Genomic DNA, 144,179 nt, shown 5'->3' with positions numbered 1-144,179 from the left:
CTTTTCTTGCTTTCTCAGGCTGCCCCTAAGGAAGACAGAAATTTCGCATTGATGGCTGACAACCCTCCAATGGTTGAGCCTTTGGTCATCCACTCCTTTCCCTCTCTTAAGGAGAAGCAGTTTTTTGGCACCTGTGTAAGATGTTGTAGATGTTTATTTCAAGATTTCTTGGATGAAATAGCCCCCGATGTTTTCTTTCCTTATTCCAACGTGCTTTCAGGATAGCTTTGTGTACACCTGGTGAAGCGACATGTACAGCCAAGCAGTTTGGATAGCTCTGCAGCTGAGAGTGAAGAGCTCTCTTCATCACTACTTCGCATGAGGAAGCCTCCATGATATCTACAAGATATCTGTCACAAAGATTTTTACCTTATTTGTTACTGTCAGGATTCGTGAGTAGTTTGGAGGAAAGCAGCCAAGGCTGCAGAGTCCAATAAAAACTCCCCCATTTAATGACAACTCTTTACCGATCAAGATTTCTGAATCACTCAGTTCGTTCTGTCTTAATCCATCTTCTGGCTCCATACCACCCCAGCTAAAAAAGCCTGTATTGGATATGAACAACGTATATAAGCAACCAACACTATAACGCCACAGTTTGTACGTGTTTGGGGATAAGGAGCTGCAAGAAACACAACATACAATTGATAAGAAAGCAGCACCCTCCCCGCACTGTGCACACGAACACACTCCCTTCAGAAACAGGAATCCCTGAGATGCCATCGTGTGAGGAACCTACAGCTCAGGCTCTGTAGGAAAACAGCGGGAAAATCTGTGTTCTCCGAGCAGCTGATAATGTCACTCCCATATGGAGCTATTGAGTGGCAGCTACCTATCTGGTGAGCAGCACCAACTGCATTTTTACACTATGAAACTGTATGTCTTTTTAATTAAAAAAAGGCTGCCTGCTTGAGGCTATTTACATCCGTACTTCCTATGCAAACGTTAATAGCCAAACAGCAAACCACTAGATGAAGAGATTTATAATAGAAATGCTGACAGACCTCTGATTATAACATCCTGAACTGTGGCATTATTGCAACCTGCGTAGAAGTTTCCACACCCACAGAATTTCAGTCCTAGCCCAGCTCTTGGCACTGCTGTATTCCACTTTTCAAAACAAACGTAACAATTATCTGGATCCTGAAGGAAAATCTTGCACAAGTTACATGAACATTTTAATTAAAGCACATCCTGACAAAAAATCAAGAAGAGAATAGTGAGGTAACATCCATAAAAACAGTGTGGAGACAGCTCTGATATATTTTCCAGTCGTAGAAAAGGTAATTGGATGAAGTGAAGGGGAAACAAATTCAATGTGATAAATGAAATAGATATTTATTGCTACAAAGGATTAGCTGAAATTACCTTCAAGCATGAGCTTGATGCTAGATATGATAATTTGATAAGTAGAAGCTGCCTTTCCCTTTCATATTATATCAACTTCTTTTATTATGATGTACCATAAAGGGAAAAAAAATCACATTATGGATTTGCTAGCCTGTGGGATAACCTTGAAATCGTGCCACTGAATTTCTACATCTTTTTTTAGATCTACAGGATGGGACCAAAATAGCGTTGAAAGTACGTGGAAGATTAAAGTGAGGAAGAGCGCGGGTAAATACAGAGCGTGACCTTTTCTTTGCACGGAGAAAGCCCCTGCGACCTCTGCTCCTTGGGAGTCAAGGCACAAATGGAAGTGCCTAAAGGGAGGAGAAAAAAACGTACCCAGAAAAGCAAAACTTTCTCAGCCGTGAGCATTCCTTATCGAATGAGAAAGTGTTACTTTAAACTATCTCTGCATACATATTATGTGTATGTAAATACGGGTGACATATTCATTTCACATCTACACCAGTTCCTTGCCACAGGTTGTAATGAAGCGCATTGCATTTGCCATTGTAAATAATGACTCATGTGCTATCTATAGTAAACTAAGCAGGGAGGGGTGGCACAATAACTACAGATATGGAACAAATGTGTGCTTCCTCTCATTTCTGTCTTCTTGTAACTATTGTCTTCTGCTGTCCTTCAAGCAAAAAGTCATAAGTAGCAGTTTTGCCTGAACAAGAAGTGTTATAAACAAGTGTTATAAACAAGGAGTGTTATAAACAAGGAGTGTTATAAAGAGTCGAGAACCTCTATTTTATCTGCAAAACAGACTTGCTGACATCTATAGCATTACAAAGTAATTGGATTCTTTCTGGACTGCGAGTTGTGCAGAGGTGGGACCTGTGTCTGTAAGACTGTTCCTAGCACAGTCGGGTTGCTACTACAATATTAATAATGGATTATATACATAGCCCAAAGGGTGGGACCTTTTGCTTAAACTGAAAAAACCCCACTGAAAAGTGTATGACACCATCAGACAGACTCACTCCAATTTTTTCTAACTCAGTATTGGCATTTTTCTCCATTATCCATCACATCCGTGAGATTTTAATATAATTATTTCAGAACATTGCTAAGGTCTTGTCTGCTCTTGGAAATATACCAAAATAGCTACAGTTATTCCGAGATGGTTTATTTCAATATAAATCCCAAAGCGGGCACTCTTATTCCAAAATAAGAGTTCCTATTTCCAATTTAATTAAATCTAGTTCTAAAATATCCTCCTGGGAGCTTATTCTGGAATAGCTATTTTGGGACATTTCCAAATATAGGCAAGCCCAAAGTCAGGGATTGGAGACTGGAGTTTGTTGAAGAAAAAACTCTGTTTCCACGTAAAAAAAATCCAAACCAAATAAGCTTGAGAAATCCATCCATTTCAGAAATACAAGCCTTTATACAAAAAGGATAGAGATCCTATTTCAATAATAGCAGTTGCTTAACTCTGCACATGTTGATATCAATTAATGTTTCACATCACAAATCCTCATCAAAGGAGCTACTCACAAACTTCCACCACCCCTTTTTTTTCATCTAAACATCTACTGTCAAAGCAAAAGCAGAAGAGCAAAAAATAAGAGTCAGAAACTAAACCAAGAAAATAATCTAGCTCAGGCAGCCTTCTGATCCTGAGAAAAGAGAAATGCCAAAATCTCCACTGGCTCAGCCAGAGGCTTCACATCAACTGTTAATTTTACACAAAAGGGATTCAAATGCCAAACTGCTAGGCAGTATACAATATCTGCAATAAACAAACTTTAAGAGAAGTAGAATGAAGCTAGTACACCCACCTGGAAAAAAAAGGATATCTGTTGCTTTTGAAAACCAATTTACTACACCGAAGCCTAAACTTCCTAAAAGTTCTAGAACACAAGAAGGAACTTGGAGAAGATCTCAGTTTTCTGTATTAGCAGAAAACTTTTGTGCTAACTTAATTTTTCATACAACTCTCCTAAAGTCTGTGGAAAGTCATAAGGTATTAAGTTAAATATTAGGTACTATTCCTCTAGGATTTCCACTATATTGCATACTACAGGCATTTAAACAAGCAAGCAAACCAAAAAAAAATCAACAGACCTTCCTAATTCACTAAATGTAGACATTTGATCCAACTGAGTTATTTCTATTACATCTGTCCCGCAGATGTTACTAAAAGCCCTGGTCTATCCTTTATGGATTTTGAAGACTGGCAACACCACACCTGTTTTACTCTTTTTCTACTCATCAGCCTGACAGAGAATTCAAGGCTTTCTTAATTTCTTTAGAGCCCTTTTTGCAACCTGACCATGCACAAAACATGCACAGCAGCATTAACCAACACTGCCACCAGCATCCCACAGAGCCAGAACATGTCAGCTCTATCTTGCATCCCACGGTCACCTTTGAAATCTGTCCCGGGTACCACTGATATGCGGATCCCCTGTGCTTGTGCCTGTGCTCTTCTCCAGGGTTTCCCAAAGCCTACCCTAGTCCAGCGGCTCCACAAGGGCCTGCAAAGGCAGCAGTGCTGTCCTTGCGAGCCAGCCTTCTCGGCAGCCCGGCTTCACCCTGGGTCATGCGTCATGGGTAGCCAAGACCTCAGAGTCAGGAAGGAGTACCCTGCTTTGAATGACGTCCCCTTGGCAAGGCAAACATGTGGAAAGGAAAGGAATACAAAGAGTAACTTTAGGTCCCTTCCCTACCCCAAAAAATACATCGATGACACCTGCAGCAGCAATGCTTCAGGTCCACAAAGGTAACATGCCATGGTCTTGGTTCTCCCTCTTCCACAGGCAAGATTTGTCCATTTTTCCTCCAGCTGCAGAGGAAGAGCGATGGTCATCCCCTCCCCCACGATGCTGAGCTGTGTTTCACAGCCGGAAGAGAGACCTCAGCATGTCCTGAGCTGGACAGGACAGCTCTGTTTGAGATGGAGACCGAAGAATGAGAAATGGCAACAAAAGGTGTAGGTTGCCCCACAAGTCCCACGCGACCCCCTCTGATCAATCACTTCCTTGGAATGTCGCCGTCCCTCCCTGGGATAACTTCAACCTGGAGTCACCACCACCTCACGGTGTGCTCCTCGCCTAAATGTTTCAGTAACATCACCACCACGCCGAAACTGAGGGGGGTACAAAGAGTTGCAAAGTGAGCAAATATCCCCATCTAGCGTCCCTGAGTACTGAAGAGCATATTCTGCTCTTTTCCATCTCTCATATCTCTTTCCAGCCATCCTGATTCTTAGTGAGAAGGAAGTTGGTGGCTTTTTCCTCTCACCAAATGAGACACTAAAAATTACCACTGCCCACCAGATGGGCATTGTGCAAGCTCTGGCCATGCAAACAGCTCGGCCAGTGCACTGCTAATTACATTTCTGCAAGTCTGGTCTGAGTTTTCTCCTGAGCACCAGCTGCTTATTATTCCATCTCTCATGGTCGATCTCTGTGAGGTTTCTTTCTTGGCTCCATTCTGCTAATCTGACCACAAGGAATTGGCAAATTAGTTCTAGAGGATAAATCAAAGGGGGTTGCGTGTGGCCCTTGCCCCCTCTTTTGCATACAATGCTTCCAGCTCACGACTGTCTCCTCAGTTCTTCTAGAAAAGCTCTCTGGCTACAGTAGCGTGTTATTTGAGGGTGAAATGCATTAGCCTCTGTTTGCTCCAAATTTAATTCATCTATTTAAATAATTTAATACAGCATCCATCAGTATGAAAGCTGGGCAAATTGAATCCAAAGGATTTGAAGACACATAGATTAAATAAACTACCTTGAAATCCTGGCTCTCAAATTATCACTGTCCCTGGATTAATTCTGCCTTAATTAGACCAAATAATCTTCTCAGACTGATTATATTAGTGAAATAAAGATGAAATAAACATAAAGCAAAAGCAAATGGAATATAAACAGCCAGAAAGCATAAGCCATAACAGAGCCTTAAATCATACACTGAAACTCACTCAGTTTAGGTCCTCATTAGAGTTCTATAAAATCATGAGTGGCATGAAGGAGATGATGAAAAAGGAGTTTTGTTTCTCAAAATACAAGAACTAGGGGGGCATCACATGAAATCTTCAGTCAGGGCTTTAAAATGAACAAAAGCGAGGACTTTCTGACAGAGCAAATCATTAAATTGCCAAACTCATTGCCAAAAATGCTGCAGATGCTGAAAGCAATAGTAGGATTTGACAAATTAACAGAAGAAAAGTCCACAAAAAGTTATTAAACACAAAGATCAGAAAATCTTTAAGCCATAAACTGCTGAGGGGTGGGAGAGCATATTGGGGAAATATCACTCAATACTTTCCCTGCCGTTACACCCTTTCCTTAATTATCAGCTACTGTCAGAAACAGGATACTGAGCTCAATGGGCCTTTGGTCTAGCATAATGGGGCTATTCTTGTAATCTGACAAGTCACGAACTGGATATACTTTAAAATGTTGACACTGGCTTCAGAGTCTTATACCAGAGGGTGACTAAAGAGCATCCAAGCTAAACTCAGCTAATGGAGTTTAGGATAACAATTAGTCTCTCAGGCTTATCTAACTTGCAAGAGTTGTTCATGTTGCAACTCCAGTTAATTGCCAAATCCATTAAGCATCGCTATTGTAAATGCTAAGGCAGACATTTTTCTACGGCCGTGGCTCATGATGACAGCTAGTCAGCATGTTACAACATAAAAGACAACACTACTCTAGAAAAGGTCCCAGGCAAGCAGCTTCATCAGCAACAAGGAGTTTTAGGACCAAAAAAAAGTAGTATCTTCAAAAAAGACTCCATAATTTGGGGACAGGATCCAAGTGTTTTACAGTATCTGTCCCACCCAGGCAGCTAGAAACCAAACTTCCCTGAAGTTTCTGTATAGTCCTTTGGAAGAAAGCATAGAAGAGCACATTGTCCTTGTCCCATCTGGACTGCAATGAACAGCAACACTTAAAAATCGGGGTCAGAAAGATGTTTGCCCAGGCCAGCCTTCAGAAATGAGAGGCGGAGCAGGTCACCACTCCAGAAGACAGTGTAGCCCCAGTACTAAATTCAAAGAGAGGTAAGGAAACAGTCCATTTTTATACCCCCACAGTAAGTGGTGCAGACCCATACCCCATCACTTAACAGGCACCACCACCTGGCAGACTGATCTTCCGCTCTTTGACCCCAATGCCAAAATTTCAGAGTAGTAAAACATCAAGGCAGCTTAGTTTTAAGCCAGCTAGCCTAGATAACGCTAGCAGGAGAGTTGTCAGGACTCTGAGAGCTTGCATAAATACCTGCCTTGCTTTTGCGGTCTGTGCCGAGTTCCTTCTTACCACGTACCTTGCCAGCTGTACTTGAGCTTGCTGAAGCACGGACTTACAACCGGCTCCAGTGTGGACACATCCCATGACTGACTTGCAACTGGTTAACCTATTTCAGTCAAGGAGAAAAAGATGTTCAATCCAGAGACGCCTCTGAGAGGAAGCAATCCACGCAGTGCTCCCTCAAACCACAAAACAGCCTGAGAACAAATGCAGCGGTTGATAATCAATATTGCCATACCCCAGGTCTCCTGCCAGAGATGGATCATCACATCAGCTGTATTTTTCAGAAAAGCCAACACGTCAATTTAAGCTGCTAGAAAAATTTGCATGTAATAGGAAAAAACCCTAGATCGATGCAGCCTGCAGGCCTGATTCAGCTCTCATTGTCTTCAACAGAAAGACCCCCGATGCCCTCCCAGGACTGGAGTGCAGCCTTCAGAGTCGCCTGGAAACGCAAAACCCAACGGAACCATTTGGATATTAAAGCCACTCTCAGAGGCCAGGTGAGGACAGCCCCAGGCCTCCACGAAGCACGTGGAGAAAGAGCAATTACCAGGAGCACCAGAGTGAGCTCACTGCTGTTTTTACCCACATCAAGAGCCCTCAAAAGCCAGGCAGGCGGGTGCTCCTGAAAGTGGCATCGGGGCATGCAGGCTGATGACTAGTACGGGGTAAGCGCCTCACCACTCTGATGCGTTTCACAGTGGCAGCAAAACAAGCCCTTTTTCCTAGCTTTCCCCTGTTCTTCCTCCCTCGGTTCCCTATGCAAGGTCTGTGCCCATCTTCAACCATCATCTTGCCATAGCAGGAACCGCCAAAGACCTTAGCCCGGAGTCAGGAAAATACAATGCCTCCCCTCCTGGCTGTCCTGAACCAGCTCTCTCTTTGGACCTTACTTTGGGTAACAATTCTCAGCCACACACACACATTTCCTCCACCAGACCAAGCACCACTCTTACTGGTACTGACCTCTGCTAGAAACAGCCTTCAAAACCCTTATCAAGGCTTCCCTCCACCAGTCAGCGTCCTGACCCATATTCATACAGCCTTAAAATGACAAAGTCTGGACCCCTGCCAGCTCCAATAACGCAGATCCAAATGACTTTAAATCTCTCTTTTTTCCTCCCCGCGTTTTCCATCCAGGGTGTTAAGACGCACAGAAGAAAACCCTGCCTCTCTGCATTTTTCTGTAATTTGCAATGCCACCCACCAAATGGTACAGTAGAAATAGTTAATCATATAGGCTTGGGATATGCATAAGCTGTGCTGTAAAGGTGCTAATAGATATATTTGAATTCAAAAGAGATCTGAGAGGCGGAAAATAATACCTTATTAGTATGCTACATGTGTGTGCAAAGCAGGAGCCTGTTCTCTAAAATATGTGAACAAATAGTAGAATCAAAGCCTTCAGCCTTTCCTGTAAGAACTCATTAAAATCAGTAATCTTTATCACTTTTCTCATTAGAATTATTAAATCCATTGATTTTCATATCACATCATTTTGGACCATTGCAAAAATATTACACATAGTAAATCTGCCTTTCTGTATGTTCACCACCACTCATCTATTTCTGGGTGCAGCCTTGGGTATCAGCATCCCACTGTTTCCATACAACTTGCAGTTTGCCCAACATTTAGAGAAATGTGTTGAACCTGCATCAGCATAGGAATCGGGCCCTCAAAATGAGCTGTTAGTTCATCTTTTGAATACGGGCTGAAATAACACAGCACAGGTTTGTCTTCCACTTGGTTACCTTTATTTCCGAGAACAGACATTTTCCTCAAATAAGCTTAATTTATGTGAACTCCTGTTTTTGTCTTCCACACGCTTGTGGTTTGCAGGTTGTTTTCTCCCATTTTCTTTGCTCATTGTATGAGCAACAGCCTTTACAGGACATATCCAATTGCATGTATGACTGAGCACCCATTTTAAGGAAGCGACAGAAGTTCTCCATAGAGGTATGGGAGAATAAGAACAGTGGAGCACACAGATTATGGTAAGGCAGGATCACATAAGTAAAAAAATTAGACACAACAAGTACACCCAAGCACCTAATCCAAGTTTCATTATGGCTACTTAATGTGCTCTTGTTGGTCAGCTCAGTACATCATCAAATCCATCACATTTATATCTCAGCTACAGAATATGGAAATGATTCTGCAAGATACAACTGAAAAAAAGTGATCATTTCTTTTTAAATTTTGGTGCCTGAGGGGGAGAATAAATATTAGGCTATTTGAACTTACTGAGAGTGCTTTCATTGACATAGGGAGGCATAGGATTTCAACGTGTTCTCTGTTTAAACTGAATTTCACCATTAAAAATGGATAAATGGGTTGTGCCACCCACTGTCACAGCATGCTGTGAGGACCAGGACCATGACTGAATTAAAAAAAAACATTAGGCAGGCGCTGCCTCTAGATATTCTCCACCCCCATTCACTTCTCTAATGCGCAAGCTGGCAGAGTGAAGCATGCCAATAGAGATCGTGTTTCCAGAAGCAAGGGGTTACTCTTGCAGTAACTCTTCATGGTTAATCAGGTCTCACACAGCAAACCCAGAGGAGATGAAGGTTGCTCCCATGGGCTTCTACGACATTTGTTGCACTTCCATTTGTATCTAAATAAGTAAAACAAAACAAAGAAAATCCCCTCAGGCATAGTCCACTCTCCTGGCCAAATCCAGCTCCATTTGGGCTGTTCATCATCCGATTTCCCAGGATCTTTAAAAACGTGAGTCAGGCTGAGCAATGTCTGCCGACCAGGGCGGCTGGAAGATGCCTTCCTGAGCGCAGCACGCACGCCACGAGGCCACCTTGCTGCTCCAGGCCCTGCAGGAGGGCACGGCTGACCGACTGCCACTTCAGCCGCATTGAGGACAGGGGGCAAACACATCACTAACACCGCAGCCCGACACCGGCTTTGCAAGCCTGATCTTTAAACCTAACATTGTCTTGAACAGCGAGGAGTTTGTATCCATGTTGTATCCAGCACATTAGCTGCCTGAGGGATACCAAAGCAAAAAGATAACAGAAACAGAAAGGAAAAATATCTGTAACAAACCCTTTCACTTCTGCAATCACAAAAGCTGTAGAGAATTTGGAGCTCTAGAAAGTGAAGCTTCCAGTTCACCCTCATTTCCTGGGAACGAGGTGGTGCTCCAGCAAAGCACACAGCACCAGCTTTACATGAAAGGCAGAGGCACACACTAGATGGATAACATAAGCACATGCATCTACTCAGTTCTCCAGGGATCAAAACATCCATTCTCTTCTCCATATCTCCTTCTTGTAAGGACGAATTATGCCTACAGCAATTGTGTTTTCATTAGTTAACACTGAATCTGTCTTTCCTGATAGAAAAAACCACAAATTCATTTTAAATATTATGATGAAAAAAACCACTGCTTTTCTGCAGGACATTTAAACCTTGCCTAATCGTGCGCAAGTTTCTAAGATTAACATTTATATAATGCCTGGCTCATCACTTTTTGAGTTATTCACACGATAAAAAATGTTATTCGTTCTATACTGGGTCCTCTGCATCACCTCTGGAGAGTATTCCACAAAGTATGAGTGTATGTATATTCAAAACATACTTGCATAAAGTAGTGTAAAACATAAAACTCTCAAAAATTGTTCATGTACATATGGGTTTTCAAAGTTGAACTGCATAAAACCCCAGTAGAAATGCAAAACACTGAAGACTTGCTTACCATTTTTGCATTGGTATAGCTTCCAGGAAGATGCAATATTTTCTGTTAGTATTTTTCAGTTGAATCTTTATTGACAACATTATTATTTTGCTGACATTGTGTATTGGTTATCACCTGTCCACAAAAGTTTCAATTTTGTGTTTGTGATTTTTAATGTTAAAGCTAGAAATTTTAGGGTTCCACCTGCCACAGATATCATGGAAATTACTTGACTCTTTGGGGTTGTTCTTCTGTCCCGGTCTTTACAGCACGGGCAGCTTCACCGTAGAGTTTAAAAAAAAAATCTCTCAAGTGAGTGAAAACTATTGCTGCTGGGGGAGCTCAGAGGGTAACACACTAGGTGCTGCTAAACACTCAGTTCAGAGCGTGCATTGGGCATAACTGGAATTGGAAATAATTAGATGACTATTTCAGTTCTGAACTGTGCCTGTTCCTCTAATCCTCTCTCTTGCAACTGTATTTGTTGCTTAGTGATATCAGTTTTAATACCCAGTTCCTAATTAGTGTTATCAAGCACCTCTCTCTCAATTCCATTATGCAGAACTGGATGAAACATTAGGTCAAGTGTAACCCCCAGGTGAGCTTATATTACAGTTTGCCTCCTGGTGTCTATACGTGCTCTTGATGTTCCACCTCGAGCAATGGCAGATTCCTTGTAAGCGCTGAAATTGTTCAGCTGGGTCCCCAGGGCACCCCGAAACACAGCAGACATCACACAACGAGTGTCACCACCCTGACTTGAGGAGGTATTCAGCTGTGACAGTGTAGCTGATAAAAGTGAGTAGTCAGCCTATTAGCCGATAAATGCCACCTGGGTTAGCTGGGAAGGAAAGTTAGGTTTAAAAAAAAAAAAAAAGGAAAAGCAAAAGTACAAATCATCCTTTACTTAGTGTTCTTCCCATTCTTTCCATCCTCTTTCCTGAAAAACATTTTGAAATTAAAACAAAAAAAAGGAAGTTCTCATTTCTGCTTCAACTTACATAAGCAGAAACTGGTAGTTCATGTCCACGGCAAATTATGAGCATGAAATATGTGACAACTTTACATATTTACGAGGCTTGGAGGAGGCATTCGGATCATCAGGAGCCTTAACCGCATGGTTTTTGATATGCATTTCTAACTCTCACAGATATGATGAAAAGTGTTTTACTGCTGGCTGAGCACTAATGGATTTGGAGCTGTTAGCTGCAGTCCACAGGCAGCCTGAAATGCCGAGCTAACGTGCATTTAATTTTGCTCGTTCGGTTTTAGCAAAACTAGGTTTAGTTATAGCACTGTAGTGTCAGCACCAGCGATCTGGGAGTTGAACGCTGTGGGAGAAAGGAATGCGAGTGGTCAGTGAAACCCTCTGAGAAGGGGAAATTTTAAAAGAAGCTGGTGGAAAACAGAAGAGAAACAAGCAGGGAAAAGAAATAGGAAAAAAGTTAGAGAAACAAGAGCAATCAAAGGCAGCGGCAGAATAAGCCCCAAAAGGAAGTGTCTTGAATATACATCCACACGTCTTGTTGCTGGAAAAAGACTGGGTGCTGCCGGGGAGCTCTCTGAAAACATCTCATTAATGTCAGTGAATTGAGAGACGCCAGCATTCCTAATTTAGACCTCAGCCCTCAAATAAGGATTTGGGTACTGGATCCTCTCCTGGAACAAGAGCAATCCTGAAACCACTCAGTCCTGAAAACACTTAGGAGCTGCATGGCCATTATATTTCAAAACAAAAGAGGAGGAAACGCTTTTCAGGGAGGAAACTTAACATTAGCTACTTTGATATTTTACTGTGGACTTTCACCTCTAAGTTTTGCAAATAATAACGGGCTGGCAGGATGTTGGCACAGGAGCTAACGGATGACAACCCTGAGTGTGTACGGAAAAACAGGACCATCTAAGGCTGGCAGGAGAGTTGCTACCAGCAGGAAGAGGGTTCAAGGAAGCAAAAGGCTAAAAGGGTAAAAGGAGTGAAGACTAGAAGATCTGAGTAGTAACAACTCTTCTGCAAGCCAGGAACACCACCCTCTTCCTCAGCTCCAGCTGTGCACCTCAGGTACATCCCAGCTTATAAGGTCCTGAAACCCAGACCCACATTCCCAGGGAGAGGAAGGACCCAGCAGAACACAAGCAGAAAAAGGTGCCTCCCCATCTACCACAGGGTGAAGGACAAGCAGGAGCGTATACTGTGTCCTAAGCTGAATGCACAAACCAGCAGCTGGGCTAACACCAGTTTGGCTAACTGGCACCAGCACACGGCAGCATTCTGGCAGGTAGACCGTGAACCAGCCACAGCCTGAACAGTCCTTGGCATTAACAAATGGACCAACCGCAGAAAATCACAATAGTTCATTTTCATCCTTATAAATTTTGTTAGTAATGATTTCACATCAGTTCGAAAGGGTCTTCCATAGCTCTTAGCCTGGCAGAGCCTGAAGCAGGGCCAGCTCTGAGCAGACGGTAGATATACTCCCCTAATTTTTAAGACTAACTATGTAATATCATTTTCTCATCACCAGCAACAAGGACTCTCCCAACAGGCAACCTTGGAGACCCTGGGGGGGACTTTTAGAATCACGTAAAAATATCCCCTGTCTTTATCACTGGCCAAAACTTCACCGTTTTTCCTGTGGGAAAGTAAACTGAAGAAAGAGAAAAATCTACCATCTCTGAGTGACTTGCAACAAGCACCAGTTTAAACTGTAATGTCAAACGTACAAGTTTTTACCTGGAGTGTAAATTCAGAACCTGCTGGTAAATTAATATTTAACAGGAATCTCAGGACATTAGCAGTATGCTGCACACTACAGGCTTTTTTACAGTAAATAAAAGAGTCTAAATACCAGCTAAGGTTTAATTATGTGTTCATACACCTACTTGTAATGGGACGTTTTTGTAATGCACCTGCATACCAAAGTACCGTAGCCGGTACACACGACATAGGTGTGCTGCCCTCCGTCACGCTAGAGTCGCTCCTCAGCGGGGTGAACACCCCTACCTAAAGCTGCTCGCTGCTAGGGCAAAGCTGTCTCCTGTGCCGAGTCGGCTCGTTTGGCTTGGGTACCCTGACGGCATTTTGCAGTCAAAATTGCAGACAAATCCAGAAGGATTAGCGGCTGGAGAGCAGGAGTTGAACAGAGAAACTTGCTCCTCCTGCCAAATAAATGTAGCAAATGAGTCCTGGGGAACGGAAGTCGAGGGTGCTGTGCAAAAGAAATGCGTATCGCTGTCTCCTAAAACGAGGGCCCCAAAGGACTGGCTGTACCAATTAAATTAAACCAACTTCATAGCCAATATCGCACTATTGCATAATCATCTGTAGACAGTGTTATTTAAATGAAGAGTATTTTCTCTCAGTTTAGATTAAGCCAGTGCATAGTAAATTTTTTAAAAATTAATATAAACCATTGCTGAATGAAATCAGAGCCTTGACAGCATACCATTAGCTGATTTCATGCAAGCCTTGAAAAAGCATCTTCTCAGCAAGATATATAAAGTCATGAGCAAGGTTTTTGTTTCTTCTGAGAAGATTTATTATTACCACTATTATTTCCAAAATTCATTTCTGAAGCATTGTAAGACTTTACTTTAGCATGGCTGGCTTTTTGCTTGAGTGCTGCAAAGCAGTTTTTCTGAATACTGAAAAGTTCTTTGCTGATAAAAGATCCCGAGAACTTACACCCTCTTAAGCTTGGACCATTAAATGGTCATTGAAGTTCTACCAGCTTCCAAGCACAGTTTTTTTAAATTAACTTATGAATTCATATGACCGATCATTAGATAGCATTTTAAAAACTTCTAGGAGCATTTTTTGTTATTATAGGAGAAAGAAACTCTTGAATGATGAAGCCAGAGAATGGTGTTTGTAGGTGAGACCGTCCATCAGAACCAGGAACATTCAGAATTAGTGTTAAAGCGTTCAGTCTGACTGACACAGATTTACTACAAAAAGTGAAAGCATGCAGACATTTGAGTTAAATTGCTTAGTGGGAATACCTATTGGAGTTTTCTTTCCCTGTAGTGGGGTTTTATTGTCACCTCATCTAAGGCAATAATATAGTAATATTCCAAGTATAATCATCTCTCTATATATATGGGGAAGGAGGGAGGGAAGAGGGGGGAGAGGGAGGAAACAAGGGAGAGAAGAAATGAGATCATACAACATTTTTAGACTTGACAGCATAGATGTATTTCTGTTGGAAAATCACTTTAGCTAACATCATTTGTTTTATTCATATACCTGGTATAAATAACAATGCCAAATGTAACTTTTTGCTGTTAGAAGCTTATAAAGACTCCAGCTATATTACACGACTGTAAGCAGTGAAATTACTACTGCCCAACTAGAGGTCATCTGAGATGTAGTCAACGGGTTTGCACATATTCTCAGTCCAGTTTAGTACAAAGTGCAGTGGCTTGGATTATTCCAACTCAGTTAGTTTGAGATAGCACTGACGTTGAGGTAGAAATCACCACCCCCACACCCTGAACAGCTTCAGCAAACAACTTTCTGTCTGAGAGCAAGTTAAGCAGTCACTGAAAACCTTTTGAACCACTTCAACTCAGGATTTTGCATTTGTCTGATGATGTCTGATGATAAGAGGGCTGGGCAGTAAAGCTATTCCACTACACTACGTGTCTTCTAGAGTAGCCTATGGCCATGACCCGAGAAGATACATCCTAGGGCTTTTGAGGATTTATGATCACTTCTCCATCCCTGTTACAAACAGGCAGAAATCTCAGCCCCTAAACCACAGATCAGCAAAGATTTGGTCCTGCCCCTCTGACCCTACCAGACCTCAGCTCCATAGCCCGCAGGACTTCTTCGAAGCCACACTGGTATGACTTCTGTTAGCAGCTCCAGCCTCTTAAACTATCCCCTGTGGAGTTTTCCTCACCTAGGAAAGTTGATAACGTCCTTATTTCAGTTGAGCATTCATTAGCTTTCTATAAGCAAGCCACTGAGTGGGCAGGGAAGAGCAGAAGAAAGGATGTGTACTGAGAAGACACAATGTTCTTCTCTGGCAATGCGGAAGGACTGTCACATCATAACATTCAGGAATAATAAATGCACCTCTAGCACTTTCACTAGCTTTCAATAGGTTTAACATACTGATATATTTATAAAGTAACCACCAATCCAGATGCACAACTTGTGTAGGTCAGGACAAGGGCAATGGAGGAGAATTCTTTAAAATTACTTGGTAAGAAATTTGATTGAAAACAGAAAGAGTTGAAAAGCAGGTTACTATTCCTGACTTCTGCTACAGAAAAGCAAAATCTCAAATAAAAAGGAATCTACCTTCATCAAAAACACTGGCAAAGCAGAACTAGTAACTGTCATTGCTGACTTGCGTTGCCCCTGCTGTAGGCCAAGCTCTGTGGTCCAACTGCATGTCCCGTCATGCCTGAAGACATCATTCCTCCTCATTCGTGAAAATCATTGCTTTTGGGAAACCTGGCTTACAGGGCAGAATGGGGGCATGAGGAAAATAAATGACAGCTTTCCTAAGGATTTGGCACAGCACTTCCAAAACCAAAGGCACAGGTTTTGGCTGGACTACCTCTGTTTTCAATGAAAAGAAGTATCTGTTTCTGCCAAAATGCCACTGAAGTCTGAGTGATTATTTTATTACATCTTAATGATTGAAAATGTTACCTCCTCAAATTTTGTGAATTACCCTCCTTGAACCAGAGGAAACAATGATGAACTAATCTTTCTTCTTACATTAAAAAGGAGAAAATGTGGTGCTATACAACTTGACTAATTTTGCTAGACTTTAAAATCTACTAATAGCATTCTTCATAATTGATTTAGTCTTTCTCAATTCCACTTAAATTAGCTTTCTGCTTTAATTAAATCGCAACATATTTTATGCCAGGAGAAAATTGGTCATTTTGAACTGCTGGTATAATTACGACATATCACCACAATGCACAAGAGAATCCTGAGGTCTATAGTTATAAATAAGCTTAAGAGTTAATTTTATGCTTGTGTTTTCCCTATAATATTTACAGCATATTTGCATTGCTGATATGTTTTACGCTGCTATGTTTTATAGTGTTTTGCAGACAGTGCTGCAATTCTCAGCATGCAATAATAGGAATTAAATATTTATGGTTGTGTATAACTTCAATTCTCTCTGCAGTCTTCAGAGTTCCTCTTAGAAGTCAGCATTTGTCAGCTCGGAGCCTGCGCTGGCACCAGTGATGATTGTACTGGCACCGCCTCATGCAAGCCCCAGCTCATCCATAATTTCAGTGTGTTTCATCCCATGTTCTTCACAGAAAAAAGTTATCAAAGTCAAAAATGTTGCCCTACTTTTCAAGCCTGAAGAAGACACAGTCTGAGAGCTAAAATTTTGCTTTGATTTCCATGCATCTCATGCACGCCTTGGAGTCGGAGGTTTGACTCCGAGTGGGACATTTGTAACTCATGCCCCTGATCAGGTCAAGACTTCAGACTTCTCTTCACCTGACAGTAGGTCACATAAAACTTGCAAGGAAGATGTACAAGCACTCTCCATGGCATTTGAGTCCCGCTAGAGGCTGCAGTGAGGGACTGAAGGAGCAGGTTTTCAGGGACAGACACTCTTCTTCCATCCAGAGCCACAACAGGACAGGACCAGAAGAGTATCGAACCTCTTAGCAGAGCCAAAGCTGCAGTTGACACACACACAACAGTTGAGACAAGCCTTTGCTTACTGCTGTCTTGCTCCCTCCTGGGTCTGGGTCTCATCTTTAAAACCAGCCCTGATGATGTTCCTGAACTTTAAGACCTTAAGACACTTTTCTAGCTAGTAGACAGAAAAGCCACTGAGTAATTTAGATGACATAGGACAGGAAAATGGAGATGGTAACTTCAAGGAGAGACATACTCTAGCTATGGATCACTTCAAGTCCAGTCCCCAGCAATCACAGTTACCGTGGAGGACCACTGCTCCCTTCCAGTCACTACAGGCCACGAAGCACTCCAGCAAGCTACAGTGAACTCCAGGTGCATAGTAAAGAAAACCAAAACCCATAAAGGATCACATGCCTCACCTCAAGAAGCAGTCATAAAGATCAGGATCATCACCAGTGTGAATGGCACTGGCATTTGGGCTCACTGGCCTTGCCCTGTTAGTGGCACACATTGATTCTAGAAATTTAAAAATTAAATAAGAATCAAAAATCAAGTAAGTGTTGTTAACATCTGTTTAAAAAGTCTAGACTTTTTATTTCTTTCTCTGTTCCTTTACCTGACCATCTGTGCTGCTTTAAAAACAGGAACTCAAGTTGCCAGTATCTCCACCGTACACAACTGAATGGACCTCGGTAAATCTGCAGGCCCCTCCCCACAACTTTTGCCCTCTGCTATGTAAGTGATGTTATTTTATGAAGTTATTTTAATGATGATATGATACTTTTATATTAGGCTTAATTTCCTTTCAACAGGGCCTCAAAAGAGAGAGCTCATTTACAGTGTTCAAAAGCACTTGTGTTGCCATATTGCTTGAACTTTTCTGATATGAATTCTTGCAACAGCGCAACATGAATTATCTGTATCTGTATTCACACATGAGCCTATAAACATTTGCATCTATTCCCTTCCTGCTTTTTCTCCTTGTTGGATTTGTTGTTTTCTTCTCAACATAATCTGTTAGGGAACTGATAAATCATTTACATCAGTACATGTTGCCATTTTCAACCTTGAATGTAACCATCTAAAGAAAAAAAAGAGGTCAAGAAAGTCAAATATTCCTGTACTGTATGTACTCTTGTATATTGTTCCTAAATATAATTTCCATTTTTATCTGGCAGAAGCTATGAAGGGACAGCAATGATTTCTCTTAAAAATGACAAAAGCTTAACAAATTATGGAAGAAGATTTATGCCTCCAAAGGCCTATTCCCTCAAAATGCCCTGTGTGTCTCAGCATGAGTAAAGTTACATGCCTTCTCATTTGGACATCAGGCTGTTCCCTGAGTGCCCTTTCTGAAAGAACATCCAGTTTGTACCTCGGACACTCATTAAATAGAAGTGAGGAAATACTGTTTATAACTGTGTGCACAGACATAGAAAATTATCCCTTGTGCATAATTGCATATGACAATTTCAATTTTTTATACATGTGTGTTTGTATATATGTGTGTGTGTGTGTTTATATTTATATATAAATATAATAATATAAAAATATTATTAATGACTTACAGCTAAAATACTGCTGCCTATTCTGGTGGTAAATGATTTAAGAAATCTCCCAAGAGATGGTGTCATTGCAGTGGAATTGGACAAGTGGAGTGGACGATTGCTATGGACAACTTGCTCTTCGTATGGAGATTTATTGACAATATAGCCCTTGGTAGGTTTCCATGGCAGATTTCTACCTATAGCTGCACCAGCTTTTTACATGAAAACATAGGTAAAGCCTTCAAATAATGAGAAGACTCACAGCACTAAAGCATCTGAAAAAATTTTATGAAAATATTAAATATTTTAATGAAGTATAACTGTGTGGTAATTGAACTGGTTCAGAAGGTGCTTGGTGTAGTCATGTATGCATGGCAGCGTTCTATTACGTCTATCTGGAGATCTCTGTCAGTCCAAAATTAACTTGAGTTTTCATAAACATTGCAAATGGAAACAACTAATTAAAGGCAAAGGGAAAAAGTAGTAACTTCTTAGCTTTTAGGTTCTACCACTATGACCACAAATAAGTAGCAGAATTCAGTCACTGAACTTACATTTGAAATCACTTAGATGTCACCCAGGACATGCTGACGTAATAGCTGAAGACAAAAGAAGTAAGGTGAAGAAAATAATTAAGCAAGTCATAATACATTACTGCTATAGATATATACAACATACAAGAAAAAGAAATCACATTAGCAAGAAGAACACATGGAGGAGACCTAGTGCTTTTCCTGAAAAATTGTCTAAACTTCTCCCTGTAAATCTTATTTGGGAGCACAGTGGGTTTTAAGGCCAATGTTTCTCACATATTGATAATGTGGGGACATTGATTTTCTTCATTAAGTCAGAGCTATAATCCATAAGACTGACAACAAAATAATTTGTGGTACTTCGTCCATTTTTCAACTGATTATCATCCACTCCAAGCAAAGCTGCAGTAAGCAAAAAATTAACTGACTCATTCAAAAACAGACCAAACTGCTTTTCTATCAAAAACTAAAATGTCCTTCTTTGGGAACACGCTGGGAAATTTAACTAAGAAACTTATTTGTCCATGATCTACTCAGCATATGGCTTATTTCACCTATTAATATTTACTTGAAGTAAATCAATTTAAGCATTGCCAATAATCAAGTCTTTACTTACTGAGCTCTATTGGGCTTGTAGCCAAAAAATCCTAATTTAGTTTGAGAGTCACAAGTGTTTTTAAAAACTTGTGCAAGTCTGTCCTGTACTTCTTATAGAAAGGACAACTTTGCTATAATCATTTAGCATTATTAACGTGAAGGAACTATTCAGGTTTAAAAATTGGCACTGATTTATTTATACAGGCAATTCTACAACAATTGTTATAGTTTCAGTAATAAACAACTGTGCATGAAACGAGGAGAGAAGGCCCATGCACGCTGGAGCAGACGCGGTAAGGGCTGCCACCTGCGGTGACACTGTTGAGCTGGGTCAGGTCCGTGCCAGCCCAGACGACGCGCTTCACTGCGGGGGTGGCGAGCAGACCATTCGCCCAGCTGCGGTGTGCCTTATCACCTTTAACGTCTGGCCTTCTCTGCCTTGCAGCTCCCATTGCTCCTCCAACCCGGCCGAGATCAGCATTTCTCACATAGCTGGAGGCGACCTTCCCTCCCGTGGGCAGGAGAGGTCTCCGGGACGGCCTGCGATACGCAAGAGGCTCAAGTGCTCCTCTCGGCTTCTTCAAGTGCTCCTTCTGCAGCAGGTCTGGAGAGACTTGTGGCTTGAGGGTACCAAACCTGCCCACAGACTTCGGCAGGCTTGCAGTGAGGAAGACCCTAAGCCACAACTCCCCAGCATTTGGGGGAGCATTCAGGGAAGTATCACTGGGTACTTTCTCTGATCTTCCTCTCTCGCTTGAGTATCTGCTCCTGGGCAAAAGGCAGGGTACCTCTTTAGGTGGTCCCTGGTCTGACACGGTATGTCTTTGCTTACGTTAGGTAGGAGTACTGGCTACAATTTGATATCCAGAATTCAGAAGAAGAATGAGGCGACATCAGTTTCCCTAGATCCCTTATTTCCTTCTTTTTTTTGATATTCCAAGGAGTGCAAACAACTCACTATTTTTAAGAAGTCAATAAAGACTGTCATGTCCCTGCAACTAAATGAATGACATTTAGACTTTCCACTATACAATTTGAATATCTGATTGATTTTATGCTGGAGAACTTAGTTTAGACAAGCAGTGCCACTAAAGCCCCATGCATCAAAACAAGACAGCGTGTGAGCGCAGGGTCCCATCAAACAGAGATCAAGGAAAGGATCTTGTATACAACCAATGCTAGTCCCTTTCGGAGCTATATAAATTTATAACTACTCTGATTTGGGAAAAAAAAGAAAGCAGAGCAGGATGAATGTGCTAGCTCAAATCCACGGTAAGGTGTGCTGCTGCATTTTGAATGAATTGCAAGCGGCAGGTCAGTTTTACCAAACAAGAATGGAGTCACAAGCGTTACATCTCAGGAAAGCACAGGTTATTATTGCCAGATCAATACATGATAAATAACAGTGTGTCCCACACAGACCGTGTATCTCAAATCAGCCCTGCCAAACTATGCCTGTTGAAGCAGGGCTAAAAATGACATTGAAATTTTTCATGCGGCTTGTACTTCAGAGTGAATCCATTCAACCCGAGGAAACATAAAGCAGGAGCGGATCCTCTCAGAGAAACTGCTCTTATCTAGCAGCAGCATTCCTGCTTCGCCAGGGCTGGGGGCATTTTTAATGCATCTAACCAGCAGTGTCACTCAGGCGTCCCTTCCCACAGAACTGAGTCCTAATCTGACGAGTGCTCGGAGCATAACATACAGAAGCGAATCACAACAGCTTTATACCCTGTGCCCTGCTCACCTCCCCAGACAACTCCACGTCTGCTTTCAGTGACTAGTTTCCAAACTTTTCTGACAAATGAGTCGCTACCCATCCACCCATGTTTCTTTCAGCAGAAAAAAAGCCTTGTGCAAATTCCATCACGCCGAGGGATAGCAACGCAGCTGTGAAAATGGCTACTGCCAGCGGGTCGCTGCTCACCAAGAGCATGGGACCAGCGTACAGATCCAGGCACCAGGCTCCCCAAATCACAGCGGCTGCAGAGCACCACCCAGAAACCCCCTCCTCAAATAGAGGGAGAGGGCTGGCTCCCCAGGACCCACCGTGTCAGGTTTTTCGGTGCTGAGAAAGGCTCACCCGTTGCAACTGGGTGGCCACGTGGAGCCAGAGCTGCAGGAGAGCTGCCCTCCGCGCCGCAGCCCCCATTGCTGTGCACAAAATGCTCTCAGAAGACGGCTGGGGGTTCCAGTTAACACCATACCACTACTAACAATTATCTTGTACATCGGAAAAGGCAACTTTTAAGTATTTTTCCTGAACATTCGAAGGAACCATCTCCTAAATACCACCTTTCCTTTGAACCTCTGAGTTTACCCAGGCAGCATCTCACCCCATGCCCACCTCACCCTGCCTGACTCCAGTTTTCCCACCTGCATTCCCTCCCCCATTTGTTTTCTCTATTATCAATGTGCTTCTGTTGAGTCGCATTTTAAAATTAAGTTTTCATCTCAGTTCATTAAGGTATCTTGATCTAAACTTGTTCTGTTGAAAAAGAAGTAAAGGGCATTGAGCATATTTGCAATTTCTGAAATACACCTCTAAGGATTTCAAAGCTGCTGCAGCTCCTTGTTATATTACACTGATAGTAGCCCTATCAGATAATTAATTTTACCCTCTCTGAAAATGGGAGCCCTTTTTTTTTGCTCTGTTTTCTCAGACACAAAGTTCTGATTTTTTTAGTAGTTCTGATTTTTTCTGGAAAACATCTCTTCCATATAGACATTCTGAAAAGCACAGCAATAATTTCTGACCTATTATGGGCAAATCAGCAGTATTAAATGATCTTCAAAGCACTTCTGTGAATGGTGCAAAATGTATATAAGCTGCTACATCCAGTTATTGACAAAATTATCTACCTTATGGTGCCATTACACAGAACAGCCTAATATGCATAATTACAGTAATTATGCAGAGTACAGCACAAACAAAAACAAAATTACACGCTGCTTCACACTGGCACTCTTTCAGCCAAATTCATTTTCACATTTACAGTATTGCAAATATGGACAACATTATTAAAGCAGAATTTAAACAAAATTATGAGTAATGACTCCACATTAAATTGGTGTTTTCCAACTTCAGTAACTTGAAGTTGGAAGCTGCTGTGATGTCATTTTGATGGTACACTAAATCAACTAAAGTCTAACAGACTTTCTGCTTCTCTGCTATCTAAGACTATCTCTGCTTTTCTTTCAACGGTATCGCTGAAAGTTAAATATTACAGCATCTGTAATCATCTGCTGCGTTCAAGCTAACAGTCCCTGCTTTACGTAGCACAATGAGCTGGTTGGAATTAGCAGGCAAGAAAACTTGACTTTGGGACTAAACGGGTCCAAAATCACATCTTCAGGTAATTCTGAAAAGAAACATTCTTTCTGTTTTAGTATTTAAAATATATTTTTTAATTTCCCCCACAAAAAGGAAAAAGTCTAGAGCAAATATTTTAAGCACTATTATTTAATTTCATTTCAATTATTTTTAAGAAAATGAAACCTTGGAGCCCAAGCTCTGAGACTTCCCACACCACAGCAGCAACCTCTATATCTCCCGATAAAATTTTAAGCTACTGCTATTTTAAGCGTGCGGTTACATATGAGGAGAACCCCTGTTGGGACACAAGACTGCTCCGACTTTGGGGCTGCCACTTCGGTTTGCTGGGAGCCATACTGGACTTCTTCTTCCTGCCAGCCCCAGTAGCTGGGCAAGGCTCTGGGGCAGGGACAAGAGGGAGCCGAGGTTTGCTGGCAAGTATTTTAGGGGACAGTGTTGAAGGTACCTGCAAAAGACTGATCAGGCACCAGCGATAAGACAGTGCTGTGGCTGAAAGAGTGTCCAGAACTCGTCTAGACAAGCGGCAAGTGATTCTAGCTCTGGCGTGTGATTGTAAGCGGTGAGTTATTCCCAGCACAGAACACCTGCACTTGGAAACTGAGTAGCTGGAAGAGGAAGAATAAAGGATGGCCCAGTTTAAAGCCTCCAAGGGAAGAAGTTTGATACCAGCAGCAATTATGGAAGTCTTTTTCACCTAACTATTTGGATACCAGGTCTTTCACAAGTGGTTTCATCTATTCAGCTTTTGACACTGGGGAGCAGGAAGGGAGAGAAAGAAGGATGGTTGCAAGCAAGCTGCTGAGGAAAGCAAAACTCTGAATATTCTGTTAAAGGACTAAATTAGAAGAACATTTTTCCACATTGACACACATTAATGATGTCCTCCTTCAGCTCAGAGTGGATAGCCTGGCAGACATTAAACGGAAGACCACCAGGAGATCTAGAGCAAGGGAGAGTCAGCAAAGATTGCAAATGTGAGAGGAAACCTGTGAAGCCCTGCCATGGGTCAGCAGGGACAGGCTGATGTTCAGAGTTGCCTGGGCTGATCAAGCATGGGAGAGGAGACCTTGACACCAGCAGCCAGACTTCTTCAGCCACTGACCTGTCCTGAAGGTCCCCAAGTCTGAAGAACCACATGAGCAGAAAAGCACTTTCTTTTTTAGACGTTCCTTCAGTCAGCTTTGGTTCTCATTTTAAGAGTGAAAGCTAAAATGCTAACATTTCTTAAGGAAACAAGGATCTTGGTGTCTGCATCCGTGCCTGTTTGTCTTTTGTTTGGGTGTCTCTTCCCTAACCTTTTGTGAGCCCGTTGGCCAATTTTGCCCTAATAAGACAAGCACAAAGAAGTCTTAAAGTCATTAAGTTCCCACATGTTTCCAGAAAACAGGGTGTGGGTGGAGGAGAAAGACCTCATTAATACTGCCTGTGAGGGAAAGGCTGTCGAACAAACTCCCACCTCTTTAGAAACCAGATTGCACGCCAGAGAGAGAAAGCAGGCGGTTATGAATATCTCAAGTGTGGGAAAAGCTACACTGAGCACTCACACCTTAGCAGGCTGCAGAGGACCCAGACACAAAGCCCAGAGCCACAGGAATCCGGACTTTCCTTTTTTATACGTTTTGACATTCGGTCTTGCCATTTGGGATAATACAATCTTTTTTAGTTTCAGGACCTGAAATGAGAAGGGGACCAGATATGTTTGTGTTTGGGGTCTAAGTGTGCACATCTGTGAGCTCACACAAGCCTCATGCGGGAAGGAAACACACCTCAAATAATACACGAAATTACTCATGTATTTTTGACTGTCCTGAGACGGGGGAATTGCCACCGGTAATTGCTGATAGTTGATGCCCATTGACAAAATTGATGGAGCTGTGGTTGTTGAGTGGACTTTATTATACAGACAGGGCAACAGCTTACAGGAAAGGAAAGGAAGCATTTGGTTACCACAAAACAAATTAAACCTAAGATGAAAGCTTTATAATCAGAGTTGTGGTTGTGGTTCACATATTAGATGATAAATATTCTGCTTCTGTGTGGAGATGTTACCCAGCTGAATAGATCAGCTTTGACTCTGATAAAATTATCTATTTAATCAAATTTAGAATCAAATAGCAGCCAATTTCTTACGAAATTCTTCACCGTTAATATGGTTTTGGTTTTTTTATTTTGTATGTTAGCATGTTGCATTCTGTGTGGTCTCTGACTGGATCTCCACCAGGTGCAGGGACTTGGGCCTTCACTTTTTCTTGGCAGAAAATCTCCTACAGTTCCCCTAAGTTCAAGCCTCAATTCTCACACTCCTACAGCACTCTGAGTATAAAAAGGTCTTCAAGTTGTCACTTAGGAGCTATGGCAACTGCTTGAAGACAATGACCCAAAGCAGCTTTTCAAGCATCTACTTTTTTAATCTTACATTTCTTTTAATCTTAATTTCTACAGAAACAAAATATAAAAAGATAAAAAGATCTGAAGTGGGGCAGATGATATTTTAATTTAATTTCTTTAACCACAAGATTTTCAAAAATGTGTCCCTTTCAAAAGAAAAATTTCCACTGCAAATGCTTGGAAAATAGAATGTCTGACATAGAATGTTTTCAGCTTCTGTCTTAGAGTCATGAGATTTAATTTCCGTATCTGATTTATTTTATGGGAGTGTTCTGTCCATTTTAGTTTATCCCATGATGTTGTTAGAATGCATTAATTTTATGCTTAGATCAAACCACCCCCTAATAGGTTCATTTACCCTTTTGGCCATGCTGTTGGTGCTCCAGAGCACGGTACCAAAACTGCTGAGTCAGCACATCCAAGCCAGTGCAACACCTATCAGCTCCCAAAAAACGATGCAGCCACAGCAGTACAGCACTGCACCTGAGCCAGGTGAGGTGAAACATGGTGCTCACGCTACTGTAACAGCTCCCTGTCTGCGGCAAATGTGACAACCACTGGCTCGGGCATTTCTGCGCTTGCAGAACAGAACAGGCAGGTATTTCCCTTAAGAAAAAAAAAAAACAACACAAAACTACCCGTGGTGGGATTAGACGGAAATAAGCTATCTACTGACCCGTGTTGGCACTTCAGTCCAATACTGAGAGCCACAAAAACTAAAGAGTGAGGGTCTCACTCACACACTCACTGTCCAGTGCTACATGCCTGTCTATAGGCACCTGCATGGTCAGCCTTAAAGCTCCTCTGGTGCTTAAAGTTCAGTCCTTGAGCATGCCCGCACAGTGCTGAGCAGACAGGGACTACCTCAAACCTGGGCTCCCACCAGGATTTACAAACCTCGGCATTTGTCCGTTCGCATGCCTCACTGCTTCTGCCATTTGCAGGCGGCGCTGCCACTTGAGGATGAATCAGCCCACGGGGCTTAGGGACACAACAGAGCTGAGTACGCCCAGGGCAAAGGGTGATCGCACAGGCACTCCGGTGGGAAGCCACCATCCTGCTTTAAGTCCAGGACAGGACAGATTAGCCCGAGCTTCTTCCCCCTGCACCAAGTGGTCAGTGACATTCGGGTGGTGCACCACCGAGAGAGAGTCACTGGATTTCACGTTGGCCAAGAAGGAATTTTCCTAATGAGCACTGATTAAGAGAGGCTGGAGAGGTTTTGCTGCCTCCCTTGTGACATTTAGAGCACAAGTCTTATGAGGAGCGGCTGAGGGAACTGGTACTGTTTAGCCTGGAGAAGAGGAGGCTGAGGGGAGACCTCATCACTCTCTACAACTACCTGGAAGGAGGTTGTAGCGAGGTGGGTGTCTGTCTCTTCTCCCAAGTAACCAGCGATAGGACAAAAGGAAATGGCCTCAAGCTGCACCAGGGGAGGTTTAGATGGGATATGAGGAAAAATTTCTTCACCAAAAGGGTTGTCAAGCATTGGAACAGGCTGCCCAGGGAAGTGGTTGAGTCACCATCCCTGAAGGCATTTAAAAGACCTGTAGATATGGCACTTAGGAACATGGTTTAGTGGTGGACTTGGCAGTGTTAGGTTTACAGTTGGACTGGATGATCTTAAAGGTCTTTTCCAACCTAAATGATTCTATGATTCTATGATCTTAAAAGATATGGAAAGCTGGCATTAGTATTTACAAAACTCTGTCACAAATGAAGATTGCCGAGTGCAAGTCACTTATGGCCAAGGCTAATTTTTCACAGTTTGCGTGGGTGGCCGGTTGATAAATCTGGAATCACGGCCAGTCCCCAGAAGGAAAGTTGTCTGAAAGCTGCATGGGACTTTTTCAGGAAAAGGGCAAAAAGCTAAGGATCTTGAGGAGCCCAGTTTGGTTAAATAGAGAGAAACCCTTTTTGGAGTCTTCTTCGACTATCCCTACAGGACACCTGGGCTCTGTTCTCTGCTTCTGTTCCCATGAGAAGGTCCTAACCACTGAGTAAAAATGTATTCTGGGTTCACAAAATCATAGATTGGTTGAGGTTGGAAGGCAGATTATCCAGTCCAACCCTGTGCTCAGAGCAGTGTCAGCAAGAGACAGTTGCTCAGGGCTATGTCCAGTCAGGTTTTGCATATCTCCAAGGATAGAGATTCCACAACCTCTCTGGGACACCTGTGCCAGTGTTGGATCACCCTCACAGTAAAAAAAAAAAAAAAAAAAATTATTCTCATGTTTAAATGGAATTTCCGGTATTTCATTTTGTGCTTCTCATCCTGTCACTGGGCACCAATGAGAAGAGTCTGGCTCCATCTTTTTTACATCCCCCATCAGGTGATGAGGTCCACCCTGAGCCTTCTCTTCTCTAGGCTGAGTATACCCAGCTCTCTCAGCCTCTCTTCATGTATGTCAGATGCTCCAGCCCCTTAATCATCTTCATGGCCTTTCGCTGGACTCTCTCCAGCATGTCCATGTCTCTCTTGTACTGGGGAGCCCAGAGCTGGACCCAGCACTCCAGGTGTGTCTCACCAGCGCTGAGCAGAGGAAAAGGATCACCTCCCTCAACTTACTGGCAATACTTGGTCTAATGCAATCCAGGACACCATTGGCCTTTTGTGCCGCAAGGGCACATTGCTGGCTCATATTCAACTTGGTGTCCACCAACACTCCTAGGTCCTTTACTGCAAACCTTCTTTCCAGCCAGTGTGTACTGGTGCCTGAGATTATTCCTCCCCAGGGGCAGGACTTGGCCTTTCCCTTTACTGAATTTCATGAGGTTCCTGTCAGCTCATTTCTCCAACCTGTTGAGGTCCCTCTAAATGGCAGCACAACCATCTGGTCTATCAACCGCTGCTCCCAATTTTGTAGTGTCTGCAAACTGGCTACACTTGGATATAGATGCCCCCTTCTTGAAGCAGTTCCAATTTTATTAGTCAATCACCTGAAAGCACTGAAAAAATCTCTCTCTGGGTAGAATATCAGTATTTACCTGTCTTTTGGCAGAAGGGCATGAGTTTTGCCTAGGGGCACTTTTTCTTATAAAGTTCAACATTAAAAGAAGCAATGCTAGTATAAAACCTGCATCAACTGATTTAATAAAAGATGCCATCTCTCCCTAAAATGTCACATCTTTTATTAGACCAAAACGGTTGCTGCGAGTACTACTGCTATTGCAAAATTACTACAAAATTTCAATCTTCTTATTTGGGCTTTAAGAGTAGATTTTACGGATTCTTTACCAGTAGTTAAAAGCCCCTGCCTCTTACCTCTGTGTACTTGAATAGATTGCCTCATATACTCTGTTAAATTATTATTAATCACATTTATTACCTGAAGATTTAAGCCTTCATTTGAGAGAACCATATAGAGAGTAAGGAGGTACACACTGTTGGAGGGGCTGAGCTGTCTACCTCTTCCGTTAATCAAGGCACCAAAGGAAAGATCTCCACAAACACAGCCACACCAGTTCTCACCAGGCAACGATCTCCCTTTAACATCTGAAAAGCATTTCTTATTTAACAATGCCAGATAATTAAATAATCAGAGAAGCATATGTCTACGGAGAATCAGAGAAGTATATGCCTATGGAGATTGTTCAGTCCCAGGCACAAGTGTGAGAATGGGTTTCTTTTCCTCTAATTAGTATTGAAGCTAATTTGCTCCTTAACTCTTTATCTTACTGCTCATTTGAATTTCTCAGAAGCATTTGTTTTGACTCTAAGAAAAGCTGCATTTCAAATACTTGCACCTTTGCTGATGTTCGGATTAGATCTCCTCACGGAGCAAAGCGTTCCCCGGGTCGGCTTTGCTTAGCAGGGCGCGGGGCTCGGTATTTGTGTGAATCAATCCAGACCATTTCAGGGTCACTTTTAGCAAAGGAAAGCCTGCCTGTTAAGACCAGATAAGAGTGAGGTCATTGATTTATTTTTTCCTCATTATCTGGCAAGGTTTCAGTTGAAGCCTAAACTCATTATCTCTGTGGAAATACAAACATAACTTGGTCCCTTGAAGCAAGTTAATTTAGTTTGAAAACAGTTAGGGAGTTACCTTCTGAATTCAATTAGCTAATAACTCCTGATGAGTAAAGGTCACAGAAGATCAAGGCACCATGCTGGTTTAAGTTAAATGCAATTCCAGGTTATATCAGAGAAGCACTTTTCCCCTCCCTACTGAATCATGGCTGCAGCTTCTGGCACCATCTCCAAATTCTCCATCAATAAGAAAGACAAGTTTATGCCAGAAGGGAACACCCTCGGGGGTGAGAACGGCAGCAGTACCTCTGAGTCACAGCTCCTTCAAAGTCTTCCCTTTGTACAGGAAAGAAATCGGCAGGGGAAGACCTTGCCCCTTCCAACCACACTGAATAAAGACCCTCTACTCACCTATGGTAATCAGAATAACGTGTACATTAAAACCCAAATCCCTCTCTGCAGCAAGGTTGCAGCCAAATGCAGGATCCATTTTCTGTTCCCAGATGTAGAGATGTTTCTTACAAGGACTCATGCCATAGGAGAGCCTGTGTTTCTGCAGAAGATACGACACTTCAGGATCACTCATGGGCCACCGGCCGCAGAGGCTGTTTCAGGCTGGGCTGGGAAAACATTTGCAGCTTAACGGCCAAGTTAGAAAATAACGCTATGATAGAAGCACTGACAGGCTTGATCACAGTGTAATAACTGTTGGTATCGCTATAATGGAGGGGAAGTAAGCGGTGCAAGGGCGGCACATTGTAATTGTTCTCTCAAGGAAACACCGGGCTCTGAACTACCCTGGGCAATCACGAGCTACAAGCAGCTCCCTCTTAGAGAAACGATTTTTCATGTTACAATGTGAAACCAAATTTCTTGCCGGTATTACCTCAGGTCATTAGCTGGATTGTAATTCTTGTGTTTTTCCAAACTGATTTTCAGCTTAATTTGATTTTGAGCACCTGATTAAATTTACCCTCCCTGAAGAAACAGACATTCAATTTAATTCCAGCTCAACATCATCCTCGTACCAAAATACAGTTCTCATGGTTGCACTTTTAGCTATAGAGTAATTTTGTCACTGTTTTAAAGTGGCATTTTCTAACCAATGACAATATATTGGCTTGCTCCCGCACACCTGTGTTATACACAAGCTCAGAAAGCAGAACAATAAACTGGACAATGCAAAAGGTAGAGCAGTAACTCTTCAGAGAACTACAAAACATTGAATTATAGGATGAGAAAGCCATGTATCATGCATTGCTCAACGCATTTTACCTTTCCCAAGTGACTCCTTTCATCCCACCAAGATGCACCACGGGATAATGTGCAAGGTGCAGCACCAGTATTCACTTTACTTCCTCATCCCACAAGGAATGGAATTCAATACCCAAAAGCATGGGTGTCTCTCTGGTTCATCACAGTAGTCCTCAGGGCTCTCCCCTCCCCAGGCGGGTGGATCAACGCGACCTTCTGGATACTTTCTCTTCCGAGACTCCGAGCGGACATCCAGGCTAGGTCTAAATTCTTTAAGTAGAGATCAAGCCTCGGGACCCTGTGGCTCTCTGGGGTATTTTATGGGCCTTTCTCCCAGACTAATTCCTCATAAAAACATTATGCAGAAGAATTATACCGGATCAGATCAAAGTTCCATTTAGTCCAGTGTCCCACCCCCGACAGGAGCCAGCAACCGATACCAAGGGAAACAATTTTAAAAAGGGGTAACCATGCAGGCATTTTCTCCACTCTCTCCTCCCCGCATCCAGCAGCCTGCCACGCAGGCAGTTCCTCAGGCAGGAATGTCATCTTGCTGCCTAATAGCCCCTGATGGATTTTTTTTCCCATTAATTCGTCTGATCGGTTTTGAGCCCGTCTAACCTCTTGACACCTGGCAGATACTGCGAGACTGGTTCCAGTTTAATCACACACCACAAGGACCAAGTTGTTTGCTGTTGTTTGCTTAAGCCATTACCCCGTAATTCCACCTGATGTCCCTTGTTCTTGTTCTGGGAGAAACGCAAATAATCATTTGCTACTTATTTTCTCCATGCCACTCATGATTTTAAACACCGCTATCACATGCCTTTCTACCTTCTCTTTTCCCGTCTAAAGAGTCTATTTAATCAATCTCAATTCAGAAGCCGTTCTCTATTTCTGAAAACACTTGTCAGGTTTCTCTGTCCCTTTCGGGCTCTGCTATACCTTTTCTTAGACGGGGAGACCAGAACGGCGCGCAGTAATCAAGAGGTGAATGCACAGCAAAATGATTATTTTGTTTTCTGTGTCTTCCCTAGCAATTTCTGGCAATCTATTTGCTTTTTTGAGCATTGCTCTGCCCTCAGCCAACATTTCTTAGAATTACTGACAGCCACTCTGAACTCTCTTCCCTCAGCAGTAAGAGGTAGTTTAAAGCCCATCTTCAGCATCATACAGTCGGGCTTATTTTTTCCCATGTGCATTATTTTGTGCTTATTGGCACCGAATGCAGGCTGCCATTTTACTGCAATGTCACTCAGTATCGTGAGATTCTTCCATGTTTTTAAAAGTAGATTTTTATTTTTCCTACCCTGAATAGCTCGGTTAAAGAAACATCCAGCACTATTTAGCACATTTTCCAGACCACTCATGAATATGCGAGACATCACAGATCTTAGTGCAGATCCCTGCGGGATTCCACTTGTTATCTCTCGCCGAAATACCTGACTGTCTATTCCTACCCCTCACATCGGTTCCAGAGGGGATCTTTCCTTTCATCCTGCTGCAGTTTTGCTTCTTTAGGGTCTTCCGACTGAGGAGCTTATCAAAAGCTTTTGGAAAATCTGAGCACACCGACCAACCAAATCACCCCAATCCACACGCATGTCAGTGCTTCAGACGAACAGCAGCGGTTTTCTCTCAGACACGGTTTCTCTCGACAAAAGCCACATTGACATCTTTCCAAAGTCCTTTTTAAAGAAGATTGGTGTCAAATTGCCATTTTCCCTTTCTGCGGTCCTTTAGCACAGTGGATTTGGGGGGAGGGGGTCTGGGGGTGTGGGTGCTCCCGCTCCGCTACTGAAAGTTGGCTGAATCAGAGCATGCCGCGGTTGCAATGACCAAAAGTCCCTTCAGCCCCAACCGCGCAAACCAGGCCCCGCTTGCTCTTCTGAATGACGCCAAGCACCTTTTCTTCTCCCTAGGATTCCCTGTTTAGTGGCTTCAACAAGCAGTCACTCGTGCCGCTTACAACGTCCCCATCACGACGCTTTCCCCACTAACGCTCCTACTTTTTTTCTTCAGCTGCTCGGTTCTGTGGTTTGCTTCCACTCCTTTAATGCCCTAAACTGCCCCTGCAGAGTAACCTTCCCCTCGGCAGCCAGACCTCTCCTGCAGCCGGGCTGCACGCCCCTCGCCAACCCAGGCCCTTCTGGAGCTCACCTGGAGGGACAGGGACCTGCTTTCGTAGGGGTGAGGCCCCTGCCTTTCTCCCCCACGGTCAGCCACCCCTGATGAACATTACACGATAGAGCTGTCTTTTAAGAAGGGCTAACAAAAGTCCAATTTACAATTCATATGGGTTGCCCAGTGATGAAAATTTTGAACCCACACAAGCATACTGGCCCTTCCCTTTATGATTCTAGGTTAACCATCTTAGTATTACGGCTACTCATCTAAAGCCTGAGACATTCATTAAATTAATGCCCGTGACAGAGTTCCTCCAATAACATCCAGCTATTTGTCAATAGATCTGGTAGTTATTCCAAATTGTTGTGATTATTCCAAATAAAATTTAACTATGTCAACATACTTGGTTCTTTCTAATTTTACTTATTCTTATGTTAACAGACTTATCTTACTCTTATCCTTTTCAGATTTTTCATTCAATGTCATGTAAAATATAAATGTGCAAGTTTCAGTGGCCACTTAGCTTTTCAGAATACGTCACAAGTTCTTAGAGCTTTATACATACGATCAGTAAAAAATCCACCAGGATCTCAGGCACTGCTTTGCATGTATGAGGTGCTATCTGTAAAATAATTCAATCAGAAAACTCATTACAAAATGTGAGAAATGGCCCAGAACCTCGAGTCTAGTGTATGCAGAAGTTTATGAAGTGGTGTAAAGGGAAAATTCTTTCCAGAAGGCATCAGACAGATAAGATAGCAAAGATAAAGACTTCCAGATAAGAAATCGGCAAACAGACCACACAGTGATGCCCAAAAATATGCCATTATATTTCAAGATACCAATGCTCTAGTTAACAGGTAGATCTGTATCCACTCATGTGAAGCAAGACTGGGGATTAAAAATGTTCCTGTCTCTGAAAACAGATATAATGAAGTATGTTAATATTAATGGAATATTCTCCACCTACGAGGTAAAACCTTCCAGTGGAAGAAAAATAATAAATTTGAGTTTTGTCACTGATACATGTATGTGTCTGTGTGTGCACATGTACATAAAGACAGCCACATGAGCTCATGGAGCACTGTGGAAACACATGCTTTGAGCTTCGCGGTATTTTTAAAATTGAAAAGAGAAACAGGTAAGGTGGCACTACTTTCCTGTTGCAAAACACCCTCAAATGTTTCATTTCAGGTGAAATGTCTTTTGGACAGGACCGTTTATGTCACTGGGGCTACAGTAAGTACCACTAGGCAGTAACTGGTATCATTTACTGCAAAATTTAGCATGCAAAAAAATCTCCCTCTGCAGCACTCCAGAAGCCAGGAGGACACATGTATAATGAATATTTCAGTACTTAGCACTCGTAAAGAAAGGAAAATCCAGCAGCTTTAGCTTGAATGAACAGTTTCCAACTAATTAAAACCTAACAACCATAGCAATGTTTCCAGTTCTGCATGCTTCACTAATGTTTCATTTTTTCCATTGACGTTAATTTCATATAATATTTTAGCAATATTTGTGTCTCTTGATACATTGCTGATGCCCAGACTCAGTTCAGCTTCCTCAAGTCTTTATTCCACGCTAATTCCCTTGGGCGCCTGAGTCAACCTTTCAGAGATGACGTTCCTCCAAACCCAGGCCTGGCCCAGCTGTTCTGAAGTATTTAACCAGGGCAGCAGGGTCCACTGGGCAGAGTGGAAGCAGAGTGACGCCAGACTCCTCCCGGTGATGCCTGTAATCCCCTTTTCTCCGACCGGCCTCTGAAAATGGCCCTGACCCTGCTCCACCTCCCAGCAGCAGTTGCCTGCTGGGGAAGGGAGGGTGGAAGGAGCTGGTGGCCGCTCCCTCAGGCGACCCTCGGCAGGAGAAGCCTGCAGGCACAGCAGAGGCTAAGCGGCTGCACGGACCCCCACGCACTCTGCCCCTACAGCCGCCTCGCCTAAGAGCCAAGACCAAGTCTGACCCAGGGCGAAAGGAGGCGGCTCCTCCAGGCTCTTCTGCCTTCAGCTGCCCAAAGGCTGGGCACAATTCTTCAGAAGCATCACAACATTTGCTTATTTTCCCAAAGTTCCTCCTTCGAAAGTCTCACAATTACTTGAAATCTCATCTTTCATTTAAAACAAACAACAGTTTTGGGCCTCCAAGGAAGCCCAGACGTGTGAAGCCTACATACACACAAGGAACCAGACAGGTCCAAAGGTCTCCAAGACTATTACTGTTACTGCTTCCCATCTCCCAACCTTTTAGCATCTGGATTTGGCAACACTGCACAAAAGCTCAAGGCATGGGGTTCATCATTTCCTTTCTTCCAGGCTTGGGCCTGTTATGTGCCACTGGGAGTGAGGAAAGGGGGCAGTTTCGGTCCAGTGACTTCCCCCGTTGGTCTGCCGAGAAGCAGATCACTGCTGCCCCGTGAAGCTCGCGTTCTTCAGTCGTGGGAGTCCCACCATCACCGACAGCAGGCTTTGCACCAGAGACGCTCAGGCTAAAAACAAAATCTTTACAGCTCCCAAAAAACAGCCAGCTCCTGTAGCTACAGACAGGGCAGACTCATGTTTTCTTTGAGTGGGATTTAGCACATTTACTGACCAGGCTATACGTTCTGTCATCTGGACCCTTCTGCTTGCTCTTTATTTCTAATTTAAAAAAAACCAAACCTTGGTGAGGAAGGACATACCCTGGGTTGCTGGTGACAGTCTTTTCCCTCCCTCCCGCAATAACAACCCCGCAGCGGCTCTCCTGCCGTTATCAGAAGCGCCCAGGAGCACCGAGATGGGAGCGTGGAGGCACTGAAGCATGAAGCAGCGTGGGATTATAACGAGCTACCGACCCTTAACAAATAATTTGGTAAATATAAACAGCGGTTGCCTACAGTGAACTATTCAAACGTGCCCAGGCGCCAGGCGCAGCGAGTGGGTGATTTGCAAGGCGTACTGCCTGGGGAGGAACAGAGCACAAAGCCCATGGCACAGCCAAGCGCGTTCAGTATCGATGCCAACCTACCACAGCTGGTTTTGGGTGTATCCATGGTTTTCCAGTAAGTAAACTGACCTTACGGGTAATAAAAATGAAATCACCGAAGACATGATGTCAGGCATTTTTAATGAGGCATTTTTAAAATGAATTATTCCTTGCTAAACAGTAAGAGGCTCCAGTCTGTTGGTAACGTGGCTGCAGACTCACCAGGACGAAAAGCATCGTGTCAGCCCTCTGCAAAATGGCAGCAAATGTTGCAAATGACCTTGAAGACTGTTTTCCTACAGGATGATCAGGAGATACGGAACCTGACTTTTCCTTTTTTTTTAAAGTGCTGCTTGTTTCATTTCCATTAAAAATACCATCTGGCAGAAATCTCATCTCAGAAATCAACACCCAGGTCTAAGAAAGGAACTCTGCCCCACAAACTATTTTGTGTTATCAGCTTTCTTAACTGGGAACTTCAGCTCACTCAGCCAACTTTTCATGACAACTATTTCAAAGCATAGGCCTGAGGAATAATTCCATGTAACAGCTAGCTGTGCAGCAGGTCAACACATTATTTTATTTATCTCAGCAATACTTACCATCTTCAAAATCCTGGAAAGTTTTAAAATCTTTTTAAAAATTGGGGGAATTATTTAGCAGTGCCTCCCACCCAGTAAACGGCAGAGATGACACAAATTTTGACAAGATGGCTGCAGCTCTGGCGCAGCTCAGACCTCCCCGTCCCTGTGTCCGGGACAGGCCTGGCTGCCTCGAGCTGCAGAGGGAGCCGCCCTCAGCAAGAACAGATGCAGAACGGCTATTTTATTTTGAAATTACACGATAGCATGAACCAACCCATCGTCTTTTTTACCCCTTCAGACTCCACACTGAAGAAAAATGTCCTAGTACTTTGGGTTTTACTCCTTTCTTGTAATTTAAGGGCATAAGTTGCATACCATGCTTTATTTTAGGCCTCAAGAGCAACAGATACAAGAAAATCAGCTGCACGCAACTGTAGCAAGTATCAGTATCTTCTAAACATTTTCCTCCATTTTTTTGATTCTGTAATGATGAATGAGATTGTAGGGTATAAACATATACATGCTTTGCACATAGGTAATATACTTTAAGTGTAGTATCTTGAATACATCTTGTATCTTGAAATCCCTATGCTTTCACTTAGGAGTTTGTAAACTTACAAACTTTTCCAAACTTGTAAGAATAATGCCTTTCTGAAGAAAAAGTAAGCAAGCAATAATAAATAACACTCCTAGCTGGAAACTATAGGCTTTTTTTCCTTTAATTATGGGAAAATAACAGCACTCGATTTCAAGTTTAGATGTGGTAGATCAAATACTGGCTCTTGCACAGAGGCATGGCTTCCCAAGGCCCCTTGGGAAGTTGACGATCCAAAGCAGATAAGGAGTTTTGACACAAGCAGGTGTTACGTTAGTATTGACCTAAATCAATGTACAGTTCACTACCAACACAACTTAAATGCTAAATTGGATTGTGGAGAAAATATGAGCTAACTGAAGGAGATTCAGGACACATACCTATGGTCTGGGGAACACAAATATTAGATCTATTTCACTTCCAATGACTACGAAATTTTGCTTTGCAAGGAAACCTCTAAGTCCTTGCATTAGACCAAGCGGACAAGCTGAAATAGTTGAATCTCTGAAATATATGCAAAACTGAATTGGAACAGATGAGGATGTTACCATAAAAAATGGTAAAGCCTTCATTTATTTACAGCAATTCTAAATGGAGCACAGAGATTTCTGAGCAGCAAAGAAGAACGAGGGGCTGTGCACTCCACTCAGCTTAGTTCAAGTAGAGATGATAGCTTTCTGGACTGCTATTTAAACTCCCAGAAAAATCTGTGTAGCTAGCAAAAAAGGAGGCAGAAACAAAAATCCAATATTGATTTCAGTACTCCAGAGTGACCAGGTCAAAACTTATCTTCTGTTACAAATTTCCACCTCTTTCACCATGAGTTTTATGGTTGTTTTTTTCTTATTTTGTCCCCCTTTTTAAGAAACTACTTTAGTATCCCCAGCATCTTCCCTCTCAGAGGCATAATCGAGAAAACTTCTTACTGAAAAATTATACAAGGTCGATTACCTTTATTGTTGTAACAAGTTCACAGGAACTGGGGTTGTTTATGAGTATTGAATATAGATTTCATCTTGCATTTCCTACACCTGTGGACTTCGTATTTCAGGGAAAAAAAATTCTTTTAAAAAATTTTAAAAAAAAAGCTCTTCTGATACCAGATCCTCAGATTTTAGGAAATTTCAGGCACTTGGAGAATACATAACTTAAATTTTTTTAATCGGTATAACAGCATCTTGCTGCCATCTAGTGAGCGATGTAAAAGCGTCTAACACATTCAGGCACATGAATATTTCTGGTCAAAAGCCATTTTTCTCTTTCACAGGTCCAAATAGAAGAGAAAGGCAAATTTAGAAATGGAACAGTGCTAGCAAATAGATAATATGAAAAGCTTTTCAAGAGAAGACAGGAAAGGAGCAGGCAGGCAGGCATAACGAGAGGAGCTGGGAATTTTTTAAGACCACATTATCCCGGTATCATGGGAATGCAGCCTCCTCTCCTCCACAGATCGTGATGTGATCACCCATGCTTCTAGGGGCAGTAGCATCTACTTTTTTGACGACAGCTACACATTTCATTTTCCTCCACTTAACACAAATGCAAGGCAGCTAGCACACCCATAAGCTTAAGCAAGGCTTTAGTGACTACCCACAGAAGAGGCATACCCAGCCATCATCAACAACCATCAGCAACATCTGCCTCTATTCTGGTCTGAGAGGATATGAATTTGGGTTGCTGCAGGGTCTCTTTCCACCCATGAGGCTGCGGTGGCAGGCACCCGCGAAAGCAGGATGCAGCTTTGCTTTTTTGTCTGAGCTGAGGTGACAAACTTTCCACCTTTTCCCAAAGGCTGACTGAGCTAGAGACTTAGACCAGAGTGCGCTAGCCTCAGTTCAGACCCGAGAAGGCAGAACCAAGGGTGGGACCCCCAGGGCAGGAGCCTGCGAACCCCTCTGAACGACACTGACGGAGACCACTACACTTGACACGGTGGGGTTACTGCTCTGTGGGCAAGGGCCTCTCTCGGTCAGCAACTCCAGACAAAGCTAGCTGGGTTACTTTGGCTAGCAAGCTCCTAGCTGTGACGGTCTCAGGGCACGTCAGCAGCACACTGCCAAGGGCAGGTCCAGACATCCAGCGTTGGTTTTCAGGTGCGGTACCTCAACTATCCTTCATAGTCCACTGACTTCTAGAGGACAGCATATGTCTAACAGGCGTTGTTCAGCGCTGGCTTCCTCTGCCTTCACCTGTCAGTTCGACTGTCCAAAAATTGTGCTAATGTTGAGAGACAATTTGGGCACTTTGAAAGTTGTCTTGTCAATAGAAGACAAAATGGGATAGAGCATAAACACACTTGTAACCTACCCCCTGGGTGACAGCAAAAAGAAAACTGACAGGGCCCTGCAAGGACTACATTATTTATTAGGTCAAGAAGGTGGTTTCACAATATTTGTTTATATTCACAACCTTGTAGATTCTGTCAGCACTTACAGGCAAAAGAACGCTTGGAACGGGTGGTGCTTTAGGAATCGTACTCCCCCATCGTCCAGTGACTAGTAGTACTGATCGCCCTGTTTTGCCATGCTCAGTCAAACACACTAATAACATGCTTGGTCCTGTTCCTGTCACACAGGCCCCACAGGGTTTCTGACACTGATGCCGCAAGAAGCGGAGCCGGCTGGAGGAGAAAGGGAAAGAAATGAAGCAGAACTTTTCTATGGCGGGTGTGTTTGCAGAGGAAAAACACAGAAATTCATCTCCAAACACTAGCGTATTCCCCAAAGGTAGGTTACAGGAATAAATATACCTACTATACCTCTACACGACTGAGTGGCAGATTTTAAGAAGTTTCTGTTTTAACCAACCATACTGCTTCAGCTATATTAGCAGCAGTTAGAAGTCAGGATGAAGTTCCCGTCAAAGCAAATGGCACCACCCAGCACTTATCAGCCTGATACACTTTTTCTTCACGGACCCTTTGCAGTCAGCGCACACACACCAGTCTAGCCTTACCAAGAGCCAAAAAGGAGAAGACTTCTCTAATTGGTAATTTTAATTATGGTCATTCCGATCCAATACCGCTTACAAAACAGATGTTTTATACCCTCCTTTCTTCAGCAAAGTTTTCTACACTATAGATTTTCTGTCATGCGTGACAAGCAATGCAATATATTTGTTAAAATGTCCCTGTAAGCCATGAGGAGGATAAACCCAACCACTAGTTTCAGCAGCGCAATATTGAACATCTGCTCCATCTGTTCCAGGAAATGGCGACAGGCATCTTGCTACAATATACTACGCTAATTTTTCCGAGATGTTTTTATATTAGGTCATTTAAATGATAGTGAGGTATTTTATTACTACAAGCAAGCACAGACAGAACCTCCATAACCATTTCTAAACTGCTTTAGCAGCCTAAATCACTCCCTGCTTCCGTCACTTTAGTGCCACCGTGGCAATAACACCCTGCCACAATCAAGCCCTTTGCCACAACTGAACCATCCTTGCGGGCCTGGATATGGCATGACATGCAGGAACACATTACTGCCGGTAATGCAGTGGAGGAAAGGAAGGATTTAAGAGCTTTCCCTTTGCACGTGGTAAACCCTACCAACTTCAAAAGAGCTGTACAACTAAATGAACGTAGCACAGTGTTTCTCTTATTACATATTAACAGCATAACTTAATTTCATTAATTCAAACACAAAAATCAGTATTATGTTCAAGTATTTCACCACTGGACGAAGAAAGAAAGCTGCCCATGTTATCCGTTTGGACGCTGAAGAGTGATATATATTTGGATCTCATTTTGGATTTCATTTACAAAATTTCTCATTTTTTAATCATTTGTGAAGTCTTGATAGTACAGCAGCAGCCAGAAAGCGTTTCTTGTTGCTTTTTTGAACTCTATTCCATGTCTATATATACTTAATCACATATGAACCTCAAATTAGTGCTATTTAACTAGCATTGTATTCTGCAGATAAAACCTGGTTTTGTCCTTCAGCATCTTCTCCATTCACAAGAGGTCTGATTCCTTTCTATTTTTACTGCATTGATTTTACTGATTGTCTCTCTCATTTATAGGCATTTGGGAAAACTTTTCAATTGGGAGATGTTAACATTATGCAAAGTGCATACCTCTCAACTTTTCATTTTTTTCAACTTTACTCTATGACTACTTTTCAAATCACTACCATTTCCTATTGTTCAAAACACCAGTAAAAAGAGAAGAGCAGGGACAACCAAAATAACTTTCTCTGTGCACTCACGGATGCCATGACTGTCACCTTCCTTACAAGCAGTGCAATTTAGGAAAGCCTGATATTAAGTCACTATTAATACTAGAGCTGGATCATGTAAGACAGTAATCCATACATACATTTTAGCAAGCTTAAATGTAAGGCGTGCCTGAATCTGAAAACAGTGGGAGTAGAAAGATTGTTGAAGTGCTTTTTTCCACCAGGGCCCGAGTGCTTAACATGAGCAAACGGGTTTTGTTCATCCTCCCTTTAATGACATGCCCTTGGTAGAGGAGGAAAGTCAAACTTAAACAGCAGCGATGAAAAGATCAGATTTTATCCTGCTTCCGACATTTTAGGAGGTATAAGAAAAGACTGGCCACCATCACCTCACTGTGAAAAAACAGGACAAGGGGATCTCATGTGCCATCAAGTCCATTTCCCCTGGGGGCAGACATTTAATACAATTTTTTATAATTTCACACACGCTGATCAAGCCCAACAGCTATGCAGGTATTTTGCTTCCATACCCATCAGAGGGCTGTTCCAGAGCCTTACCCTTCTGATCCTTAGCAATCTTCAATCCCTTCAGGTGGGCAAAAGTGCCTAAGTAAGATTATTACTGTGACAGTAACAGTATGAATGGCATTTTACAAGCGTGATCCCTAACTTGTAGAACTTAGACTGGAACTTAAAGGCAAACATGACAAGAGATGGGAAAGGAAAAGAGCTCCTTCTGGAGAGGTGTCAGAGCTTCGGGAGAAAGGAAACTAAAATCACAGGTTAAGAAGTGCAAGCATGCCTGCGAGGTTGTGTTTCGCCCACTTCCATGAATTTAGTTTTACGAAATATCCTTTTAAAGGGTGGATTCTGTTGTAGGAAGGCCAGAAAAATAGTAAGATTTGTTCAAGACACAGTATATAATGATAGGTGCCTTGCTAATCCCTTCCTTCTTTTACAGAGCCTGTATTCTTTGAAAACAGCTCTCTGGATTTTCGTTTTGCTCTGCTCTTTACATGCCTGTTCTGTATCACTTTTAAAAGAGAGAAACTGTACTGTCCATTCTGGGGTGGGTTCTGTACCATCCTGAAGGTACATTTATCACAAATAATCTGCAGAGACAGGATGCGATGCAGACGTTCCTCCGTAAGAGCCTGACTTTGTCAGTCTGGGCTACTCTTTTTACTGAACTACCAGTTTTCCCAGAGGATGGCATCCACAGTGCTCCAAGCACAAAAGGTCAACGATGTCCCCACTTTTGACAAGGGGTAGCTCCAGCTCTCTCACATCTTAATTTTTAAGGATCCTGGTTACAATTTAACTGCTACGCTTGACAAGACGACCTGAACTGTCCCAGTCAAACAGATATAGCATAACCTAGTTTGACCAGACATTGTGCTGCAAAGCCTTACCTACTGCTTGTCACAGCTTACTTACTGCCTTCAAAATCTTGCTTGCTACTGAATGCACCGCTGAGTTACCTCCTAGCTGTGCTTACATGTGACAAGTACGTAAGTATTTTGAGATACGAACCACAATCCGCTCAACACTGAGCACAATGACCTCTCACGAGGCAAACTTGGGACCAAGACACCTGGAATCAAAAGGCATTCAGTAGCCTCATTTCTGTTTAACCACACTTAACACAGGCACCACGTGCGCTACGTGGAGCTCATTCACGAATCGCTGCCCAGCTGGCAGCAATTCAGGATTTCAGGCCTAAGGCAGCATGCTTTTTTACATTTCATGTATTCATTAGGCCAGAATATACAAGCTCCAGTTGGCCCAGGCTGGTACAACCGTGAGTGATGAAATGCCCACAGAGCCCAGGCTGCCACAGGTAAGAGATACACCAGACGGGACATCTCACCTATTGGCAGAGAGTTTCCTTCTGCAATCACACACACCAGACTACAGGCACGCTCTCTCTCCACATGCGTGTACATTCTTCTTTTCTCTTTTTCTCTAGATATGTACAGAATTTACCATTTCCTCCGGGGCTTAAGAAGGGGACAGGCCGGAGGCGGCTGGCACATGAGGCCACAGCCCCGCCGGCACGGCCCGGGCCCCGGGGCCCAGGCGGCAGGCCGCGCCCGGCCCCACCGAAAGGCGGGCTCTGGGGGTGGCCGTCCCGGCCGGGGGGCAGCGCGGCGGGCCTCGGGCCTCCGCCTCTCCTCACGCCGCCGCCGCGGGGCGGGGAGCGGCGACGGGGGGGCCTGGCTGTGCGGCTGGGACCGTGTGCGGGAGGACCGGCCAAGCTCCGCCCCGCCACCGCCCCTCCGCCGCCGCGCCGCGGGGACGTGCACTCGGTCGACGGGCCATGGAGGCGGCGCGGCGGCGGCTGCGGGCGGGCGGCGGGGAGCGGGCCCGGCGGTCCGCGCTGCTGCTGCTGCTGTCGCTGGCGGCGGCGCTGGGAGGCGAGGCGGCGGAGGCGGATGAACCGCGCCCGGCGCGGCAGCGGGGGGACGAGCAGTGCCATTACTACGCGGGGGGGCAGGTCTACCCCGGGGAGGCGGCTCGTGTGCCCGTCTCCGACCACTCGCTGCACCTCAGCCAGGCCAAGAGTAGGTGCCGGGCGGGGCTGGAGCGGCCGAGGGAGCGGGGAGCGCACGGGCGGCGGGCGGGGAGGAGAGGAGAGGCCCCCGGGCGGCGGATGCCGCACGGCCGCCCCTTCCCGCGCTGCCGCTGAGGGGCGGCCCGGCGCCGGGGCCAGGCCCAGGGGAGGTGCCCGCCGCGCGCCTCCACTCGCGCCGCGGGGTGAGGGAGGGTGCGGCGGCGCGCGGGGCCGGCCGTTACCGGCCGCGGGGTGGGTGGGGGGCGGCGGCCTCCCCGGGCGCAGCGGGCGGCGGGTGGCGCCACGTCAGGCGGAGCGCCTTGGCCCTCCGCGCCGGGCGGGGGCGGCGGTCGCGGGGCGCCCAGTGCCCGCCGCAGCAGGGGCCGCACGGCGGGGCGGGACGGCGGCGCGCCCTCCCTCCTGGGATTCCCCGGGGTGCCGCCGCGGCGCGGCTCTTCCCCGGCGGGGCGCCGAGGCTGCCGAATGACTTCCCTTGCCCGCACGGGCTTGTGGCCGTAGCGGCGTGCACACGCCTGCGGGGAGGCCTCGGGGAGGGCGGAGGCAGGGCCCACCGTCCCTTCCAGACCTACGTTTTTATCGTGGTAAAGCGAGTTTCGACGTTTCACAGACATTGAGCCATGTCTGTGGTTCTAGAAGCAGCAAACGAGTAAAGGGAAAGGCTTTGAAGAACGTACAGAAGTGTTTCGTGCTCACGCTGTGATTAGAAATGCTGAACAGTCGCCTCCTGTGATGTTTACCAGTTATGACTGGGCTTGGTTTGTCGCTTGCCTGTGTGCCGACCCTCACTTGTGATTTAAATGCTTTATGGCAGAGCTAGTTGCAAACATCTTTAATTGAGTCGCAGTGAGATGTTCAGGTGGTCAGATGCTCTCCAAAAGTCCCGATCTGCAGAACAGAGAATGGAGAGAAGTCACGTAGAAACGATCTTTGCTGTGAGAATTTACAGCTTTAAATCCTTTTCCTCTACCAAGCCAGGGCATAACTTCCATTACAAACGTTTGCAAACAGGTGCTGTGAGAAAAATGGAAAACCAGTCAAGATACGTGTAACCGATTTTGTTTGGTTTTTCCTCCCTTTGTAATGTAAGTTACTACAGCATTTAGACAAGTATTTTTAAACAAAAAATATCACTTTCATTTAAAAATGGGTCAAGATACAACATATTTAATTTCTTTTCCTTCTCCCTAGTAATCTGAAGGTCAGTTGAAGAGAATGTTTTGCTGCAAAGAGATTAGATTAGAGGTGTCACTGTTTTGTAAAGAGCAACATTTGAAACATTGTAGACAGCTCAAAATGACTTGAAGATTAATCCTTGCTCTCACTTGAAAACAGTCCCATACCTACAAAGACTCAATAAAAAAGAAGTCTGGAGCTTGAAATCTGGTCAGAAAGAATTCTGCAGACAACTTGAGAGGAAGAAGAGCATTTCTTCAAAAAATGTAAACCGAAATTATCAGTCACACCTGCTGACTCTCTGTACTTGTATTGCTGTGTCCCTCGTGGGTTATACCAAAGCAGACTGCCTTCCCACTCAGGGGCACGATGTGTCTGGTGATTTGGGGCGGTTTTTGCAATCCTTGTTGTAGATCCTCACCAACTATATTCTACAGCTGGGGATTGTCCTAAGAAAAGGAGAGACCACTAACGCAGTCATCATCCAGATAATAACTAAGATTCTGTATATTTATCTCAGCAGCATTTCCCCAATTTCCTGGGGCTGTATGTCAATGTCCTTGACATCACAAGTGTATTCAGATCACCTTGTACCTTCAGCATACCCTACCCTTTGTCTCAGAATTCACATTACTATGAAAATAGTACCTGGCAGAATCATTTTTAGTATTTTAAATTCAAGGTTAATCCCTTTTGATAGGAATAGTAAACACATTTCATGCATTTTAATTGGATATTTTTTTAAAAACACAACTATCTTCAAATAACAATTTGGTTAGGAGTTGTAATTTAATACATATACACACATTTTTAGGCATTTGTCTCTAAACATGTTGTAGCGTGTATTTTTTTGTGGACTTGAATGCCAAGTAGTTTTTTATGGCTAAAAAGTAACGATACGAATTTGAACCATCTTACGCTTCTGATTCACAACAGCTACTCATAACAAAATAGTGAGAGTTCCTGAAATCTTAAGCAGCTTCTCCTTCAGTCTAACAGATGTTCTGCTGTGAGCTGTTAGTGCACACGTGGTTTGTTCAATATGCGCAGATAAGGTTTGTGTGGCCTTGATTATCAGTGATTCAGAGGGGTCATGTGTAAGCACAAGTTGGTCAAATTATTTACTTTCCTCATTTACTTTACTGAAACCTACATTTCTTCATCATCCTGTAACCTCTGCCAGCTGTGAACTTTTTAAAGTGGTAAGAAAGTTTCATTTTGTAACTATGCAGTAGGTTGTTTTTCAAGCAAAAGGAAGAACAGTTGACCTTGCACACAAGCTAGCTAATGAACAGCTTTGTTTGAACACGTGCTTCATGTTCTGACTTCTAATTGAACGTTCTTTGTATTTCAGTCTCCAAGCCAGCACCTTACTGGGAAGGAACAGCAGTCATTAATGGAGAGTTTAAAGAGCTGAAATTAACAGATTATGAAGGAAAATATCTTGTCTTCTTCTTCTATCCTCTTGACTTGTAAGTAAGACCACTGTTTACATACCAAGACTGAGTGCAGCTACACTAGACTCGTAATTCATTACTTTTTCTCTTTTTTTGAGGTCTTGGTTTTTTGTTTGGTAAGGGTTTGGGGGAGGAGAAAGGAGCGACAGAAGAAAATATATTCTTTGTGTTTGTGTTTTCATCATGCATTAGTAAAATTGTAACACAATCTTTGTCCTAATAAGCATGTCCACTGATTTGTGTCTCCACACAAAAAAATAACTTTCAGAATGTAGTACCCGGTCAGGCAACCTTTATGTTCTGTATGATGCTGTAAAGCACTGCTGCAAACAGAAGACAGCATCCCATCTCTATTTTCCCAAAGGCATGTAGGGCAGTAAGAGATGGCGTTTTCCCTTTAAGTTCTTCCCATAACATCCTAAGAACATCTAACATTATCCTCCTTTATTTGGAATGCTGTAACTTCACTGGTTGAGTGAAAATACCTCAGCTTTCTACCCATTCTTTTCCACAAAATGAAGAAAAGAGGACAGAGATGCATAACTACCTTAACGTTATAAAAGAAAGAACATGGCTCTTGGCCCTTAGCTTCAAGGCCCCAGAAATTGTGATCTTTATCACTTTATTTCTTCTGTAGTGGAAAAAGTTTAAGTCAAAATAGTTAAAATTTGCAGACATGCACGGTAACAAGAAATTATAGTATGTTCCTCTGAAAAAACTTGGCATGTTGTGCATAAATTCAGCCACTCAATATTCATAAAGTCAAAAAGAAAGTAGCTGTAAAAATACTTGTATCCAGATTGTAAACTAAATGTAGGTTTATAATCTTCTTCAGTAGTAAACCGTTTATAACTGAAGTAGAGTCTGAGGCTGGAAGATTTGTCAGGCAGTGTTTTGGTTAAATACTTGAAGAAGCTATAAAAATAAGTAAAAGCTGAAGTCATTTATGATAAATCCACCATTTTAAGTTAAATGGAGAATTTACTGGATGTCTCATGAAATTTTGACTTTATCTTGTTTTAAATCATCTAGTACATTTGTATGTCCAACTGAGATAATCGCCTTCAGTGACAGAATTGAAGAATTCAGAGCAATAAATACCGAAGTAGTAGCATGTTCTGTGGACTCAAAGTTCACTCACTTAGCATGGTATGTATCGTATCCTTGTCTTTTACTAAAAATTATTCATGGGTGCATCTTAGCTGAAGAACTGTATCCCCAGATTTGTAGCCTATATAGGTATATCATAATGTGTAAAAGCATGATACTATTGATACAAATGTTTAAAATATTTTTCAGTGGTAACAATTTTTAACCCTGGTGTGTAAAGCTTGTTTAGTATGTACTGCTTGGAATATATTATGTCTCAGTCAAAAAAACCTATTTCAAATACAAAAGAAAAAAAGAGATAAGGATGCAGGTATCTGTAAACGCGTTACACTATCCCAATTCATGAGCACACTGGTATAAAGCTAACATGACTGGTAAGAAAGAGGTCACTATTAATAGATTTGGCCAAAAACTGCAAAAGATCTACTGAACATTTTGCTTGAACCATAAATAGTATTCATCTCCTTTGTGTGCAGAACAAGAAAAATGTCACTTGCACTAAATCTTTCTGTCTGTACTGTTCTGGTTTGTGACTTTTAACTTTGTGTAAGGAATAAAAATCTTTATGAGAAATACATCTGTATCTCATTTCTTTCATAGGATTAATACTCCTCGAAAACAAGGGGGACTTGGACCTATGAAGATTCCACTTCTTTCAGATTTGACACACCAAATTTCAAAGGATTATGGTGTATATCTGGAAGATCAAGGGCATACACTGAGGTATTTCACTTGGTTACAGTTCATTTTGTTCTGCTGGAGCAGTACTTACTACTTTGTATCTAAAGAAGCATTTGAAATTTTTCTTGAGGATTCATGCTGAGAGACAAAATATATATTGAAGAACACAAAAAAAAAGCCATAATGAGTCAGAACGGGTGGAGGTTAATACCCTGCTTAACAGCAGTCATCAGCAGATACCTAGGGCAGGGCAAACATGCAGAATACCCCAGAATTGCAGTTACTCATGGACCTCCCAAGGCCAAGTGGAGTCAAGATTAAGGGAAACTAATGGCCTCAAGAGATAAATCTTTCATAAACTTGATTAATTGCTTTTGAGATCCCTATAATGTCATAACATCTGCAACATCCCCTGGCAGGGCCTGCCAAAGTTTAGTTTTATGTTCTGCAAAGAACTACCCTTTTTTGGTTTTAACTTGCCATCAGCTCATGTCATCTGATACCCCAGGTAAAGAATAGTAGGCTAGTAGTATTCTAAGGTGGTGGGTATTGTATGGTGTTTGCAGAGGTCAAATTCTTCCCATCCAACAGACATAAAATAGTGTGTAAACACAACACTGCAATTAGTTCTGTTTCCTAACACACACACAAAAATGTTTTCACAGAGGCCTTTTCATTATTGATGATAAGAGAATACTTCGACAGATCACGATGAATGACCTTCCTGTTGGGAGATCAGTGGATGAAACGCTTCGCTTAGTACAAGCATTCCAATACACAGACAAACATGGAGAAGGTGCTCTTTTAAATACTTTCATGTTGAAGACTGTTTTACTTAGACTGGAAGCTGTATTTGTAGCTTTTGGAAGAAAGGTACTCGGTAGCATTAGAGACTAGCCTCATGCAGTGAATGAAGTGGTTTGATTGCCCTGCTACAAGATTCTGTGGTCCTGGTACCTCCATAGGTTGTTTCTAGTGTAGTAATTCACATTTTGCTTCACATCCATGAGAATGCAGAGCATAAAGCATTCCTTAGTCTGAATTAAGGCATTATGTACCATCTGTCACAAGCATAAACCTGTACAAAATATGAGGCCATGAAGAGTCAGGCCCAATATTTCCGTACCTTTTGGCATACTAAAATAATTGAGACGCAGGCCATCCCTGTCCTGTGTCATTCATTGGGGATCTGTGACAAGTAATTGAGAGTGCTTCATGTCAAGACACATGGTGATACTGTGAAAGTTAGAGCGCCATTACTTGTGTTTTCTTTACAAGCGCTATGTGATCATCTTCCCCTGAGAAAGAAGCTTTCACTGGCTTCAGATCATTACTTTGTCTCAAGAATTCATATCCCCCCAGTTCAAGCATAGGATGAACTTTTTACATTTCTTTAACTAATGTGTTTCAATAAACACATTCATTTTTTTAAAGATTTGCTTAAATATTAATACACATGTTCAGCAGCTTAACTTCTATTTCAACTCAATTTCACCTGGCATTTGAAAGTACCTTTATCTGAAGGTACAAATCATTATTATGCTTTGCTGTACAGATTTTAAAACATAAACGCTGATACTTAGGCTACGCACATTTGACTAAGGAAATTTAACCTCTCTCATTTAGTTACAAAGCTGTCTTGCAAAATACTGATCTGCAGTGTGTTTCCAGAGTACCACATTTTTTCCCAGCTGTACATGGAATCTCACCAGCTTTTGCATGAATGCTGAGGAAAGCCTCCCTAGGGGCCTTATTGGATTCTTTGCACAGAAGAGGAAAAGAAGTTCTCCACAATTCCTGATTGCATTTGTGGTATTTTGTCTGACAGCATGCCTTAAAGCAGTGTAATATGGCATAAGTCATTGGGCTAAAGCCTCAGAGGGAGAGCTCTGAACAGATAAGATAAGAGCTTCACTCTAGAATGTCCAACTGTACAGGTAGTCACAGGGCTCTCGGCCACACTGCATGCTAACCGCATGCTGTAATCCCTTTACTCCTGAGCAAGGCTTCAAATAAAATCACTCAGTCTCTTGTGGAATCTTTTCACTGATTTCTTTGCTAAAAAATTTCCCCTAGCATTGGTTTAAAGAAAGGAAGGTAGGTCTCTCTGTAGTCACCTGAATTTTATCATGGAACTTTTGTTTCTATGAGAATTGGTGTTCACTCTCAGATACTGCTTTGCCAGTACTTTGTCTAGAAAGGCACAAGAATTAAACCAAGGCATAGACATCCATCCAGAAATACGCAGTTTCCAGTTAACAGAAGTGGTAGGTGGTATCAGGTATAAACTGTTATGACACCATCCCATGTGTAAAGAAAACTGCGTATTTAATAGTTGCAGATATTTACATGTGACACTTGTGTGCTGTTTTACTTCAAGTTCAGAAAGAGAATATTAAGTCCACAAAAGCAAGTGTGTGTAAAAATGCTTTTACTAACTTTGTCCTTTTTTTTTTTTCCAGTTTGCCCTGCTGGTTGGAAACCTGGCAGTGAAACAGTAAGTTACTGTTTATATTTAAATGCATGTACTACTAGAAAACACTCAGGTATTTGCACTAAAGCCAAATCCAAAGTCTTTGCAACTTTCAATGAGATGATATCAGTAAATTCACATTATTATAGTTACAGCTTGTGGATTACTACTGATTTCATTAGGAGCTCGTTTCCCTCACACTAGAAATATTCCAATTCAATTCCAATTTCAAATTCCCTGTGTACGAACAAAACTCTCTTGAGCAGAAATGAGTTCATGATCAAGAACTTTTTTCCCTGTTAACACCTGCTGAGAGGAAGTTGGAAACTCTTGAATCTGTCCTATCTTCTCAGTTATTTGTCCATGTGAATTCTTGGCTCTGTCAAGTCTTACTGTGGAGCCTAGGCACTAGCCCAAAAAAGACAGACAAGTTCCCAGGCTGCTGTAGTATCTGACAGAGCCAGTGTGCCACTATCAGAACTCCAGCAGAGAGCACTGCCTTGCTGCGCAATAGCTCTTCCTCCTTTGCTACTACTCGCCTACACGTGACTACAAGCAGAAGAGCTAGGGTTCAGACAAACACCCATTGAACTTGTTCGTGTTCTCTGGGCTTGGATCAAGCCTCAGCAGAATAATGAAACTTTCACCAGAGGTCTGAGCCACCTAATTCAGATGAGATCACTGTCATTCGAGCATGTGGCTTTCTTCTGAACCATCTGGTGATGACAGAGCGTTGTTGTTTAAGAGCCGACTCAACAAAAAGCAGGTCCCAGCAGAGTAGCAGAGTACCAGCCCCTAAGCAGAATAGTGAGCATTGTAATTGATAATAAAAACAGTGGAACGTGAAACCCTGTTTCTTTACTGGATGTAAAAACTTACCAGGATGACTTGAGACTAGGCGTCACCTCCTTCAAGCTAGCAGAAGAGTGTCTTGGTGGGGGAGGCTGGATATTAAGACTGTAAAATGAAAGAGGGCTGGCTGGCCTAACAGACGTATTTTGGCACTGAAAAGTTCTGCCCTCCATAACCATGGACTACCTAAATAATACGACATTAACATATTTTCTATAAAACAGTCTGACAATGCTGAGATTAACAGCTCCAATACTATCAATGTAAAGATCTAAAACAATACATAAGCATTCTCTTTCTCCTCTGTGCAAAAGATGCAGATAATTTAAATAGCAGAGCAGTTCAAAAAGACTTCTTCGAAGATGTAGCCATGCCTTCTAAATGTGTTTGATTTAATTAGATCAAACCAGAGGAAGCCATGAGAGTGTGGTGGCCAAGGGAAGAACTGTAAGTAAATTCTAAGACTCTGGATTTCAGACGTTAATTTATTAAAATATCTTGCTTTTGGGGCAAACAACATAGGTGTACGTGCTCCCAGCTGTCAAAATTCTTCCTTTGGTAGGCTGCACTCTCTCTTCCCCCAATTAGTTAAATCTTTCTGCTTACTGCGGTTAGGTACCTTTAGAGATAAACAGTAATCTAGTACCAAATCAACTGATAAATTACTCTTCAGTGTTGCTTGTGGGTTGGCCTTAACGTCATATTATGAAATACTATGCTGTTCTGGTTTTATAGTTTGTTGTGTTTGCGTGGTTTTGGTTTTAGACTAACATTTTTATTTTCTTTCTTGCACAGATAATTCCAGATCCAGCTGGAAAACTGAAGTATTTTGATAAACTAAACTGACGCTCGCTTCTGTTGAATTACATAGGTCACACATTCGACTTGATTTTTGCCAATAAAATTTCATTAGTTTTGTTACTTTCATGAGTTTGACTAATATATGTAACTGCAATAGACCATTAAAGGTCTTGTTGCTTAAACAGGAGTCTAACCTGTGTGAAGCACAGATACCTCATTAGTTACCGGAGAATATTCTTGTGAAATACCTGTTTTCCCTGGAAGTCTTGTTTAGATGCTTGGTTTTCCCAAAATTTACTTCTCTTAGCATCTCAGGCTTAGATTCATGACTTTTGCTGTTGATAGATTACTTAAATTTCTGCAAAAATGTTGTCTGCTTGATCACATTGTAGGAGCTATGGCTAGAAAAGAGCCACTTGGTTACAGTACATTAGTCTGTAGTCCAGAGGCAACAGCAGCTAACCCAAAAGCCAGAAATAAGTTACAGTTGCTGAATTGAATTTCCAGTCTGTTTAAAGCTGGAAAACATTTTTAAACTACTAAGAACATATCCTACGCCACATAAATCAGTACAACTGCACTGAAAGAAATACAGTTGTGCCAGTTCATGAGGTTCAAAAGCTGAACCAGTGATTTTTTCCATGCTTGTATTTGTAGTGTATACGCTGATAAGATCAATTCCATTTCACACGGTCTGAATTTTTTCCCTGGCCCTACAATGTTCACAGATGTACATAGTGGTTAGTGTCCTGTGCTGATCCACTCTTTAACCGTGGCTCCTAGTCTTAAGGGAGTAATTTTAGTCTTTCCCAAGATTAGTATTGACACGTCCAGTAACCATCAGAAACTCTTGTGGCTCACGTACATGAATTTCTTCTTTCAAAGGAAAAAAGAACATCTCCATGGAAGACATGCTTCACACTTGTGTGCACTGGAGATCTCTTTCATAAGAAATGTATTCTCTTGCTTCTTCCCACCTCTCCCTCTTTTTAACATGGCGTTCTAGTACCTGTGCAACTGGAAAAACAGCACCTGAAGTCAGTGTCAGCCCTTCACCAGGGTCATCCTTGAAAAGGCCACAGAGAAGGCTTCCTCCCTGCGCCAATCCAGCACCGCTACATTATTACTTTTGGTTGGATCCCACATTGGTGAGAACTTGCTTCCCCTTCCCCCACCAGACCATACAATTCCCTCCCCTATACACAGACACTTCAGTACAGTTCTGCCGAACTAGACCAGCAACCAGCAGTGGCATTCTCACTGTAAAGGCACCTGATTTTGTAGACTTTGGTGCGTATTCAGCAGCCCTCTGGATTAGTCACTGCAGACGGAGAGCAGAAGCGGCTGCTTGACTTTTCCTTCGGCGATGATACAAGTAACACCTAAGCGCATGCCTAGGGCAAAGGGAACCACGGCCAGAGCAAGCCGAACTCCACCAAGCCCCAGCCCCCCACCCCTGCAAGGTCTGGGGAAAGGAGGGGCTCCTGATCCCATCCCATACCACACCCCATACCCATAGGGTAACAGAGGCACAGCGGGACCAACACCAAAGGCTGTAATGCGCTGCTCCAGCCCATGGGATCTCAAAGACCAGAGGGCAGCACGTGAGAGAGGTGGTTTCGCACATTACTGGGCTGTAAATCAGCCTCTTGAATTTTACTCAGGATTTTGTTTACAGCCTTTTTATCAACGCTGCAACACCAAAATCGTCATCAACACAGAGAATGTTCAAGTTAACTCCAAGCAACCGTAGCATGACAAATGCAGGCCCAGCTATTACATGGATATTCATAAGCAGCCCAAGGCACAAAACAAACCTAACACTTGTGTCTGCCTTAGAAATAGCGCTTGTGCCCTCTTCCGCGGCTTTGCCTGCCTCTCCAGCCAGGTCGCTCTCATTCACACCTAACGCTCTCCCAGCAGCAAAAACCTCTGTGGCACTAAGCCAGCAAAGGAGACATTGTCGTGGTTTAACCTGGCAGGCAGCCAAACACCACCCAGCTGCTCGCTCACTCCCCAGCCCAACGGGACAGGGAGAGAATCGGAAGGGTAAGAGTCAGAAAACTCGTGGGTTGAGATAAAGACAGTTTAACAAAACAGAAAAGGAAGGGGGAAAAAAAAATGATGATAGAATATGCAAAATGAGTGATGCACAATGCAATTGCTCACCACCTGCCGAGCAATGCCCAAAAAAACTGCAATTGCTACTTCCTGGACATGCCTACCATTCATATACTGAGCATGACGTCACATGGTATGGAATACCACGTTGGCCAGCTGGGCCAGCTGTCCCAGCTATGCTCCCTCCCGGCCTCTTGTGCACTTGGCAGAGCATGGGAACCCGAAAAGTCCTTGACTACAGGGTACTTAGCAACAACTGAAAACATCAGTGTGTTATCAACATTCTTCTCACACTAAATCCAAAACACAGCACTAGGAAGAAATTTAACTCTATCCCAGCCGACACCAGGAGAGACATTATAAAGACAGAGATGCGTTACCACCCACCCGTTGAACACGCTCCATCCAGCCCACGGCTCCATGCGGCGCCAGGCGAGTAGCAAGTTACAGCAACAGAACCACAGGTTGTATCGCTGTAGCACATACAGCAGCAAGAGCATCAAACAAAAGCAGGTGTTGAAAGCTGCACCCTGAGCCGAGAAAAGAAAACAGGACTGAGAACACTGACTGAAGAAAACAGAGGCCATCCGCACACATTGAACATCGCAGATTTAGGTCAACAGCAGCGTAGCTGGGCCAAATTTGAAGGCCCCAGCCCTCTAAACGCATGTGGTAAGGAATGGGCTAAGGAATATTTTTTTTAAAAAGCAGTTCAATAGGAATAAAAAGTCCTAGGGAAATAGTCCTTAAGCAAAGACCTGAGTCACTATGTCACGTTACATATTTGAAATGAAAGATTATTTCTATGGAAAGAGAGAATGGGGTTTTACAGAGATTTGGATATGCTGGTAGGGAGGTTTAGGAAGGAGAAGACTGGGCAAAAAAATGCAAAAGTGCTGGCGTTTGAGGATGAGAAGTGCGAGGTTGGGGCGGAGGGGGCAGCAAAGGCACATCCTCAGTTACACACTGCCTCCAAGAAAAAGGGAAACCAAAGGACCGAAGATGAGATCCCTGAACGGAAGAATAATACTGGAAACTCGGCGGGGAGGGAGAAACTCTGAAGTTTGTGGGTTTGGGTTCATAAGCATTTGCAGATGGGCAAGACAAATGGCAAGCTGAGGATCTGGCTTATCACTACCTACTAAAGCTACTGCCTTCCTCTTGCTCTATTATTGAGAACTTCGTTTCAGTGTACCTTGGGATAACATGTACCATTTAAAGGCACCAGCTGATTTTTGTACTACCCTCCATCGTGTAACAGCCTGATGAGCAGCTCTGAGCAGTACAGAGCTTCCTTGGATGGTTGTTCCCCCAGCTGCAGGGAGAAGTCAAGGAAGGAGTGACAGAAAGCAGGACTAGAAATGAACAATACACGAACAGAGCAAATAAAGCTCTTGAAAGTATGAGGCCCTGTTCTGAACTGACATTTGCTGGAAGAATCATGCTCTTTGACTTTCACACACATACTATATATACACCTGATAAACGTAGTGAAATAGTAATGAATTGATAATGCAACTTTAAGGATGATGCTGTGATGGCTATTTCAGAGGCTCATGTGGCTGTTTAATTCTTTGTATTATATAATCAGCATGTGCAGGGTTTGAGATCTTCCAGAAAAAACATCAAGAAAAAATTAATTTCAAAATCAGAGTCTAGTAGTACCAGTATCTTGGATAGGATTATCATCCAGCAGGCAAAGAGTTTAAAGGTTTGCTTTGCCCTTCCGTGTTTCGATTAACAGACTGCTGCAATCATCCTTCTAGTTCTGGTCTCAAAGTCTGCCTCTTGTATTAAGCCCTTATAAAATATGTCTGAGCTGAAGGACAGTTACTGGGAGACTAAGCAACGCTTGAGTACTTTAGTATCACACACGGTCTGCAGTTGACAAAGATAAAATATAGGTAGTTTCAATTAAACAGCTGAAGTTGATTCTGTCTCCTTACTGATAATGAAATGCTGAGGCAGTACAGAAACCCACTCCTCTTCCACACGCACATCGCCAATTCTTGCCTAGTGCTTGGATTAGGGATTGCCATGGCCTTGCTGGCATACCTGGAAATGTCTTATGCACAGATATAGGAGCAAAATCTTCAGATAAGCACAAGCGGGACAAAAATTAAAATCCTAATTATTTTTTAGGCAACAAATAAAAGTGACATCATCTTCTGAAAGAAAGAAGATCCACCAGCCAACTTCACTGAAGTCCACATTGCGATGGACATCCTTAGCACTGCTTGAGATATGACCCTTCCAAATGTTGGTGCAGAGAGTTGAGTCTAAGAACCTGATTTCCAGCCACCGGTTTGAAAATGGTGATCCACATCACGGCAACCTCAAATGAATTCCGATAGACTGGGCAGTGCCACCTGCGATGGTCTCTCACAAAACAGTAACTGAACAAATGACACAGTGGTCTGTTCTTCCAGTACTCATCACCTGAGGTTTGAAATAGTGGAAGAATTAAATCTCACACAACTCTGCTTCCCAAACCCTGGGATGTATTCATGGGCCTCTCTTGGAAGTGCATGAAACACAGATGCATGGAGCTGCCATTGTGAACTCATCTTTTCAACAGAAAAAGCAAAGAGCTCCTGCAAAGCAAGTAATAACTAGTAATGAGACACTCTGCCTTCAACTTCCACTGCTGTTTCGGGCAAGCCTCTCACATGCCTCAAATGCTATCTCAGCAGTTAAAGAGAAACTTTATCCAGCGGTGAGGTCTGCAGGTGAAAGCCACCTCTCCAAGCTTAACGAATCTAGCTGGGGTAGGAACTTTTGTGACAACCCCACCACCACCGCCTTTGGGACGGGTACTCCAGCAAGCCTACCTCACTGAACAACGCTCGCAGATGCTGCCCCACCGCCGCCGGGTGCTCTGAGAAAGTTCTGCCTCCCCAGGCAGCCAGCCCTGCCTCTCCTGCGGTGCAGAGCCCTGGTGCTAGCCTACTTGCAACGCCCGTAAGAAGAAACTCACTTTTAGCAGCGTTTAATTCTGGAGATGACCCCCTCATAGGCTTCCCACCAGCCTGGCGGACACAGAGGGCCCAGGGGACTGGTCCCTGCTGCAGGACTGCACCTGAATTTTCTGCTGAACAGTTACCAGATAAAGTAAAGAAGCGACGTTGTGAGCGGGGACCAGAACCCCTACCACTGTCCTTTCTGAGTGCCCCAAGCACCAGTCCCCAGAGCCATGCTCCCCTCCTCCAGAAATCTCCCATTTCTGCTACGTAACGGAAGATAAAAGAGTAAGGAGCAGCCAATGCCCAGAAGTGCCTCCAGCCTCGTGGATAGGAGGCCTGCAGGGACGAGAATCCCCTGCTGTCGGGGAAAGTGCTCCAGTATATTTTCTATGCAGGTATTGTCACCCAACTGCACCTTCCACAACAGGAGCCCCCAGTTTCTCTTTCATGAAAGCTGAATATTTACCCTTTTATTTTCCTGTTAGCTGGTGCCTAACCCATGAAGAAATAATCTCTCCCACACCTAGTTAAAAATGCTTTCAGAGGAGGACCAGCAATCAAACAAATCTGCCACCAGATAAAGGCTGGACTGAACGTGCAGTAAAACCAACTAAGCATGCAGAAAGTTTAGAGCAAGTTTCTGAACTATACCCTCACTCAGTGGCCCATGCTGTACCAGCTCCAGCAAGCTTCTTCCCAGAATGCTGTACACCATGACGTGGCTGCAAAGGAATTGTATTTGAAGCAGGGCTACCAGAAGCTGTTACAGTAAGTTTGAGTAAGTAATTTTACATTTTTTTTTTTTTTAAACACAGAAAAATAAACACATTTAAAACAAAGCGCTTTTTGGGGCACTGAGCTCAGCCAGTCCCACAGAAATCTCCTTTTATACCACCATTAACTACTAAGAGGGTTAAGGGAGGCAATCCAGCTACCACAGACTTCCTCCTCCTCACTGTATTCCAAGATGTGATGGGCACAGAAACTTCCTTCCCACTACAGAGCCACAGCCAATTACACAGATATAATATTCACTATAAATAAAAAGATATTCTACCAATACCTTTAGGCTTGTGTGGTAATGGTTAGTCACTTCCAGCAGTGACGGGCTGGTCGTTAAGTTGCAATATAAACTCAACATTAATTACTATGTTAGAATATTTTAATTCTGAATGTGAGATCTGAGAACAATTTTATCTCACACACAAAGGTATACAGCGACGTGTGTAAATAATGCCCTTGAACAAAGATACATTTGGCCTATTATCAGAGAGGGTGACAACTTGGAGCTACCTTCTCCGAGTAAAAAATACGTGAGCACATATTCTATGTCTTTCTGTTTATTACTATATATATTTTATATCTTTTACATACGTATATATATATACACACACACATTCTGTATGACTGTACATACATTTCTATAACTACTGTGATTGTGGTACGTGATTAAGTTATCATGAATTTTGAAAACACACTAATTGTTCTAAGCATCTTCATTTGTGGGATTCATTTTCTTCATTGTGTCCAGAGGTTTTGATGTCACACCTTGCTCCCTACTCTATTACCTCTTTTTCTCCTCTCCAATCCCTTCCCAAAGGCTGAATTTAGAAATTATGATAAATTCGTATTTAAATACAGCTGAAAAAGCAGTAGAGAAAGAACTTGGTACCCCCTTAACTTACAAATGTTATACAAAAGTGATCCAGGTAGGACCACTGGGTGAATGATAAAAACATGCAGATAGTCAGGAGTAATACATAGTTCTGAAGTAGATCCCTCCACTTGCTACCTTCCTACTTATTTTTAATAGCCAACAGCGATCTATGCAGCAAGGGGGGAAGAAGCTAGGATAGAATTTCAGTTCTTTATTTGTAGGTCAGTCGGTATATTCAGCTTCCAAAGAGTTTTAAAAAGGAGAAAAACAGAAAATACAATACATATCCACAGTGTCATAACCATTAAAGAAAAAGATTATAATATCATACAGCTGAATCAGCGCTGGAGTGTGGCTGAAGAGAGAAACTCTATGTAGGGAACCAAGAGCTTACTATCACTGCAATTCATGAATCTGATCCGGATCAGGCAGCACCCCTGTGCCTCCACTGGAAAGCTATCTAACTTAGACATTCAGGCAGCGAAATCCTAGAAAGGAAAGGCTGATGTATAACATGGTGGTTATTAGAATGCTCACTCTCCTCACATGAACAGCAATCAGCTGTTCAGAGCCATGAACTTCATGCTATCCTAGCACCAAACGAAGCTGGGCCTAACTGTGAATTTCTCAAACTTTCTTACTCAGAAGTAAAATTTCAACACGTTGCTTTTTTTTATCAACCTGTTTCATGCATCTGTGCCGATTCACATCATTTCTACTTGCTGCTTCCTGATTTCAAAAGATTTTAAACCTAGCAGGGAAGCCAGAGTCTATTCTCGTGTTTTATGTAAGACATCATATTTCATCCATTTCACCTACCATTGAGCCCAACTACTCCTCTTTGGGTGTCTTGATCAGACAGGATATCAGTCGTGATTTGAGGTATCAGAGGTCCAGTTTTGTGCTTGTGACTAATCATCCTTACTGCTAAAAGTTGATGCTTCCCATCCACTCATCCTCATTTCAGGATGCTGAGCTTTATCTGCCCGATACTGGAGATTATTAAAACTTTCTCTACTACATCAGAAGCACTTCAGTATCAAGTACTTTCTTAACTGTTACTTATATGCCATAGTTATGTCCATCGTGGTGTCCCCTCTGTGGTGGGACTCTGTCCTTCACAAGTAAACTTGACAACCTTTAAAGCTGTGCAATACTCGTATTTCATTACTGTCTACCAAGGAACCAGACAAATAATCCAGCTGAGGAGGCTGTCCTCTAGCTGTACCCCCCCTCAGCAGGATAAAAATCCTCCCACCATTCAGCAGCTGACTTGGGAGCTGCTCAACACAGATTCTCTGGACCCCTAACTCCAGCACCAAACACAACCATTACCATTTTGGCAGCATTTAACCTTTCCTGCTCCCAATCCCTAACAAACCAAAACGTTCTGCTCTACAATGCCATTTCCCAGTCCCACCAAACCTCCCCAGTCAGATCTCTACTCTACAGGCCATGAGAAACAATTCATTAAGGAACTCACTTACAGTTATATCCATAAAAGAAAAAAAAAAAGAAGAGGTTGGCAAGGAGTGGTTGTACGCAAACACAATGCCAGAAGAGACCATCTGGCCACCTCATTTCATTGCAAAAATCAGTTTCCTCCCAAGGGAACATGAAACCATCCAAAACAGAAGCTGCGACAACCTTGTAAAATCCCCGCTGATGGGAAACACCTGCTTTACACTGTGCACACACTAGTAACTTCTGAGCTTACGCTGCTGCCCAGATGCATGTGTCCTTGTTAAAAAAAAAATAAGACCCTAAACCTAATTTACACAAGAACAAGAATATAGGTCAAACGGCTTCATCTGTGTGTATCTACTTATTGCACACATTTTTCTGATAGAACTTCTATCCCTTATCAGGGAAACACAAAGGAAAGCTACTAAGGGAAAGAAGGCAGATGGTGACAAGACAGCAAAAGTCATAATGAGATCTCTCAAAGAAGACAAACAGAAGCTATCTAAAGCTTAAGATTGTATTTTTTCAGCTTTCTTTCCTGGCATTGGCATGTAAAAGTAGATTCCAATAAATCCTAGCAGCAGAGAATAAAAAATCCAAATATATGCAAATACATAAATAGCACTAAGAAGGTATTTTTTGTTGTAGGGTTTGGGGTTTTGTTTAGTTTTGGGCTGGGGTTTTTTTAGTATTGCAAGCACCTGTCTGTTAGCCATCTCTGGTGACAACTTTCCAAGACAGCATGCTGCTACACTGCTGATGCAGCATTCAGTATGTGTCAGGTTTCTTTCATGATTGCAGCAAAGTGTCGCTTCCCATCTAAATACAACATGGACTCTGAAATAAAGTGGAGAAAAGAGAGAACCATATTAGTAACTTAGTATCAATACTGGGCAACTACACAGAATGGTAAGATTAAGAAGCAATCCACACTGTCATCAAAGCATAAAATAAATGTGGTTTGCCATGAAATCCTGTTAAATTCTTCAAATGCCAATAGTTCACCTGCTAAAATGACCAACATTCCAACAGAAAGCAAGCTGTCTTGTCTACAGAGTTAGGATGACAATGCATTAATTGGATACTTGCCTCCGTAAGTTTTGGGGACAACCCGTGGGACCTCATTTTCTGATATGAATGTAAAATGGAAGATATTGGTTGTCTGGTGCTCCCTGGTATCTGCATCATAAACCTCACTGTGCACTCGAACCTGGATGTAGTTTTTTTCCGTGTAACAGACCTACACAGTTAAGATAAGAGTTATAGTTTGTAATTTATCACTGGTGCTGAAAAACTGTAACAGACTTCATTGCACTGTTTAACAAGAAAAGCCACACACTCTCATAATGCACTGTTCATTATCAGTGATTAACAGTGACTACCGCAAAGATAAGTTTTTCTCCTTTTCAAAAAGAAATCAACTCCCACCTGTCCAGAAAGCAGTAATAAGGATCCAACCTCGACTGGCCTCTGAAACATGATATCGTCAACGGATACGATAAAAGGTCTGGAACCCCTGAGCAAGAAAAAGAGAAATTTCTTCTCAAGAACAACAAGGGTGTTTGGAGAAATTTAGAATATTTCATTGAGAGCATTTTAATGAAGGGTTACCAGAAAATAGATCTCTCTTAAACACAGCCCACAGGAAGTGCTAGAGAATTATGTCATCACCCAAGACAAAAATAACTGGAGAAAACCTCTCACACGCATAAAAATACACACTCTCTAAGGATACATTATTGCATCATTATTGTATCTCATGACTTACACTTGCTAGGCAATCTTCATGCCATCATTGCTTAGGCCTCAGTTTTCCAAGCACTGACACAAAAACATTTCACTTTCTATCAGGCTGTGCAGGCTCCATTAAACTTATGCATAGATCTTTGCTGGGTGATGACCTCAGTCACATTTTCTAAGCACAAGCAGTTACTAGAAGAAGTTCCTCTTGTGTACAGAATGAAAAGATGTAGCATTTATTTGATAGAATGCCTATTTTACATGGTTAGAAAGAAAACTTATCTTCAAAAGTCAATCTCAATAGCTTGGTAAGATAAAAGAAAACAGAAAAAGGATGTATGTTCTATCCTGACATGTAATGCTTAAAAACCACGCTCCACGGAACAAGATTCAAATCTATTTATGCAAATATAACAGATGGTCTAAGTAAAATAGTGCTTTGCACTAATAGTGCAAGATTCTACTAGACACCTAGGCGTTTTCTACTCAGATTGTCATTAGGTTGGTTAGCTTGGCTTCCCGACTTATATATATACGCACAGTGCTCTGGATTATGCAAATATCGCAGGTCTACAACTCACCCATAGCTGCAAGCAGTTGCCCATCCCAGTTCAAATGCCTTTCTCATGAGAAAACCCCCAAAGATCCTATTGAAGATGTTCCGTTCCTGTATGTAGAAACAAAAATCAAACTGCTATATTACATATATTCTTTTCAAAGCATTGTGTTGAAGTCTGCACTTCAGTTCACATTATTTAACAGAACTTCCAGCATCTGAATGTATAAAAAGCACTACTGAAATATATATGCAAAAGTCCAAATGGCTGAGGCAACTTTACTAAATAGGAGCTCATCTGACTCATTTGACAACGTAAGAGAAAAACTCAAAATTTTGTCAGCAACCAGAAACCCAACTTAAAACACTTTGCAAAGGAATTTCTTTACACAAAATGAATAGTCTGGTAAGAAAACATAGTAATTAAAAATCTTCTATTTTGAAGTGGCAATCCATACAGATAACAGAAAAATGGCAAAAGAAACTAAGATCTAAATACATTGCAAGGACTGCAGAACTGAAACAAAATAATGGATTGACTAGTCTTACAAAACTGTTTCTGTAATTCACCAATATTTTTCAAAATACCTGAGGATGGCAAATCTGTAGGCCTTTTAGCTTTGCATCTTCCATCCACACTGAATTGGGTGGTAATTTACGACTCCGGAAACTTACTGTCCTTTGGAAGAGACAATAAACTTTACAGCCCACATTAGCAAAATTCAGCAAGTCAAAAATGCACAAATAGCAAATGCAGACAAACACTTAAAAAAACCAAACAAAAAAAAACCCCCCCAAGCAACCACAGAAAAACCAACAACAAAAACAAACAAACAAAAAAAACCCCAGAAATACTATCACTAAAAGCTGTTCCAACTGACCTTGAAGCCATATCTAAAGTGATACTTTGATTTGTTACTGCAATAAGCCCACACTCCTGATCTTTCAAAAACTTCTGCTAACGTTCAAGCTTATGTGAATGAACAAGCTTGAGAAAGGTACATGAAAGAAAAGATGAATCACAACCACAAAGAACACACTTTGTCAGAAAAGCCTTACGCCTTACTTTGTTTTTTAAGTCATAACATGAATTAAAAGCACACAATGAGCTAACAGAGTCATTCAACATCAAACATGCAGACGGTTTGAGGTTTTCAAATCCAGACAGAATGTGTACAAAATACATCTGCTAATTTTAAGGGAAACCATTTCTCACTTTGGTAAACAGCTTTGATAACAATTGTATAATTTTAGTAAGTTAAAGAAATTACGAATTATCCACAAATACAACATTGCACTAATGTCATGAGGCTTCTATCACCACTGGCACTGGACGATTTCACACAAATCTCAAGTATAAGAGAAGTACGTCAACAACAGTCTCCCTCAAATAATGTTGTCAGGTATTATATTTCAAACACATTGCAAGGTTACCTGGTCAAAATATGGCCAATTCCTGCCCTCACAGTTTTTTTTCTAGATATCACAGCAGAAAACTCTTAGATTGTGCAAGTCACGTGGCTGCAAAACCATTCCATTCCCTTATTTGGTTAAACATCATTAACCTTCTTCCTCAAGATTATACCTAACAGCTTGCTCAGAGGCTCTTTGTGTTTACACTGTCACTTTCACCGTCTTGGCACAGCTAACACTCTTTAATGACAGAAGACTCTTTTAAGAAATGCAGGTATCACATTAAAGTTTGTAGCTGTGTTTCAAATAAAATGCCACAGAATTTAAATGGTGAAATGGGAAAACAAAATGCATGCATTTGTTCCAGACTACCCTCTTACGAGCACCCACTCAAAAGGCACATCACTTTTCTCTTTCATAAGACTTCAGTTCTCCTCCACCCCTCCCCTTCTTGCCTTGTGTCCAACGTATTAAGGAATATGTCATGAACAATGTTTCTTTCTTCTGCAGTGGGAGCCATTTTCAGTAACGAAGCAGTGCTGAAATCAATCCTCTTCAGCTTGTTCACTAAACAGAAAAAAAAAAATTGTATTAGAGTTCAAAGGAAAAAAAATTTGGCTTTGCTCTGAAGATTTTAACTTGGAATCAGCTGTCTCTTTCCTTTTTTCTTTTTCCCCCTGTAAGTTAAAAGCTGTAACTTCACAGTCCCATAGATTCAAACAGAAATTTGGCTTTTAGAATTGACTGCATCAAAGAAAAGATAAGGCAGAAGTTCACTGTTACCTCATCAATGTGATGAAGACCTTTTATACACATACTATGATACTCACCCACCGCTCCTACAGAAAACTTCAGTACTCCCATCAAAGTACAGAAAAACATATCAAACAAGAACGCCTGCAGAACAAACAATCTTCTTCAGGTTTTACCAATGATACAAGAATGCAAATTGATGATAGAACTCATTACCATTCAATCAACCACAATGATTAGAAATTTTAGCTTAAAAGTTCTTCTGTTCAGTTTATTCAGTCTTTAATGCTTCTCTAACTCTGCTTAAAATTCCAGCTTGAAACAAAAGAAGATGGAGCTACACACTCCTTCCCCTGCTCTCCCCCTTTCTTTTTCTGAGTTTCTTTCCAAAAGGAACATGGGCACCCAGGCAGGTAAGGAGCTGTGATGCAGCCAGCAGACCCACCACGGGGGCAATCAATCAGCCAGAGCATTAGGAAAGCCTGTGATGCACTCAGGTCTCAAGTGGAGCGAGCGTTCTGGAAACAGAGAAGTCTAGGGGGGCGAGCAGAGCACATCAGGAGTGCCCTTGTCTGTCAGTTTAGCCAAAGCGTTTCCAAGAATGTGACAGCAGGCTTTTAAAGTCTCTTACACTACTGACACACGAGACAGAACGAAAATCTGATTTTAAACAAATTAGGAGCATTTCTAAGTAGCAGAATTTCTGAAGTCTACTTCCTTCCAGCTACTAAGTTGAACCTGAGGCAGATGTGCATACTACCAGGAAGTATGACATACATTCCCCTTGCTTGAAGATTTCTTCTTCCTCAGGGGTCTCAGGAACGAGTGGATTAACAAATGCTGGCCTACGGACAGGAATTTTTTTTAAGTTACAAACATTGTAAGAATTTGTCTTGTGAATACATTATAACAGTCTTTCATGTTTGCTTACACACACACACAAGATGAAAAGACATACACTTCAGGTAATGTGGCAGCTGCCAAGAGAATATCATATTAGTTTTAACTCCAAAGAAGCAGTTAAGTGATCCAACCACTATCTAGTATAATTGAGAAAGAATAAGCGATGCATCTATGCTTCTTAAAGAGCTAAAACTGTTCCCACAGATTATAATGAAGATTATTCAAGCAGCAAGCTGCTTAGAAACTCAGCAAATGAAGATGTGATGATCTAGGATAGTCTAAAAGACTTACACAAAACTTGAATGGTATCATTATTGCTGGAATAGAAAGAGCATAGTGCCGTAGCTAGCAACTGTTCTTATAATCTACACATTCCCATGACAGCCTTATCAACAGCCAAAAGTTGTTTACCACATGTACTACTTATCAAAGAAGATGATATGAGGCTGCCTTGAGTACAACTTTGTATGTTTATTTTACTGCACAAAGAAGTTTACTCTAACGTAATTATATAACGTTAAATATTTCTTTTCACAAGGCAAGGCAAATGCTTATTTTCAAGAGCCATTCTTCCCCATAATTTCCAATTACTGTTTTTCCAATTATTATTTTTGCCAAACAGTTCACCTCTACCCCAAGCCTTTACTCGGGCTGGTGACAAGAGGCATGCAGAGAGGACCTTTTTGCTTGGAATAAACTGCTCTTTCCTGGTTTGCTAAAGCTCTGGGTTTTGGAGACATACCAGCTCCTTCTCCATCGCAGAGCTCATTCTCCCTCTCCTCAGCTCAGGACACATCTACATCAGCTCTCCTGTCCAAGCCCCAAGCTGCTGAGATGCAAGTTTGCTATGGTCCAAAAGCCACACAACCATGTTTCTGTAGCACCACAACCAACCTAACATACCCTGTACCTCTCTTAAAGGTTTCCACCTCACATAGAATAAATACCTTCCTTATACAGACAGAATGCTTCCAAAACACAGCTGGCTTGTGACAGCTGGCTTGAAGAACAGACACTGAAGTTTGTATCTATCTGCACAAGTCCCCATAGGCTTGTCCTCAGTCAATCTGCTAGTGCATAATTACATCAGATTTGATGTAATTCTTTTGCAAAATAAGTTCTTAAAATGGGAACCATAAATATAAGTATTTTTTTAAAATGTATAGTATGTTAATGGGTTCTAAAAAAAATCTCATAAATCTGAAGGAAACCAACCTAATAACTACGTCTAACATTATCAGGACTAAATAATTATGTCAAGCAAAACCCCTTCATTAAATACAGGCAATTATTTAAACTAGTTAGAAACAGAAAATTGTTTATTACTTTTGCAGGCTATACCAGAAAGAGGTAAGAAATACAACTGATTTTTCTGGTGCTGGAGTCATAAACCAAAACAGAAACTGAGCAGCCTGTTAGTTTAATGACTAAGGATTAGAGAGAGCGTAAAACTAGGAAAATAAGAAAGTTTGGGGTTTTTTTTAAGTTCTGTGGAATACTTATCAGTTCCATGTTACTTACATAGGCAAGTTTTAGGCTGAGTTATTCTGATGACACCTATCATGTGTCTATTAGGGAATTAATGGCATTATTCATTCAAGGACTATTTAACCATCGAAACTCAATCTTTTCCATTTTTATAGCAAGAAAGCAAATAATTGCAACAACTACTACAATGCAGATGGGTTTCTAGCAGACTCATTCACGTCTGTGTTCATCAGGCCAGTCATTCAAACACAGGGAAAATCTGTTAAAGAAAAGGGTCAGATCCCAAGACTAACAGCAATTCCTGGTATCATCTGACTGCTGAAATCGATGCTCTGAAGCTTGCCGCAGGAAAATAAAACATCAGCAGAAAACATCAACTATGTGATTTATTTATCACCTACACTATACGGCTTCTACACATACATAGCAAGCTGCCATGTTTGCTATTTTCACCACAGCAGGAGTCTGAAAACTGTTTTCCTGTTCTAGAAATTACCGTTTATTCTCTGGATCCCGGGCCACCATGACAAAGGTTGCATCTAACACAGGGCTGTAATCACCATCATGTAGCTAAGAGAGACAGGAAACAATTATATTTTTAAACTCTAAAATTGTAAACGTGCTTAGCAAGCTATTCAGTTGACATCAACTATGCCATCACACTGTTAATGTTGTTTACTTTTACATTCTGTCATCCCTTCCAAGATCTCTCACAATAGGTCGAAGAGAAAGAAGTAACACAAATTAAAACTCTAGTTTTTGGAATTCTGCAATGTAAACATTGAGCAGGGAATTCTTATTAACTACTACTTTCAGCTGGGAGGGGAGGAAATCAACACAGGCATTCTAAAAGGACCCACTTACCCTTTATTCTGAGAAATGCCAAAACAACATTTTTTGTCAATACCAAATTGCCACTAATGCATTGCCCTGTGAGGAGTTCAGACAAAAAAGGTGTAACATTATCTTCTACATCAGAGACGTTACTTAAGGAGACCAACTGAATAAAAAAATATTTACCTGTTTATCTGAATTATAGCCACTAATATCACTTAAGTGTTTATAGCATATCTTTGTATACTCTAAATAATTAAATAACTGAATTAATGTTTCAGTTAACTAATGAATTGACAATAAATATTTAATAGAAATGTTAAGGATTTTTAATTGAATTATTAACTTTCCTTTTGCTTACTGCACAGTGTATCCTAGTTACACCCTTTATTTTCTGTTATTTAGTATTTAATAACTTATTACAAAAATTATACTACACAGTAGATAAGATGAACACAAGAGATACAATTTAATACTGAATCTGAATACTGATATTAAAATTTATAAATCCATAAAATGCAAAGGTATAAGGAAAATAAAGTTTTTCAAAAGCAGGCAGAAACTTATTTAAGAATATGCAGAACACAGCCACCTATTTTTTTCTGTAGGAGTACTGTGCTGCAGTTTAATTACAAAATGCTGGTTAAGAAAAATGCATGTCTTGAAAGAAAGGTTAGCAACAGAGTATCTTAGTGCACCTAGACTATTGGAAGTTGTCTTGATCTTGAAAGAGTAGGGCTGTCTCAAGCCCTTCAAAAACAGTTATTTGAGAAAATGTAATTTAGATTGCTAATGTCATCATCCAGAATTCTCCCTGAAGCACCTCACGCCTGTCATAAGATGGAGAGAAGTCACAGGAACTAACCTGCAGCATGTGCATCTTCACTTCCATTGAGGTCTTCCCAACCCAAGAAACATTGCCTGTGAATTTGATGTCACAGTCTGGATATATGATCTTCTTGCACAAATCTACAGACAAACAGTAGACGTTACTGGAGACAGATCACTCGTATCTAATATTAGAAAGACTGGATTCTCTAAGACCTTTTTGTGTTCTGCAAGTGGCAACACACGCTAAGACAACCCAGAAAAGACAGTTGTTGCAAGGGACCACACTGCTAGCCTGCAGCTTCTGCCTTATCAGACTTGTAAAGCCAGAACAGAAGGAGGAAGTAGGCATACAGGTGGCAGAGGGATGGCAGGCCCATGGAGGTGGTCAGCAAAACATGTGACACAAGCAAGGTCCAACTCCAACATAACAAACACTGTTCAATAATGAAGCTAAGAAACTTACGTGCCAAAATAAAACCAAACACAAAAGCACAGGAAGCATAAAGGTTGTATTTTGAAGGGAAGAGAAATATGGAACGCTGAAAAGCATCTACAAAACCCTCTTCTCTCCTCCCTTCAACAAAAGCCACAGTACTCAGAGTTCAAAGCCAAAACAAGATGAAGTGAACTAAACAGGAGAGGGAAGAAGGTATCCTCAGTAACAACCATGGGAAGGCAGTAGCTGCTGAAAGAGTAAGACAAACAGACGAAACCATTTCTAGTGACCAAATTGCCACTTACTGATTTTATCCACCAGAGCTGTAACTATTGATAAGGGAGACCTTGGCTGCATTTCCTGCTTTGTGTGAGTGTAGCAAATAAGAACTGTGGAGAGACCAAAACCAGAGTCAGCTCTTTAACAAAAACTTCAGTGGAGCAGATCAAAGACATCTTTGTGAAGCACGAGAAGTACCTGCAAAACACAAACTAAAGTATCATACACACATTGCACATCAGTAGGAGTGCACATGACTTCCACATTTTCATGTATGTAACTCACAGGTTTGCTACAAAGAAAACAGTGATTCAGCAGCTGTCTCAGTTATATGCATATTTACTCACTATAAAGAGAAATTTAGCTGAGCACTTTAAATCAACCCATCGCTCCACGTCCAATCCAACGTAATCTCTTCCCTCTACCCCTGCAGCCCACTGTCTCAGATCCTTCCTACTTTCTGTTTTGATTTCATGCAGGTTGTCCAAGGATACATGCTATCTGAAGACTTATTTTCAAATACTGATTCCTTTAAAGAGGTGCAAATCAGATAAACTGTGCCTTACAGGCATGAAAGCATAGTCAGAGGTATTTATCACACTGTAACTACTACTAGCCAAACCACTATTTAAATCAATTAGCTCTACTCGTAAGAGCACATCCAAGTAAACAGACTCCTTAGAGTAATACAAGGCTGCATTTTTTTCTACTACTCATGTGATTTTTCACTCAACACGAATTTCCATAATCAAAAGTACCTGTTTGTACTTAATGAGATAAGAGAGAAGGAAGATCTCTGTCCTTCCAGGTAATCTAAGATTTTTTTTTCCCTAAAATTACTGAAGTCACAATACTAAAAACTGTTATGCCTATCAACTCATGCCATCAGTATGATTAGTAAGAGTCTGAATGGGATTTATCTGAATCCTATTGCCAAAGACAAAATCTAGAAGTCGATCAGACCTTTATGCAGTACATCTGCCGAGATCACAGAATATACTGGTGGGGAGGGGGGGGATGAAATGGTGCATTTTCCTGTGAAAACTGCTGACCACCATCCTGAATATTGTGTAATTGGGACAGAATTTTGATTAACCCAAAACAATACATCCCCAGTGGAACTGACTGAAGCCCAGAATGACTACAAACAAGGCAAAGGCACTCTGTGCTGCAACAGGAAAAACCTAAGATCTTCACAGATTTCCAGGGAAAATAAACAAGGCACAGAATGAAAACCAGCCTCATCTCATCTACCAATGGATGGTAGCCAATAGTTTCAAGTCTCCTTTTCTAATTCAGGACAGGTACTGAAGCCACTATCTTCCACATCCCAGAAAGAAATATAAATCATCTAGCTATTTTGTCTATCCTTGACAGATAGGTGACATGCATTCACTTGTTTCCCTGCCTTCTTCAATTTTGCCCATCTGGACCCATAGAAGGTCTGTGTCTTTCCTGCCAAAAAAACTGTTCTGTTCAGAACTTTCCCTTAATAAGCACTTCTTCTTTGTCAAAAACCTCCATCAAAATGCTCCCAACCAGCTACAGAACTTTGATGAAGGAGGAAGTCACCTGGTGACATTCTAAGAGAAAAGTATCTCCAAGTTATATTAACAACCTAGCACTTATTTTAGCTGCAAAACAAAAGTCAAAAATATTGAACTTTTAAAGACCATGAATAAATGAAAAGGAGAAAAAAATTAAGAAAGCTAACTCATGAAACAACTGAGTTATTTTTACCCTTAACATCGATTTGGAGACAGAATCCAAGAATCTACAACAAGTGTTTTTCATTTGTTCTCTATGGATACATTCTGTTCTTTCCAGATTATACTCCCTTCTCCCCAAAGGAAGATTAAAATATTTGCACCTCACTATCTGTTGGGTTTTGTGGTGGTTTTTTTTTTTAAGAGAAAAATCATATGTTTTAATTAGAAATAGCACACACTGCAAATTTTTTCTGATTTAACACTGAATACAGAGTCATAATACAGGATCATTTCCCAGTAAATTATTCTTGTAGCTGGTCCCTTACAAAATTGGCAGAGGCAAGAAGCTGAAGCTGAGCAAATTTGCTTCTGTCTGTTCTTTATCATCCTTCCTTCTCTTTCTTTTTTTCCTTCCCCTTTGAGATAGCACATTGATGTGATTCCTTCCCTGAGATCATACTATATCATACCAAACAGTGCTCAACAGTACTCAATCATTTTGTCTGCATTACTTGTGCATTCTTTACAAGGGCATAGATACATACCTCCTAAACTGTCAAGATCTTCAAGTATCCTTCCAAATCTGTAAGATACATTTTTTTGACAATTAAATACCTACATCCATAGTAAATGAAAGTTAACACTTTCTGTATGTGTAACGTCGTTGCTTTGTTACCTTACACTGTTGTGTACGTTCAGGTACTTTTCTCTTATTTCAGGTTGACTTCCTAGAGGCAGAATAACTTCCAAGTAGCTATCCTTCATTCTCCTAGGAGGGAGATCTTCCTGCTGTTTTGCCAGTAAAGTATGAAGAGCTTTTCTTTCTTGCATTGCTTGCACATGATCCCTGGTAAGAAAAAAACACTCCATCTGAAGTATAACAGAACTGCAACCCTAGATAAAAGATGTCACATTGAAGATTATCAAAATGAAAACAAAAAAGTAGTAAAAATAGCAAGACACAGTAAGTGTGCCTTGAAAAGAAAGTGAAATGCACATAACGAGATATGCTAAGTAAGACTACTGCAGAAAACTTTTAAATAGTTTTGTGTAGAACTGGCAAGCCCATGCTTTGCACTAAAGAGATGAACAAAATTTATCTAATTCTGAATGGTACCAAAATGGTTCCCCTTGAAAAGAACAAATCAGACATAATTTAACCTATGAGGTTTTGTGCATATTCATGTCTTCCATAGCTACTGTTTCACAACTCTTCCTACAGTGCCAATTTTAAAGGACTGATTATCAACTTACAACCTCTCCCAAGAGGTAAAGCAGATGTATAATGTTGTTTAGTGCTAACAACAAAGAGAACTAATCTGCTAAGACTTGCTATCATCCACAGGTCACTTCTCCCTTTACAGCATGAGTTCATACAGCATACACTTGATCAGCAACCTAAAGAAAAGAGAAAATTAATCTATTTCTCTCTTCCTACCCAGTCATCTTACGACTATACGGGAAAGTTATAGAAAGAAACAATACAGAAAAGAGAGCACTACCCTTCAGAGCTGCTTTTCCAGCACCACCAAGTCAGAGGGCTTGCAACTCTCACAAGGGAGTAAGAGCCAACTTATTATCACTTCTTTCCAATCTACCACGTTGGTTCCTTGCACAGGTATCTACGAGATATAACAACCTTACCCAACATTCTCTCTTACCTGTTCCTCCAAAGTTCCCTCCCCTTAAAAGTGCAACCTGACTGAACAAAGCAAGTATTTCATAACATCCCTAAAATCAACAACAAAGCATTAAAAACCTGAGGGTTAAACATGCAATAGTTCTGGTATAAAGCCCAGGAATATGCAAAACTATGAATCCATTTCATAGAGCAAGAGAAGGCATAAAACACTAAGTAACTAAGGTTAATTTTAAACTTGTGGGTATGTGCCATTCATTCAGTTGTGCATGCTGCATTGCTGAGATCTGAGTGCCAATGTGTTTAACAAAACCAATTTTAAAAAAAACTGAACGAAAACAACAGAAAGAACCTTTTCACCAAAAAGAAAATTTGTCTTAAGTTTTGACTTTGGATGAATTCTGGGTATTAGCCATTTACGATGAAGACTTTTTTGGCTTGAGTTTTATTTTTGGAAGAGGAGAGGCTAAAAGCAGTCAAGCTTCAACATATTTATATTCCCTCTTTTCTGTTTAATAATTTTTTCGGAAATATGAATAATCCATGATCAAAGAGAGTACAAGTCTAGCAGAAAATTTCAGTTACTTTTGTTTCTTTGTTTGTTTGTTTTAAATACGAAATATGGTTTACCTCATCTGGGCAACATGACTACTGGAGAGTTCGGAGAAAACAGAAAGATAACAACCTCCTCCAGAAGGTTAATGTTTGAAGTTTTGCCACTGCATAGAAATAGAATATACTAGATGACTAAGGAAAGATGCAACGTTCAAGATGATGCACCTTTATGCTTTTTGAAAGATTTGTTTCCAAGGTCTTTCAGTGAAAGGTTTAGGAGAAATTAATCAGAGAGTAAATCAGAAACTTGTCTACAAACACAGAGAAACCAAACAATAAAAATTTAACTATATTCTGTTTTCACCAGTCCCATCCTGGCTCCTCTGAGGTCAGCAGCAGAACTCTTCTTGACTTCAGCTTCAGAATGTACTCTTCAATATACGGAAGTATTAGGCTCAAGGCAGTAACATTTTGCAACAGATAAATACCGTTACACACCGCAGTACCAGTCATACAGTAATAATACTTCATCTAAGTATTAACTAATACCTGCCCTAAACATTCTGAGAAATTACATTATTTATTTCTGAAATGGCCACGACTCTATCTAGACGATAATTAGCAATGAACAGATTAATAGTTTTAATTACAATTTAAGTACAAAACCAGAATAAATATATAAGCAAGATATTTATTTCTAATACAAAATACACCGGCATTTACAAGAGAAATCACGAACCGAAGTTTCCTTTTAGCAAAATTAACGGCTGAAGGCATTCCTCCAACATGCATCTCTCCCCTCTCCCAGCAATCCAGATATATGTGCATCAGTCCTTCCCTAGTGCCCATTTCGGGACCCCTATCAAGGTATTCTCTTAGGTTTGTCCTCTTTAGTGATTCTGTGGTCTAACTCGATTAAAGCACTGGCTGTTCAGTCTCCACGTACATCAACTCCTTGTCACTCCATTTTAAAAGTGGGATCTCAAAGGCTACGTGATCCATGTCCTCCAAACCTCCCTAGATTAAACCCGTCATTCTCAAGCACTGTCAGCTATGGGCTCCCCAGCTTTACTTCTTCAAGGTAGTAGAAGTATACAGCACTCTGCAAACCATTTCTGCTGTATTTTATACAGCACAAAAGACGTACCTATCTAAGAAAAACACTGCTGTGGTGATTCTGGCTTCAGTCTGCTCTCCTTCCAGGGTGGGGGCAGTGAGGGAAAAGAAATGGATGGAAGATCAGATTTGACCAGAGCCCTCTCAGATCTCGATCCTCGGATGGTATTTCCATACGGCGTAGTTTCTCCCCAGCCATTCTGGGCTGCAGGAAAGGCTGTTTTAAAAATCAACTTCTAGAGCCCTTTGCAGCTGACCTACCAAAAATTTCAAGCCCCCTCATGCTTAGATACTAGTATTAATAGGTAAAAATTAGTTTCCCAGATTCAGGCATTTTCTTTAGTGTGCCTATAATCCTGTTTAGACAAACCTAGTCAGAAGGCCTGGACATCAGACACTCCATCCAGACAGGCCTCTCCATTTCCCCATCAGTGCACAAAGTGTGAAACAAGAGCTCAGCAAACACAGCCATAAGAAAATCAACAATCAATGCAATAAGTATGGGACCAACCAAACCGCAATACGTCATTTCCCCAGACTGCTATACTGACTTATTCAGAATTGTTAACAGTAGAAGATTACAGTCAACTCCGGCTTATTCAACATAATGGAGGGGGAGGAAGGTAACCTGCATAAAGCCAAAACATCAATGATTTAAATTGTATGTAAATTAACCTAAAATTAAGTTACAGCAGAGAAAAGAAATGCCCAAGACGCTCCTGACTAAGGAGACACAGACCTCAAGCTGACAATTTTCTAAAGTGACATGGGTGCTGCCAGACCATTCATAATGCAGCCTGCTTCACGCTGAACCAGCTCAGTTGCCTCTGAATCCAGTGCAGGACAAATCCACCATGTGGGTAATGCACCAACAGATAAGTCAAGAGTTAACAACAACATAACATTTCCAGTCAGATTCCACAGCTCTTAAACTTCCATCCCATTCAAAGCTAATGGGAGAATCTTGTAAGCATCAAGATCAAGTATTTTGCTTCTTTGGTGCTACAGATCTTCTGCAAGAGAAATCTCAGAAGTCTGTGATCCACAAAGTAACAATTCAGAAACCTTGTTTACATCACTTTTTGGCTTGGATCTTTTTTCTTCCTCAGTCAGCAAGCTAACATCGTTAACTTCCACTACCACAACCCTGAGCTCTTCCTGGGTTTCAAAAATGAAGTAAAATACATTTAATGTACACTGTACCTCCAGTTGGTAGATGCTCCCACTATATCCCTCAATCTGCTCCGCACTGAAAAAAAAAAAAAAAAAAACAAAGCAAATCAAGCTTAGTTCTGCAGGTGATGAACGTGAGGTTGCCTGGTGCTAAAAGGCACAATCCTCATCCCAGAACAGAAAAATTAAGCAAATTCATGCAAATAGCAGCCCAGAAACAAAAGTTTGGCCAAATTCACTGATGCTGTTAGTAGGCATATCACAATAATGGGTTGAGTAACATGATTCCGAGGCTTACTGTGTACAGCCAACGAGTGTTTGTTAATGCAATCAAACACCTGCAATGCTAATTAAAAATTGAAAGAGACAGCGGATCAAGATCAGATTGAGAAATTTTGATGTGAAAATATTTCAGCCTCAACACAAACAAACTGTGGAAATAATAAAAATCAGAAAGTCATAAAAGAACATAGAAAGGAACGGTGCAGCTGGGAGACAGGGAATGAGGAGAGTACCTTTTAAATAATCCCACCCACGAAGAGCAGGTAATGTCAGATGATTGCCTGTTGCCAGCAGGGTCTCATAGCCTAATTTTTTAGCAGCCTCAAAGAACAGAGTGTCTTTTCAGACACTGAAAACAGGCCTATAAAATTGCTTCTGGCACTGTTTGCACTATCAGAGTTAATGCTAGCTCTGCACAAGTTTTTCCTAAATTTCAAGAATAATCTGCACACGCAGTTTTTCTACTCCTTCCTCGGATGAGGCTATTAAGTGTGCTAAGGTCCCATCAAATCTATCAAACTACTCCATCACTATCAGGCAAGTGAATGTATGCTATTTGGAAACACCTGAAAACAAGCAGCAACAATTCCCAGGCTCAGAACAGAAGAAAGTTGAGAACTGGATAGTAGGGATTCCTTACTTATTTATGAAGTTTTCTATACAAGGAAGTTCAAATATTAGGACTAAATAGCTAGGGACAGACCAAGGAAGGGCTACCAAAAAAAAACAAATTTTACAGTGAAACAGAAGAAGGGCTGCTGGTGACTCACAAGCTGATCCTTTATACTTCTAGGTTATTAGACATGATCAGACTTGGCACATTCCAAACTAAATGCCCAGTCAGAGTATTCACAGTGATCAGCAAGCTGTCCTGTGAACCCCGGAGCAAGCAGAGCCCGATTTCCTAGGTATTTAAATCACATACCCCTCCCTCAGCCCGATCCACCCAGCTCTGTCCACCTCCTCCCCATACAGCCACTTCAGTTTCTGCTGCTTTCCTGCTCAAGTCCCCACACCTCCACCACTGCAATACCCCCAACCTACCCCTTCTTGTTCCTTCCCCTGCAAGACCTTCAGCTCCCGTCCCTACACCCCCAGCCCGCTTCTGTTTTGCCTGCCCTCTAGATAAGCACCGGCATGAGCTAGCCTGGAGCTACTCAAGGCTGGCTGCCAGCCAGCACATAGATCCCAGTCACTTGCCAACTGCCAGCAAACACCATGGTCCGTGGCTGACCCCAACGCTAGCTCTGGCACCCTAACGGACCTCTGATTCGCAAGCCAATTCTCACAAAGCACGTGGAAACGTGTTTCTCCTCGAGATTTGTGCTCATCTATTTTGGCTAACATCAAGCAATAAAAGGTTCTGGAAGAAGAGGGAGATGAGAAGATAGGCAGACAAAGACAAAATAGATTGCTTAGGCCTCATTTCTTTAGGAAATTAGGCTAAAAACATGTTTTGAAATTAGAAGAGTTCCACTACCAATTCTAAGAACAGAAAAATTTTCAAGGAAAGAAACTGATTGAAAATCTTAGAGTTGATTTTTTTTTGGAAGGGCGGAGGGTCTGATTCTTTTTTTCTTAAGAAGCAGCAGGCTTGTTTACAGAATAGGTACTACTTTCCTGTTACTCACACTCCACCTGTGAAGCTGCCATAGCATGCATTCGAGCAACACAGTGTTAGCAGAAACACTGTTATAGCTTCTAGAACACAAAACCTCGATTTTCCAACAGTATGCAGACTGTGCTGGGATGGAGGGGGAATAAACAGTACTTTCTCTTTGTTTAAACCAGGTTCATCTTCCCTTTCAACTCTAAAGAGGTAAAAAGCTCTGAAAAAAATCTTGGGTCCAAACCTGCAAACATGTATGTACACCGTTAGTCCCATTTAATACTTCCGATTTCCATTTTAGACATACAAGTAAACATTTGTCAGGCTGAGACCACATAATTTTTATTTTAACAATAAAAGGACAAAGTATAAAAGTGTTCCTAAAATTTTGCCAAACTAAATCTAGTCCATTTTACAGGCTCCCAAGTACATAATTCTTCTCTTTTTTCACTGGGAAAACTATATTGCTCTTCTAGATATTAATTATTTTACCACAGAAATTTAAGTAAGTAATTAAGCATGAAAATCCATAAACTCTTTCTCTTTTCTCATTTGGCAAATGTCTTAGATGTGCAAAACAATTACAGCAAATGGGTTTTATCCATCATTACCACGTTGCATATTTCACGGTATCTCCTAAACTGTGGTCAGTGGATCATTAATGCCAGAGCAGCAGGGCCCGCGTTTATTTGCACTGTGCTGTGACGAAGGACACAAGGGCAGCTGGACAAGGTCACTGCATTCATCTCTGCCAATGAGGTCCATCTCCCCTTGTGCTGGTGCTCCCCAGGCTGTATCCAGGTTCAGGTAGACCGCTAGGATGTATTCTACCACCAGTTCGGGTATAGAGCTTGGTCTGGACTTCAGTGAAAGATGCAGATACAAATGTCTAAAATGAAGCTAGGTACTGCAGGAGTTGCTATGTAAGAGATTTTGTATCCCACAAGCCTCTTAGAAATGTGTTATCCAGCACGCCACCAGAAATACAGGGTGCTGACAGAGATCTAGTATAACAATATTGCCACAAATAAGATCAGAGCCATTCACTGAAGGCAAAGAGGCTTTAAGCAAGTCGACAGAGAAGAAGAATAGCATTTTATTTTTCATGAATGCTGAAGTAAGGAAAAACAGTAGCTGAGTAAATTTAGCATTATAGCAAATATTAAAATATGTACAGATTACCACAACACACCATTATTCACATCAATGGGTAAGTGTCCTGTGGAGCGGAAAACACAGGTTAGATTAACAATTAAAAACAAAATGCAAATTACACCTATTAAGGGGTTACCTGATTATTCTACCTGCTTGAGTACCATTTATGCACGTGTTCCTTAATTTTAGTAAGCAACTGTAGGCAACCTGTCCTTCCCTGATTTACAGTCAGTATCTTTGTGTTTTCAAGTGAGTTCGTCCTTTCCTTCAAAGCCACCTTTTCGGTTCCTTTGACTACTGGCTCTGTGCAGCATCTGCTTGCAGTGCAATTCCAATCAGCTTTTCAAACTTGGTGCTACCGTGTACTGGTGACAAACACTATTAACTTTGGAAAGAATATCTGGGGCACTTTTCAGGAAGCAGGATGAGAGTTTCTCAGAGGAAACTTCCAAAGTCCTGCTTGGTGTAGCCTTTGGGAGAGCCATGGAAGAAATGAGGGCATTCACAACTGGGACCCAAAGTTGGGAGGAAGCCTGTGAAAAGCTAGTAAGAATAAGTATTTGGTGTTTTGTGAAAGCATGGATACCAAATTAAAGGAAACTAGTTTACATATCAGCAAAAGTTTGTATAACATTATTTAAATGTTACAATTTTGGAACAGAATCTCAAATATTTACAGTTATTGTAGTCCAAAAGTATTAGTATTCCTTGGAAACAAATCAGAGGCAAGGCCAGGATGGCCTCACTGCTTCACTATTTTTACTGGCCTTCTGGGTGGTATCATTAGTAAATATCCAAATAAAAGAGCAAGGTAATATTTGCAAGCATGCAATATTCTGTATCCTTGCTTCTCTCCTTTAACCTCCCAAATGACTACTTATTAACAATAATGAAAAAAGGGTCTGTAACAATGAATAACCCTCATTTTCTCTTTTACTGGATAACCTGTGGTTTCTATTTAGACAACAAAGGGGAAAAGAAGATCTCAGAAACAAGCAGAACTCCATGAAGGAATTATTTGTACCTGGCTCCAGCCCTTTTCCTCCTCCCCTTTTCTCAGTACACGGGATTAGAACGCAAGAAAACTTTTTTAAAAGCTTCTAAAACAGGAACATTATGGTTTATTACTATTAGAGTGCTAAAAAAATCTTTCAACACAAAGCTCTATTGACAAGAGCATTTTCATGAGGCAATGCTGCTGATCTGATTAAAAGATTTCTCTAAGTTTACAAAATGAATGGTATTGACACATTAAAAGTTCTCTAAGACATTATTTCCACTCAGTCCCTCAATTTCTTGGCCATTCTCTCCAGTCACCATAGTACCTGTCTGTACTACGTTGACTTTCTATCTAGAGCCAACTTGAGAAGCAGTTGTCCCTCCAGAAAAGAATCACACGCTCTTCCAAGACTAAAGAACCAGACGAGCCCCTAAAACTGCAACTTCAATCATTATGCGTATTTGTTGCCATTAATCTCCAAACATTTCTAAATCTTCCTAAGTACAGCCAATTTTTTTACCTTCAGACATGTCAGGAAGCACTGAGGAGCCACTGGTCCCAGAAGTGAGTGTCCTAGCCAGAATAGAAGGAAGTTTCCTCATGGTGCACAACCTATAGGTAGAGAGGAAGAATTTAGTGTCATTAAAACTAACGCCATGAAAATAATTTGGAGTTATTTTTGGAATGGCGCTCATTACTTCAGAAACCCCACTCCTTATTTCTAGCCTGATTTTTAGAACCAGATACAACCAGCACAACAGTGCAAGCCAGCTGAAATTCCAACTGATACCTGTCCTTACCTGAAAACAGGAAGGAAGAATGATTCACTGGTGGTAACTGTTCTCCTCACTGACTATTCAGATGCCTTGGGACAACCCACTTAGACTGAACACCAGCTTCTACCCTGTAGACATCCTAACAGAGACGGGGTCCGTGTGCATCTAGGAAATCATCCATGACCCTAATCATACACTTCTCCTGCACTTGGCTGGTGTGCACACCAGTGGAAGGTGGAATATCCCAAGGGTATCACAAGGCCTCCCACACAGTCCCATTCAGCTAAGCCTGGTCTTCTCCTCCATGTACTGCTGCAACTCAGAACAAGCCTAAAGTGCAGGATATAATCCTCTTAGCTGTTCAGCAAGAAGGGACAACCATGAAACCCTTCAGAGAATGTAATCCGCCAGCAATTCAGCAAGTGTTCAAACAGGTAGCAGCCAGTGTGACTCCTCCAGGCAAGCAACTGTGTGGTAACACAAAAATATACAGAGGGTCAGCAGCAGTAAAACCCCTCATGACAGTTCACAGCCTTATCCTGACAAGCAACATGGGTTACCTGTCCCTTAATTTTCTTCAGCTGAGGCGGGGGTTTCACCTCAAAAAAGACAAAGAGGCTCCAGCCGAAAAGCAGGGCCATGTACACATCTCTATGTACATACCCCTCATGTACCTATCTACACATACATATCATGTACACACAAGCTTCCTTTGCCTGCAGGTATACCAGAATTAGTTAAGAGAGTAAAAGGGGACACACCAAAACCCGCTCAGAAGCCAGCAGAGTCTCGTTTGCACGAGATGCCATTAATGGCGATGGTGAAAGCTCTCGGTAACTGACATAGCTCGTGCCTCACCGCAAATGACTTCCCGCTCAACCCAGCCCGCACCCCCGCAGGATCTGATCAAGCTTGGTGCCATCCGGACGCTCCCAGCGAGGCGACAGCCGCTCCCCACGCAGAGGGGCCAGCACTGACGAGGCCAGGCGCCATCACCCGAAGCCGCGCAGCCGGCAACGCTGCTGCAAGTTTTAGGCTGCCGCGCCCTGACATCGCCCCGCCAACCCACGCACCGAGCCCCCCGCACGGGAGAAGGCACGGCAGCCGCGGGGCGGGGGTCGGGGCACGGCCTCCCCCCCGGCCAGGGCGGCGGCCCAGGGCCCTGCTGGGGGGAACCGCCGCCTCCTCCCCTCAGGGAGCGGCCTCTCCGCCGGCCGCCCCCCGCCCCGGCCCCGCCGCCGCGGGCAGGGGCTAAGCGGCACGGGGGCAGCCTTACCGGGTGGCCAGCATGGTGCTCGCCGCGCTGGGGCCGGGGCCGTCAGCGGTGCCGCCGCTCGCCCCGCGCCTGCGGGGCCACGCCTGCCCCAGGCACGCGGTCCTCCAGCACCATAGACTCGCGGCTCGCCTGGCACAGAACGTGCTCCGGGCACCGCCCTTCCACCGCGACGCTCTACGCGCTCCCCTCGCCGTTCCCGCCCCCGGGCGGCTCCGGGCCCGCTGGGCGGTACCGCTCGGCCCCAGCCGCCTGCCAGCGACCGCTTCTTCCACACAGGGGCGGGCCGCCGCTCCCTCCGTCTTTCTCTCCCCCGTGCGGCGCGGCCGCTCTCGGGGGCGGAGGTTGGGCCCGCCGGCGACCGTGAGGCGTTGGGCGGGCTCCGCCCGTCGGGCTCTGCGTGGGAGCTGCTTTTAATAAATACCGTGGTACCATTATTTTTTTGTTAATACTCCGTGTTAGTTCCACCGTGCCCTGAAGAGGAGCAGCTGGTGGGCGCGCAACTGGGCGCTGCCCTGGCACCAGGCCCAAGTCCCGCCGACCTACCCCCGAGGCGGGCCTTCAGCAGCCCCCGGAGGCGCCCCCCAAGCCGACGGGGCCGCCGCGACCGGCCCAGTCGCCAGGCGGGTGTGTGCAGCCGGGGCACGGGGGGACGGGGCCTCCTCCCCTGGCCGGTCACTTGGTGGCACTGTTAGGGAAGGTAGTTGAGAGCGTTGGTGTTTTCTAGGAAGAAAAGGTTTAGGAAGAGGCTGCCGGCTTAAATAAGGTGTGCGTTTTCCACCCGCGAATAAGCCACAAATGTAATTCATTAGAATTATTACTGGGAACTAAAGAACCGTAGAGCAGAGAGGACAATCGGCCTGCGGCGGGGTCTGAGGGCAGAGAGGCAGCTCCTGCTCTGCACAGAGACGCCACCGAGCCGGTAAGGATGCGATTTTCAGAGAACTGGCCTCTAACTGTGTCGGCACCTCCGAGTGACCTGTACGTAGGTGGCCAGGTGCGGCCCGTGGCTTTCACACCGACCAGAATTTATGTGGTTCTCACTGGTCATTTCAGCTTGCAAGCAAAATGGTGCTTGCAGGAGGTACGAGTTAGCAATGAGGTTTTAAACATACCTTGCTAAAGACTTGCCAAAGATGGCACCCAGATTGTACAAGGGTATGAGAAAACAGATGTTCTAGCAAACAGTGAAAGCACATTAACCAGATTATTCATTATTTGCAAAAGTAACACCTGATCAGTCTTTTTTCTCTATGACCACCTTTTTGATAAATTGCTTCCAAACAAACCAAACTAAGGCTATGTGAATTGAAAAATGGGATTTGTGTCTCTTTGAGACTTGTGATGCAGTTTTTTCCCTTTTGAAAGACAGAGACTGAAGTTGCATGCCTTGCACACCGAGCAAAACCCTCCCGAAACCGCTGCTAGCACGGTTTTTCTGCCATGGATGTGGTGCGAGCACTTCCCTCCTGTTTCATGACTGCATAACCAGGCAGAAGCGAGGGGCCCGGCAGGCACGCCTCGTTCGTGCAGGAGGCAGAGGGCGGGCAGAGCAGCAGGCAGGGCACGATAGGGGAAAGGCTCCTCTCAGCTGGCCCGCACCCCCAAACGTCTTACTCACAAGTACCGTCCCCAGCTACAGCCTTTGTCTGCGCCAGCCCATACAGTCACACGCCTCTTGCTACGTGACCACGCGTAGACCAGCTCTGCGTGTCTACAGAGGGGAGAGTCGAGCGCGCTATTGCAAAGCTGCTCGCTATCTGGCCGTGGGAAAAAATGTGGAAACCGGGTAGGGGTGCGTGCTGAAGGTTCAAAAACCAAGACGCCATGGAAAGAGTCGCCTCTGGACCATGCAAAAGACTGTGCCAAAAGACAGATTTGTGATTGTGAAAAATAAGAAAAACACCCAACATCGTACGAACCCCCATAAGTTTTAAGGGAAAATGTAGATACCCTGTGTTTCTCTTTACAGCCTGAGATACTGCACCCAAGGGCACTGATTTAAGTGTATCGCAGGATCAGAGCCAAAGGCACTTCTACTGTATCCAAAACATAAAGTTATAAAATTGAGGCCTGGTTTGACCTTTTTCCCAACTCTGTAACTTTTATACCCCAAATTATTTGCATGCATGATGTAGATGATTTGTGGATGCAGGCAGATAATTAGTTATGTCTGAATCCCAAATTCATCAAATTGCATAATTACAAATGACAAGATGAGATATATCAGCTTACAGGAATAGGGTTCTAATGACCTAAAATATGTCTTCAAAGATGATAATGGAAAATCATGGTCCTTTTCTTTCCAGTAAATGGAAATTCATGTAGTTTTACTATGTGGAACTGTTGATTTTGCATTTGCCCCAAATTTTGAGCAGTGCTACTGCCGTATTTATTTACCATTCTGTGCTATTCTGATAGAGATGAATTTTTTTTTTCTACATACAGCCTAGTGTTGATAAACTGTAATTGTAAGTTGTTTGAAAAAAATGTCTGGAAGCAACTGTGAACTCATAAATAGCAATGCAAGTTCCGAGTATTAAAAACAAATCATTCAGTTGAAAATGCTGAGAATCCTGAATGTTGCCCAAAGACTAGTCTGGAAAAATAACAGGTCAACACTGAATATTAACTGCATTTTCTGTATTTTGCTCCAGAGATTTGACAAGAGAGATAATTTGGAGATATAATTCAGATTGAAATACTTGAGAACATTTAATACTGTAATCAAAAATTATTACCTCACTGCATTTTAATGTGGAATAAGCAGTTCTTCTCCTTCCCGCCTTTATTTATTATAAACAGAGAACCTTTGAGGCATGAGAGAGGCATTCATATAGGAATTCAAGGAATCTTCCTAGCGAAGGAGGAAATAAAAAATTAAAATATCAGAAGTAAAGGAGAGTTTAATTAATTGAACAGTAAAGAAAGCAAGCTGGTGCCCACTTTCAGCCTTTCCCTCCAGCCTCCAAAATAAGAGGATATTCAGAAATTTAGATGCAAATAAAAATAAAATAACAGTACAAGTGTCCAGCTGAGGTCCCATAACTCTCTGAATAAATTGTTCATTTGCATTGCCATGAAAGGATCTTAGGAACTAGTATGGCTATTTCCTGTACTTGAGACTAGACAAGACCTCCATCTCTTTCCCCACATCCAGTGGAGAGGATGTGGGGAAAACTTGCCTCGTTCAGATACGTGGCACTCTGTGTTGCATGCTAAAAAAGAAAGTGCTGCTAGCTATTTTGCACGAAATTTTTTATCTCCCCACTTACAAGTAAGATTTAGGGAGGAGATAAAATGAGAGTAAGAGGAACAATGCACATGATCTTTTTAGATAATTCTAACCATTCTACCCCTCAAACACCAAAGTACCAGCCCTCCTGGTGGAAATGCAGATGGATTCACAGTCAGCAGACTCTGCATGGAAGAAGCTGCTAGCTGGGAACAGAAAAGCGAGCTAATCCAGACTTCAGTGCATATTTCATTGTAACAGTTTATTTCAACATCAGTTTTCCTTAAACACGTTTGCTAACCACTTCCAGCATGCATATTTGCATAATTTGAGAAAAACTTGATACTTTTCAGAGGACTTACCACTACTCATTCCCTTGGGGAGAACTGCAAATTAACAGGCTGACCGTCAAGGATAAAATCCGAGCCCTGTGCAAGTCATTAGAGATTTCATCACTGACCTCAGCTACATCAGGATGACATGAAGACGAACAGACCTGAGACAAAAGAAAGAAGCTGTAAAGTACAAGGCCCATCTGTCTGATTTACTCACAAAACTGAGTTCTTTTAGAACTTCTTTGTAAAATATTCTTACCATTCTTATTAATCTTATTCTGAAAAAATATCTCTAGTAATATATAACTAAACAATTGCAGCAGAGCCTCTGAGATCTAGGTATCTTAATTATATCTTTTTCATTTTCCTTTTGCCTTTTTTTTTATTCTCTGCATTTCCTATTGTTTCATGAAACTATTTTTGATACTTTGGGAAATTTTTTAATAGCTTTTTCTTCTGCCTTGTGAATTTGAAAGCTAACTCCAATGAACTGTATTCACTGGCATAACACAATATCAGTGTATTTCTGAGCAAGTTAAAGCAGGACCTTCAAAAACAGACAAGGTGGAAAATGCTTTTTTCTTTGCTGAAACTTCAACTTCTAAAATCATATGACTCTTCTGACTTGAGAATGAAAGAAACCAGGCACTTTCTGCTCTTACACAACAGTAGGTTTCCTGACAGCATGACTTGCATTGTGAAATGCAAAACAAAAAGAGTTGACGCAACACAGACACTGTTAAGTCTTTCACGGATACTATTCCCCATTTCTGATCCCAGGCAGATCATTTCTAGGGGTTGAAAAAATGTATACATTCATTAAATGTATATAGTTAGGCTGAGTCTATTCTTTGCTAGTTTATTCAGATTCAGCCTCCCAACCAAAAGCCCTGTCCTGAGGCATTTCCAGATCCATAACTCATGAAACAAATCTTAACTTTTCTACTACTAGCCATTGGCTGTTGCTTTGTATTTTGGAAATGCTTCTGCTCTTTGGGCATCTCCATTTTTGCTCCAATAGAGGGTAAACTGAGCCAGTTAGGGTATTTGCATAAATCCTAAATTACTCTTCCAGGACTCTAGGCACTTTCCACTGCATGCCAAAGGACTTTTTTGGCTAACACCAGCCACCAGAATACACACTTCTTTATACAATTCTCTTGTAGTATCATGTTCCATGCTGGCGCCTCTGTCTAAATGAAGGTGAACCTTGTAGGTTGTTGGATACACTGAAAAATAGGGTGCATGTGTTGTGAGAGTGTTTGGGAATCCAGGTTTTCAGGATTGTTACTCTGCAGCAGTAGCATGACTTAATGCCTTCCCATATCCCAAATCACTCTTAAAACAAGTCAGATTAAGCTAAATGTAAAAGAAAGAGCTCCTTTACAGTATCTAAGAATGGACATGATAGTTGTAAAGTTTATAGAAGAGGGTGAAAAGAAAACCATGCGTATGCCAAAGAACTATACTTCTCTGGGTGGCCTAGCTGGTAGGTCTATAGGCACGCATGGTCATCTAGATCAGGGTCCTGCTCTCATTCTGCGCCATAGATCTACATCTGTAGGTAATGTTCAGAGGAGGAGCTGGGCTGGCCATAATTCCTCCATCCTTTCATACTCCAAAGCCATTTTTGGGAGTTTATCCAGATTGAATTTCATCGCACCCACCTCTCGCCTCGGGGACATCCATACCTCCATCGGGATGGAGTCTCGCCCTCCCTTACAGCAGACTACTGGCAGATCCCTCCCGTTTTGAAAACACGCCTGTCCTTTGTGCTTCTCCCAGCACTACCCCTTCCTCTCCAGTCAGGCTGGTAAACCAGCTTGGTTACGGTGCCAGCCTGGAAAACGTCCCAAGTCTTGAGTGAAACGTCAATGTTTTGAACCTGTTCCATCAGGACGCTCCTGCCCAGGGGTGTACCCTGGTACCAGGCATCCCCCCGCAGGGTTTGGTACGGATCACTACTTAGTATTTTAAGCAAGTACAGAGGCTTTTCCCCCCCACACACACACACCGGTGAAAAACACCGTGCTGAAAGCCGCCGGGACCCCTGAGCGCAGCGCGGGCGGCCAAGGCGGCGCCACGGCCCCTAAGATGGTGCCGCGGCGCCCAGCACCCCCGCAGGGAGAGCCCCGAGTCAGGCGGAGTCGCACCCGCTGGGGCACCGACGGGCTCACTTTGGGGAACAACCCTCGGCACCGCTGGAAGGGAAGCCGCTGCCAGGAGAAGGCCGCAGCCCCGAGGGGCGCCAGGGCGGGTTCCCCCGGCGGTGCTGGGGGCCCCTCAGCCCCGGGCCCGCCACCCTCCCCCCGCGCCGCTGAGGGAGAAGGGGCGGGGTCTAGCCCGGGCGCCCTGCAGCGCCGCCCGGCTCTGCTAGGGGGCGCCACCGCGCGGGGAGGGGGGGGAGGGAAGGGGGAGGTCACGAGACACCCCCCCGCACCAGCTGTTGCTGGCAGGCTGAGGCAAGATTCCGGGGAGGAGCGCTATCATTGGCTGAAGGCGAACAACACAGGCGCTCCCATTGGCTTGCGTGCGGGGAGAGGCGGAGCGTGGGCGTCTATAAGTAAGGAAGCCGGGGCGCTCATCCGGCAGAGTTCGCGTCGGGGACGCAGCGGTAGACGGAGGAGGGTCACTTGTCTGCTCAGCGCCGTCGGGACATGCTCGCAGCCTGACTGACCGCAGGTGGCCGCCGCGCCCGGGACACGAATGAAGAAGCAGTTGCTCCTCCTGTTCACACATCGGGGACTCGTCAGCCGAGGGGGCCGCAGGGGGAAGCGCCGTCGAAAATGGCCTCGTTCAGCATCCGCGCCGCGCGTCCTGAGGACTGCCCCGACCTGCTGCGACTGATCAAGGTGCGGGGCGGAGGGCGGCAGAGTCGCTCCGGCGGCAGGCGAGACCGGCCGCTGCCTGCCGCCCTCGCTGTGGCCTGCCGGGGGAGGGGCGCGGCGGGGGCCGGGGGTTTAGTCAGGCGCCGGTCTCCCCGCCGCGGGCGGCCGGACTGGGGGCAGATCCGCAGCCCGGGGCGGGGGCGAGGGGGCCGTTGTCCTTCCGTCTGAGCAAAAACAAGCTCTTGCGCAAGGCTGCGGGGGGGGAGCGGCCAATAGGGAGGCGGCTGCGGGGAGAGTCCGCTTACGCGTCCTTCTCTTCCAGGAACTAGCCAAGTACGAGGACATGGAGGATCAAGTGGTGCTGACTGAGAAAGGTATAAAAGCGGCATCCGCTCTCCGGGTTGGTAGCCCAGTGGCAGTATCTGTAGCTCAGGAGCCGATTTATTCTGCTTTTCTAGAACTGCTTGAGGATGGTTTTGGCGAGCACCCTTTCTACCACTGTCTGGTTGCAGAAGTGCCAAAAGAACAGTGGTCGTCTGAAGGTGAGACTTCCTGATACTTATTTTTAGACGCTAAATACACAAGAAGCATCTTATACTTAATGTTACCGATTATACATAAGGTTCCACCAATGAATTGGGGTAGGAGGAATAGGTTAACTGTTAAATGCAGTAACATATAGTGATACTCTGCTGAAGTTGTTGCTAATCCTGGAGGCGTGGGAAGATCAGGTATAACATAATGTACTTGACTCCGATTAATTAAATGGCTTTTCTTGTTTGACCCTGACTTACCTTTATGTAATCCTGTTGAATCACATTTTTTTCTTTAATTTGTCCCCAATCTTCAGGTTACAGTCTCTAGCTTCGCCATGTACATGGCCCTTCCGTGTACATGGATGGGCGGGGAGGTAACTAAAAGATCCGTTACACAATAAAGTAGATGATCATAATATGAGGTAAGGTCTACAGGGACAAGTGCTATTCCCAAACCTTTACCAAAGACACAGTAGATCAGAAATCTGTTTGCACGCTTCTCTTACAATATGTGCAGAGTGTTATGGCAGATGCAGTTAAAATACTCAAGGTTTAGGTTTGGGCTGCTGCTGGCAGAGTTGGTGTCTCTTCCCTGTTGAGCCACAGAATTACAATTGAAGCTGCAGTTTTATTACTTACCTTGACTTCATGGTGCTGAAGGTAAAGAAAACAGCATGGTGCTCTCAGTGGAAGTGTAAGTTGAGGTGCTGGAAATGCTGCTGTAAAGGTGGCCTGTGAGCATGCCTTCTTGCAGTGTAGTTACTGAGGAATATACATTGGAAGATAAGTGTTCTTTAGAGTTTGATAGACTGTTTTGGTTGCCAAGAAAGCAGAGTTGGGGCAATCATCTAGGTTGTGAACTGCTGTGTAAAGTTTTTACTTGTATTCCAGAATGGAAACACTGAAAAATCAGTAGGGTGTGCATTTGTTTGTAGAAAAAACCCTTGTGTTCAGCACTTACTATGGTAGTACTTTTGAGGATTTCAGGGTATGACAAGGGCAATCTTCATTCTGTTAGGTTGATACAAGTTTGTCAGAACTCGTATTTTCAGCTGTGTGCTTACTTGCAACTTCATTCTTAATTCTAACCTAATAGCAAATGTCTGCATGTCACAGATTGAGAATCTGTATGTTTAAACATGCATGTAAGACTTAGTATTTTTGCCTTTTAAATTCAGACTAGCTGAAGTTACACTCTTTGTTTCAGAACACTGCATTGTGGGCTTTGCCATGTATTACTTCACTTATGATCCATGGATTGGAAAACTGCTGTATCTTGAAGATTTTTATGTGATGGCTGAGTATAGAGGTATGTATTACAGAATTAGATGAGTTGCTTTCTATAGGGCTTCTATAAAATTAAAACTTAGTTTCTTGTTGTTTGTTTTGGTTTTTTTTTTTAGGACTTGGCATTGGGTCAGAAATTCTGAAGAACTTGAGTCAGGTATGTCTAAGTGATCAGTCTATAGCAGAACTGAGGACACAGGGCAAGGCAGTATTCTTGCTCTTCTGCTAACTGCATGAGAGCTTCTCCTTCAGCACTACTCAGAATTAAATTAAAGGAGGTGACAGGACACTAGATGCCTTAAAACATTGTCTGGAGTCTGTTAAACAGTGACAAGTGCTGAAGTGACTGGCCGAATGAACTCGGTGACTTCTGGTGATACACAGTTAGTTGCTGAGTAGTCTCTCCAGTTCTTACTAGGCTTATCATCTGGGGTTGTTGTCTGAAATATGTCTTGTTGCACACTTCCGCAGGTTGCTGTGAAGTGCCGCTGCAGCAGTATGCACTTCCTCGTTGCAGAGTGGAACGAACCGTCCATCAGGTTCTATAAGAGAAGGGGTGCCTCTGATCTGTCCACTGAGGAGGGGTGGAGGCTCTTCAAAATTGACAAAGAGTATCTCTTGAAGATGGCAACAGAAGAGTGAGAGATTATTCCAGCAAATAAATTCTTTCTGCGAGTATCTGTGCTCTCTGAATAAACGCCTTCTTGCTTTCTGTGTACTGTTTGTAGTGGAATAAAGTAGTGTGGATGCTAATAATGAAAATGCTATGCAGGTGTGGCCATAGAGTAATTGGTACTGTGATCTGGAATTGAGGCATCTGTGAAGTTGAGTATGTGCTTATGTGCATCCTTTACCAGTGTGGGCTTGTAATCTCTGTATATGGAAACTTCATTCTTGTAAGTGTCATTCAAATGTGTACAATGTACACACTGGTAGGGTTTGTTTTAATTAATGCCTTTTATAAAAATAAATGGTGTTTTCACTTCATGGCAGTAGTTTTGACTTTAATTCTCACATACAGTTTTCCGTTAGATAACATGCGATTAATAAGACTAATCCACCCAAACACTTTCACGAGTGAAGCACAATTTACCACAGTCCCAGAGAGACAAAAGGTGCACTTGTCTGCCTGCAGGGCCCGGTGGTGAGGAACTGCGCTGAAGCTGAGCACTTGGAGGGGTTTGAGATCGGTCTCTGCTTCCTGAGTCCTGTCCAGTGAGCACTCTGTGCAAGTGAATTAAGTTTGAGTTACTGTTGGTTCATTCGGAGTCCTTCAATTAGGCTGCTGGTCTTGGCCCTCTAGAAAAAACCTACAGAAAAATTGGAGCTTGTGGCTCCAATGGGAAAGTCCCTCCTTGGGACTTTCAGTTAACTGCAAAGCACCTCAGTCAGGAGGGTATAGCCTTGCACGGGAAGATGCATCTAGCTGTAGTTTCAAAGCCTAAATCACAAAAATAGGTTTGATGGGTCAGGAGTAGTAGGAGAAAGTATTTTTACAAACCACAAAACTCTCTTGTGTGAGTCTTAATGCATTGAACTTGAATGCTTCTGGGAATCTGGGTTTATGTATGTGATTTCAGATACTGTACAGAGTTTTCACGTTCTTCAGTGCTGTGTAGTCAGTGGCAGTGGTGAGCTGCCTGAAATAAGTGCTGTGTTAAGCAGTGAAAAACTGATCCTGTGTGTTTAAACCTTTGTACAGCAGTAAATGAAAATAATGCTGCTCATCAACTTTTTAATCAGCTTGGAAACAAACTTATCATCTCTGCAATACTGTGTCTGCCTTTCTCCTAAGTTCATGGTGAAAGTGGATGCATGCAAGTTTTATGTGGCTCTCCTCTTGCTCTGTAGTAACCCCACAATAAAAGGCTTCTTTTGGCCAGCACTGCTTTCACTTCAAAGGAGGGGAAGAGACTTACCTGCATTATAACACACACTGGTTTAAATAAAACAAGGTTTTAAACTGATTTTGATTACTGCATAAGTAATGTGTCATCTGGAAGATGTCTCCTCATCCTAGAGAGGAGTGGGCAGTGACTGCTTCAACCATGGGTAACCCTAACCTAAGTTTAAGAACAAGATGTCCCTCTGCCTAGCACCAGCAGCAGGTTGTGCAGGGCATTTAGCATGAAACTATTCTTGTTTTCTGTTTTGTTTTTGTTTTTAACTAAGGTGTAGGCAGCAGTGTGCCAGCTCTGCCCAGGTGTGAGATATGGCTGTCAGCTGTTGCCTCAGGAATGAGAAAACCAGTAAGAAATACAGGAGCTCTTGGAAGAGAGCAGGAGGTAACATATGTCCAAATGGTTGTCCGGACAAACACAGGCTGGACTGAGCCCAGAATCTGTCACGTAAATTACCCTGGTTTAGCAGATCAGGTTCTGCATGAGAAACAGTCATTTCCAGACACTCCCCGTGTCTGCGCAGCACCTCAGCTGTGAGAGCGTTCATACCACGGGCAGGAGCCTGGGGCTCAAATCCCACTCCTGCCCGAGTGGAACAGAAATCTGGGTTTCTTGCTTGACAGCAGATTAACTGCTAGGCTACGAACCGCCCTGCACTTGCAGAGGTGTTTGATACTTGCTCTTGTTGAGCCTGTTCTGTTCTGCAATTCAGTAGGCCAAAGAACATGAGAGTAAGCCTGCCCAATGAACCGGCCCAGGAACCAGCGCTGGAGGCAGTATGGGAAGGACGAGGTGGTCTCCAGCAGCTCTCGCTGAGCCTCAGGGTGTTGTATCTTCTCATCGGTGAAGCTGCAGTAACTTCACTGGTAACCCAGTGAGCTACAGTACCCTACTCATGCAACTCGGTCCTAGTGGAATTGAGTTTGAAGTTGTTTTAAGCTGGTCCTTTTGGCTCCGCATATGAGTCCAGAAGGTAATTACTAGTAGAGCAGTTTAAGAATGTTTTTATTTTCACATTAACAGTTCATTAGATATCTAGGACAGACCTACTTAAACCTCAGGCCCCAGACTTCTGGAGCACGATAAGGCTATCAAAGCTGCATGACTGAATGGAACAAGCTAACTAATTAGGCATTATAATTAGGAAAGTAAGCAGCTTAGTCAAATTTTCAATTAATTTAAAAGTGTTTATCATATCTTGTTCATCTTCTTCTGCCCATGCAATTTACCATTGCATTTTCTAAACAAATTTTGCTGAAATAGATTCTCAGGGAGTCACAGAAAACAAGCGAGGCAGTGCTAAATGAGAAGACCTTTTCTAGCCAACTGTGATAATTTTAAACATTCACGTGTGAAAGTAAAGACCAGGACTAACCTTTCAGATGTTACTTTCACTGAGATTCTACTCGGAGGCAGGGTTTTTAAAACCAGCAGAAATATTATCACAGTTACTTTACAAAGTCTCCAACAGAGTGATGTGCTAATGCCATGGCTCAAGAAAAGACCAATTTTAAATTCCCTCAATAACTTTTTCTCAAGCTACCAGGGGACCAAAGTGACTCTGTAACTACAATCGACACATACAGCTAAGCATTTTCTACGGGTTTATACACAGGAGAAACCTCACCCGGCTTGACTTTCTTCATTTCCAGGATCATGATCACACCACCCACCAAGCTGCAGTGCGAGTGTATGATCGGGGCTAAGCAATACCAGCAGGCTTTGCGCTGGTCACTGGTATCACACCAGTGGGAATCCATCACAGCACAGCCACAGGGATTGCGTGGGGCCTGCAGGTATGTCAGCCTTCTGTGTTACCCTATTTCCTCGCTGCAGGGTGCCTGCCTCTGGGGAACAGTTAGAGGGCGGGTGTTATGACAGAGCTGATGATAACATCTCGGGGGAGGTGAGGTGCAAAGATCCTCCTTGCTCCCGCTCTCAAGCTCATGACCCGGGAAGTCCTCCTCACGCCGAGCCAACCAGCAGAAGACTTTGCAATTGCAGCGTTTCCACGTTCCCGTTGGGTGGGGACAGAAAAGTGGCATCGGACAAACTTGCAGCCAGAGGACCCAGCTGCAAGAAGAAGGAGCGCCCGGCTCGCCGCCCCCTCTCTGCTTGGAGTTTTCCTGCTCGCAGGCTCCCGCACAATGATCTGAGCCGTAGCCATAGCGACGGCATGGAAGGAGGCTTTTTTAGTCTACATAATTTGAGTTAAAACATAATATATGTGAAAAAAACAACCCTTTCCCCTCCCCTCTTCTTTTAAAGAGCCTTTGCTCTCAACGTAATTCACAAAGCCAATGGAAACTTTTTCCCCAAAGAACATGTAGGTTTTTTAATGCGTTCCTGCACACGGCGTTTTGTCTTGGGAGACTTGCCATCCTGGAGCCTGGCCAGCTGAATGCGGAGGTCTTGCTGACGCAGCTGCAGGGAAAACACCAGCTACGTATGGAGCAGGGACTCGGGAAACCATCACGTAATTCACCGCTGCACAGCATTACCTCGGGCTGGAGGCTGGCCCAGAGATGTGCTTCATGCCTCCCTTTCTTTGAGTTGACCAGGTTTATTTCCTTCAGCTTGCACAAGTTTCCTCCTCGCAGCGCTCGCTCCCCTGGGCTCTCCCCCCACGTGCCTTGGGGGAGCAAAAGCTGAGCTGAAGGAGCCCGCACACAGCCATGCACGCGCACGCAGGCACGCGCCGACTGAGGCAGCGCCGATGAAACCTGCAGCGCGCAGCTGTTTGCCTTGGTTTAAATAATTCACCTCACATAACAGACTCAGCTTTGCCCAGTTGTTTTGCTTGCCTGGGCAGGATTGCCTAAATGCTTTTTTTTTTTGAAACTTAGGTTTCAGAGAAGTGGCCGCAATTAGCTGCTATCGGAAACAAAACCACACATGACTAGCGTGCCTGCCGCTAATGTTTTATCTCAGTACAAACTCAAAGCAGGCTGTAACTTCACCATCCGGGAGCGACTCCTTCCCAGGACTCTTTCTTCCCCCAAGACCTGGGTAACTTTTTTTGCTGCCGAGCAGGTTTTTGGTAAGTGCAAGCTTGATGGAGGGCTTTAGAGCCCATCAGGAGCTCAGACTAGTCCCCGTAGGGAGCTCGTGGAGGAGAGGGTGTAAGGCTGAAGATGGTGGACGTGAGTAGGGGTAGGGGTAGGAGCACAGTCCGACACCAGCACAGCACTGCCAGGTGCACGTCTCCTGTTCCCCGGGCCGCACCCTACTGCACTCTAGCTTTTTTGCCATCAGAAACGCTCACTGTGGTTGATAACAGAATAAAGCACAGGTACACACCTCTACCGAAAATAAGGAGGGGGAAAAAAGAAATCCAGCTTCAAACCAGTTTCGGTTTCATTTCACAGATTTAGTGGAGGCCAAAGCAAGAGATAAAAAGCCCCAGGGGATAATTAGCTCACGAGGATGAAAAACAAACACTGGTTGCAGAAACTCCTCTAAGTTAAATAGTTTTGTTTATTTGCATTTGGACCTTTGCGTATTGTTCACACAGCAGGTGTGAGCTGGTCACGTTCACTCAAAGGGAAAAGGCATCTCCATTTTCTTGAGCTCTGTTTCCCTTCTCCACCAAAACAGGTTAAAAAGAAAGTGCTTTGGTAAGATGAAACCAGGTGCCCGTCCTCTCCTGAAAGTTTGCTGTACAGCATGATGAGGCGGCTTCACGTCTTCCAAATCACCTCCCAGGAGCCCACCGTGCAGGGAAGGGACATGAACCCCTGAAATTCCTACTAGAAACCTTCCTCTACCTGGGAAAAAAGCATGAGAGAGATGGTAGCTTTCCACAAGAAAGCCCATCAGTGTTTCCAAGCAACCTGGATATTGCAGTGTTTTCAAAATACACTGGTAAAAGTGCAGGATGAGATTTTTCAAAGCTGGTTACTATAATTAGGCACCCAGATACCACTGCAAAGATACCTTTGAACAGTCTTCCTCTAATTGCTCTCATCATGAGCAAACTCCAGTCTGGGCTCTTGATCTCACTGAACTTTCACATTTGGCCTGTTTCAGTCACCGACATAGAAACACCACCGCACAGCTTGTACAGGAGGAAACCAAAGGACTCATAGTTTTGGTCTATAGTCTTGTGCCTTTTGCAATGAGTTCATACGGTAGAACTCTGGGTTTTTCCCCAGCCAACCTCCTACCATGGGCTAACACGAATGTACAAGAACATTTCCCACCACACAGCCTGAATACGCTTTAGCTGCAGTTGCAGGCAAGTGGGTCTTTTTTTTTCCCCATTTTTTCAGAGCCAATGTGGAGGGAAGGATCAAAATCTGCCTTCACCACTCCTAGAGGTAATAACCTCTGGACAGAGCTGTCGCTTTGCCATTGGGGCAGAAAATGTAAAGAAAAAAAGAGGCGGGAGGAAAGGTCTGCAGCAGTGAAGGGATGCCAGGTGCAGGGGCTGACCACGTAGGCTGCCACGGGGAGCCACGCGCCCCACAGAGGCAGTGGCATCAAGGGAAATGGTTTAGGCTTTATTCTTTCCAAGTAAATGTAATCAGAAGAAACTAGAAGACTCTTATTTCGCAAAACCAGAAGTCTCAGAGGTAAATTCCTGGGATACATTAATACTTTCTGGATTATTTTTACCTCCCATAGATCTCATTAGGCATGGATTAGCAAGCATTGGATTTAGTGCTGCAGGAGCAGGAATTATTTGCTGCTGAAAAGCAACAGGCAGAACTGGCAGATAGAGGCAGCAAAAAGCACTAGCGTCAAAGAAATAACACTATATTAATCCAGTTTTAAACAAAACTAGCTGAAAATTCAAGGGATAATGGCAGTCAGTGTATGCTGTTCCTTAGCCAGGCAAGGAAGCACACCCATTTTATGTAACTACATATCTCTGAAAGCTGGCAGACTGTAAATAAGACTGATAAAACAAAGTCCACTGCATTACAAAGTACAGCTGGTCCAAATGACGGTGAAGTGAGGGCAAGGCTAAAGAATCCCAGAGGAAAAAGAAACTTTTCATAAGCAAATACTCAGGATTTATAGGCATCGGTTGACTACCTTCTCCGCACAGGGAAGTAATAAAATGATCCTGCATTTCCATGCTGAGTTTGCCGTCACTGAGATTTGGCTGAAATTGGATTACAGAAGTCCTGCAGGGAGTCATGCCCAGGGGAAACCTTGCATGTGTGAGGAAGCTGTGCAATGGCCAGAACCCCAGAGCTCCTTTTCTTGCTGTTTGGGCTTGGCATCAGCAAGCTATTATTTTCTGCTGTTAAAAGCACTTTTTCACCCCTGCAGTTCAATGTACTCAGATATCCCTGCTTCACTCCCAGGCAGGATCAGGTTTGCCTCTACGCACCCATTGCCACGTGCCTCTCCAGCACAGTTCAGGCAGCTATGGCTTCCCTTACACATGCTTACATCTGGTTTCTCAACTAGGGTATTTTCTGGAATAAGCACAAGACTGCAAAAGCCAAAGGTCCTCTTAACACAGGTCTAAAAGCAAGAAGGGCTCATGAGGTGTAGAGGAGGACGTGACACTATCTCCTGTTCTTTCTTAGAGAAACTGTTGAGCCTTTGGGATCCAAGAAATGATGGTCCTTTCATTAAAAATGTAAAGCATCAGGTGCTCCTGTTTGCAGGCGTAAAGAACGTAAAGAACGTATCCACCTAAAGCCACATGCAGCTTGCAACAAAAGGGTTAGAAACACAAGTATGCCATGGGCTGTGCCAGGCCAGCTCTCACTGCTTGCTGGGGTGCAGCCCCAGCTCCTCAGCTGGCTGGGCTGCCCCGCGCGCTTCATAGCCCCAGCGTTATGGGGATGGTGGCACTTGCAGCTGGTCCTTCTGTTTCATGATCTTTTCTAAGTTCAGCCATGGTGGTCTTACTTTACACAGCTCCAAATAGCACCTGCATCCCCCCCAAACCCATCACAGGCGCTGCGGTACGTGTTTCAGAGGAGCTTCTGTGGGAGCTGGCGCAGGATGGAGGGGCACGGAGGTGGCCATGAGCAGCTGGAAGCCCTCAACCCCTTGGTGCGCAAGCACTTGCCTTGCGCTGAAGGTCCCACCAAGTACTCCACGGGACGGCTGGCTGCCTGGGGAAATGATCACATACAACTCCAAGTGTCAAAGTCTCATAGCGTCGTCCCTGGTGCTACTGCAGCCAGCAAAACCTGCCCGGCTGCAGTGTGGGGAATATCTTCTGCAGGCTCAGCGCCTGCTGACACACCACACGAGCGCTGCTCAAAGCCAAAACAACGTCCCTTTCCAGTGAGGCTGAGCCCGAGCAATGTCATGACATGGCAAACAATATTTGGGAAGAGCCCAGATACATCCCAGCCAGCTTCTCTGCAGTGGGGCTGAGCTGCGGCAGCTGAGATTTAGCGCCTGCTGGGATGTGAAAGCTGGAGCCATGGCCGTGGGCTCACCGTGGTCTGTGGAGGAGAAACCTGCTGAGATAAAAGCGGGAAGACGCGGGGAGCAGAGGTGGGTTCATTCCTCCCCGGGCGTTTGGGCACTTGACCAGCCGGCGGGGAGGCCCGGGTGCGCCAGCTGGGGAGGGCCAGCAGCGGGTCCACTCCACTGCCGGGCCCCCTGGGCAGCCATTTTACATCGTGGAGGAGAGGAAGCTCACACTTCTCCTCTTTCAGGCAAGGAAGTGTCTTTTCTGAAGAGATTTTTGGACTTGAATGTGTTACACAAAGGGCGTGTTACAGGGCCATGGACGCACACTTGGGTACGTGCCTCACAGGCTGCTGCCCGGCACACTTGGTAAAACATACACTGAGTTTTATAAGCGAAGAACCACAGCCCCCTGCAGGGAAACAGCAGGTGTTCCCAAAAACAGGTTTCTGCAACACAGCTGGCATGAAACATAAATATTTTTTCCAGAGGGCCTCTTTTACCAAATCCCTGCAAACTCAGCCACCGCCTCGGCCAGGCAGCTGCCGGCGGTTGGGGCCTGCACACCCGCGTTTCGGGAGAGCATCGGGGTGTCCCCGGGGCCAGGCGAGTACGGCCAGGAGGATGTCCAGGGCTGCCCTTGAATCAGACCTCACTGTGACACCTGCCAACGACCTCCAGGGACATCCAGCAGGCCTGCCGCCATTACCTAAATACCCTTTTCTTCAGTGTCGTTTATTAAATCACAGAGCCACATAGTTATGCGTGACTTGTATCATGTATGAGTGAGCGCATGTACGTGAGTTCCTCTTCTTTTGCGCTGTTAAAGCTATAGTTAGAAGACTTTTCCCACAGAAATATAGTAGAATTTTACTTAATTCCCAGCAAATACAGTACCTGAGTGATAATATGCATAAATAATGCATAAGTTGCACCTGATCATGATGCATTTTTGTGTTATTTCCATTAAAGGAGTAATGGTGAACTTCTAATGACCATATCGCAAGGAAGCCTACAGAAAGTGTGCTGAAGACACTAAATGCTGCATTTATGTATAAAGTAATTTATTCTAAGTGGTTTATTCTTGAGATGAGCAACTGTACTATTAGATCACCAAATAAGAGACTTTTACAACCACCAGTAACAAGTGCGTATTCTGCTCTCTGTTTTGGGAATTGCTGCCCATTGCAACCAAGTGCTGTATTTTGTGTATCCTTCGCCCAGCTGAGAAAGGCACACTCCACCAGCAGCCCCAGTGTGTCCCCGGCCACGTCCCAGTGGGGCGAGGTGCTGGCCCCCGCAGCGAGGACCAGCAGCCCCAGAGCGCCCCAGCCCTACTGGTACCTGCCGGCTTCCTCCCTGGAGGTGTTACGGGCCTTTTTGGCATGGGAGGAGAGCCCACATCCCGCTGAGCCCCGCGGCAGGGATGACTAATGGCTGAGCCACGTCTTCTGTTTGCTTACAGCAAGCCCATCTCCCCTCTTTTCCTGGAAGGCAGGGGGTGGCTGGGTGTCATTTGGGCTTTTTTCCTTGCCTTTCATTTTGGAAAAAGGGCAGGGGGCCCTGCGGCGAGCCCCTGGGCCGCCCATGTTGCCCTGATGTGCAGAGCACAGGATCACCTTCCTTGGGCCATCACCTCACGAGAGGCCTCGGCGCAGCCTGATGCTGCAGGTTCGTGCCAGAGCTGCCTGCAATACCAGCTTCCTACAAGTGAGTCCTAAAAATACCAGTCGGGCATCCGAAACCTGCCAGTTTCTTTTTAGTCAGAGGCTTAGAGACACTCGGTTTTATCTGTCCTTTCCTGCCCTTCGACAACCCCTCATGTCACTGACTCATCTGAACATGAACAATGTTCAGGCAACTCGGCGCTCAGCAGGAAATCCTCGCCTCTGCTGGGGCTGCTAAAAGGTTACGAGACGCAGCTGTAACCTTCAGGCATGCACCAGGAAAAACATCTGGCCCACTTTTCAGCAAAGCATTTAATAACATTTATTAATCCAAAACCACCACCGGACTGGGATTGTCATATGATATATTACTTCAGGGTGTCTGCTCTTTTTTTCAGTAAGATAATCAATGGCTCAAGCTTGTTAATCTATAGGGTACTGTAATTGCACAGGCATGCTTGGAGAGGCCCAGATAGTTTCTTCTTTGTTGTAAGCACAATTTTGCTTATTTCTTCCTTTTTTTTTTCCTTTAGAATAAATTAAATAGATCAGATGAATAAATCAATGGCTAAACCTCCATCCCAGGAGAAGCAAGCAGCTCTTCTGTGTACCCTAATACAAGTAAGTTGTTCTCTATGAATTTTTTAAAGATCTCATATTAATTTCCTTCTCCTGAAGTCAAAATGTTTAAATGCCAAAATGTTTACAGACTATATTACCTAGAACAATCAAAAGAAAAGTCAGCATGAAATATGTCTTTGAGCATTCCCTTTCAACAGTTAAAACTTGACCTAATTCTCATTCTTGTTACCAACATACTGCTGAAGAATTGCTATTTCTAGTAAAAAATAAATCCCACCTAAGAAGGGGAGAAAAACTCTCCTAGATTTATTAGCAGGCGGGGTTTCTCCTCTGCACACAAAGTAGCACTCAGCCTTCACTATGCCCTACCACAAAACAAATAATATAAAGACCCGTTGCAACTACAAGGGTCCTTTAGCAAAAGTGATTATAGCAAGACTTAAGGGACTACTGTAGCACCTGGAGTGAAATCAGGGCTGGGAGGGCTGTGTCGCTGGGCGCCTGCCCGTCGCCAGCCCTGCGCAACCTGGGGAAATAAAGTTTTCTTCTTACACGGCTGGAAATCGCCCACAAAAATACCCCTTAAGCTTTAACCTGGGGAAGAGGAGTGTGGACCCCCTCCAACTGTACTGCTGAGCTGGGAAGACGAAATGGGAGAAAGGAGAGGTAGGAAAGCAGTCTTTACTAGCGGGGGTAGAAAATCAATGATGGAGAGCACACATACAAAAAATCTACCATAGTTTCTTTGCATGCTTTCACTGCGTCCTTTCTGATCACATCACACACTTTTGCTCTCCCTTACTCTGTTGTTTCTTTTTTCTCTGGTTTGTCATCACCCGCACTCAGCACGGAGGGAAGGTCAGGTCTGAGGAGCTCACCTGCCCACAGGTACCACCATGTCCCCCCCGTCAGGCTGGCTGTCCCCCCTAACTGCCTTCACACGAGCAGGAAACTGAGCATTAGAGAAACAAATGCAACCCCAATGTCTTCATAAATAAATACTCATATCCTTCAAACACATCCCTTTTATGCAAGGCATGCTGTAACGCCCTTTCAGATGGTTTTGGCTGCAGGGTGCCAAAAGCGCTGCAAAGCTGCCGTTGCCAGGCTTTTAGGGACAGCCGCCTGGATCTGCAGCGTGTCCTATATCGGAGGAGAGGCTGCGGCTGTGCCAGCATGGGGAGACAACCTGCACGCACCCACATCGGCACTGGACGACACGCCATGGCCCTGTGCACCACGTGTTTAGGAAATAACGGCTCGGGGAGGGGACCAGGAGTCCTCCAGACATGCCGGCGCGGAGCCGAGGCCCCCCGTACTGGGTCAGATGAGGCCATGGGGCCAGCACAGCTGTCACCACTAAAAATTAACCTGGCTCAAAACCTTGATGTTTAAAATAAATTGTATTAAAAAAAAGAGTGAACTTATTGTTCTCCAGCTCTCAAAATAATAATTGACCAGGTTTTAAGGAAACACTGTCTCAAAATCAGTAATAAAAGCTGCTAGCAGTAACCATACATGAGAAGGAGCTAGAGGAATCCATAAATGACAAACCTTGAAAGCAGGGGCGATGAGGTGTCAGAATTCCTCAAGAAAATTACCAAGGCAAGAGAAAAATGGTGGGAAGACCTCAGCAGGGACCCCAGGCCAGGGAGGCACCTCAGGCAAAGCCGGGAAAGTCCACCAGAGAGAGAGGTCACAAACGCAACAAGAGGAGAAAGGCAAGAGAAAACAAGTTGACACAGAGAATTAAGTCAACGATCAAGTATGGAAACGTTACAGGATCTTCTGCCTAGGGAGCCCAGGGTTGAGTTCCCACAGACATGGGCAGAAAGGGTCCCTCCTTTCCAGTTGGGAGGGATGGTGTTGAGCTCTCCTGTGCCCCAGAAGCACCCCTCCGGGGCTGGCAGGCGAGATGGGTGGTTCACACGGTGCTCCTCAGCCTTCCCACAGGCAGAGCAGTTTTTCAGCTGCGGGGGAAGAGAGGAGAACTCGTGTGCAAATAAAACTGTTCCCCTCATGCCTTTCACTCCGCAAGGAAAATACAAACATACAGAAAATTCCGCAGGATTACCAATTAAAATTACCACTTCAGACCTCCTTAATGGTTATGAGTTTATTTCTGGTAGTTTACTTATGATTGATGGCTATGAGTTTATTCATGGTAGTTAACCCTGTAGCCTTCCAGGACAAAAATCAGGCTCTGCGCACAGCACAGCATGTTCTTAGCTCAGAGACTTGTGGCCTGAGGTATGTAACAAGTTCTGCCCATCTATGTTGCACCTTAGCTTACCCACCGGGAACCTAAAATCACTTGGGTGTTTTGCTCCCATGGTTCTGTTACTTTTGGGTGTGAGTCACTGGCTAGCCCAGGGCTGAGGGTGTTTTTACACCACCACTCGTCTAACATTCCTCAAACAAGAGAGTCTCCTTAGCAGGCTAACATAATCTACAAATAGGAAAATAGTGTAAAAACAATAATGCTAAAAAGCAACTAGTAAATATCTGGCTTTTTAAAGAGTTTGAGAAGGGTCGTGGTAGCAAAAGAGGATGTGCTCACATTTACATTGAGTCACCTCTTTTTTCCACAAGCTAAGACTTCTTCCCTTTTACTGTTTTCTTCTTCATGGTTGCTGATTTTAGCATCTGTGTATTTTGCTCTCTTGTACAAGTATAGATTGTACTGATCTTACTCCATCAAGGCAAAAGTACAGCCAAAGGTTGTTTGGCCCCAGGGACACGTCCTTGTACAGTTGGATGCTGTGCAAAAGCTGCTAAACGGCAGAGGACTCCAATATTATGTATGAATTGGCTCACTCTCTCTTCTGGCAGAGAGGGGGGAGAGCCGAGCAGATGCACATTTCCTTCTTCCACCAGCCAGTAACAGCTCATCTTTTTTATTGTCAGATGAATGTGGGGATGAGCACAGAAGAGATAAACACAACAGACTGTGCCTCATTGATCTCCCACCGAACCACAGACAGGAAAATAAGTCCTTTGCTGCTGGTAGCAGCTGAGTCTTCTCCAGCATCTTCATTCAGTTTAGCGTACGAAGGGTTGCGCCGAGCCCCCAGCCTGCCCGGGCTTGCCGGCGAGGCTGCTACATAAGCACCGTGCATGGCACCACGCCGGGGGCCGCGGCTGACTCACTCGCAGCTCCTGATGCCATTCCTCATCTCTGGCAGGATATGGAAAATGTGTCAAGCCTGGCAGACGATAGTAAACATATTCCTTTGGGCTGGCTTTGGTGCTTTTACCAGCCCGTTTCAGTTCGGGCAGTTTGTAAACGATGGTTTTAAGACAGAAGATCAAAAACCCCCTGGGGCGGCTCCTCAGTAAACGCAAAGATGACTTCAGTGTGCTGTGTTGAATAACAAAACTCTTTTTTTTGTACAAGCCAAAGTATCGGCACAGTGCTTTGAACGGAGGTTACCTTTATGATTCACGGCATGAATGAGCACTTAGTGGGCGCATACAAGAGCGCTGTACGAATCAGGAAATGGCTCTTTCAGGTCTCCTTACAAAAGGAAGTGAGTCTGAAGCTTGCTAAATTTACAGAGAGGACGTTCGTGAACTTAATCTAGGGCAGGGGATGGGGGGAAGGGAAGAATCCCTTTTCTTTCACTGTGGGTTGATACACTAATTCTGCATGTTTCTGTACACAATTTTTAACAACAAAAAAAGAAAGTAAAGCGGCTAAAACTGGCGGTGAGGGCTGCCTCCACAGCTGCCTGCCTACGACTCTTAGCTGGTGCGTGCATACAGCCACGAAGACTCTTCTGGCTTCGTGCTTCAGCATCGCCTCCGTTGCTGGGAAAATGAGAGAGCTTTTCTATGCCCCTCAGGTAAAGCTATGAGTTGGCACAGAGGGAGCATCACCACACACCTCTGCTCGGGGCATCCTTCCTTCCTCCTCTGCCTCTTGATCTGGCTGCCCGCGGCGCGGGGGCACAGTGGGCTCGCAGGGCACCTCAGCACTCCTGGCCAAGTGCTGGATGTGGCTCATTTTCAGTTCGAAGAAACAGTTTCCTTCTTCAAAGGCACGGGTGCTGCGCCCTGGAGTTGAGTGAAGGTACTTCAGGTTAAGACTCGGTCTTGGGAGATTCGGATGCAGTGGGACACATAACACCAGGGTTTGAAAGATTTCGGTACGGAAGGCGGTATGGTTCTGTGGCCTTCATGCTGTAACGGCCAAAGAAGAAAGAAATGAGGTTCTCCTCTTGAGGTTATTCTTATACTCAGGCATGCCCTTGCTGATCTCACTACTACCTTAAAACACAGGCTGAGCAAGCCCCTGACGCAAGACAAGGTGCTCACAGGCAGCCCTCCAGCACTCATCTGCACAGCGGTGTCAGGGCTGCAGGCCACCTTCCTTGGGTAGCAGGACTGATGAACCCAAGAGGTAAAGGACAGCAGCAACAGCCTTCCCGACACAGCATCTGCCCTCTCTGCCAAAAAGCACGTAGCAAGTGACCCATCTTGTTACTTCACGGGACTGTCTTACGAACTTTAAGTTAGTGTTGCTGACCAAGACCTGGACACTCAGACTACACTAAAGCACATCCTTTAGCTTTAGTCTCTATAAAATTAAATTATTGAGTCTTGTGCAGGTTTACATTCACACTATAAACAAAAAGAGAAGTTCCCTGACCAAGCTGTCCCATTGTAACTGGGCTTGGTGATGGAGGATCTCACCCAGCTTACCTGCCACAGCTGGATGTGGCCCACATGACTGACTGGCTTTATGTGTTAGTTGATAGATTTAGACCTCTAAATGCACCCAAAAAAAAAAAAATGCCAGGAGGAGTCAAGAGAGCCTGACAGCTTAGTCTGGTGCAGGCATTGTAGCTCTATTTCCCATGCAGAAAGGTATTTTTAGAGGAAGAAGATCAGTAACTAGCTGTGAGACATCCTGAGCCCACCTTTGATTTCTCCACCTTTCAACATCAACGCAACGGCTACCAGTAACACCAGCTTGAAAACGTAGCCATGAGAGCAGCATTCTGGTGGAATCCATGAACTTCAAGACAAGACGGAAGATCAGACTTTGGTCTTCAATCAGAGATGGCCAGTAATGAACTTCACTGACATGAAACTGGAGAAAACACAATTGCATCACTATGCCAATGTTGCTTCCAGAGAGACCCTGAGAAAGCTGTCAGCTCCAGTCAATTTAAGAACCATACACAGTCAAAAAATACCAGAATCAGCTAATAGCCCAGACTTAAGAGGACAGGGGGTTGTTACACAATTAGAATCATCTTTTTTCTGCTAAAACATCTTCTGCTTTGTAGTTAAGATAGTTATCAAAGGTTTTCCTTGTAAACAAGAAGCTTTTGTACCTGTCAAAAGCACTCCACAGTGGGGTTGACCTAGCCAGCTGCTAGGCCATCCAGGTGCAATAGCTGACCCTGCTTTGAGATGCTACATCCAGGAAGGTCCAGCGGGAAGTTATGCAAACCTCCCCACCATGCCTGAAAAGCCAAAATGCTCCTTGTCAATAGCAGTTTATTATGATAAAACCGGCTTTACAAGGAGCTTGAGATTTATGGGAAGGTACGGAAATAACCTTTACCAAAACAAAAAAAGGGAAAAAGAAACACATGCAGCAGGAGCTCATATTTGTTCTGAAGCAAATGCGCTCACACTGAGATTTTTCTGCCAGGGCTAATGAACAGAGCAGTAGCAAGCCCCTTCAACTCCTAGGGCATTCTTTTCTCTAGGTCTAAAATTCAATTTCCTCCATATCAATCTTGCTCTTTATTGCATTGCAGTTAGAGCTCTCTTCGAAGGCGACAGATGCAATGAAGAATGCTCCAAAACATTTCAGTTACAACCTCTGCTAATAAGTCTGTGTCTGGGGCCTTCTACAGTTAGAGCACCAAGTCTAACCCAGATTTTTACAATGAACACTTGTGACAAAATACTGTGCTTTTATTCCAGGCTGCAAGATTGTGCTCACAATCCTGGGCTAACAGGATTATTCCAGGTTGGTGATGCTCCTTCTAGCAAAAGGAGAGGCTACGCTGGCCACTTTTACTCAGACAACTAACGCACTACCTACAGGAATTGTCATCCCAGCCCTAAGGGCTGCATAGGCCAACCTGATGATCTCCAGTTCTATGATTTTCACATGCTGTAGAGATTAAAGATCGTATTTTTAAGAGAGAGCACTGCAACGTGGCCCCAACATCTGCTAACAGCCACTATGGCCGAGGACACTGAGATGAGAACACTGTTTCCTCAGTTGCACAGACTCCAGTTACCAAGCTTCGAGGGGAAGAATGACCAAACTGTTGATGTGAAATTGGGTGGGGAATACACCGTTTTTAGCTTATGTTGTAATACCCACAGGCAAAGTCTGGCAAAAGACAACACATGCATGCACAAATTAGCTCTATGCATCTGTGTATGTGTACATATATATGAACAGTGGTCAACTGCTCTCCTGTTCCTCATTAGGAAAGCCTATGCCAAGTGAGTTTATGTTTATGATCTCTTGCTAGCATGAAACTTTTTTTTTAATTTCCTGTACATGAAAAAAACCAGAAGACGTAAGGAAAGAATTTCAGTTAGGGCTATCTTGCTCACATTTTGGAACCATCTCCTCATCATGTGTGTATGCAGGTGCTCCAAGGCAGTCATTTCCTGCTAGATAAAAGCATTCTGTTTTGATGTCTATCATTTGGGACATTTTTAAGCAGCAGTGCAAATGTGCAGTATGAAGATTTGATCAAGTAAAAAGCATTTAAGTCAAGTGATACTTATTTAACCCAAGATTTTTTAAACACACACACACACACATGTAAACAAATAAAGATTAGAAGCTGTTGTGTTTGTATGAGGATTAGCTAATGAAACAGACTAGACACGAAAAGTTTCACTTTCCTCTCATAGGCAGTAAAAAGAAACAGACCAGACAACAACTACTTCAAAAAGGAGAATAAGGAAAGCACATCTTGGTGGAGTCTAAGGGTGAAAATACCCAAATTATCAAGTAATTATGTTCTTAAATGCTAATGTGGCATATGCCAAATATTACTGAAAAAAATACAGGCATCTAAATCGGTATTCCTAACTCAATGGTAATCATTTTCTCTAGGATATGAGAATGCATAAGTGAAGGACTACCTTTAAGGGAAGAAACAAATCTATGCTTCTATTGCAAGAGTGGTGTAAGAGAGCAGTTACAGCTATGACCGGTATTTCCCAATTTTCCTTTCCACTATTGACAAAAACACTACTTTGATCCTCCCAAGCCTGTTTGAACTATGTTGGCGAATTTAAAGTAAAAAACAAAACACACACACCCCGCAAACCCCACGAAAGAACTCTGCTCCCTTTGCTAAATCAACACCCATCTTTACCAGCCTAAAACAATCATAAAAACATGCAGTGAACATGTTGGGAGATACTGTTTTTCCGCCTGAGGCAACCACATGCCTTATGCCTGTATTAAAAAAGAGTTGGCCTGCTTTATAATGCCCACACAGACTGGTATTTGCATTGCCAAGGTCTGTTTGTTTTTTTCTAAAAGTTTGTGGAATACACTCAGCCAGAATACCTAACCAAGTAGTAACAAAGATGTTTAAAAGCATTTTGAAGTTAACATATCACACAAGCACACATTTAATTCCACCCTTCCCCCAGTCCTCATATTCACTGATTAATTTAAGAACATTTAAGACTCACTGATAGAGCTTTAAATGCTCTGAGCTACTTGGATTACAGTAACTTGTGAAGCATCATACCCCAAAAGAGACTCATAGAAATAGCAACAAATGATGAAAGGGTTTTATTGTGCAAAGACTTCAAAATGCTGGAAATCCTTCTGTATTTCCCTTTGCTTCACTTTTTCCTCCCCTCCCCTAGCTGGGAATAAGGAAACAGCCAAGTTATTCTATAGCTGGTTCCCACCACCGTAACGTTCTGGTTCCCATTGAGCTGTGCATTCAAGCAAAAACAAGAACAAACATTAACAGCTCCATTCCCATCCATCTACTACACAGGAACTCACAGATGCTTCATTATATACCTCCCGCTGGCACTGATGAGGCAGAAGATTTGTACAGAACGGAGGGGGAGACTCAGACAAAACATAAGAGTCATTGTAATTGTTCTCCTTCGTAATTCTATTAGCTAATGTTAGCCAAAACATCATGCTACTTTAAGCTTTTCCTCACTGTTAAAAAATAGAGGCATTGTCAACAGCATCTTGAGAACCTTTCACGGATTGTGCAAATGTCACATACATGAGTTTAAAGAACATAAGAGGAGAGAAAAAACCCAGGACCGTTTAGTGTAACTGGAATTTTATTTTATATATAAATAATAACAAGAGACTGAGGAATTTCGGGACTTGCTACTTGCAATGCTGATCCTGCAATGGGACAAGCATGGGCAGACTTGAGTCCCACTGCAGAATTGAGGACAAGGTCTCAAGACTGACCCAAAATACGTAGTGTCCTTTCACAGATTCCATACTAGAAGCCCAAGCAGCACACTGTCACTCTTTCCTGAGGCAGAAGGCAGATTAGTCACATACAAAATCAAAATGGATTCAGACGGTTTTCCTTTTTTTCTTGGGAAATAGTTGCTCATATCTGTATTTTTTGTTCACCTATAACCAAGGAAAGGGGACAAAGGATAAGGGAGGGAGGGAGAAAGCAGAATTATATATCATAGGCCTTTTCTTTCCATTGTCCAAGAGCAATTAAACTTTATTCCTCAAATAGATTTTGATCAACTTGCCACAAAGAAAATTCTCAATACCAATTTACTTCTAGTAAAGAGATTTAATTCTTCATATCACTGACATTAGAGCACTAATGGTTATGTCTGCTCTACAGAACTCAATTCCTGTAGTTGCACTGTATGCAAATATAAAAGAGAAAGAACACTTCATAGCAACAAAACACCAACTGGAATCTTGTGTAATAAACCAGCTTTCTCAAATAGAATTCTTTTTAACTCCCATCAATTGCATTTTTTTCCTAATCTCACTTAGGGTAATTTAATTCAAAGAAATGGAATTACATAAATATAGAACCTGAATAGAGTGAAAATGAGATACGAAGTCTTCATGGAAAAACACAAAGTTGTCACTTCCGTGCAACTCTTCAGCACAACAGCTGGATAAAATTAAAGCTTGCTTCTCCCACAGTGGGATGTGGTTTGAGCTGTAGTTTGCATATAATTATTGATGACAAACATACTATAATAAAGGAGGTGCAATGCTGCTGTTTTTTGGAATGGAGAAATATGTTACTGTCTCCAACCCGAAGTGATTTTGTCCTTGGCTGACCATTCACAATTCAGAGATCCATGCTGTGGCAAATCTTTACGAGGAAAATGAGATTGTATTTATTTTAGTAACCAGATTCAATAGGAATATTGCCAACCGTTGAAAATACAGTGAGACTTTCAGGACTGATCTCATTCAGAATAAACAAATGTGTCTTTTCAAAGATCACAGCAGCGTTCTCCAACCTTTGGGATCACTCAAATCCAACAAAACATCTGGACTTGGGTATAACTACATTTGATTTCAAGCAGAAGTAACAAATCACCACCCCCGCAAAACAGTTGAAAATTGATACTGAATTGAACTTTCACCATCTGGTTGCTCTAGGTCAAGAATCTAGCAGTTCCATTTATGTATCTCCTCCAGACACATGTGGCAAAACAAGTAGATTTCAAAACCAGCAGCACCCAGGCACTGAGCAATTATCTTAACTCTTTAAAAAGAAAGACAGTAGAACATCTGAGACGGCAGCTGTTAGTGAGGTTCTGCTCAAAACTTACTTATATAGCATGAGTATATTTATGATTAAAATCCTGAGGACAAAGAGAATGGATACCAACTTTAGTAAAAGTCTTCCCGAGAGCTTTGTCCCTGTCCTTCCACCCACCTCACCCTTAAAAAGAAAATGTGCCTTAAGCAAAAAGCACTAGCATTTCAAAAAGTGAATAATGACTTACCAGAAATTATATTCACATAGAGAAATTGTCCCAGCAGCCACGGATCAGGTTAGGAAAGCTAATGCCCTGATAGAATCAAATCTGGCCAGGGACGTCAAGGGCAACAAGAAAAGCTTCTATAGGTACGTCAGGGATAAAAGGAAGACCAGGGAAAATGTGGGCCCTCTCCGGAAGGGAAATGGGAGACCTGGTTACCCGACATGTGGAGAAGGCAGAGGTACTCAACAACTTTTTTGCCTCAGTCTTCACCGGCAAGTGCTCGAGACTCACCACCCAAACCACAGAAGGCAAAGGCAGGGACTGGGAGAATGAAGAGCTGCTCACTGTAGGAGAAGATCAAATTCAAGACCATCTAAGGAACCTGAAGGTGCACAAGTCCATGGGACCCAGATGAGATCCATCCGCAGGTCCTGAAGGAACTGGCGGATGAAGTTGCTAAGCCACTATCCATCGTATTTGAGAAGTCGTGGCAGTTTGGTGAAGTTCCCACTGACTGGAAAAGGGGAAACATAACCCCCATTTCTAAAAAGGGAAAAAAGGAAGACCTGGGGAACTACAGGCCAGTCAGTCTCACCTCTGTGCCTGGGAAGATGATGGAACAGATCCTCCTGGAAGCTATGCTGAGGCACATGGAGGACAGGGAGGTGATTCGAGACAGCCAGCATGGCTTCATCAAGGGCAAGTCCTGCCTGACCAACCTAGTGGCCTTCTGTGATGGAGTGACTACATCAGTGGACATGGGTAGGGCTACAGATGTCGTCTATCTGGACCTCTGTGAGGCCTTTGACACGGTCCCCCACAACATCCTTCTCTCTAAACTGGAGAGGAATGGATTTGATGGGTGGACTGTCTGGTGAGTGAGGAATTGGTTGGATGGATGCATCCAGAGAGTAGTGGTCAACGGCTCAATGTCCAGATGGAGACTGGTGACAAGTGGTGTCCCTCAGGGGTCTGTATTGGGACCAGTACTGTTTAATATCTTCATCAATGACAGACAGTGGGATCGAGTGAACCCTCAGCAAGTTTGCAGATGACACCAAGCTGAGTGGGGCAGCTGACATGCTTGAGAGACAGGATACCATCCAGAGGGACCTGGACAAGCTCAAGAAGTGGGCCCACGTGAACCTCATGAAGTTCAACAAGGCCAAGTGCAAGGTCCTGCACCTGGGTTGGGGCAACCCCCAGTACCAATACAAGCTGGGGGATGAAGGGATTGAGAGCAGCCCTGCCGAGAAGGACTCGTGGGTGAAAAGCTGGACACGAGCCAACAATGTGCACTCGCAGCCCAGAAGGCCAACCGTATCCTGGGCTGCATCAAAAGAAGCGTGGCCAGCAGGTCGAGGGAGGTGATTCTGCCCCTCTGCTCTGCTCTGGTGAGACCCCACCTGCAGTCCTGCGTCCAGCTCTGGAGCCCTCAGCACAAGAAAGACAGGGACCTGTTGGAGCAGGTCCAGAGGAGGGCCACAAAAATGATCAGGGCGATGGAACGCCTCTCCTATGAAGAAAGGCTGAGAGAGTTGGGGTTATTCAGCCTGGAGAAGAGAAGGCTTTGGGGAGATCTTACTGCAGCCTTTCAGTACTTAAAGGGGGCTTATAAGAAAGACAACGGCAAACTTTTTAGCAGGGCCTATTGTGACAGGACAAGGGGGAATGTTTTTAAACTAAAAGAGGGTAGGTTTAGACCAGATATAAGGAAGAAATTTTTCACAGTGAGGGTGGTGAAACACTGGCACAGGTTGCCCAGGGAGGTGGTAGATGCCCCATCCCTGGGAACCTTCAAGGTCAGGTTGGATGGGGCTCTGGGCAACCTGATCTAGTTGAAGACGTCCCTGTCCATGGCAGGACTAGATGACCTTTGAATGTCCTTTCCAACCCAAACTATTCTATGATTCTATGAAATGCTAAAAGAAAATAAAAGCTATTTACAGGTTTCTGTTTCTAATGAACCTTGATATTTGTACAGTGTCCCACATACATAAACAAAATTTCAATTCTCCTGGCTTTTTATCATTTAGTAGCTCTGTCCTAGTTCACAACAAGCACAATATTTTAGTGAATTTTAGAGAAGCTTTTCTTCCTCTTGGTTCTCCTGGGTATCTTTACTCAAAACAAAGCTGTTCTTCCTATTTCTTAAAAAATTTTTATTTTACATGGCTCTTTTTTATAAATTACTTGGAAAACACATATTCTTAAAGACTTTATATCCATATGTCTGTAGGAAAAACTAATGTACTCAGTAAATCAGCCAGCCAACATACCTTTCTGCCCTTGTGAGAATTAGCTATAGAAATTAAAAACACATTAAGGGAAACACAACATTAGAAACTAGTTAGCTTTTAAAGCTGACCATATAACAGTGGAACGCTGTTGCTTAGCAGATGTGTGCATTCCATCACATCTGCAAACGTGTGTATGATGATGCATGGTGATGATGCATGGAAGAAAAAATTGGTGCAGTTTTCTAAATCTGAACTCTATTTACACAGTTGGCAGTTAGGAAAAGAATTTTACTGGTAAATGGAACACGCATACAAAAATAATGAGGAGTCCCTACAATGCTAGGATTACTTTCTGATGAAAAATAAGTCTTTAACATAATGTGAAAATAATATAGGGCAAAGACAAGCAACTAGAAAACACATTCAGGAAAGACATCCTTTATCAACTGATAGCAGGGTAGACATTATTGATTTTGTATTAAACTATGTCATTAATACATTAACATAATGTATTACATTATCATTAGTAATAATAAGCCTCAAATACAAAGCAATTTTTGTCCTATGAAATTGAACCATCTTAAGAAAGTTAAGAAGGTGGTTTTGTTTTGCTTTTCTAGAAACTGTAACAATCGCAGGACTTGCTTAAGTTTAGAAAGCTGGTCAGTGGCCAAGTCGGAAACAAAACTGGCATCTCAACTCGAGTTTCTGGCTCGGAGAACTCGGAAACGCTGCCTCCGTTTCCTCCATCATTCGTTCCCAACTAATGAAGCACATCTCATTAGGGAGGTGCATCAACATGAAAGGTCAGGCACATTGTGGACTGTTATAGGCTGTAAGATAATGCTGTACCCTGGCATTGACAAATCTTTAGAGAAAATGTGTCAGTAGGAAAGAGGTTTCTTTCCCCTCCTTCATACCTGCACAGATGTGACAAAGACGGCAAAGAGGTTTTTGGTACGGGGGCAGAGATGGGAAGGGAAGAAGGAAAAAAACCACAATACATTAACAAGGCTTTGCTAAATTAACTCAGAACCCTTGGAGGAGACATACGTTTACTTGCTATGCTCTAAAGATGAAGAATTTAGATAAGTTAAACAGTGTTAAGGAGCACGCATATTCTTGAGAAACATTAAGATGAATAAAATTATTACCTCTCTTCCCCTCTTTCTTCATCAATATGAAGAAGATACCTACAAGTCAAACTTGCAAGTGTTCAGCTTTTCCAGGTTATTTTGCTGCTGTAGCTACACACTGTTATCAGTCTTTATCCTTTACCTGTTTGATGCCAAGTGATCTGGTGTTCTACTTCTGGGCTTGCTCTTCATCTGAAGCAGCATGGGTTTCCAGGGGCTTGTCACCATCTGCATCACCCTTGAGGAGGGAAAAATATACACAAAACTTCAACTGAGGCAATCCATGATTGATGTTTTTGCTAGAACAGAAATCCTCTTCAAAAGCTGAAACAAAAACTTCTTGCAAAATCAAGTGATTGATGATACTAATTCAGAATAATATACTCAAACATGATCTTCTCCCAAACGGTTTCTAGATTTTAGTCTTCCTGTAGTTAGTTGAGCAATTAAAGGATTTGAAAGAACAAGTAGTTCAACAGAAATGTTTTAATGGACTCATTTTGCCTGCACTAATAACAGAGGATGAATTCCCACAGAGTAGTTGCTATTTTGCATTCTCTGAATTCTGTGTGGATTTATACAATAGGTCTCTTTTAGTACGTATCCTTTGAGAGAGTGTTCTCACACTTTCCCCAAAATAAATGATAGAAGTCAGAGAAGGAAGAGAGGCTTGTTAGAGCATCTGGTCTATCTATTTGCCAAGTATGCTATAATGAGCAGACATTTGATTACAGTTTTAAATAGATATAAATTAAAAAAAATACTTAAAGGGCCACACACATGGCTAGCGGATTGAAGCACATACAAGGACAGGCTGAGAGATGTGAGTCTGTTCAGCCTGAGAAGACCAGACAAAGGGGGAACCTCATTGCTCTCCACAGTTCCTTAATGGGCATTTACACATTTGGAAGGGCTAGGCTCTTCTCAGAGGTTCACACCAAAAGGACACGGCGCAAAGGACACGGCACAAAGGACACAGGAACATGGCAAATTTCTATTAGATCTGAGGAGGGTGGTGGGGAGAGGGAATGTATCACACCACTGATCAAGCACTGGAGCAGGTTTTCCTGAGAACTTTTTGAATCTCCATCCTTGGAAATATTCAGCACTTGACTGCATAAGGCCTGAGCCACCAAATCTAACTTCAAATCTGTCTCTGCTTTGAACAGGGGATTGGATGAAATGATCAGAGGTCGCACCCAGCCTCAATTATTCTTAAATTCTACATATGAAAATTAAATGGCATTTTCTTTTTGTTCTAAAAAGGTATTTTTACCAATATGACTTAAATGTGATGGAAAATGTAACAAAAGAAGCCAGAAGAGACTGGAAAACAAACACTTCATAGGATGGGTCAAATTTATGTCCCAACAGAAATTAAACACTATGGATAAGGCACCGAGTCTATGAGATCCTGCATATGCTGCACTGAAGATATGGACTCAATACATCAAGATTCAATTATGAAGATAATTCTTAAATTTCGTATTCAAAATATGCCTAGCAAGACCTTTAAAAGGTAATTCTTTCTTTCAAAAACCCATTTTGTTTTCATCACTACCCCAGGTATTTCATAGTATAGGAAATCACATCCACAAACCACACCCATTTCAAAATAATGATCTACTCCATAATTTTCCTGTACAGGAACTTGTAAATTACGATATTTTACTTCAATTTATAATGAATAATCTGACTCACGATGCCTCATCTCAGGGATTACTCAATCCTGAACAAATGAACTAAAAATAAGTTGTTCACAGAGAGTTCTATGTTTTTTCCACTTGCTTGTTTTAACTTGTAAAAAGCAAATACCATCTAGATAAGCTTTTTTTTTGTGTGTGTGTCCTGAAAGAGGAAAAAAACCCAAAGCAACACACACAGACACACAAAGGTACAGGAAAATAGGGGTCTTGCTCAGTTCCTTTGTTTCTGTGAGCTCAGTAGATCTTATCACAGAGCTTGTCTTCACTAAATCTATTAAGCCCGAGCTATTTAATTCAAGCCAATCCACTGCTAAACTACCATTCCTCACACAAACTCATTTGCTGAATTAGCAATTAAGAATTTCTTTTAACTCCATCCACTGTATGTGCCCACTACGTAAATAGTGAGCCTGAGTGAGACTGATCAAGCAGTAATATGGGTAGCCAGAAAAGGACGTTCTTTGAGCTAGCACTGGACATAAACACATCTAATTTTACAACAAAGTGTCAAGGTCCTCTAGTCACACTCAAAACCAGATCAGAAGCAAAAAACGTGTTTAGATCAATGACCCAGAAGACTGTCCGCCTCTGTGCCATGATGCCCTCTCATAATTAGAAGCAGGCACATATTCAAGACAGTCTTTCTACTTTCTGGCTCAATACAACCACTCCACAATATATTTGGGTGGCCAGAGGAGTTCACGCACCAGAGCTCCATCCCATAGCAGAAGGGGAAATATTTTGCAGCATTCTTACACATCTGACAGTTTCAACTGAAAGGTGACTGATCAGAAACCTCCATAACACATTCATTAGTTAAGTGTTCAATACACTGGGATTCCATGGGATTAAAAAAAAGTTTAAAAAATCATTATTTGAAATTGAAAATAATATTGGAACTAAGGGGACTGTGCACAATGCTTTTTGTAAGGTTTCAGTACATGAGTGATTAAAAGACACCCCAATTTAGCTCACAGTCTCTAACAGAGATACATTGAGACCTCAGTTTGAAATGACAAACAAAAAAAAATTGCAATGATTTCTGTGAAAATTTTCCTTTCTTACAGAGAAAAATGCCCAAAAGCAACCTAGCCTAATGTCAAAAAAACAAATGTGAGTTGGCTTTTTTCTCACATTACAGCCTAGCCTGACGCAGAAGTTAGTTTCTGTTGCTCCTTCTGAGAAAGTCTTGCAGATGGCCAGGCCCTTTTACACTGGCACCTAACCTTAGAAATTATAACTCCAAAGGTAAGTATACATCTCTTATGCTTATGGAAAACTCTTGAAAAGTAGAGTCTGGCCACCAGAAAAAAACAACAGCTGCAAAAGTAAAACAAAGGCTCATCTGGACTCACAAATAAATAATTTACCTTTTCTTCTGTCCTCTTTTGTTTGCAATGTATTGCTTAGAATAAAGAGGTCACTGGTTTACCTTATTCATCCTCCCCCAGTCAATCAATAACTTATTCTCCATCTTTTAATTTTAGCTGAGCTTGAACTTAAGTCTCTCAGAAATATGAAGCACTTCAAAAAAATATTACTCTTAAGTTGCCCTAAAAAGCTCAACTTTCTGTGGAGTGGATTCTGTCTTTCCCACCTCTAACACATTTAAATTCACCACAGCCCAAACTGTGGTGAATCCAATCCAAAAGGAGTAATAATTTTTACAAGGTTTACTCTGCTGTTGTTCTTACTACCAAACAATAAGAGGAGAGCATATGACAGGGAACAGCATTTTCTGTCAGAAGTAGATGTTTATCTTTTAGTTCAGATGACCAAACTTTTGCTTGTCTGTTCAGAAGCTACCAAGACAAGTCTTACAAGCATTTACTGTAGAAAGATGCTCTCTCAGCTACTTATGTTGGTTTTTAAAAGATGCTCAAAACACAAGTGACTTAAAAACTCTCCTCTTAAAACACAGTTTAAGGTTTTCTACAGTCACAATCTATGATGCTTAAAGTAAAGCTCACAAGTGTCCACACACTGACATTGCAACTTCCACCAGAGCTTTCAGGTGAGGAAAATCCAGGTCCACAATTTCCTTGATGCTTGTTCTGAGCAAGCGCAGGAAACAAGTACCCAAAGCCGAGCGGTCTTTGCACTTGGAAGCACTCTGTCACCAGCTAACAATTAATAAAATACCCAGAGATAGCTATATAGATACAGCTATATTTTTAATATTTATATATTTTGTATGTGTAATAAATATATATCTAGGTTAATAATATATATTAGTATTGGTAAGTCACAGATGGTTTCTATCAACAGACCAGGCAGGAATGAAAACCTAACAATAAGCTACAAGAGTTTCTCTCAATCTCTGAAACTGTTTAAACAAGCAAATGACAGACAGCAAGAAAAAAGAAAAAAAAAAATCAATTTTCTGTAAGATCTTATTACTGATTGTAGCAAAGTGGGAAAGAGTACACATATGACGAAAGGAACAAGACCTGAAAAGGAGTGTGGTTTTAGAGTTCTAGTGCTGTTCTGGTTTTTCACATTTCGGCCACTTCAGTAAAACCAACGGGTGCCCAATTTAGTGTTGGAAAAGAAGAGAGTGTTGGAGAATGAATCCAGAACAGCTGAAAATACAGCAAAAGTCTTTGAGTGGTATAAAGACAAGACAAAATGAGAACTAACTGAAGAAAACTGTTTTTCTATGTGTTTCAGTACATACTAGCTCACTGGCTGGAAAAAAACTGGGTTTAAGTGACTTGGTGCCATAACACATGCCATTGTCACTTGAAGACAAAGTCATGATAGTATGAGAGCTAACAACCCTACAGCACAATACAACAGTACAAATTACGAAAGTATTGAAACCAGAGGCAGAAGAGGAAGGGCAAAAAGGATGCATTTCATGAAAATAAACATAAGATAAGCTGACTGACAAACAGGACCCGATTGCTAGAAATTTGCAGGTGGCATATATCGAACTGTGGCTCTTACAGCAGTTTTCTGTAAAGAATTTATAATCCCTTGTATAGAAAACCACAGTCCTTAAGTTTATGCTGTTGCACAAAATCCTCAAGTTGCTATGGTTCGTCCATCCCTCTGACTTAAGGACAGGTATTAAAGCTGATAAACTCAGCCAGTATTAGAGATCGCCGTTGGGGGAAAAAAAAAAGAAGCTGCAATTCACTGGCTTAACAGTTCAGCTAGTTCAACAGTTTTGAAGGCACTGGAAGGCAAAAAAGTGTAGAAGAAAAGAAATGTAGAAAAAGGTGATCTTGCACAAACTATGATGTTATTGGGCAGAGCAGAGGGACCAGTTACTCACAAAGACTAGCTGAAGGCAATTCAGGATATTAGCCTTCATAATTGCAAAACCCTAGTAATGAAAGTTTGATGCCGCCTAAGACTACGCAAAAGGGTTTCATTCTAAAAAACTGCATAAAGGCATAAGGTGGTATGATTCTCTACAAATTTTGCAAACTAAGTTTAAGATAAAAAAGGTTTGAGGGACACATCTTCCATTTCGTTATCGCTTCCCCTAAGGATTTACAACCTGATAATATAAATGTTAACAGTAATTCCACTGATTTTTGTGGAATTACTTGTGAGTAAAGATTACTCAAGTAAGCAAAAGATTTTCAGAAGATAAAATCCTTAAAATATTCCTGGCCCCCCAACAAGATTGTTACATTTCTTCTACCATCTCCTCTACCTGGGGGAAGAAGTAGAAAAGTCGCCCACTTTCTATCGAGATAAAGTACACAGAAGCTGAATAACTACTCCTGCTGTCCTTGATTAGGAAAATGTTTCATCCTTCTGCAAATAAAAAATGTGAACACTGATTTTTACTTATGGTACTTGTGTAGTTTTAGCAGAAGGCTTTCATTCTGGCATCCTGAAGAGCTGGCTCCTTCAACAAGCCAGCTTCAGGATACCAGAATGCTATACTGTTAACAGCGTATTCAGAACCTTATCAGACAGACTTGCTCTATGGAGGGGCTCCAGCCACAGTGTTTCGAAACACAGCAGCAGAAGGTCACGGAATTAATCTTTCTTGGCAGAACTTCGATTTCAGTTGATATGAGCTCAATTTGGCACAGGTTTTTGTTTCATAAAACCTTCAGAAAATTAACCTACCACATCTATTTTAATGACATATTGCTGCACAAACATGAAGTTATGCACAGCTGTAGTACCTATGACTATCAAACAAATTATGAGCAACATAACAAATTAACACAAGCCAAGAAGAGCCACCCATATATTGCTTGACTGTTTGCAAGAATCCGTTGTGTAGCAACAGGGAAAATGCTAAAGTGAATGTCACAAAAACAAAAAATAACATCTTTTGCTCTGGCATGGTTTTATGAAATGGGTTACATCTGCTATTACAACAACTCAAGAGTAACATTTATGTTTGCCTTCACTAGTTCAGGAATCTAGCTGCCTAGTATGACAATAAGAAATAAATATATAAAAACAACACAATTCTTTCACAGGGCTGTCAAATTAAGACAGATGTCCCAGAATCTATCCTAGAATGATTTGCCAATTTTATTAGATGATAGTTAGAAGTACTTATTTTCTTCCATGACACTTGTGTATCAGAGTAAAAGCTCCAATAAAAATACAACTTATATTTATAACAGAAATTCTTTTGCTGGACAAGTTGATACTGATTTGGTGGATCCAATAATCTGTGTGAACAAAAAGTACTTTTTTGCACTAGTATAACCACACAGCATTAGAGACAGACTGAAAAAGTTTTTCTAGGGTAAACTTCACCTCTCATCTCATGTTAGGGATACACCAGTGCTTATATGTATAAAAAAGGTAGAGGTTTTCATTATTAATTATGACTGACCTCATCCTGATAGAGCACCATAACGTTATCTTAAAAAAAAAAAAAACACACCAAACAAAAAAAAACCAAACCCACCCCTACCCCACCAAATTCTCAACTATGTATTTTATGCTGCTTCACCAAAAGGAAGTTTCAGAGCATACTTCTTCCATTAGAAATACTTTTCAGTCCACATTCTAGTGACTTCAAAAGCATGTGACTTTTTACAACTGCTGTTCAGCTCCTCTAGACACCAGGGAAGCAATAGCCTCTCTTCAACAATTTCAGAGGACAAAGAAGCAACGAGGCTGTATACTACTCCAGGGGTAAGAGATCACTGAACATCTGAAATGCAGGCAATTTCATCAAGTGCCTAGTGCTTCTTCATTTGAGTCACAGGATTTTTGTATCTTGCCTAATCCATGAAGTTAAATGGCAACACTAACAATATCTGATCAATTAGATGAACTTTAGGAGGAAACCATTCAATGGCATTTCACTCCTTTGTGCAAATAACGTATTTTGGCAACTAAGGGGTGTGATTTAAAGATTCTGCAAGGAGGAAGAGAAAGAAGTGTGTTTACTTAGTGGTCTCTGCAATTTTGCATGTCATTTGTTTTTCTGCTGAGGTAGCAAGTGCTTGAATAAGCCTTATAGTAAGATGAAAGCTTCAAAAGTTTTTGCCTTCCAATAACAACCACATGTTTCCTTTTGAAAGCCTGGGACACAATAAAATAAAAAGCTCAGCTAATTTTTACTGATGCTGTCAGTTTGTCTTTCTGAAATATTTTAATGTTGCCTTTTTTTTTTTTGAGATACTTTTTGACAGCCTAGGTTTTACAAAAGGTACAGTATGATTAACTAACCTTTGTTTATTCAAAGAGCTATACAACTGCATTTACTGAAGCAGGTAGGGCCAATACAGGATGAGTATGCACTGATGAAAGTCTCCACTCTCATAAGACTCAGCAACTGACAGGACACGAGCATTTCTCCAACCCAGCTTGTTTGGAACTAGTTCTGCACTTAGACCTACCTAGGGAACTCTGTCCCATACCTGCAGTCTATTCAAGTGCAATTGCCTCTCCAAAACATCTCCCTCAGTGGCTATCCCCCTTACGTCTTAGGTCTCTGGGTTAAAAATACCATGTTCTGGTCAGATAGGACTCTGGTTTACAACTACCCAGAAACCATACATCGTTGTCAACCTAGTATGAACTGCTACCAGTTGTGAGCTATGGCTCCATCAGGAGGTCCACAGTAAAAGACCAAGACTTTCTGCTGGTTCAAAGTTGTTTTTAAATCACCTGTTAGTTTTGCTAGGCTACATTAAACAACTAAAATAAGAGATGGGAAGCAGTCTGCAGCTAGGGCAGCAGTTTGTATCAACAGAACAAGCATAGTTGCTTGGAAATCAGGAATTAAAGATGCAGCGAGTTTAGAAGTGAATTTAAAACCACAGAAGTTTTACGTTACACACCTGAACTTTTATTTCTTTAAGTAGCAGTTTAAAAAATACCCTAAAAACCTTACAGGCTCTCCCTGGCACACATTTAATCAACACGCACAGTTCTCTGCTCTCTTACACAATGCTTCACTATGCCATCTACATATATTTCCTAGAAGTCAGTTTGCTTATCTGTGTCAGAGAACTACAACTACAAAGACACCTTGCTCCTGTGGGGTAACAGAAAGGTCTAGTAGAAAAAAAACCAAAAAACATCATTGAGATACTTAACACCAGAAGCTTCAGGCAGGTTATAAATTATGATCAAGACATTACATAACATAATGATTCATTAAAACAAGTTCCCATTTCTTCACAAGTCAGTGCTAATCTACTAGTATCATTAATCAATCACACTGCACTTATTTTGAAACTTGGTAGCATTTTGTAGAATGCAAATGCATTTAAGTAGCAAAATAGAATCTTATTTCAGATTTTTTTTTGGGGAGTATTTATGAATATTTACTCTGACATAACGATGTCGCTGTGTACTGCTCTATCGGACATCACTATCCAGTCATAACATCTAGCAATTTGTAGAAGCAAACAATTATAGATATACAAAACTAAAACCCTACAATTCACTACATTTGTGTACCATGTTTGACCAAATCTACAGATGAAGTTTAAGTACTGTGTCCCGTTCCAGGTTCCCCAGTGTAAGAGAGACATGAATATACTGGCTAGAGTCCAGCAAAGGGCCACAAAGGTGATTAAGGGACTGAAACATCCTTTCTTACGAGGAAAGGCTGAGAGAGCGGGGACTGTTCAGTCTGGAGAAGAGAAGACTCAGGGCAATCTCATCAGTGTGTACGAATACCCGAAGGGAGGGCGCACAGAGGACAGAGCCAGGCTCTTTTCCGTGGTGCCCAGTGACAGGACCAGAGGCAATGGGCACAAACTGAAACACATGAGGTTCCCTCTGAACATCAGGAAACACTTTTTTTACTGTGAGAGTGACTGAGCCCTGGCACAGGTTGCCCAAGGAGGTTGTGGAAGTCTCCATCTTTAGAGATATTCAAAAGCTGCCTGGACACAGTCCTGGACAACTGGCTCTAGTTGGCCCTGCTTGAACAGGGGGTTGGACCAGATGACCTCCAGAAGTCCCTACCAACCTCAACCGTTCTGTGGTTTTATACAGAAATATAATATACATTATATATTTAAAAAAAAACTAATATAAATATAAAGTCTTAATATACACTGCTTTAACACACATAAACATATAAGCAAATAGTTAGATACCAATACAAACACTAACTCAAAACCAGGAGAAATTCATTCATGTACACTGAATAATACGACTTAAATAGAGTGCAACTACTTTAATGACTACAAATCAACTATGGAAGAGCACACTTGCCGAGATACTGAGATTTAAAGTAACTAAAGGCACACATGCCTTAAAATGGTGGTATTGTATAAGCATGGACCAGAGGAGTGCTGGAAAAAAAGGCTTCCCTTCTCTGGTGAAGTATGCAAGGAAATTGTACTGTATCACTGATGCTCAGTAGGGGGATTAGGGAAAACTGCTCTGTAGGGGAAATAAGGAAATCTGGTCCATTCTAAAACTGAAAATAAGCATGCAGACATTCACTTAGTTGTATTAGCAATGTTAATTCAAAAATGCTGTTTTAAAGAAACCTCAGTGCTTGCCAAACTCTGGAAAACAAAGCCATTATGTTAGCATTTGCTCTGTCATCAGAGGCAGGCATCTCTAAGGTAAGACATCATATATTCTTTGTCTGAAAATGCAGTGGTAGATTGAGAAATCAAGTTCCTCAGACTTCTTACCTTATCACTTTTTTTCCCAGATTTCTTCTTCTTAGGATTATCCTTCCAAAGAGATTCTACAGCAATATATCCCTGAAGACTCCAGTCATACAGCTGTGTACCAGCAACCTTTGACACAAAAGATATTAGAAAGCATGAACTTAATAATCTGGGAAATATTATTTTGGTTCTTGTTTAAGTGGAAGAAGTCTCAAAACACAAGATCTTTAACATTTTCCTGTTCAAGTTCAGAGTGTACAGCATTAACATCTTGAAAAAAAAATGAGGAAAAGCCAACTTGCCAAAAAACTGTTTGAAGACTACCTGAAAATACATCTGTATAAGAAAGGGTGGAATGATGCTGCACGGAAACAATTTTGGGTTTCTTAGTATTCGACGTTCAGATTTAACATATGCACATTATTTCTTAATTTGACCATACTCATTTTAAAGACAAAAAAAAAAAATCCCCTACTTAGTTCGTCACTATTTTACAATTTTACACTTTCACTGCTTTTACAGAACAGTAAGAGTACCCCTTTGTTTCTTTTTATTTGCTATTTAGAAGAAAGAGCTAATTTGCTGATGGATGGCTATAATGAATAACCAGCTGTCAACTCTCAAAACAGAAGACAGCTAGGAAAGATGGCATTTGCTATATTACACCAACAGGTAATTTTACGACAGGAAAAATCCCCAAGTCTAATAAAAGAGTATCTCCTGCCCCTTACATGATATGGAACTGTAATAGTCATAGCATCTTTTAAAACTCAAGAGTGTTGGGTTTTCACAGCTCCAGGCTCAGCTCAGTACTCACTTCCAGTTTTCTGACAAATAAAGAATAGCAAAAGTGGACAATTTGCCCAACTAGACAGCTGTTAAACTGAAAAACTTATGAAATCAAGAAATAAGAAGGTATCACTATCTCCCACAGCAGGCAAAGCTGGAAAACCAAAACTATGAGAACAGGGCAAGCATAAATGATGTTTCTGAAACAGTTTCTGAATGAAATCTTTAAGTTTCTTCCAATCTCCAACAATTCACTGCTCAGAGATTTCCTGAGCCAGAGGTGATTTCTGTGTGTATAACAATGCCCAAGGAATTTCCCCTCCTATGAACTTGTTGCACTTCCCCTTGAACCCCATGCAAATTTTTAGCATCCACAACATCCTGCGCCAAGGAGTTCTACCGCTGGGCACACATGGTACAAAGAACCACTTCCCTTTGTTTGTCTGAACAAAATTAAGTACACCAGTTATGTACCATAATGGTAAGGGATGTGCTTCTGGGCAGAGATCATGTTACTACCTTACACAAGAGGCTACTTCATAATTAAAATTAAAAGAAAACAAACCCAAATCAGCAACTACATTTCTGAGTCACAACTAAATCCAAAACATTGACTGTTTTAAACACAAAGAACTAGCATATTTCTCACCACATTTGACAATCACAGTTGTAGTTTGGTTTTAAACAAGTTGGTATGATGCACTGAGTCTTCTCTATATTTGGAGGTGATAAAGGTCATCAGAAAAAAGCACACCAACTGTTCCAGGGATGAATATGTTAAATCTCCAAAATCCCTCAATTCAAACATTACAGGTATAGACAGTCATCATCTTCTTCAGTATCAGGACTGTTCATTCTCAAGTACTTCAGCAAACTAGTTCTGAAACTCAGAGGAGCCTATGGCTCATCTGGAAAGATAGTGTGATCAGTTGTGCAAGCAGTACAAATCTACCAGGACTGAAAAACAACTACAATAAACAAACAAACAGAGGGGTGTTTTGTCTGCAATGTTACTAAGCTATCAACATAAAATGAGAAAAAACAACAACTATCCATAAGCCATTTCTTGTCCTGCTTAAAAATACCCCATTAAAATACTTAAAAACACTCTAAATACCTAACAGTAGAAACTTAAAAATATTCTTATTATAGGAGTCATATGATCAAATGAATTATGAATTGCACTAAATGAGAAACTGGTCATTCATGTTGCTAGAGTAAAGTAGCACATCACAAGATACAGCAACCCAGACAGCTTTGTCTGACACATTCAATCAATGTTTCAACACTGTACACACCTCCCAACATGCAGATCTTCACAGCTTGCATGGGTTGAAAAATACAGTTCTAGATAGATTGTAAGCTGCAAGTTACAGGGTCAACAGGAACATAGACAAGAAATTTTTATAACCACCCAGGGCATCCTCTCACGAACACACCACTAGAGTCATGCATTAGGCTTGTGTTTTATACCTCTCCTCCTCATGAAGCAGTTGAAGAGAAAGCAGGTGGGTACTGCAGTTGCCACCGCTATTCTTGGGAGTGGCAGTTCCAACCAGGAAAAGTGAAAGGAACAATCACAATACAAACAGTTCATTCAATTGTTCAAAGTGCTCATTCCAACATTCATACAAAGAGTTCCTTTCAAAGACAGACAAGTTTTTCCATTCAGTCATCTGGAATTCTTAATTTCTGGAAGGTAACAATTTCCAGCTTGTTTGTGTTAAATTACAACACGCTAAAATATCACCTCTGTTCAATGCAACACTGTAAGTAAGTTTGTATGCTAAAATTTGAACAAACAATATCAAAAGTCAGATTGAGTGGTTCTCAACAGGGACTCTGAAATAGTTTTAAAGTGACCTTGGGCCACAAACACCCGTACTAGGCGCTACTGGGGTAGCATCAGCAGTCTCTAAGGCCTAATGTGCATGTACACAAGCTCCCATATTTTAATTCTACATAGGACCATAAGCATACAATATTGACTGTACCGTATGTTTTATGTCAAGATTATAGAGCAGAATTATGGTTAGCAATTATTTATCTACATTGCATGCTGAGAAACTAAACCAAGAATTTGCTGGCTTTTCTACATTTATATTAACAAAGTAGTCATAGTGCAATTTCACAAGCATTTCATTCTGCAGCAAACATGGATCAAGTGACCCCAGCTCCTTCTTTTCAACCCACAGTTCCTGTATATGTCATGCTCTCAGTTGTGCCCGCACAACTGTTTATACCTTCTGGACTGAACTGAGCAAGGGACGTAGTATAGGTTCAAAAGACATAGAAATAATTTAGTTTGTTGTCAAAGAAATAAACACATATTAGGAAGCTTTTCTTACTTTCAAGAAGAAGGTAAGCATAACACACACTACTTTAGAAAATTTGAGAAGTTATAACAAGGAACAAAAATTAATTCTCATGATAAAAAGATTGATTTAAGTAACTTCATAACGGAAAGTTTCTTCCAGATGGAAGATAAGCCACAGTAAATACAAAATATTTTGAATGTATTATGATTAGCTGGAAAGCAATACAGTTCCAAAACACTAGTTAAAGTTCCACAGAACAAAATAAACTTTAGTATTAAATTCAGTTCCCTTACCACATATACAGTCTGACCATTTGTTCAAAGCTATACAAATTAAAGTAATACTAGCAGTGAGGAAATAAATCCCTTACAAATTTGTGATTTATTAGAATGATTACTAAAGCAGGGAAAAAAAATCAGTCTGTGCATTTCTTCCATCTCCAGTTAGATGAATAGTGTCTGAAAACTACCTATTACCAATGATGAATTCTGTGCTATAACTTCACTTAGCAACTCATACATTTTAATTAAAGAAAAAAGTTTTCTTCCAGACAGATGCATCAAGTGTTGTACCTCAACTGCAAATACATTTTGCTGTGTTTATTTCCAGCTCTCCAATGGAAAGTCTTTAATAAAGGTGAGAAGGGAAAAAAAGAAAAAACACCGAAAACTTTTTTAGTCTTTTAAAGTATGGTCAAATCTGAAAGTTTACCAAATGAAGGAAACTGTACCAACCTGTAAATGAAAAAGCAGTGATGAAGTACTCAAATGTGGAAGAAAAATAAAAAGAACATAATATAAAGAATAAATAAAAAATTTAAAATTTATGTTCCAGAATATTTCCTGTACTGTTCTATTAACTTGGCAAGTGAGCTTTGTACTGCTGGCATCCCTTTCCAGGCTCACAGAATTTTTTTGAAAGGCCTATGAAACATTTCAAAATAATTACTAGAGATTAAAGTGCTTCCAATTTCAGATTAAAGCATAAAAATTATGGACAGTAAGATCTGATATGCTTAAAACTTTGCTTCTTTAAGAAAAGAAAAGTGCGAGAGAGATTAGAGGAACCAAAACAGTATCTAGGATATCACACTCTCCACAAAAGTTTTCAAACTCATACGTCTAGTGTCCTGACCAAGTCGACAAAGCTAAACCTACTCCAACCAAGTTTCAGGCTCATGGTCTCGTATCAGATATTTTGTTACAATCAAACTAAGAACTGTGAATTTATCAAAGGGCAATCATGCACTTCAAAGTTTTCGTAAAATAAACACGGTATTGTGAAGCTGTTAGTAGCAAATCCATAGTTAAGACTGAACTGAGCTTCTTTAAAAACAGTAACATCAGTTTGAACACCATTCAATCACTTCCCACTTCTCTGTTCAAAAGGCAAGTAAAATTTCAGTACACAGTTTCCAACAGAAACGTCTAAGTTTCTTAAATTTTGATGTTCTTTTTCCTGCCACTTGCACCATTTTCACTCCCTGGGAATAAGTCAACAGAACCATCTGGATTTAGAGCACCTGAATCCTGGAAGCACTAAAAAAAGATTCCATCCAAGATCAGGGTTTCGCCATGCTGGCAGAGTTCAAACACACCATTTGTTACTTTCCCTAAGTCAATGACCTTTCAGTTTTCAAAGAACATCATGTGTTCTTGAGAATATCCTATTTTCATCCTGACATCTCAGTGTCATTCACAAGTCACCAATAACTGGATAGCCAATTTACCAAATCCTGAAATATAAAGTATTTCTGACACACTAAAATATGTGCACTGTAAGCGGTTAAAAGCTAAATTTGAAAAAGATCGTGGTGGAGAACTGAGAAATCTGCCAGTACAATTAAGTGTGGACAGCAAGACATATAAACTGACATCAGTAGCAGCTGTAAGCTGGTAAGTCTGGTCTCTTCAGTTCTTTCTTTCACAGGAAACCCACTTAAGCAACTGTAAGTTAACATGTTTCCTATGTGCCTGAAACAACAAATGCATAAACAAGAAAGGCATCCAATAAGCAGCAGAATTCTTACCCCATTCCAGAATGTGCATGCCATCTTTCTTAAAACTCTATCCAATAAAAAGCAGAAAACTTCAATAACAATGTTTATCTCAAAATGTTGTTCCTATGATTTCTCTATAGACTCTCCTTTTTTTTGTCCTTTCTTTCTTTCAAATCCTGTTTTCATTTGCTCTCAAAATATTTCAGGCTTTCTTACTATTGTAAGTAACATGCAAACTGCACTTAATAAGCGTATTTACATTAATTTATAATTATTTGAGGTTAGAGATTCAGAAAGGAAATTATGTTCCTCAAACTGAAGACACTACTGCAGATGTTAGAAAAAAATAGTCACTAAAAGAAACAGAGTATCTGACCGTCTTTTAGCGTAGACTGCATGTTCTTTGACAAAATAACTATCATTTTGTTAAGTGCCAAGCACACTGACATGGCTTTTAAAATGGATTACCAGTTAATTTGAAGGTAGGAGGCAATAATCAAAGTAAAAGACACTTCTCCAAAGAAAGGTATCATCACTGACCTTTGCAATAGAAACTGCTTGCTGAGGGTAATACATGGAGGCACCAATACCCATGAGACCTGCAGGATACACTAACTTCTTTATTCTTGAGCCTGTTTCATAACAAAAAAAAGCAAAGAAAACCCAAAACATTGTTAGAGATGTTAACCAAGACAGCTGAATGGCCCTACCCTTTTATTTGCAATCAAAACAATTTTATTAAATGCAGTTTAACATATTTTCTGTTCAGTCCTACTGGTTTGTTAAGAAACATGATTACTCTGATCAGTAATTATTCTTTTAACCTTTTTAAGAGAATATTTTTATTAACATCTTTCCATAGTGAAAATTACCTTACAACTATACTTATTGTGGTAATACATAATTTATTTTGGTACTGAATAATGAATTAAAAGTCACAGTTAAGAGGTACTTAAGAGAATTATACCAACTGATACTCTTTTCTAAACTAAAAATAAAAACTCAGGCAAAGAAAAGTTAGGATAGCATTCTTTCAATACATCAAGCAGAATAAGAGACGTTCCAATACAAACTTTCTAAGTTACCTTGACTCACAAATATTGATTCTTCCACAACTACTCTTATGAATAATTTTTCTTGATTCACTGTAGCAATTTGCAAAGCATTTGAAAGTATTTTTAAACTAAAGTACTTACAATTATGCTATGTACCTATTGCTCAGTCCCCAACTAAATTTTGAACATTTTAATCAATTTGAACTCTCTATTCAATTATACAAGTCTAAAATAATTTAACTGTCTGAAAAGATCATCCTCTTATCACAGCTGGCCACAGGTTGTGTATCCTGGCTGGCCAGTGACAATACGCATCACTGAATCAGTGACAGGGCATGCTGCAGTTTATCCAGTCAGAAAGGAACATAGAAGGGAGCAGGTAAAGGAGAAAAGCAAGCACTACAAGAGAAAAAAGGTCATAGAACAGCCGTACAGGAGTCAGGATGCAGTAGTTCTGCTCCTCATAGAACAGCCTGCTCTATATGCGAAGCCACACGTGCTTCTAATAAAGGAATAATGAATTTTGAAGAGGAAATGCATGTTAGAAGTGTTTAGTGTTTCCGCTAACATATGCTCATGATGAGATGAGAAACTTAGCAGTAAACAAGAGACATCTATAAAGTGATGTTGCTAGTCTTGTGAAGGGGCAACTTGGTACCAATTAGCTATAAGAAAGCACAGAAAAGGCAAGCTTCATTGCATCTTTACAATCAGAAAAATTACACTTTTGTTGTAATTTCTGGGAATGGGGAAATCTTCCTTAGTGATAGCTTATCAGTGTGCCTACAATATCACTTTAGGAATAAATATAACCGTTGAAGATATGAATGCCTTCCAGCAGGCTGCGACCTGCTGGAGATTCCCATTAGAAGGAAGTTTAGGAATACTCCCATGTCCATTACAGTACTTCTCAACAAGGTTAGAACAAATTATCTTCAACAGCATTTTAAACCAAGCTGGATGACTGCACAATATTCACATAATTGAACTCTGAACGCTGTACTTTCTACTTAGTGAGCAGCTGTATCTTCAAGTGTTATGGTTACACCTGCAAGATTTTATCTGTATCTTCCAAGAGGGCAATTTTTCCAGTGAGACCAAGGGGGGAAAGGGATAAAAAAAGAGGACATTTGGTTCTAACTTTCTGTAGCATCAGAATTAAGGGGCACCTCCTTCTACAGTTTGAATACTTTCTGGAAATAATGGTCAGTATTGTAAATTATAACCAAACAAAAAGTTTTAAAATTATGGCTCCCATCCTAAAAGATTAACAAATCAGCCATTTGTATTATAAGGGATTTTTATTTTTATTAAACTTAGGACTCTCTAATCTTTCAGATCCAGCCCCAAGACCATACTTCCCCCCCGCAATTTTGCTACAGTCATGAAGGCTGGAAGCTGATCTCATTCATAATCACATAACTCAAGAAGCAGGAGTTTGAAGAGAAAGACCTTCAAATGGGTAAAGTTGGAGACCTTGATTTTCATTATAAGTGCATATATTCACAGAATGCTTTCCATTTTTACATAGCCAAGCAGACAGTTCCAGTTTGTTCAACACATCAGGCTCCACAAAGGTGTATTTTTATCCAAAGTTAGTCCTCACTAGTTTTTAAATTCTAGAACTTTACAGTTCCGTTATCTACAAGTTTTCTTGTTGTGTTACTTCATTTCACTGTATTAAGAATATCTCAATACAAACACAAAATACTTTTTCACAATTAACATTTCTTAAAATAACATTTATTTCTATGAAAGCATAAACATATTAGTTTCTTCAACTAGTGTGATGAAATTAACTGTATCACATTTCTATAGCATAAAACGTGCATGTATTTATAGTACAGCCAGAGTTCACAAGTATTTTTGCTGAATACACCATCTGTGTTTGGACACACAATATTTTGAAGGAACTTGAATATACAACTAATTGTACATGTATCACAGTTCAGGAATCTCTCTATTTTACCATAATTTATTCCTCTCTAGTTTTCTACAGTGACATATGTGATCAAGAACTTAAGTAATTAAAAAGATTTTTAGGCTAAAAAAAAAAAAAACAAATCCTCTTCTACTTTTGCTATAATAAGCTAGAACCAGAAAAGATCAAAGACTGGATTCCAGTAACAAATACAGTATTCATAAACAATAATTGATGGTTATTACACACCTGTTACATTAAGTTTCTTTATAATTGGAGGAACATTGTAGAAACATGCTTTTACAGTTAAGTCAGATCTCATGCGTCACAATTAAAAATTAGTATCCAAAAAACCACAAATAAGTTATTTATCCCGAATCATAATATAAGCACTTCAAAAGGTTCCCACTTACCTCTAGCAAGAAACAATCCAACAATTCCAGCAAAACCAATCACACCAAGCCTTGGATAAAATCCAGCAGGGGGGTTTTGGAGAAATTCATAGCCCTCTGAAAAGAAGTCAGAACAAAGTGCTTTAATGTAATGTGAAAGTGTTTTTGTGATAAGGAATCATCAATACATGCTGGCAATTGTTACAAAACATAAAGAGTTATCAAAACACATTTAACTATCATGCACATTTTAGATCTGCTGGCATAAAATTCAAAGCCTTTGAGATCTTCTCTAGTGACACATGAATGAAACTGAACATCGTATTGTATTCACCAATTTTCATAGAAGCTTTTGCCTTTGCTCCTGGGCCATCTGTTTTGTTTTGCTCTTTTGCATCTCGGTTATATCTTTTTCAAATTAGTGATAAAAACCTTTGCAAAATGGATTCTTACATTTATTACATGTTAACAAGAATTAGTTTCAGTAAAACACTGTACAAAAAACAAATCACAGAACAAAGGAAAGACACAGCATAACAAAGCTCACTCCAAGATGTGAGTCCGATGGGGGAATGGAAAACTATGAAAAACCTTCCATACAAAGGAGTTTAAAAGACTGAGACTGTTAAGTTTAAGCAAAAGAGGCGCAGTATCCGAGATGAGCTCTAGACAGCATCCATGCTCAGTCGTGATGTATGAAAGGATGCTTCCAAAAACCAAAAATAAATACAAATTATTTTCAATTAATTCAAAATTCTTAGGAGATCCAAGGAAGTAAACCAAAATGAAAAGGCTAAAAATTACAAACAAAAGACCTAACACTTGTGACAAGTAAAAGACATTGCAGGAAGTTTCAGTTATTAGGCTGGGTCAAGCAAATACTACCGACTGGGAATAAATTGTGAGGCTTTTTTTCCTTCTTTTCCTGCATCAATGTCACTAAAAATGATAGTTGTCAACATAGATGCAGGTCTCAGATTTTAATTGTTTAGAAATGTAGTGTTATAATGACCTACAAAGGAAATTTAAAGAGATATACAGTGCAAATAAAGTAGTCTTAAATGCATTAGAAATTATATATATAATGATGCTTAATGGAATTCCCTTTTAACATAAAATATAGTACAGTCCTGCATTTTAAATTGCTAGTTAAGAAAACTAAACTGATTTACCTCTACCATGCTCAACAGCTTTTTCTAATTTGGGCATAGCTTTGGCATAAAGATCCTAAAAAAAAAGAAAAGAAAACAAAACCACAGTAAATAGATACCAAGTAAGTAAAACATTAACTACAGATTCTAACTGACCTGACAAAGAAAAGAAAAGAAAAAAAAAAAAAAGAAGAAGAAGAAAAAAATTAGTGTCGGGTCCCTAAAATAACTTCTTTTTATTCCCACTTCCACCCTTCACTTACAGGGCTATGCTTGCTTAACATTGCATTTGGCATAACATACGGCTTTTTCTCAAAGTTGCCTTTGGACACAGATGAAATACAATACCTCAAAACACAGAAGTCAACTTCAATATTTCATTGAGTTCCTGATCAGGCAGCTGAAACTCAGGATTATCTCAGGTTTCTCAGTGTACGTAGGTATTGCAAAAATACTTGAGTTGATGCAAAGAAAGGAAGTACAACACTGTAATAAACTCCTTCCTAGCACTTCACAGGGGTACATGACTCATTCTGCAACGTGATAAATTCCACTTTCCAAGAGACTATCTTAGGCTAACAAAATTGCATTTTTTAAGTGACTTGGAAAATGAAATGTCCACATAATGTCCAAAGTAAATCATCAAAGAGCACTGCATCAACGCCCGTACAATGTCCAAAGTAAATCAAAGAGCACTGCATCAACCCCACAAATTAGTTCTAGATTTTTTTCTCAGACTGAAAATATGCAGAACGTAAAAGAACTCACACTGCCTTTTATCAAAGTAGACAAAAAAAAAAATCTCAATAAAAGCAACCCTGCTAATTATTATGCTAATAATCCTTTGGAGAGACAATGCAAGACTGTCTATCAATTAGGGAACAAATTCATACACATGTATGCCCAAAGCTAAAGCAGAGAATGATCTCGCAATACCACTTGAGCTGTATCTGCGCAGAAGTGAAAGCATTTGTTCAGGATACTGCATGGGGGATAATATCTTTAGAACTTTCGTTTCCTCACTGGCAAGAATGACTTGAAAAAAAAAAAACTTGTCATGAAAAAAAAGTGTTAGCATGTGACACACAATATAACTCTAAATGGATGTTGGTCTTATTAAAAGCCAATGGAAAAAAGAACTTGCTCTAAAGACCCCAGAGACTAAGTCTGATCTTCTGTCACAGCTCTCACATAACTGGCTCATTTGTACATCTGTGTTTTGAACTGACTTTCCACTATAGTTAAGCAAGCAATTTTGTGAAAGTAAAACGGATATACAAACATAACCAATTTTATTCTCATTATCCTGGGTTATGCTTTTAATTTTAAAGACAACTGAGACACACCTAAGATGTTCTTTTCTTTAACACAGCAGGGGGTGGGGGTGGTGTAAAACCAGAACTATCTCTGGCTACAGTTAAGCAAGCAACATGACCCCAAATACATAAAGTTTACATGCCCGCTTCATAACATGAGTCAGTAAACCACTGCCAGGAAATGGCTTGTTTTGTGTGAGCAGAAGAGCACATCTTATGTAAATGATCACCACGCAGACAAAAAAATAAAGCAAATTGGAAGACAACAGGCCAGTGAGACATAAAGCACTGTTCAAGGCTTACCTGCAGTCAGTCCAACTGGGCAACTAACCTCGTCTCAAATTTCATTCCCAGTTACGGTTACCACAGGCAACCAAACAGAACCCATGCCTTTAGGAGGTCAGAGCTCTAACTATCCTGTGGAAAATCCCCCTTCTTCAAAACTGAAGTCAGTACTCCTGCTGGTGGCACTTTAGAAACACATCGCTAGACTGAGTAACCCTGAATATTTCTGAAAAGATGTTTCAATACTGTTAAAGGTTAGTACCACAACACAGAACTTCTGGGCAGAATGGACATCCTGATCTGAACAGCTTGGCTTTCTATAGAGAACTGGAAAAACAACTTGCAGTTTAAGAAGGGGATTCACAACAGCCAGAGTGCAAAGTCACCTAAAGTTGCCAAGAAGCAGCCAGATGACAAGGATGCCCTCGCTTCAAAAGTAAGCCTCAACATGTGCTGGGTCAGGAAAGAGCAAGAAATCCATCATATGACTCTGCAATCTAATATCAATAATTTAAGCCTTGATTACAAAGATCTTTGTTTTGGTCTATGCTCCAAAGACTATTTTTGTATTTAATGACTGTCTAGTATAAACATGCTACCTAATAAAATATATAAAAAAGTTTTGGGGTAAGGTCTAGGAGCTAGGTTTGCCACTATTAGTGGCCTGGCATTTTCTCTAGTCCAGAAAGTCGCATTCCTTCCCTCAACATTCCAGTTCAGCTAATACTGATTTATTTTCTGCAAAGTTGTGTTTTGTCACAGTTGCAGCGAGGACAGCTCGGTATTGCTGCTCCAAAACATACTGCTTGATAATTTAAGGTCTTCTCCTTGAACATGGAAAAAGTAAATTTAATCACTGTCCTGTCTTCCTCAGTCACAGGACAGTACCAAATCCAGATATCCCTAGATATCTTTAAGCTTAAAGTTTATTTCAGATAACAATTCTAAGCTTTAGTTAATTTTCTTTTAATTCTTTTGGACAAATAAAAATGCGAAAAAGCAGAGGTTTAGTTCAGCAAATTAGTAGAAAAAAACAACTGGTTTTGTGTGAGGAGGGGGTAAATATTATGACCCAAACTGTGGAAAACTTTAAGTAACACAGCATTTTGGAAAAATGCTTGTACAGCTGTCAACTTTTACTTTGCTGGTATCTATTAATTCTGTTCCTAAAAAAATAAAATCCCAGTTCAACCCTTATCACTGAACCACTACCAGATGTGATATAAAACCATCATACCTGACACGAGGCTGTATATGGTTCCATAACATGCCGTAAACGCGAAACCCCCTCTTCCAATTGGGTTTGTGGATTCTCCACATATTTAGTCTCACGAGCTGGAGAGGAGTAGAGTGACAGCTGTGAATATTAGCAAACAAGAGGTTAAAAACAAAGGTGTAATTGTGTAAGTAGGTCTTCAGGGCATGAACAGTCTAACCAGAGAACGCCTAACAGAGTGCTTACTACATAAACAATGCATAATAAAAATTCAGGCACAGCTGTGAGACAAGCATTATGAGCAAAGTTTAATTATATACTATGATGAAGATGACTTCAAATTGCTACGCAATTCATCCATAGCTGCTATATGATCCAAGTCACAGGTTATAAATTAATATTAAACTAGTTTAATAAGAACACAAAACATAATTGTGAAAAATGTTTCTGGTCTTAATCAGCACTTCTGGTTCCCAGTTAACACACTAAATGTACTAGAACTCTAAAATCACAATCAATCATTTTCTATATTTGCACAAGCCATCATTAAAGAGTCTAAGTAGCTTCTAACAAAGGTAACATCCGATACAAATTTGTCTGTTTGTTACTGAGCAGGAAAATGGTATGACATCCCCAAGTTGCAGTCATTAACCACATCAGCAACTGACAGCATTAATAGCACCACAGGGCTGAGCAAATAGGAACTGTAACATCCACCTGAAGAGCAATGGGCATCTTCACATAATAAATACTAAAACACTATATTTAGGGTGTTTAAAATCGTATTCCATTAAAAAAAAAAGACCAAATTCTATATTGTTGAATATGAACAGCAAAGCTTAGATCAAAACAAAACCTGTTAAAATTCCTAGCAATTTATATACTACACTGATGTTTAATATAAAGAGCTTATATTTTATACCACATTTATACTACATTTACTAATTTATTATAATCTGATGTTTACATGTATTCTTGCATCAAAGTGTAGCTAGTCCTCTTTTCAAGATAAGTTGGAAAACAACTGTACCTCTATAATAATAAAAAAAGCTGCTAACCATAACAAAACATATAACGACATAGAATTTGGCAAATAATTTGATAACTCATGCAGCTGGATTTCCCATAATACTTTGAAAGACAAGCATTTTAAGTCTCATTTCCCTAGGAAATCCTGTCAAGTCTGGCAATCATAGTCACAATCAGTTTAAATTTGATCCTGTTAGACAACCTAACAGCCATGTCTGGCACCAGGACAGAAGTCTCAGAGATCAGAAAATTCCCATACATTTTATGAAACTAGACAGCTGACAGTAGAGATGCAAACTAACGTACACTGTGAATGGTAAGAAAGGCAGCCAAAACTCCACGGCTTGCACATTCTGCTTTGCTGAAGCTGATGGGCAAGCCAATTATTCAGCACATAGGTAACTTCAAACTGCTGCCTCATTACTGACTCATGCCAGCGGTGGTGTTGGGCACGTGACGGCCCAAGCTAAGGTTCTTTCACTGGCGTGAAGCCAGGAGACTGCATCAACTATTGATCCTCTCGTATTACACAAGTGAACTGCCCATGCAGACACATCCAAAAGACCTAAGTACACACAAAAATAAGTTTCATTTAGTTTCACTGCTCACTTTAGCTTGGGTTGAAGCTAAATTTTTAAACATCTACAAACTCTCATGGATATAAAGCTGTATTTAGTTATGAATTACAGGGTTTTTTTTAATGTTGGAGATCGTTGGAGATTGTTAAAAGCCTATGCAATACTGCTGTCTAAAGTTTGACAGGGTGTTTTAAAGCTCTACTTGTGATATAACCAAGACATTTGTAACATCATAGAGAAACAATAAAGTAACAGGTTTTAATTATCACTACTTATTGCATTTGCTGTTCCTTAGGTCTGAATGCTGTAAAGAAAGAAAAACTGATAAAATTCGGTAGGCTACTATATCGGATTCAAAGCATTGCCAGACAAGAATTTTGCCTGTAGAAGAGAATATTTTTAGAAAAAAAACCTTTTCATTTGCTGTTTTACTGGAGAATATAAAAGAAATTTTATTAGAATTTCCAACAGTACTTGTAATGAAAAATACATGGTGTTACCTGGATAAGAAGCAAAGAAAATATTCCTGGGGATTTGAAACATGACCACAAGTGAATCTATACACATGAAAAGGTAATTTCTGAATGAAGAACAGAAGGCTTTAATGTAGGAAAAAGATCTTGCACACAAGCAAGCCTGACACTGTCAAGCAGAGGGCATCAAATGCAACCCTCAGGTAAAAGAAGCAAAAGCATATCGACATCTCCATTACTGAAAATGGAGAAGCAAGTTTAAAGGCAAGAATACAAAGGGTGGAGAGATGTACCTAAATGCTTTCACGCATTAAAATATAATGTCTTTCAGAATTCCACAGATATTTCCATATAGATAGAAGAGCACTAGGGCTCTAACCATACTTACCTCCTCAATTTTCAGCAACTCCTTTTTAGAAGTCTCTTTCTCTGAAGAAGAAGCATAAACCTGGATAGACAGCAAGCTCAGGCTAACAGGGGTGGCCCCCAGCCGAATTACCTAGGAACATTATAAGAAGAGATGTAAATCAGCAAGTTCAAACAAAACAGCAACATGTTTGAACACATCCATGTAGACAATGTTTATGTCCTTGTATATGTTAATAAGTGATATATTAAGATGCTTAGAAGGTAGGAGAAAGGGGAGTCAGTGGTAGACAATCTAATGCTCTCAGGCACTCAAACGATAACACCTAAATTATTTAGATGGTATTTAGAAAAACCTAAGGCTAAAGGAGACAGTAGATATAAATGCTAATCTCATCAGTTTTCATGTCACAAAAAGATCCTCTGTTTTCTCTCACTTGAAATATAACTTTTGTCAATTTTCTTAGATAGATATTAACAACATTATATTCATATTTTAAGCAACTCCTTAACAGCTCCATTTTTCCGTAGTTAGTACCAAGAAGTTCAGCATTTTATTTCTGTATCTAGATTTAGGAAAAAAATGAGACCTGCAGTTGAAAGTATCAGAACATAATCACTGCTTTCTTAGAATTTTAGGAATGTCTCCTACTTTTCTGTGAGAAACATGAATTACAGTGCATCGTGACAGCTACTTGACTGTTTTTTGAATACTTTAGATTCAATCCAGTCACACAACACAACCACCATGAGTAAGGTGAATATAACTCTTCCTACATTCAGGACCTACACTAAATAGTATTTCTTAACAGGAAAGACTGCTTTAACTTAAAAAACAGAAGATAAAAATCTTAGCTGTGTAGCAAATCAAGAATGCACAGAAAGCGTCTTCCAACAAATCGACATCCTTATTAACAGCAACATTTAACTCAAGAAACAACAGTTCCAGTGGGAAACCTTTTAATGTCTCATATTCATGTTATTGGTCAGATAAACATGTGCAGAGTTACAACAGCCTGTGGTTTGTTGTATGAAGTTACAGCATGAGTGAATCTAACAGCCTGCAGCCACCAAACTGGAGAGGTCTGGCTCTGCTAGCGGCATCCATCCCCAGAAGTCCTGCTGCTCACCTGGCCCTAGCTTTGGTGGCCGGACGCTTCCACCGCGAGGCAATTCACCTCGCCAATCTGGCACAAGATTAATCCTGAAAAAGAAGTGGAGAGCTTTGTGCGGGGTCAGTAAGTTGAACCCATCCACGAAACACCCTGACAAGCACCAGAGGAACCGTGTGGCCAGGGAAGAGGGGATGAAAAAGGAGAAGGCAGCAAGCCCTCTTCCTTTTCAGAAATAGTAAGGGTACATTACATTGACCTAGCTGCTTGTGAAACTGAAGCCTTGGTCAAACCAATACAACGTTCATGCTGTTATGATGATAACTGACCTAGAGTCAGGACAATTACTCTGAAACTTTGTTTCTGCCCATTGCAGAACTGTTAGAAAATAGCTTTAAAATTATCCAGACTACATGCTTATTGCATACAGATCAGTATTTGCAGCTTAAATTTCTTCCACTGCTTTACAGATGGAATATTTATTAAGTGTAACCAAGAGACTCCTCAAAGTCAAAACTAGACTATACAGTTGTCAAACTTCCTGAAAATGTTCATTTGCGTGTAGAGAAACAGCACACAAGAACTAGGTCATAGGATTTCTTTTCAGAAAGACATAAGGGATCTGATGGATCAAAAGGTATGGAAAAACTTGCTTAAATGGAAGTTTTTCCTTATTTGTATTTATGGACTCGTTATTACAGCACTATAATGAAACACTACAATGACTGGATCAGCTGTTTCACAGCCAAGGAAAGACATGAACAATCTTTAATAATGTTTGCTTAAACAAAGACGTTTCACATACTTTCATTAGCCAAGATAAAAACGTGAACGTCACTAACCATTAATAACTGTAGAATATATTTCCTCATTCTTTCCTTTTTTCACTGCAAAACTGTTCTGTCACTGAAAAGGCAAAAATCTGAAATGCACTTTCATTCTAAAAACATGCTTTCAGTAAAATATTACTTCCTGTGATTTTTGGAACATTTAAGAATGAAACACACAGCTAGAAAAGACATCAAGACATTTATGACTCCATTCACTTTCCTCAAAGGAATTTCAAATTTATTTAAACTACAGCTACCAGTTAGCTGAACAGCCATATTCAGTGCAAATATTTCATGTGAGCCTAAATTTCAATAAGTCTAAAACTACAGATAGCTTTGGTAGAGCAAGTACTAAATCAATGGCATATACTACACTCAAAAGAGGTTGGCAGTAGAGGAGGCTTTTGAAATAAGCCTTGAAAAACACACCTTCAGAGAGAGCCACTCAGAGACAAGTGACTAAAACTTAATTCCTGAATATAGCAAAAGTTTGTTACATGAATACACATGCAGAGTCTTTACATCTTCTATTTAACATTTCTACAAACGTCCCTTGCAGTAGGAAAAAAAAAAGAAAAAGAAAAAATCCAACAGCAATATCAAAAAATAATACTTTAATTAAAGTATAATTCATTATTGATAACCTCTGTTTAAGAAAAATAAATCCAGTCTGCTGTGTTAAACAACAGGTGTGTTTTTTACTGCTATTCAACACCATTTATATTGTTTGAAAATTATCTAAATGTCACCAGCCAAAACAGTAAATCCAAATGCTTTAAATTTGAGATTTGTATATAAACACACGGAAACAGCAGAGCGTAAGAATGGTTTCACAAACAAATATCAGTGATGACAGAACTACTCATACTGAAAACACCATATTATCAAAATACTGAAGTGCAGACATTTTCCAAAGGTTTCATATCTACATTTTAAACAAAACAAAATTAACCACTAAAAGTGCAAGAAGAATCTCTCCTTGAACGCACTGTTCAAGCTATACTGCAATGGTCTTCTACATCAGTTAAGTTTACGGGACAGATACAACCACTACTAAAGTACCGTATATACGCACACTAAAAGGTTTAGTCGGTAGTATTAAAGATTAACCGTTCTACTTTCAGTTTCCAAAATTCACTTTAGGATCTCATTTCTTAATTTCGTATTAACCACATATTACTAAACCAATTGGTCTTAGTAAAACATTTTGATTGAGTTGTGCCTTCAGTCTGCCTGTCTTACAGCTATTCAGTTGATACCAAAAAAATAGAGCTGACATTCTTCTCTCTAGGCAATGCTCTGCATTTACTTTAAGTAAAAAAAGATATTAAGTTTATTCCTTTCTCAAGCTGAAGAACTCAACTTTATCTGTAGACACCAGATAACACATTAGCAAATTCCATCTGAAAGTTGGAGGGAAAAAGACTATCACACTCCATCTTCCATTGTCTTGCTTTATTGTCTTTCTCAAAGTTCTTAATTCTTAACTAAAAAATGCCTCTGGGAAGAATAAATCCCCTATTAGTTCTCAGTACAAACGGGGGGAAAAGACCTAAAGATTAAGTAGAAGTTTTGTGGTTTTTTTCCTCATCTGTGGTTTCTCAGTTCACTTGTTACTGTTATTGTCAGCCTGTCAAAACTGGGGAAAGGAAGAATAAAAGGAAAAAAATCCTTAATCATACTTTTGTGAAGGCTGATATTTGCCCTAATGTATGAAGCTGCTTCGTTTTTCTCTTCTTTTTCCATTCTTCCCCCTATCTTTCAACCCCAACTAAAAAAAAAAACAAAAACCTGAAAAACAAACTCTTGAGCACTCTTGTTCCCTGAAGCACAGATATCAAGCACAACAAGCCACCTCCCCCTTTTGCTCTTAGAGGCAAAAAATTAGGTTGGCCTGAAGCATTGGAATCTGCCTAACCTCAATGGTTGTATAAAAGTAGTAACGTAGTAGTAGTATATGTCAACCCACAGGTTCACATATAACCCCTTTAATGACAATTCAGTATCACTTACGGAATTCTCAACGATCCTGAGATAAAATCCTTACATCAGAATTTAAAAAATTGCCCCAATATTAAAGTACCAAAAAAATGAAGTTGCAACATGAGCAAGCATAGGCTGCTCAGCATATCGATATATTGGTATATATTATCAATACTTGAAAACAAAAAAGGTACAAAAGAGAACGAATTTCAAAAATCAAGTGTCACCAGTTTTTAAAAAAACTCTTGCTTCTCCAGTAGTCATGACAACAATTTGATTGAAACTTGCTTTTGGCCTGAAGGGATCTGGGGCTCTCTTCTTATCACAGGCAAAGACCTTTGAGCCAATTATCTGATTTAAGCACAGATCATGCATGTTCACTCCTTTTCACAAATTTCGCTGACAACCTACATGCAATAAAGGGAGACTTTCAAGACGAGGACTTTTACAACTGTACGAATCCAAACTCTGTCAGAACACTAACTCACAGCTCCATGCTGCTGTATTCAAGTAATTTTAAATAACGAATGTGGTGTTCATGTGTTTCTTTTTGTGCAACACGAATGCAATTTCGAAATATTAAAAAGAGAGATTATGCAGCTGCAACAAGAGTGAAACAAACAGCTTGAGAGCTACCGACGAAATACCCGGGGTACAACTGCCACCAGACAATACAGATTTTAGAACAGTTTTAGCTAGAACGTGAAAAAAACAGTCGCTGGTAACAACCCCAGGGTCTTCGCTACCGCGTCTCGTCAACCGAGTGACAAGAACCTGCTTTTAAAACGGGAAGCGGGAGAAACGGGGGCCCTCCCGGGCCAGAGCACCCGCCTGCAGGCCGCCTCAGCGCGGGGCCCCTCCAGCCGCGCTCCCCGGCCGCCCCCTGCCGGCCTCGCCGGACACGGGCGCCCCCAGAGCGACGGCCCGACGGCCACCCTGCCGCCTCCGCGGGAACCGGCGCGTCCCGCTGCAAGGCCCCGGGCAGAGGCGGTGGTGAGGCCTGAGGGGAGGGGTCGCCGCCTTGCCTCCGCCGGCTCCCCCGGGGCGAGGACGGGCGGCGGGCAGCCCTGGTCAACGGAGCGGGGCTGCGGAGGGGCGGGCGGGGAACAGCAACGGCCGCGGGCGGGGGCAACGGTTTCCTCACCTTGAACATGGCGGTGCCGAGCGAGCGGTAAGCGCCGGCCGCGTCGCTGGCGCCGTGACGTCACGAAAACCCGCCCGCCGGGGAGGCGGGGCAGCTTGAATCAGCCCCCGCCGCCGGCGTGACCCCGCCCACCAGCGCCGCGGTAACCTGGCAACGCCGAGGGGGCGGGGCTTCCTGCCACATGTGGTCCCGCCCATCAGCCACCTGCTGCCGCCGCCGCTCCCGCGGCGGCAGCCAGGGCTGAGGGGAGCGAAAAGGGGAGAAAAAAGAGGAGGAGATAAAAGCAGAAAGGGCAATAGCCGTGTACGGTCAGATTCAGGGAAAAGAGGCACAATGGCTTGTTTAGGCTAAGTGAGGACGTGATTTCTATAGGTGGTGATATTAAAAGCAATACAAGCACGTATATACGTAAGGGGAATACGTCAGGCACATTT

General features: G+C 42.0%; 4 protein-coding genes across 15 annotated transcripts; 2 read left to right on the top strand and 2 right to left on the bottom strand.

The window, feature by feature from the left end:
- The first annotated feature begins 43,365 nt into the window (after positions 1–43,365).
- On the top strand, positions 43,366–52,305 carry PRDX4 (peroxiredoxin 4). Of its 2 annotated transcripts, XM_075175020.1 has the most exons (8): positions 43,366–43,627; positions 46,166–46,283; positions 47,301–47,417; positions 47,979–48,101; positions 48,725–48,855; positions 50,522–50,556; positions 51,785–51,831; positions 52,180–52,305. In XM_075175020.1, the coding sequence occupies exons 1-8, from the start codon at positions 43,384–43,386 to the stop codon at positions 52,181–52,183; spliced, it is 819 nt and encodes a 272-aa protein (XP_075031121.1). In that variant the 5' UTR covers positions 43,366–43,383; the 3' UTR covers positions 52,184–52,305. The 2 variants fall into 2 exon arrangements, with proteins under 2 accessions (XP_075031121.1, XP_075031114.1); XM_075175013.1 differs by lacking the exon at positions 51,785–51,831.
- On the bottom strand, positions 44,154–82,143 carry ACOT9 (acyl-CoA thioesterase 9). Of its 7 annotated transcripts, XR_012677485.1 has the most exons (17): positions 81,914–82,137; positions 80,382–80,473; positions 78,899–78,925; positions 75,846–75,891; positions 72,009–72,179; positions 71,878–71,915; positions 69,650–69,733; positions 68,943–69,046; positions 67,740–67,813; positions 65,630–65,697; positions 64,555–64,666; positions 63,275–63,365; positions 62,712–62,797; positions 61,819–61,906; positions 61,480–61,630; positions 61,092–61,227; positions 44,186–44,523 (listed from the first exon to the last, which is right to left on the bottom strand). XR_012677485.1 is itself a non-coding variant. In XM_075174955.1 (16 exons), the coding sequence occupies exons 1-16, from the start codon at positions 81,925–81,927 to the stop codon at positions 61,169–61,171; spliced, it is 1,305 nt and encodes a 434-aa protein (XP_075031056.1). In that variant the 5' UTR covers positions 81,928–82,136; the 3' UTR covers positions 58,594–61,168. The 7 variants fall into 7 exon arrangements, 5 of the variants coding, with proteins under 5 accessions (XP_075031056.1, XP_075031068.1, XP_075031086.1 ...); XM_075174955.1 differs by lacking the exon at positions 44,186–44,523 and having other exon boundaries at positions 58,594–61,227; positions 81,914–82,136; XM_075174967.1 differs by lacking the exons at positions 44,186–44,523; positions 81,914–82,137 and adding an exon at positions 80,662–81,479 and having other exon boundaries at positions 58,594–61,227.
- A 5,878-nt stretch (positions 82,144–88,021) lies between these two features.
- Positions 88,022–91,118, top strand: SAT1 (spermidine/spermine N1-acetyltransferase 1). 2 transcript variants are annotated; one of them, XM_075174935.1, is made up of 6 exons: positions 88,022–88,332; positions 88,631–88,682; positions 88,767–88,850; positions 90,052–90,153; positions 90,248–90,288; positions 90,603–91,118. In XM_075174935.1, exons 1-6 carry the CDS (start codon positions 88,267–88,269, stop codon positions 90,771–90,773), a joined length of 516 nt encoding a protein of 171 aa, XP_075031036.1. In that variant the 5' UTR covers positions 88,022–88,266; the 3' UTR covers positions 90,774–91,118. The 2 variants fall into 2 exon arrangements, with proteins under 2 accessions (XP_075031036.1, XP_075031026.1); XM_075174925.1 differs by having other exon boundaries at positions 88,051–88,332; positions 88,631–88,850.
- Positions 91,119–108,441: 17,323 nt separating this feature from the next.
- APOO (apolipoprotein O) lies at positions 108,442–143,819 on the bottom strand. 4 transcript variants are annotated; one of them, XM_075174882.1, is made up of 10 exons: positions 143,746–143,773; positions 140,631–140,694; positions 138,699–138,809; positions 136,252–136,371; positions 133,435–133,489; positions 132,284–132,379; positions 129,435–129,526; positions 123,810–123,917; positions 114,147–114,242; positions 108,442–109,288 (listed from the first exon to the last, which is right to left on the bottom strand). In XM_075174882.1, exons 2-9 carry the CDS (start codon positions 140,658–140,660, stop codon positions 114,174–114,176), a joined length of 681 nt encoding a protein of 226 aa, XP_075030983.1. In that variant the 5' UTR covers positions 140,661–140,694; positions 143,746–143,773; the 3' UTR covers positions 108,442–109,288; positions 114,147–114,173. The 4 variants fall into 4 exon arrangements, with proteins under 4 accessions (XP_075030983.1, XP_075031003.1, XP_075030993.1 ...); XM_075174902.1 differs by lacking the exons at positions 140,631–140,694; positions 143,746–143,773 and adding exons at positions 137,566–137,824; positions 139,807–139,886 and having other exon boundaries at positions 136,252–136,349; XM_075174892.1 differs by lacking the exon at positions 140,631–140,694 and having other exon boundaries at positions 143,746–143,819.
- Between the last annotated feature and the right edge of the window lie 360 nt (positions 143,820–144,179).

This window comes from Calonectris borealis, chromosome 1, assembly GCF_964195595.1.
Source record: "Calonectris borealis chromosome 1, bCalBor7.hap1.2, whole genome shotgun sequence".
NCBI classification, from domain to species: domain Eukaryota; kingdom Metazoa; phylum Chordata; class Aves; order Procellariiformes; family Procellariidae; genus Calonectris; species Calonectris borealis.
Note: the sequence above shows the minus strand (reverse complement) of the source record. Positions and strands in the feature narration are given on the sequence as shown.

Bases quoted from the DNA above. Each gene is read 5' to 3' on its own strand.
- PRDX4 (XM_075175013.1), top strand. From the start codon at position 43,384: ATGGAGGCGGCGCGGCGGCGGCTGCGGGCGGGCGGCGGGGAGCGGGCC. The intron at 47,418-47,978 runs GTATGTATCGTA...TTTCTTTCATAG, and splicing joins AAGTTCACTCACTTAGCATG to GATTAATACTCCTCGAAAAC. The intron at 48,102-48,724 runs GTATTTCACTTG...ATGTTTTCACAG, and splicing joins GATCAAGGGCATACACTGAG to AGGCCTTTTCATTATTGATG.
- ACOT9 (XM_075174955.1), bottom strand. The intron at 75,892-78,898 runs GTGTGTTGTGGT...TTTTTTTTTCAG, and splicing joins ACCCATTGATGTGAATAATG to TGCGGAGCAGATTGAGGGAT. The intron at 63,366-64,554 runs GCAAGAAGGGGA...TCTCTTCCAAAG, and splicing joins CTTAATACGTTGGACACAAG to GACAGTAAGTTTCCGGAGTC.
- SAT1 (XM_075174925.1), top strand. From the start codon at position 88,267: ATGGCCTCGTTCAGCATCCGCGCCGCGCGTCCTGAGGACTGCCCCGAC. The intron at 88,333-88,630 runs GTGCGGGGCGGA...CTTCTCTTCCAG, and splicing joins ACCTGCTGCGACTGATCAAG to GAACTAGCCAAGTACGAGGA. The intron at 90,289-90,602 runs GTATGTCTAAGT...ACACTTCCGCAG, and splicing joins TTCTGAAGAACTTGAGTCAG to GTTGCTGTGAAGTGCCGCTG.
- APOO (XM_075174882.1), bottom strand. From the start codon at position 140,660: ATGAGGAAATATATTCTACAGTTATTAATG. The intron at 138,810-140,630 runs GTTAGTGACGTT...TAATGTTCCTAG, and splicing joins ATATTCTACAGTTATTAATG to GTAATTCGGCTGGGGGCCAC. The intron at 132,380-133,434 runs GTAAATCAGTTT...ACTTCTTTTCAG, and splicing joins AGCTGTTGAGCATGGTAGAG to AGGGCTATGAATTTCTCCAA.